Here is a 141,385-nt window from a genome sequence, read left to right on the forward strand (position 1 = left end):
CTGACAGGCGTGAGGTGATATCTCATTGTAGTTTTGATTTGCATTTCCTGATAGTTAGTGATTTTGAACATCTTTTCATGTGTCTGTTGGCCATCTGTATATCTTCTTTGGAGAAATGTCTGTTCAGGTCTTTTGCCCATTTTTAATTGGGTTGGTAGTTTTTGTTGTTGAGATGCATGAGTTCTTTATATATTTTGGAGATTAACCCCTTATCAGATGTATGGTTTGCAAATATCTTCTCCCAATTGTTAGGTTGTCTTTTCGTTTTGTTGATGGTTTCCTTTGCTGTGCAGAAGCTTTTGAGTTTGATGTAGTCCCATTTGTTTATTTTTTCTATTGTTTCTCTTGCCCGGTCAGATGTGGTGTTTGGAAAAGATGTTGCTAAGACTGATGTGGGAGAGCGTACTGCCTATGTTTTCTTCTAGAAGTTTCACAGTTTCAGGTCTTACATTCAAGTCTTTAATCCATTTGGAGGTAATTTTTGTGTATGGTGTAAGGTAAGGGTCTACTTTCATTTTTGCATGTGGCTATCCAGTTTTCCCAACACCATTTGTTGAAGAGACTTTCTTTTCCCCATTGTATGTTCTTGGCTCCTTTGTCGAAGATTAGCTGTCCATAGATGTGTGGGTTTATTTCTGGGCTTTCGATTCTATTCCATTGATCTGTGTGTCTGTTTTTGTGCCAGTACCATGCTGTTTTGGTTACTATAGCTTTGTAGTATATTTTGAAATCAGGGAGTGTGATACCTCCAGCTTTGTTCTTTTTCTCAGGATTCCTTTAGCTATTCGGGGTCTTTTGTTGTTCCATATAAATTTTAGGATTCTTTGTTCTATTTCTGTGAAAAATGTTGTTGGAACTTTGATAGGGATTGCATTGAATCTATAGATGGCTTTAGGAAGTATGGACATCTTAACTATGTTAATTCTTCCAATCCAAGAGCACGGAATATCTTTCCATTTCTTTGTGTCCTCTTCAATTTCTTTCAGCAATGTTTTATAGTTTTCGGTGTCCAGATCTTTCACCTCTTTGGTTAAGTTTATTCCTAGGTATTTTATTCTTTTTGTTGCAATTGTAAATGGGATGGTATTCTTAATTTCTCTTTCTGCTACTTCGTTGTTAGTGTACAGAAATGCAACTGATTTTTGTATGTTGATTTTGTATCCTGCAACTTTACCATAGTCGTTTATTACTTCTAAAAGTTTTCTGGTGGATTCTTTAGGGTTTTCTATATATAAAATCATGTCATCTGCAAATAGTGACAGTTTCACTTCTTCCTTTCCAATTTGGATCCCTTTTATTTCTTTCTCTTGCCTGATTGCTCTGGCTAGGACTTCCAATACTATGTTAAATAGGAGTGGTGACAGTGGGCATCCTTGTCTGGTTCCTGTTCTTAGAGGGATAGCTTTCAGTTTTTCACCATTGAGGATGATATTAGCTGTGGGTTTCTCATATATGGTCTTTATTATGTTGAGGTACTTTCCTTCTATACCCATTTTATTCAGAGTTTTTATCATAAATGGATGCTGTATCTTGTCAAATGCTTTCTCTGCATCTATGGAGATGATCATGTGATTTTTATTCTTCATTTTATTAATGTGGTGTATTACGTTGATTGATTTGCGAATGTTAAACCATCCCTGCATCCCTGGAATAAATCCCACTTGATCATGGTGTATAATCTTTTAACGTATTGTTGTATGCGATTTGCTAGTATTTTGTTGAGGATTTTCGCATCGATGTTCATCAGTGATATTGGCCTGTAATTTTCTTTTTTGTGTTGTCCTTGTCTGGTTTTGGTATCAGGGTAATGTCAGCTTCAGAGAATGAGTTAGGAGCTTCCCCCTCCTCAATTGTTTGGAAGAGTTTGAGAAGGATAGGTATTAACTCTTCTTTGAATGTTTGGTAGAATTCACCAGGAAGCCATCTGGTCCTGGACTTTTATTTTTGGGGAGGTTTTTGATTACTGTTTCGATCTCCTTACTGGTGATTGGTCTATTCAAATTCTCTACTTCTTCTTGATCCAGTTTTGGAAGGTTGTATGATTCTAAGAATTTATCCATTTCTTCCAGATTGTCGAATTGGTTGGCATATAGTTTTTCATAGTATTCTCTTATAATCTTTTGTATTTCTGAGGTGTCTGTTGTAACCTCTCCTCTTTCATTTCTGATTTTACTTATTTGTGCCTTCTCTCTTTTTTTCTTGGTGAGTCTAGCTAAAGGTTTGTCAATTTTGTTTATCTTTTCAAAGAACCAGCTCTTGGTTTTATTAATTTTTCTATTGTTTTTTTGGTCTCTATTTCATTTATTTCTGCTCTGATTTTTATTATTTCCTTCTTCTACTGATTTTGGGCTTTGTTTGTTCTTCTTTTTCCAGTTCCTTTAGGTGCATTGTTAGATTGTTTATTTGAGATTTTTCTTGTTTGTTGAGATAGGCCTGTATTGCTATAAACTTCCCTCTTAGAACCGCTTTTGCTGTATCCCATAAATTCTGGCATGTCGTATTTTCATTTTCATTTGTCTCCAGGTATTTTTGATTTCTTCTTTGATTTCTTGGTTAACCCAATCGTTGTTCAGTAGCATTTTGTTTAATCTCCATGTATTTGTGGCTTTTCTGATTTTCTTCCTATAGTTGATTTCTAGTTTCATACCGTTGTGGTCAGAAAAGATGGTTGGTATTATTTCAATCTTCTTAAATTTATGGAGACTTGTTTTGTGGCCTAATATGTGATCAATCCTGGAGAATGTTCCATGTGCATTTGAAAAGAACGTGTATTCTTCGGTTTTTGGATGGAATGCTCTGTATATATCTACTAGGTCCATCTGTTCTAGTGTGTCGTTTAAGGCCAATGTTTCCTTATTGATCTTCTGTTTGGATGATCTATCCGTTGGTGTAAGTGGAGTGTTAAAGTCCCCTACTATTATTGTGTTACTGTCTATTTCTGTTTTTATGTCTGTTAATAATTGCTTTATATATTTAGGTGCACCTACATTGGGTGCGTAGATATTTACAAGTGTTATATCCTCTTGTTGGATTGTTCCCTTGATCATTATGTAATGCCCTTCTTTGTCTCGTTTTACAGTTTTTGTTTTAAAGTCTATTTTGTCTGATATGAGTACTGCTACCCCTGCTTTCTTTTCATTGCCATTTGCGTGGAGTATCTTTTTCCATCCCTTCACTTTCAGTTTGTGAGTGTCTTTAGGTCTGAAGTGTGTCTCTTGTATGCAGCATATATATGGGTCTTGTTTTTTTATCCAGTCAGCCACCCTATGCCTTTTAATTGGAGCATTTAGTCCATTGACGTTTAAAGTAGCTATTGATAAGTATGTACTTACTGCCATTTTTTAACTTTTTTTTTTTTTTCCCTCAGTGTTTTAGTAGTCCTTCTCTGTTCCTTACTTCTTCTATACAGAATTGATGGTCACTTTAGTTTGACCTCTGTCTGAAAGCTGTACTCTTTAACTACCCTCCTCCCTCCTTTTGTTTTTGATATCATATCCAACTTCTTTTTTGTGCATTTGTATCCATTACGTTCTAATCGTGGAAATAGATAATTTTTCCTATTTGTGGTCTTCTCTTTTCCCCTTAAATCAGTCCCCTTAACATTTCTTGTAACACTGGTTTCTTGGTGACAAACTCCTTTAATTTTTGCTTGTCTGGGAAATTTTTGATCTCTCCTTCCATTTTGAACGATAACCTTGCTGGGTAGAGTATTCTTGGCTGTAAGTTTTTTCCTTTTAGCACTTTAAATATATCGTGCCATTCTCTTCTAGCCTGTAAGGTTTCTGCTGAGAAGTCAGCTGATAGCCTTATGGGGTTTCCTTTGTATGTAACTTGACATTCTCTTGCGGCTTTTAGGATTCTCTCTTTATCTTTAATTCTGGACATTTTGATTATGATGTGTCTTGGTGTGGGCCTCTTTGGGTTTATCTTGTTTGGGGCTCTCTGTGCCTCCTGTACCTGGATGTCTGTTTCCTTCCTTAGGTTAGGGAAGTTTTCATCTATTATTTCTTGAAATAGATTCTCTGCCCCTTGTCTCGCTCTTCTCCTTCCGGGACACCTATAACACGGATGTTAGTGCGCTTGATGTTGTCCCAGAGGTCCCTTAGACTGTCCTCACTCTTTTTAATTCTTTTCTCTTTTACCTGTTGACCTTGGGTAATTTCTTCTAGTCTTTCTTCCAGCTCACAGATCCGTTCTTCTGTATCCTCTACTCTGCTTTTTGAGTCCCTCTAATGAATTTTTCATTTCCAGTATTGTATTCTTCATTTCTGATTGGTTCTTTTTATATCTTCCATTTCTTTGTTGACATTCTCACTGAGTTCATCTATTCTTCTCCCCAGATCAGTTAGCATCCTTAACACTCTTAGTTTGAACTCTCTGTCGGGTAGGTTGCTCATTTCTGTTTCACTTAGTTCCTTTTCTGGGGTTTTGTCCTGTTCCCTTACTTGGATTGTATTTCTTTGCCTTCTCATTTTGCCTCTTTCCCTGTGCTTGTGTCTATGTATTAGGTAGGTCAGCTACGTCTCCTGCTCTTGGATAGGTGACCTTATGTAAGTGATGGCTTAGGAGGCTTCCAGTGTGCTTCCCTCAGTTCTCAATGTTCCAGGGGTGGCCCCTATGTGGGCTACGTGTGTGCTTCTATTGTGGCCTGTTAGCTCTCCCTATAGGCGCCCAGGAGGCTGAGTTATGCTCCTGGCCAGCTGTTGTAATGCTCAGCTGCTTGTAGTTGTTGTGGGCCCTTCAGTCTCTTTATCAGGTGTGAGGAGCCCCAGCACAGTTGGCTGCAAGTTCTAATACCACATCTGTGTTGCAGTATTTCTTTTAAGTGAGTAGGCCCCCAGCGTGGCAGGTTGTTAGGCTCAGGGCCTTAGAATTGCTGTAAACCTCTAGCCTATTAGGTCTCTTGTCAGCTCTCTGAGGATTGCAGCTGGGTGGGGCTGGCCTTAGGCACAGGAGCACCCAATTGTTTCAGGCTTTGGAAGGTGGGGCAAACCTCCTATGTGGGTCTTTGAGAAGCACAAGTCTTCTGCAGCTGACAAGCCCTGCCGCCCACAGGTCCACACACACAGTCAACACAGTCCTGCCCCGTGTGAGCGCCCGACCTCCCCAAGCGGACCCAGTCTCTCCACGGCGGGAGCCCCACACACTCCGCCACCACCCCACACTCTCCACCCGCTCCTTGTGCACACCCTGCCCCGCTCAAGTCAGCTCAGTTGCCAGGCTGCAGAAAATCCAGTCACCAATCTATGCAGGCCCACACGTTGCCTGAGGGTTTGTTGTTAGGTGGGGCCAGTCTCTAGGGTGGGCTGCCTGCCCTGGCTGAGCTGGATTAAATCGGTGCTCTAGCGGGTGGAGCAGACCCTGGGCTAGCAGGTCTCAGGGAAAACTCCAATGGCGTCTGTGTCAGCACGCTCACACCAGGCCACAACAATGGCTGCCGCCAATGTCCCAGTCCCTGGAGAGGTCTCACCCCTCACCGAGATGCACTCAGGGCCTATTAGGTGAGTCTCTTGTCACCAAAGCAGTGTGCACCTTTCTTTCTGGTGATTTTAGGATGCTTTCTGGAACGGGTGAGTTTGTGCACGGGCCCTTTAAGAGCCAGTTTTAGTTTCTTTGTGAGCCGGGTTTTCTGGGGATGCTACCCAATGCTTTAGTAGCAGCAAAGTCAGATATTATGCCGCTGGTCTCGATTGTGCTGGGTCCACACAATGCCCACAGCGGGGCGCTCGGCTCAGGGCCCCGCGCCTCCAGGAGGCTGCGTACCTGTGAGCTGCTCCCGGCGGCCGTGAAGCTGGCGGCTTGTGAAGGCGGCGTTTTTCCTCTCCGGAAGGGAGTCTCTGCCTCTTCCACCCCAGTTAGGATTGTCCGTTGTTGCAGGAGTTCCTCTTATCCAGTTTTCAGCTCTGTCTCAGGGGTAATTTTTCCACGAGTAGTTGTAAATTGGCTGTGTCCACGGGAGGAGGTGAGTTCAGAGTCTGCCTACGCCGCCATCTTGACTCCCTCCCTCCTGTATTCTTTTGACACATCCCAGCACTCTTTGTGTTTATTGGTATAATGGGCTGAATTGTGTTCCTTCCAAATTCGTATGTTGAAGTCCTAACCCCCAAGTACCTCTGAATATGACTGTATTTGGACATAGGGTCCTTAAAGTGGTGATTAAGATTAGATGAGCTCACCAGGGTGGGCCCTAATCCATTATGACTGGTGTTCTTATAAGAAGAGATTACGACACACCATGCACAGAGGAAAGACCACGTGAAGAAACAGGGAGAAGACGACCATCTGCACGCCAAGGAGAGAAGTCTCAGTAGAAGCAACCCTGTCGACATCTTTATCTCAGACTTCTAGCCTCTAGCACTGTGAAGAAATAAATTTCTGCTGTTGAAGCCACCCAGTCTGTGGTATGTGTTAGGGCAGCCTGAGCTGCCTAAGACGGTCGGCAATGTCCACACTTCTTGCTTTTGCAGAGCTGTACTCAGCATGGACTGATGACACAGTGTTTTCTTTACATTAATTTGACACAACATCCCCCAATTTTTTATTGAGCATCTATGATGTTCCAGGCCCTATTGTAGGACTGGGGATCCATCAAGGAACAAGAACAGACCCAAATCACTGCCCTCCAGAGTTTCCACCCCAGGGAAGGAGGCAGGTAATCACAGGATAAATAAATACATTATACAGTGTGTGAATGTGATGCTGGAGGGGAGTGAAAGGAAGGGGACAGGGAGTGTCGGCGAGGGTTGACATTTAGATAGAGGAGCCACAGAAGTCTCCACTGAGGAGGAGTTGTTTGAGTGTAGACCTGAGGGAGGAGACGGAGGGAGTGTGTGTGCTTGGGACCCACGACTTGGGCTTCATTTTTCTTAATACAGGCAGAGTCCACACTCGTCACTTAAAGAGCCAGGAGCAGACTCCTTCCTGGTGATAATTTCCTTGCTGTTAAAAACTAGAGTGGTTTCCAACTTTCACTAGTATGAATAGATTTCCCGGGAAAGTATTTATAGCTAACAAATAATTTATAGCGAAATATATATATATATGGAGTTTATTTGTCAAAGTGGGGTTAGCCAGTCTAAAGGCGGGAGAGTTGATGTGACAGTGGTTTCATGCCACTAAATAGCCATTTAAACAGGTGGAACCAATGAGGCAGTCCACCAGGAGTAAGACCTTGTAGTGCATTGTAATACTCTCTTTGGCCACTAGGTGGCAGCCCTTCTCCATCAGTCCAAGGGTGACCTATTCTCGGGGAGTCGATTTCCTCCATCAGGCAACCCCAGCAAAGATAAGGTCCTCTCTCTCCTGGAAGCCTCTGTCTTTATAGAACAATGCTTAGCTTTGCCCCCATCGTAAAAGCTACCACGGAAAAAACTAAGAAAAGCATAAGACGAGAGGAAAAATTGCCTATCGTGCTGCCTCCTGGATATAACCACTGTTAACACACTTTCGGTCTTTTTCTGTTGTATGTGAGAAATAGTGGTAGCACATTCTACTATGTGACAGGCACTGTCCCAAAGGTTTCCTGTAGATTAATTCACTTAATCCTCACTATAAACCTAGATGGTAGGGACTACTCTTTCCTGTTATTATTGTAGTTATTTGTTGTACAGCCTGATTGAGATATATTTCACGTATCACAAATTCTACAATTTAAGGTGTAGAATTTGGTATTCTTTCATATATTTATGGATTCATACATCCCTCATCATGATTTAATTTTAGAATATTTTCAATACCCCTCAAAGAAACCCCGTACACATTAGCAGTGAACCCCCATTCCCATTCTTGCCCTTCCCCCCAACTAGAAGGGATTTTTCTTTTTTTATATTATTAATTAATTAATTTTTTTTTGTAGTAAGAACATTTAACATGAGATCTACCCTCTTAACAAAGTTTTAAATGCGCAATACGGTATTGCTAATGATAGGCACTGTGCTGTACGTCAGATCTCTAGAATTTATTCATCTTTCGTAACTGAAATTTCATGCCTGTTAAGTAGCAACTCCCCGTTTCCCCTCCTCCCAACCCCAGCCACCACCATTCCACTCTCTGCTTGTATAAATCTGACAATTTAGATATCTTGTATAGGTGAAATCATACAGTATTCATTCATCTGTGACTGACAATTCACTTAATGTAATGTCCTTGGATTCATCCATGTTGTCACAAATGGCAGGATTTCCTTCTTTTTTAAGGCTGAATAACATTTCATTGTACGGATATGCCACATTTTCCTTATCCATTCATCCGCTGATGGACAAAATTTGCTTCTACCGTTTGGCTGTTGTGAGTAATGCTGTAATGAACATGACTGTACAGATGTCTCTTCGAACTCCTGATTTTAATACTTTTGGATAAATACCCAGAAGTGGGATTGCTGGATCCTATGGTAATTCTATTTTTAATTTTTATTTTATAATTTTTTTTTTGCTGAGGAAGATTCACCCTGCACTAACATCTGTTGCCAATCTTTCTCTTTTTTTGCATGAGATAGATTAGCCCTGAGCTAACATCCACGCCAGTCTTCCTCTATTTTGCATGTGGGACACCATCACAGAGTGGCTGGTGAGTGGTGTAGGTCTGAGACCGGGGTCCGAACCTGGGCCACTGAAGTAGAGGGTGCAGAACTTTAACCACTCAGCCACAGGGCCAGCCCTTCTATTTTTAATCTTTTCAGGAACAGCCACACTGTTTTCCACAGCGGCTGCACCAGTTTGCATTCCCACCAACGGTGTACAGGGCTCCACGTCCTCACCCACGCCTGTAATCTTTTGTGTTTTTGATAATGGCCATCCTAACAGGTGTGAGGTGATAGCTCATTGTGGTTTTGATGTGCATTTCCCTGATGCTTAGTGAGAGAGGAACTATTCTTATCCCAAATTACAGAAGAGGAAACTGACGTCCAGAGATGAACTTGCCTAAGGTCACATGACTGGTACGTGTCAGAGCTGGGATTTGAACCCAGCAGAGAAGCCCCAGGACGTGCACGCCTGGTCTGTGTGCTGCACTGTCTTCCGTGGGCTTAGCCACCCTGGGATCAAGCTATTTTGTGTTCTCTTCTTTTCTCTTAACATTACATTGGAATTATTTCTCATAACATTAAACATTCCTTTAAAACACAATTTTAAGGTGGCTGCATGATGGTCTATCTATGCTGTGGATGCTCTAATGCCCATCGGGATGTTCCAGACTTTCCCCTTTGTAAGAGCCACTGAGGATTACGTCCTTGCTCATTCACGTTTGTGGGCACTTCTGATCATCGCCTTAGCATAAATCTTAGAAACAAAATTGCTGAGAGAAAGGCCATACATATTTTAAGGACAAATCATCTCCAAAAAGATTGTACCCATCTACACTTTTACAAGAAGTGTTTGAGAGCTAGCTTTTTCCTCTTTTCCTTTTTCCTTTCCTTTTTCCTTTTCTGCTTTCACGTTCTCTCTCACCAAAGGCTATAAATCTGTTGGTCTGGATAAAAGCGGAGAAGAGTGGGAAATTTTTGCTTTGAAGATCAGAGTTTATTCTCATGTTGATGGCACAACCACCAATACAGAGCCTCAATAACGTTGGCTCATTGATGGCCACCAGCTCCATCCCTGGCCTTGGGCTCATTTAGGGCAGCAAAGCCTGACCTTTCACAGTTGATATAATGGTGGTGAGCCACGTGGACACCATGTGTGTCTCCCGCCATGGAAGCAGCAGTGTGCTGTAGTGGAAGCAGTGACTAATTCATCCATTCATTTATTCAACATGTGTTTATTGAAGGCCCACTATGTGCCTGGCACCGGGGGCTGGAGCCAGAAGATGGGAGGAGAGGTCCGTCATCTGTCAATGGGGACAACATTATCTGCCTTGAAAGGGGTCATGGGGAGACAGCGAGAGAGCATCTGTCATCCATTGGAGCTGTCATTCTTACTCTTATTGGTGGTTTCTGACCAAGAGAGAGAGACCTTGCTCATGGTTCCATGAAGACCTACTTTGAAAATGAGTTTTACAAACAGTTCACCTGAGTCTCCATTAAGCCCAGTTCATATTTACAGTTTAAAAACAACACCGATTCTGATTCTCGCTTTTCCCTGCCCTCTATCAACTCTGCATCTCTTTTGCTTCCCCTTATGCTGACCATAATCCTGTGTCATCCCAAAGGGACTGGGTAAATGTAACCGTGACCACACAGCAGATTTGCACACAGATGGTAACTGCAGGGTTTGGGGGTGTGTTTCAGGGTGGGGTGGCAGGATTGAAGTTGATGTCACCCCCCGGAAGCCTCTCTCTGCTCCCTGAAGAGAAAGCCCATCACTCCTCCGGCCTCCCACCAACACCTCCGCTGTTTTCTGCGTCGGGCACTCACCACTGGGGGCTATAGTTTGTCTCTTTTTATTTCTCCCTGACTCAGCCGTGGGTTCCTAATCCAACCCTCTATCCCACAGGTCCACCACAGTGCCTGGCACACAGGAGGTGGTCAGTAAATATGGACGGAACGAGAGGATGATGAAGGGAGGAAGACATCCCTGTGGCTACTATTTGTCTCACCTGAGTGAAGCACAGTACTATGCATTGAGATGAGCGCTGTTTCCCACCGTATTTACTCTTTCCTTCTCCTTCTTCCATCCGGGCCTTCTTCCCTCTGCCTTCTGACCCCTGCTGCCCCCATACTGGGCCTCTACCCAGGTCAGAAGACGTGATGTCCCCATCCCAAACTTGCCAAACCATGGCAGCTTGAACCAAAGGGTTTCACAGCTATACCCCTGGAGGAGGTGCAGGATGGCATGCTCTGGAAGGCTGAAGGCTTTGTGCACCCTGAGTCCCCCTTTATATGAGAGTTCACCTCCCCAAGACAGTCTTGGAGGCCAAGGGAAGGGCCATGCTGGGGGTCTGAGGGGTGGGGATGGCTCAGGCGTCCGCATGGACCTGTCACTTGGGAAGCAGGACTGGAAAGGACATTGCAGGTGTGGGTGGCTGAAAGCTGGTGACTGGGGTCTTTGCCGGCCTGTTTGGGGGCCAGAGTGGAACCATCCCAGTTTTGAGAGCCTCACTGAGAGACTCCCTGGAGCAGAAGGCCACTGCTGGGAAGAATAGAGTCTATTTTTATTATCCTTTACTATCCCTCTGAATGAGGAGGTTGCGGATATTAGTGGGGTAGTCACAAACTTTCCCATCTGTCTAGCACATCTTCTGCCATTCCTTTTGGGGACTGGTCCTCTCCAGCTCCAGCCACATGGTTCTGGAGAAAACTGTCAATCATGTCCACATCACAGGTGAGGCCACCTGACCAAGGAGAGCCAATCAGAGTACCCCATGCCAGAGACCCATGATGATTGGTCCAAGGCTGGACACATGACCTGAGGTGGACCAATCAGAGTCCTCCCTGGTACCCTGATATTTTCTGAGCCTCTTTCCTTTCCCATTAGATGCCTTAAAGATGTAAAGCCCTGGAGCAGGCAGCAGCAAAGTCCTTCACCATGTGCAGAAGGCTGAGAGAAGAAAGCTGTCAGGCAAAGAGAATCAAGATGAGAGATGGGAAAGAGGGAGGGAGAGAAAGAGTGAGCTGATAGCTTTGGATTTCTTGGGTCCAGTCACCGAGATCTTTGGACCTGCTCTGGTTCCTGTATCCTGGATCCTCAGCACCCTTCCAGTAAAGTCTCCCTTTGCGTTTAAGCCGGTTGGAGTTTGGCTCCTCTCACCTGTGGTCCAGACTTGATTCTAGAGTCCTGCCTGATTCTGATGCACCGACCCAACCCATAGAGAGGCATCCATTCGTATTAGCACCATTGGAAATAAGATCTTTATTCTCTACTGAGAATAGGGCTTTGCAGACCACCAAACACAGTTGGAGCCAGCGCCTCCAACTGGGAATGCCCCGAATGTGTGTGGGGGGGTGTGTTTGCGGTGGCCTGGATGCTTCCTGGAGCAGCATCAGCATTTACACTGCCTTAGCCAGTCCAATCCTGTTGTTTGCTCGATCGAAAATGGTGAAATACAGCCTCAGGAAGACGTCACCCAGGATCCAGATCTCCGAGGTGAACAAGTGGTCCATGCCCTTGTCAAAACTGCTGAAGCAGGTGCCCAAACGACCCTGGAGAAGACAGACACACACACAGTCAGCCTGAGCCCTCAGCCGCCAGCCCTTCCACATCCGGGGCTGGCAGCTTCTCAGTTTTATTTACCTTGATTTCATCCGAGCCAACTGGCTCTTTCAGCAGCTGCAGAAGTGGGGTGCCCGCCTAGGAACCAGAACCGCCTGTAGTTCTCCTCACACTGTGCTGTGTTTGGGCTGTTCCCTATGCAGAGAATGCCTTTCCTTCTCCCTCCCCCTCACTCTGTCTGAGTGGGCTCAGCCCCCTCTGGGCAGCGTCCGGGACCACCGCGCCCACCCTCCTCGGCCACTCCAGGCTAGGATGTGTGGTTTCCCTGATGCTCCCCGTGTCTGCAGCCCTCGTCATGCCAGATCAGCCCCAGGCGCCCCTTTGCACAGCTCCCTGGGGTTCCATGTGCCTGGACCCCGGTGTAGACCTGCCTCCACCCAAGCAGGCCTCCTCGTGCCTCCGTGAGGCTGAGGGCTTAGAATTATTTAAATTCCCTCTCTTCCTCAAAGCCTTCCTCGAACCCGTTCACACTCCTCTGAACTCCCACCGGGAGCTGACATTCATACCAGGTGCTGTGTGGCCCCTGAGGATCCCTTATTCATGTCAGCATCTAATAACCCCACTACGGGGGGTGGGGGGCTGGTACCCCATTTCACAGACAGGGAACTGGGGCTTAGCAAGGGCAAGTTGCAGCCCAGGATGAGGGTAACCATATTATTTATCATCCACACCAGGACACTTTTGAGACGGGAAGGGAGCACTGTTAATAACTATGATGGGACAGCACACTGGGACTGTCCCCAGCCAACCCACCTGTCACTATTCCTTTGCCTATTTCAGGGACTGCTGTAGCAGGCTTTCCATGTTCCTCCGAGCGCCCGGGTCTAACTGAAGCTTCTCGAGGGCAGAGGCCCGGGGTGTCCCCTCTCCTCATACCCAGCACCGGGCCGGCACCCGGTGGTTGCTCCATATTTATTTGAGGATGTTTCTCCCAGACTGCCCCTTGCTATCCAGAGGTTTGTTTTGTGGGCGGCACCAGCCCAGTGAGGGGGCTAGGCAGCGTCTGCAATGGCATGGCTTGGCCTCCAGGGGGCCTCTTCTTCCCAGCTGCAGCCCAGCAGTTCCCAAAAGGCCCAGACTTGAGGACCAGACCCCAGGGGTGGCCCCTCACCTTCTGGATGTAGGCACTGGCTGGCACTGGGTAGCCGACACCGTTGATGGTGAAGACGACGTCAGGCAGGGTGTTGACGGCGTCACAGTCGATGGTGTACTGTCAGAGAATGAGGCAGAGAGAAGGTTGGCCCAACTGACCCATCGGAGTGTAGAGAGCCCCATAGTGACCCCGTGGCATGACCCTTCACCTCGCCGGTGTTGGAGGGCCTGGCCTGGATGATCCTCTGGATGTTGAGGACGGCGTCATGTGGGCCAATCAGCAACGAGGTCCCAGTATCCATAATGGCCTGGCAGCCACCATGACAAGCAACAACCTTCCCATTCATGGAGATGCTGAGAGACAGGGAGACAAAGCAGGCACCAAAATCACTTCCCCACCACTGCCCCCTCCCTGGCTGTCTCCAGAACAGTCCCTGTCATTCCCTTTGCTCTGGTCACACTGACCTTCTCTGACTTCCTTCCTGCTCTTGAATGCACCAAGCCCCTTCGTGCCTCAGGGCCTTTGCACGTGCGGGGGGTGGGGGGGGAGTGGGGCCCTTCCTCGAACTGCCCGCACCCACTTTGTCTGGCTAATTTCTCCTCTTCCTCCAGGTTCCAGCTTCATTGTCACCTTTTCAGGGAAGTTTTCCCCCAGACTAGAGCCAGCTCCTGGCTTGGTCATTCTTGGCATATCCTTACTCATTTCTAGCATGTATCTAAGTGGTAATTGATCATTTGCATGACTTGTTGTTTCACGTATGTCTGCCCTATTAGATGGTGAGGTCTGTAAGAGCAACTTGTATCCTCAGTGCCTCCCTCAAGTGCCCAGCACACAGCCAATGCTCAACATATGTTTGTTGAATGAATGAATAAACGAGGGACAACTAGAGACATGTATCTGGTGTCTGAACAAGGATGGAGGCCATGCAATGAAGATGGAGGTTCTCCTGGGCAGCAGATGCTCAGAGTGGTGGGAAGGGACCTGCAGGCTGCTCCAGAAGAGGCTGTCTCCCCTGCAGCCTCCCGGCTCAGACACTGAGGCCCCTGGCCAGGCAATACCCGAGTTAGCCGAACAGGCAGGACGTGGGCCTCCAAAGGCCATTTTAAGCTTTTGTCTGATGGTATCACACAGAATCCCATCAATTATTGCCCCTTGTTCTCAGGCCACTCCGGGATTCGCAGCTTCCTGATTCTCTCTGTCACAGCCCCTGCCCCACTGTGTGCCCGGGATGGGGGTCAGGGGGGTGTCTCTTTATATGATTTGCTTCCGGGTCTCCAGAATGAAGCTGACCTCTCTCCACTGCTGGATGGCTTCTCCTTGGGGTGACCATCCCTCCTGGCTTGCCCAGGACATTGCCTGTTTTCAAATTGGTGATGCTGCTTGCTGCGAACCTCCGCTGTCCCGGGTGACCCGGGATGGTGGTCCCCTTATCATGACCCCCGTCAGATTGGTGGAATTCTCCCTGATCCCCTTCTCACTGCAGCCCTCCCCACGTGCACTAACCTCTTCCCAGAGAGAGCTCAGTTCCCCAGGCCCCCTTCTCCGGCCTAATCCACCTTCTCTGGTCTGGCCCCGGTCAGGAGGCCTGGGGCGATTATGAACCCGTAGGCGGTGTGTATGTCTGTGTGTGTGTTTCTGCCTGTCTGTGTGTGTTGCATGCATCTGTATGTGTCCACATGTGTCTGTGTGTCTGTGCATGCATGCATGTGTGTGCTTGGGGGTTTGCGGGGACGGCCCCCAGAGGGAGGGGCTTACCTGTCCATGGATATTTGCCAGTAGGTGCATTTGGACACGGGCACCCAGCGGAGCTCTCCGGTGTAGTAGGAAGGGTCCACCCCGCCAAACATCACCACGCTGCCCTTCTGGCCCTTGCTGAGGGGGAAGAAGAGGAACGCCTCATTGTGAGGGTAGAATAGTGGGGTCTTTTCTCAAGCTCATTGACACACCAGGCCCTGTCTTAGGGGCTGTGCATATCATCACTCACTTATCCACACATCACACAGCCCCATGGAGTAGACACTACTATCATCTCCACTTTACAGTCTGGGAAACTGAGGCACGGAGAGGTTGAGTACCTGCCCAGGGTCGGTCACATGGCTAATCAGTGCCAAAGCTGAGGTTCCAACTCGGACATTCTGGCTGGGCTACGACCACCCACCCCTCTGAAGAGGGCCAGGTCCTGCCAGCGATCAGAGCACTCGGAGATGCAGTTGGAGGATGCTGTGCTGGAGGGGGCTGGCCTCCACCTCCCCTAGCCTGTCATTTTTCAGAAAAGCTGAGGCCTAAGGGATGCTAAGGGCCGTGTGTTCAGGCTCACACAGGGCCCATCACAACCTGCACCTGTGGCGTCCACAGGGCCCCACACCTTTGCTGTTCCTGTCTTGAAATTCCTGATACTTTTTGAACACAGGGCCTCCCCTTTTCGTTTTGCACTGGCTCCTGCAAAGTGTGTGGCTGGCCCGGGGCTCATGGTGAAATCTCAGAGAGGGAGGAAACGTCCCCACGGATCCCTCCCCTTCCTGCCACATCGAATCTATCGGCAAATCCTGTTGCCTCTTCCTCCAACATGCACCTTGACTCCCTCCACTGCTCCCCCTCTTCCCTTCACCTCCCTGGACCAAGCTGCCACCCTCTCTCTCCTAAAGAGGCTGTGGCAGCCTCTTCCCTGGCCTCCCTGCCTCCACTCTGATCTGTCATTCTCCAGTGTGCACCCAGGGGGAGCTTTCAAAAGTGTAAGTCAGATCCTGTCTTGTCCCTGACACCCCCAGACTTCATCCCTCCCCCTCTCCCTCCCTCCCAGTGCTCCAGCCACCCTGGCCCTGTTGCTGGTCCTTGGATGCTCCTTGAGGCCTTTGCACTCACTACCCGCCCCCATCTCCTGGAACTTTGCCTCTCAGGCCTAGCTCCCTCTCTTCATGGACTCTCAGCTCAGAGAGGCCTCCCCACCACCTCCCTAAAACCACATTCCCATCGCCACCCATTGCTTTCACAGAACCAATTCTATCTGGAGTTATCTTTTTCCTTTATTTATTTACTTATTCCTTGTTTGCCTTCTCCCTCTCGTCCATCTCCTTCACATGCACAGAGCAGCATCCAGCACATAGTAGGTGCTGAATAAATATTTGTTGAATGAATCATCTCCTTGGGTTGGGTACAAGTATTATGGAAGCTTAGAGGGGTTAAACAGCTTGCTTCAGTTCATGCTACAGAGCTGGGATTTGAAGTCAGGTCCCCCCAGAGCCCACAGCCTCAACCACACTCCTTGCCTCCTCCGCGGATCTATGGGGTCAACCTCCACCTTTGGCGGGAAGACATAATCTGTCAACAGGTGTCCTCCTCTAGAGGATGTCCCCCTCCCCGTGTCCTCCACTAGACCCTCCACTGCTCAGGGGACTTCAGCTTTTCCTGCCAGCAACTCCAGTCATGGGAGACCTGCTGATGGCTTCACCACCCACCATGGGGGCAGCCCTTCGGGCTGAGTTCAAGTCTTGCCACTACGAGGTCCTGACTGGGCAGTCTTGTGCCATGCTCCTCTCTGAGCCTCAGTCCTCCCACCTGACACATGAGGGATTTGAACCACAGGGGCCAGCAAACTTTTCCTGTAAGAGCCAGATCACCTTATTTTAGGCTTTGCAGGCTGCGTGATCTCTAGTACAGCTGCTCGATACTGCCGTTGTAGAGGAAAAACAGCCACAGACAAGATGGACACGAATGAGCGTGGCTGTGTTTCAATAAAACTTTATTTACAAAAACAAGTGGCGGGCCAGAGTTTGCTGACCCCTGGACTAGACTCTCTCTCAGGAAACTTCTGGATCAGGCAGTCTATAATTTTTCCTGCCACTGGAAGCATCTTACAGATAATCTGGAGAAAGGGCTTGTCCAGCCCAGACTTACCTGCTCAAGTAGAAGGCGAAGAGATTCTCAGAAATGAGGCCTTGGTTCCACAGGTTGTCGAAGACAGGGATGGCCCCTTTGACGCTCAGGGTGGGGTAGCTGAGGCCTACGATGCCGTCAAAAGCTGTGTATTCCATAAACTTGCCGGGTTCCTTCAGGCTCAGGCCAAACGCCTGGTTTACGTCGACAAGGCTCCCAATCTGTGGGAGAGGAGGGTGTTCCCGCGTACAGGTGTGGGACGTGGGGCTGGGCTGGGCTGGGGTGGAGGTGGGCACCTCTGAGAAAACCTGAGGCCTGACTGGGCCCTGGGCTGATCTCAGATGCTTATAAGATGCTGGAGCAAGAATGTGGGTTCCACTTGTCTGGCACAGAAGCAACTCCTGCTATTATCGTCTGAAGTTAGTCAAATGGGCCTGATCCCTTGATTACAGGTGGGCAAACTGAGACTCAGAGAGGGACCAGGTGGTTCCCACTTGAGGACAAAATGAGTAAAGAGCAAAATCATCTTCTTTTTGGCATCACTAAGATCTGAGGGCAGAAATGGAGTGAATTCCTTGCAATTCATTGTGGATCCTGAATCCGCCCAGGGAGATGAAATCATTACACCACATAGCTGCCAGGCTTCTTATGAAAATTCTGCCTGGGAAACACATTTTTGGATGTGTGTGTGTGTGTGTGTGTGTGTGTGTGTGTGTATGTGTGGACTCACACACTTTGGGGGAGGCGGTCCATAGTTTTTATTAGAGTCTCAAAGGCCCCCCAGAGGTAGGAACCTCTTTATCAGGGCCCGCCACATCTATGGCTCCCTGCTTTCCCTGCCTAGGTGCCTGGAGCCCTCGGCTGCCCCTAGACCCCCAGGTTATTTCTGCCATCACGGGAAAAATACCCCACACCTGCTTGAGTCCTGACTCGCATCCCAGCTCTGCCGCTTACGAGGTGCGTGACCTTGGCAAGGCCCTCACTTGCTCTGTTCCTCAGTCCCCTCGTCTGTATCATGGAGATAATGATAGTGCCTGCGGCTGGGGTCGTGGCAGGATCGCACGTGTTATTACAGTGAAAGTCCCCGCAGGGTCCGAGAACACAAAAATGGGTGGTTTTCCCCACCTCTCCTTGCTCAAAGCAAAATCAGCCTTGAGCTAACATGGGGGAAGGAGCTTCAAATCCACGTCCCCAGGCCCCTCCACACGATGACCCACTCTCTGGGTGAGTCATTCCGGGAGTGTATGTGTCCACAGGGGCACTATCTCCCCAGGGACACAGCCCCACCGGGCGGACGGCCAGCGGCTGGAGGACTTCAGAAAGATGGGTGCTCCCAGCTGCCCCTGCATCGGGTCCTGTAAGCAGCGGTTGCTCTCAGGGCCAGCCCTGCCTCAGACTCTGGTTTCCACGTTACCTTAACAGTGTCATAGCCAAGAAATCCTGACATCTTCCCGGTGCCGTAGGCGAGGTTGATGGGCTGGCCTGAGGCCACGAAGGTGGAGGACCGCAGAGGGTTGAAGGTATTGTGCTTGGCTGCAGACACAGGGGGTGAGCATCTGTCAGTCTCCTAAGGACCAAGGAGGAGGTGATGGGGGCACGAGACGGGGGTGGGGTGCACTCACCACAGGCCTGGCTGGTGCAGTAGATGGAGGGCACCCACATGTCAGCCGAGCCGGTGTCAAAGATGACCTTGAATTCCTGAGGGGGTGTTCCAATGCTGATGATGCCGACGTAGGCTAGCTGCCGGGGCCAAGGAGGGGTGGTCAGGGCAGGCCTGGCTGCCCCAGCCGACCCCGATTCCCAGGGTGCCTGCCTCCATCGGGATGTCACATATCACCTAAAATCACTTTCCAGTGGCCCCAACTCACAGCCTCTGCTCAGGCTGGTGCCTTCATTTGGAAAGCTCTCCAGTCTCCCCCACAGCTCTTTAAATTCTTCCACCCTTCAAGGCCCACCTTGAGTGCTTCCTCCTCCAGGCGACCCTCCTAGGTCATCCCGGGTCACTTCCTCTAAACTCAAAACATGTAATATCCATGCTACACAGTTGGCCCTTTTATTTGACATTTATTTACTCTTTGCCCATCTCTCAGGCTGGGCTGCATTCTTGAAGAAGAACGAGGCCTTTTGTCGTCAATAACAATAACCATAGGGTTAATCTTTGAGTGTCGCACGCCATAAAGGCTCAACAACTTTCTACTGGTGTCGTTCTTGGGCCTGGGGAGGCTGAACTTCCTCTGCCTGGGACATCAAACTTGATCTGCAGTTGTCTTTGTGGTTTGATCGGACACGCTCATTCTTCAACTATAACTCAGGGATTCGCTTAGTTCAGGAAGGACAAACTCCCTCCAACCAGGTGTATGGTTCACAGGAGCCCAGTGACATATTGTTGGCACAGAAACAGATGTTTACCTGTCACCTGCTCATTGCTGGGCTGTCACCACAGACCAAGAGCCGAGGGTGGGTGTGCCCTCTCCTCTGGGGATGGGGTCCCTGTTCCCCAGAATTTCTGCCAGCCAGCAGCCCAGCCCCTACATCCCGGCTCGCACCTCCAGATGAGCCCCAGTGCTTGCCCGGAGCCCTAGGGGGCCCTGTGGTGTGCCAGCCTCCCCACACACTCACATCCAGGTAGTTCCTCATGGGTTCAAAAGTTACTCCAGAGTCCTGTTGTGTGTAAAGAAGCTCGTGGGTCAGACGGTAGGGGTACTTCTCCAGGTAGTCCTTCAGCATGTCTTTCTCCCTGAGGTTTTCTCGAATGGACTTGACCTTCATCAGAGGGATTCTTTCACCGTGCATCGGGAAAGGGAAGCAAATGAGTGACAGCTAGCAGCTGCCCCGCGTTACAGTATAACTGCCACACCTTGCATTGTAATTGCACTCTGTATGTTCCAGACATGTTTATGAGGGTCATCTTATTATCTGGACACAATGCAAAGACCATGACAATAGACCTAGGTTTGAGGACAGGTTCTGCTATGTCATCTTGAGTAAGCCGTATGGCCTTTCTGAGCTGCAGTTTCCCCATCTGTAAAAAATGGAATGATAATACCCCCCTCACATAGAATGTTCTGAGTATTAAGTGAGATGGTGGATATAATGTACCCGACATATAGGAGGTCTTGACAATGACAGCCATTACTACTGCTATTGTCATCTCATGGTATCTTTCTCAAAGAAGCCCTGGGAGGAGTATTAATTAATAATAAATTAATAAAGTAAGGGGATAGAGAAACAAGAAAGAATCAAGATAAGAAAAAACACAGAGAATTCATGCACAAGAACATCCAAAGAGATGGAGAGATAAAAGAGAGAGTTACAGAGAGGGAGAAACAGAAACACATGCACACAGACGTGGAGAGAGAGCAGGGAGAAGACCTAGAAGCAAATGCAGGAGAAATACTGTACCCAGATGGGAGCGTGTCTACAGCTGCACAGGTTGTGCACTGAACAATTCTGGGGAGTGCCATTCACATATCCCATGATGTGACTGGCACCCCTGGAGTTGTGCAACCCTGCAGGCCTGTCCCTAGACCCCTGAGCCCCACAGTGCACACGGCAAACTACTCATCAGTAAACTGAGACTTGAACTTTAAGACAGTTAAGGAATGATTACGTTCCCTTCTCTACCCCAGGATGGGTGGAACAACAAGAGGACGAAGAGAAAGAGCCCAGAGAGAGCTGATGCCACCTGCAGTCCCCCTACTTACATGACTAAACACTCTGAGAGGGCCACCAGCCCTAGGACCCCAAACCACTTCATGCTTCTTTTCTTCTCTCCATGCTTTGCTACTCACGAAAGAATGAGTTCTGAGCATGCAGTGGCCTGCAAGAGCTGCTCATTATATATGTTCTGACCTGCCTTAATCATCCATCCCCTTGAGGGCCACTAAGGGACCTGATAAGAAATACAAAGCTCCCTGATAAGATCTTTATCCCCATCAGCATTTGTGAGCAGGAGACTTAGAAATTCTCAGAATACAGAGATTTCTATTGTAATCTCTTCCTTGGGGCTTGGCTGAAAAAAAAAAAAAAAAAAAAAAAGCAACCAAAACCACACAGTCTAAGAAAGAGTGGGGCACTCTTGCTATCTTGGAGATAAAGCACTGCTAATAATGTGATAAAAATAAGTGCCATGTGCCACGCTTGACATTTGTGATCTCATGCAGCCTTCCTAGCGACCCCAGGAGGTGTGAATTCCTGTCTTCATTTGGAGAGGAGAGTGCCAGGAGTAAGAGAGAGCAAATGGCAAAGTGAAGACGTTGGGGGCAGCCCACTGACATACACGTGGCTTAAGGCAGTGGGACAGATGGCACAGATCACGGGCACTTATGGTGTCAATCTGCTTCAAAGATCTAGGCTAGAGCAGTATTACAATTGCACAATTTTAATATTGGAAGAAATGTGATGTAGGCATCCAAAACATATTTTATTCATCCAAGAAACATTTATTGAGGAGCCACTGTGCGCTGGGGTGTGGGCTAGATGCTGGAAAGTCAAAGTCAAATAAGACACAGGTGGTCCTTGTCTTCAGGGAGCTTGCAGTTTAGGGCAGGGCTCATGAACTCAAGGCCCAGGAGGCAAGGGGAATGAATGAAAGGGCTGGACATGAGGAACATCATGGGCAGGGGGCAGCATACATCCCACCACCAGGGGGCAGCCTTTTCTCAGCTCCAACCAGCGGTTGCCATGCTGGAAAGCCAGCTAGTGATGCCAGATTGGCCAACTTGTCAAGAGAAGTCAGAAGTCTAGATATTTATGTGAAATTCTCTGATTTTTAAGGTTAACAACATAGTATGAGCCAAACCTCACGCAATGATGGGCTGGATTCAGCCTGCAGGCTGTGCAGGATTTTATTTCTGGCCTAGAGGTAGGAGTAAAGAGAGGACTGAGGGGGCGGGGTTCAATGCATATTGGTTGAATGAATAAGAGACTGAATGTGTCTTAACCATGTTAATTTTCCTCCATTTGTAAGAAAGACCACCAGGGTCAGAGAAACCAATGGACTTAACAAGAAGTTTCACTTGCTGAGCACCTGATATAATTCCCCAGTAGGATCCATGCCTTGAAACATTTTGTCTGCCAAACCAAACATATAAAGGAATAATTACTTTTAAGTGTCTTATCAAGCAAAGAAGACAAAAAATCCCCCCATCAGAGCATCTGCTCAGCCTGAGATGAACAGGGCTGCCTCATTAAACTGGTATTATTCCAGCCAACGTAAAGAGAATGGAATTTTTTGGCTCCTTCCAAAACTTCCAGCGCCTTGGTGTTCCTGATTGAGATCTGTCCACGCCTGTCCCTTGGGTAGAACAACAGGAGGCTGGCCTGTCCCCAGGCGTGGGTGGTAGATGGAATGGGGGCTCTCCGTATTACTCCTCATTTTTGCACATTGTTAAAATTCAGTTTTGGTGGTTCAACCCCATGGAGGGGATTTGACAAAGCAAATCACACACACGTATGCCCTTTAACTCGGCAACTCTTCTTCTAGGAATCTATCCCAAAGAGGCACTGACAAAAATACAGAAAGACGTATGCATAAGCTACCCACTGCAACGTTACATTATTTGCAAAAGCAAAAGATTAGAAACCTACCTGAAGTGACCATCATCAAGGGAGAGTCGAATAAGCTGGGTGAATCCCCACAACTGCGTATAATGCAGATGCAAAGAAGAACGGAATGGGCAAGATCTCCAGGGTATATTGCTTAGTTTTAAAAAAAGAGGGAGCAGGTCCGGCCCCATGGCTTAGCGGTTGGGTGCACGCGCTCCGCTACTGGGGCCCGGGTTTGGATCCCGGGCGCGCACCGATGCACCACTTCTCCGGCCATGCTGAGGCTGCGTTCCACATACAGCAACTAGAAGGATGTGCAGCTATGACAGACAACTATCTACTGGGGCTTTGGGGGAAAAAAAGGAGGAGGATTGGCAATAGATGTTAGCTCAGAGCCGGTCTTCCTCAGCAAAAAGAGGAGGATTAGCACGGATGTTAGCTCAGGGCTGATCTTCCTCACAAAGAAAAAAAAAAAAAAAAAGAAGGAGCAGACAGTGTTGATAGTTTGCTGCTTTTCCATACACATATATGTATATTTTCAATAAGACAGAGTGGAAGAGTAAACCAAAAACTAATAAAAATAGTTATTTATGGGGGAGGGGCGAGGATGGAAGTGAGATTTTTCTGGCTTTATCACTTGACTTTGCAACCGGGTAAATGTTTTACAGAATCAAAAACAAAAATTAAAAAACACATCCTTCAAAATTGAGAACAAACTAAAACAAATGAGCCTAATTGTATCAAGTTGATGACATAGCCACATGGAAGAAAACATCCCTTCAAGTGACTGTAAAATGCAGAATTTTGACTCTACATCACAGTGGGATATTTTCTAAGGGAAAAAAAAAGAAAAAAACAAAGAAATTTGAAACTGCATCCAATAACTTTATTGTCGGTGATATTGTGACTGTTATTTTGAAACTACTATATGTATGTTATAGGTTAAAGCAAGTAAGTCATTATGCTGATGTTGTTATGAAGCAAGGCTTTCGGTGAAGGAGAAAAGAGATGTAAGTAAGTTAAGTTTAAGTAAGATAAAACAAAAAAGCTTGAGTAAAACCCTGCCATGTTTTTCCCCCAGTTTTATTGAGAAATAATTGACATACATCACTGTATATAAGTTTAAGGTGTACAGTATGATGGTTTGATTTACATACAATGTGAAATGATTGTCATAATACGTTCAGCTAACATCCGTCTTCTCATAAAGACACAATAAAAAAAAAAGAAAGACGAAAAAAGAAAAAAAATTTTCTCCTTGTGATAAGAACTCTTAAGATCTACTCCTTAGGGGCCGGCCCGGTGGCACAAGTGGTTAGGTGCACATGCTCTGCTTCAGCGGCCTGGGGTTCGCGGGTTCGGACCCTGGGTGCGCACTGCACCACTTGTCAAGCCACACTGTGGTGATGTCCCATATAAAGTAGAGGAAGATGAGCACGGATGTTAGCCCAGGGCCAATCTTCCTCAGCAAAAAGAGGAGGATTGGCATCGGATGTTAGCTCAGGGTTAATCTTTCTCACACACACACAAAAAAGATTTACTCCTTAACAACTCTCATATATATTGCAGAGCAGTGTTAACCACAGTCCTCATGTTCATTACATCCCTAGCACCTATTTATCTCATAACTGGAAGTTTGTATCTTTTGACCACCCTCCTCCAATTGCCCTGCCTCCTCCCATCCCCACCTCTGGTAACCACAAGTCTGATCTCTTTTTCTATGAGTTTAAACCCTGCAATCTTAAAACTGGAATAGGAAATAAAAGTTTGGACTAATTAATTAGTTTTCTTTTTCTGAGAAAATACATGTTTTCCAGCTCTGGCCACTGAAAAGCCTAAAAGCACTGATAACCCAATAACACTGAATACCCTGAGGTCCAGCTCGTGGCCTCTAAATACCATTTTCCACTAGAGAATCCAGAGATTCTCGAAGAGATAGCTCATTCCAGGGCTGGGCCAAGAAATGCACAAGATGAGCCTGGGGTATCTTGAAGGACTGGAAAGTTGAGGGTCTTCAAAGAGCACTGGGGGGCTGACAAAAGGAATCAGGAACCAGGAATCAATATGAAGAAGCTTCCACTGGCTAAAAGTGGAAGAGTTTGAGCATCACATCAGATCAATTGAAACAAATCAAATGTATAACAATCCATGAGTTCCATATGCTATTACCCAACATCTGATTTGTCACCATGGGAGATGGTTAGAGCACCAACTCATCATTCTCATCATTGAGAGAGAAAGGGAAATAATCATCAATCTTTATGCTATTTCTGTCTGTATGAAGTATATTTCAAGTAACTATGCATAGTTCATGAAGGAAAGTTCTTTTTGGAAGAATTCCAGCAATTAAATTCAGAAGGAATGTCAGAATTAGGAAATCACTGTTTTGCGACTCCTAAACAAACAGTGGATCTAGGCGAAGATCATGAATGGACGCTAAAACCATAAGGCGAAGGGTTGAAGGGGAAGTTCATAATGGATGGATGAGGCTGACAACCTCAGGACCCACTGATCAATCTTAGCACCCATAAAAGTGGGACGAGTGGAAATGATGTGCCTTTTGAAGTGATGTGATAAGAAATATGCGGAACTATCTAGAAAGTATTCCAATAAAAAATTGGAACTGAAGTTTAGATCTAACTACCAGTTTTCAGGAAATATGTAGATAAAGGAAGCAACCATCCAAAGCCAACACTTGGGACATTCTAGAGGACAAATGACCCCCTCCCACTTTTTAAACAAATAAATGGCACAAAAAGGAGGGAGGACTGTTAATAAAAGTCTTAAGAGACAATGACCAAATACAACATATGTGTACCTTCTCTAAATCATGATTCCTGATTCAAATAAACTGTTAAAATGGCATTTTTGAGAGAATTAGGGAAATTTGAACAGGGTCTGGATATTAGAAGATATTAACGTTATTGTTAATTTTGTTTGGAATAAAATAGCATTGTGGTTATATATATTTTAAAAATCCTTATCTCCTAGAGATGTACAATAAGTACTAAAGAGAAATGGTAATCTCCGCCTTAAAATACTCCAGCAAAAATGAATAAATAATAAAAATTTTAAAAATGAGGATCTAGATAAAACAAAGATTTGTGTAATTGCTATGGACTGAATTATGTCCCCCTCAAAATTCATATATTGAAGTCCTAATCCCCAATATGATGGTATTTGGAGATGGGGCCATTGGGAGGTAATTAGGTTTAGATAAGATCACGAGGATGGGGCTGACATGATGGATTAGTGCCTTTATAAGAAGACCCACCAGAGCTCTCTCTCTCTCTGTCTCTTTCTCTTTCCCTGCCATGGGAGGACACAGCGAGAAGACATCTGTCTGCAAACCAGAAACTGAATTTTGGTCGGCACCTTGATCTTGACTTCCAGCCTCCGGTCCATGGTGGCCTGGGCCGACTAAGACAGTAATGCTGTAAATCTGTGTGGAGAGCAGTAACAAAATGGAGTAACATATGTAGAGGCTTCCACAATGAAGATGGGAGGCCATTAAGGGAGTGGGGCTTCTGCAAGCATACCACGTCCACCACCAGATGTTATTTGAACTTTTGAATACTACCTGACACTAGAGGTGACATCTTGAAACACTTCCTCATTCCAAGGACAATCTACCTAGATACCACTCAAAGACCAACTGACAGCTCACCCGTCCAGAACCAATTATTATCTATTCAGTGTCAACCTTTGTGAGCCTGTATCTTTTGCCTTTATAAACCTCTGCCTCCTTTGTCTTCCTCAGAACACATTTTGGGTTTCAACCTGAATCTGTGTCTCCCGAATTACAATTCTAATTTCTCAAATAAATTTTTGCTGTTTGAATTGTAGTGGATTATTCCTCAGTTGACCTCTTGATGCTGAGTGATGGAAGACACGGTTGATGATACTATTCTTTTTTACTTTTGTCATGTTTGAAATTTTTTTGTAATAAGAAGTTTAAAAAACTTTCATTTTGAAGTTTCTGCCCTTAGTGATACCCCGAGGGTCCCAAGAAAAGCAGACCTGGGCAGGCCCCCACTGGCTGAGTCGCTGGAACCTCCCCTGCCCATTATTCCAGCTCTTCATTGGCGGACTGTCCCCATCACTCCCCGGAGCTGCTTGACCATCCAGCTTGAGACTTTGAAGAGCCATGTCAGGGCCTGGAGGTGGAAGGGATAAGGACATTTTTAGGAAAAACAAACTGGGCACCCCCTCCCTGCTTCCTTTTCTTTAGTGCCATCTGCAGAGCAAGGCGCAGGGCCTGGATAGGGAGGGACCAAGGAGTGAGGCCATGGGGATATTCTGAAGGGAAGGGAGGAGGAATTCACAACAGAGTCACAGAGAGGAGAGCAGCCTGTGTAGGATCCAGGAGGGACTGGGATGGGGAAGAAGCCCTGGGAAAGGAATGGTACCTACCAGAGGTCCAGTCCCATTTAGGTCTTCTGGTAAACTGCACTGGAGGTCCCATCCTTCCTGCTGGAATTTCTGCTCCAGACATGGAGGGGATACATGCTGCTAGTGAGACGGGAGAAAGAGGCACGGCCACACCAGTGGTCCTTCTGGCTGTTGACACGATCTCAAGTTGGACAGCAAAAGGCAGGTCTTCCGAAGCATTTAAAATATTGCCTCATTGATCTAACCTTCCTGGTACGTCTTGTACCCAGAGTCCTTACATTGGTAATCATTCCTTCAGGAGAGGCGATTCATCAGCCTAACGCAGGTTTCTATTGAAGAATACACAAGCTTCACAATGAGTAACTTCTGCCTTATAGTTACCTGATGTTGGCCCACTGAATCCACGTGGCAGAATGTTCCTCCGGGAAAGGCCCAAAGGTCTTCCAGCTCGTGGGTGGCAGTTACATGGCACCTGGTCTGCTGCTCCCCATCGTGAGTCCAGGGTGGACATCGCCAGGCAATCACAGCACCCTGACCACTGGACGTGGCCTCGCCATCCTGAGCGACACGCACCCCTCGGCTGCTTGTTCCGCTAATCAACGTCGGCTCTCAGTCTGCAATGAGTGCTCTTCTTGAAGAAGTCCAATCTCCTCATCCTAGAGATGAGGAAACGGAGGACTGCGGCGTGTAACTTACCAAAAGGCTGCAGGCTAAGTTACTGATGTGCTGGGAGCGCTCTGAAATGGGGAAGGTCAGGGAAGGCTCCATTGTGCCCACTACTGCCACCTCCCGTGGGTGACTCTCAGAGGCCGGCAGGTGCCAGAGCTGAAGTCCTTTCCCTTTCTTTCTCGGGTCTGGCCCGTGTCTCTAGCCAGACCCGCCGTCTTGTGGCAGCAGGAAAGCAATACTGGGGGCTGGCTCTCCCACGTGCCAGGCACAGCAGGGGCGGCCCCAGCCGGAGTGGCACCAGGAGGCAGGAGGCAGTCGTACAGATAGCGCCTGACTTGTGCCCAGCTTGGCAGCCCCACAGCACCCCCCGTCTCGTTCCCATGACACCGACCCTCACGGGATTGCATGGCACTGGCCTGCTTTAGAGCCATGAGCATCTCTGCTCAGCCTTTGGCCACTTAGATCCAATGTCTTATCTGTTCTTCAGGGAATACCTGGCTGAGAGGAAGGCTCAGACAAGCCTGGATTCAAGGGACTTGTTGCCTCTCTGATGCTCAAGAAAGACCATGGAGCTTGGAAGGCCCTGATGGGGGGTGAAACCACTCATGCTCTATGGGGACTTTGCTGTGTGGATCTGGGTGGAGAAAAAGGGCCTACTAAGGCAGACCCCTGGGGAAAGACTGGGCATTCCCTGGGTCCCAACTAATTGTGAGTTGAGTTCCAGTCATGAGGCCTCAGGGTCAGGTGCTAATGCTGATGCCCTGTGGTCACCTTTCGAGAAGGAATGGGGCAACCAGAATCTGCTGAGGGAGCAGCCACCTCCGGGGGCCCCATGATCCCACAGGGGAAGATTAGACAAGAGTGTTTACTTTCCTGTTGGCCCTATCGGTGCGCTGGAGGTTCCTCCCAGGAGGACAAGCAAACCATGAGGGTCAGAGACATTGGTGGTGGCAGTGACGTCCATGGTGCTCCCGGGACCTGGTGCTGCTGGCGATAACCAGCTTATTCACACAGCCTGGGGCCCAGAACAAACTCAGCTCTATTGACAGCCCTGTTCTTCCCGCCTCAGGTTGCACACAGCCCCAGGGTTGCCATTCTGGGAAGGGGGGTGATGGCTCCTTACTAGTAACTCACAAGCAAAGTGTGTGAGAGGTCATGGTGGGTGCCTTTTGGCCTAGATGTCCCCTGGTGGACGGTGGTGTGTCCAAGCATGAAGGAAGACTGGAGGTGGAAAAGTAACCATTTTTTGAGCTTGGTTACCTTGGGCCTTTGCAATTGCTATTCCCCTTGTCTAGAATGTTCTTCTCCCAGCTCTTTGCATGGCTGTCTCCTTCTCCACATTCAGCTGTCATCTTAAATGTCCCCTCCTCAGTGAGGCTTTCCCCGGCCACTCTGGTCTCCCAGGCACAGAGCCCAACTCATCATAGATATCAAATGCATTTTCCCACGTGCTTTTCGCGGGAGCCCTAGGAGGTTGAGAGTGTCTCCAATTTCCAGATGAGGAAACTGAGGCTTATAGGAGTTAAGCAACTCCCTTGAGGTTGTGTGGCTAGTGGGTGATGGAGCCAAGATTCGAACCCAGGTCTGGCTGACTGCAAATTCCATGCTCTTGACACTCTGCTGCTCATTAATGCTGGGCTTGTGGGACCAGGAAAGGATGCAGAGGAGAGGACAGGTTGGAGAGGATAACAGAGAAGGGAGTCTCATCTATTAGGAAATATTTATTCTTTCAGGGAACACTTCTTGAAGGTGCTCTGAGCCAAGTCTGCAAAATGCTTGCTGTGTAGAGGAGAGCCTGGGGGGCAGGGACAGCATGCAGACTGCGCCCAGAACACAGGTGCCAGGCCGGGGGGAAGGTGGCCTGAAGTCTAGTCCATGATCCAGTGCCAAGCCATGCCCCTGGGAGCTCATCCTCATGGATAAGGAGGGGCTAGCCTTGTCTGAATGGGCTAGCAGTGGCCTTGTACTCCAGGAAGCAAAAAGTCAGAAAACAAGTATGCCCAGGCTATAACGAAGGCACACTCCAGGCATCCTGGGAGGGGGATGCCTGATGCTGCCTTGGATGGAAAGTTAGGAAGGCTTCCTAGTAGAGGTGGCAGCCAGTCTCAGCGGATGAAAGGACCTTGCTGACTGGGCACGGGGAGGAGGGAATGTCAATCAGAGAGAGCAGCACTGGCATCTTAATGGACTCGAGGGATTGTGAGTCAGCTGGCAAGGTTGGATTGTGAGGGTCCTGGGCCTAAGTCACACATTGTATTAGTCAGAATGGGCAGTAACAAGCAACACTCAATTTAAACATAATAAACAAATCTCTTGCTTTCCCTGTCTGTCACTTGCAGGTCATCTGGGCTCTGATTGGGGACATCTTCACTCGGGGACGCAGACTGATGGAGATGTCACCATCTGCGATGTCATTGTTGTCATGGCAGGGGAAGGACACGTGCCAGCTCATGCACTGGCTATCGAAGTGTTTGCCAAGAGTGACACATGTCACTACTGCTCACACTTCATTGGTCCAAACAAGTGACATGGCCACATGAATTTCAAGTTGTACTCCAGCATGAGTTTAGGATGAAGACTAGAAAAATCGGGGGAACAGCATTAATGATACTCAGGATAATGTGGAAAAGGAGGGCAAAGGCCAGGTCACGGGTGGGCCTTGAATGCCATGGCCCAGAGCGTGGAATTGATCCTGTGGGCAATGGGGAGCTTCGAGTAGGTGAGTGAGATGTTAGACTGTGGAGAATGGAGGAGAAAAAAGGAAACTGAAGCTAAAACATGGGAAGGATGCAAGAGATGAAAGGAGTTAAGAGGAAGGAGGGGGCCGGCCCCATGGCTTAGCGGTTAAGTGAGCGTGCTCCGCTGCTGGCGGCCCGGGGTTCGGATCCCGGGCGCGCACTGACGTACCGCTTCTCTGGCCATGCTGAGGCTGCGTCCCACATACAGCAACTAGAAGGATGTACAACTATGACATACAACTATCTACTGGGGCTTTAGGGGAAAAATAAATAAATAAAATTATAAGAGGAAGGAGGGACATAAAACAGAGACAGGGAAGCTGCAGAAAGGGGGTGGGGGGGCATTTGGACACCGAGTGAAGGTCGGGGTCTTTGGCTTCCAATTTCCCATTTCACTGGACAGAGGGAGAGTTAGGAGGGAGTGATGGAGAAGAGAGAGAGTGGACAGACATTTTGGGGGGTTGTTTGCACGGGAGAATCAAGACTGCTGGGGCATAAGGACCACTCTAAAATCTCTAAAAGATTTTCACAATAACAAGGTACTAGATTTATTCTATGATGAGATTTCAGAGTGGAACAGGGACAAAGGTTAGGAATGGTAGAAGGCAGACTGAGCCTGAATTTGATAACAATTTCTGTTATCCACTTACTATCGTTATTCGAACTGTTTGCCAAGCATTTTGCACAGATAGCGCTACGTGTGTGTAATGTTTGGAAAGGTTCATTTCCTTCCTGTTCTCACAGCTGTAGGAGAGAAAGAATGAAAAGGTAATAGTCTAGGCTGGGATGAGAGGTGGTAGTTAACAGTTCTGTGGTGTTCTAGAACTACACTGAAGGAAACTCTCACCCCAGCCAGTGTTTGGAAGGTCAAGTTAAATGAGAGCATCCACAGGTGGGGAGGTGGGTAGACGAGTAAGTGCCAGGATTGAAAGAAAGAGGAAACCCCTCTGGAGGAAAGAGGGGTGGTGGCTTCCATGCATGGCTGAGGCTGGTTCTCCTCTCGTCAGGTCTTCGGGAAGGGGCAGAACTTCTGACTGTAGGTAGGTGGGTGCTGGGGCCTGACTCTGAGCATGTGGCCTTGAGAGGAGCTGGTGGGATCCCTGAGGACTGGCCCTGGCCCCTATCCAGGCCCTGAGAAGGCCACCACTCTCTGTGACCTGCCCAGACAGCGGGCACTGGCATGTCACCCTGTGGCTGAGGGAGCTCTGGCTACAAGGGTGACCACCGCAGCTGGACCCGCCCCCCCACTATTTTTTTTTCTGATACCACAATAGTCTGTAAATCTCACAAGATTCTATGGAGGGGGAGGAAGAGTGGGATATAAGTTCTCTCTGGCCTGGAGGGGAGAGATTAACCTTGAGTTAAAGAAATAAAGGTATTGTGACATTGTTTACAAAATAAGAGGGAGCACAGCATAGCACTTAAGAACACAGAGCTGGGTTCAAATCCCAGATTGGCCATTTACTAGCTGTGTGACCTTGGACAAGTTACTTACCCTCTCTGTGCCTCATGTTCCCCATCTTCAGATGGAGAATAATAACAGAACCTAATGAGCTGATGTGTGTAGGGTGCTTAGACTCGTGGTCAGTGCTATAAGCATTGTATAAAATCAATCGTGTATTATGGACTCAAATTCACAGCTGTTACACCTGCCGTATGTGGGGGCGTGTCCAGGATTTGGGGTCAAGAGGGAGCTGCCTGTCAGTGTAACGTAATGACGAGGGACCATCTGGTTCTGTCTCTGGCTTTACAGATGGGGAATCACGGCCCAGAGGGCAAAAGGGACCAAAAAGGTCGCCCTGGACCCAAGTAATTCAGTGACAAACAGGGGCTGGGACTCAGGAGGGGGAGCCCGAGCCCCGAATCCTCAGTCTGTCTCTCACCAGCTGTGTGACCTTGGCAGTGGGGGGCTGTCCAGCTCGGGGAGGAAGGGCTGCTCTGTGGGCCTCCAGGCCTGAGCAGGAGCAGCCAGAGGCCATCAGACCTCCAGCTGGCCCAGGGGTTGGGGAGGTTTGTCTGACCTCCTGGGGCCTTATTCACACAGACGCCAAGGCCACTGAGGATGAGAGTGTGGGAGCTGCCGTGTGACACCACAGGCTCAAAGTTGAAAAAACTTGCGTGTGTGTGTGTGTGTGTGCGCGCGCGCGCGCGCGCGCGCGTCAGGGCGGGGTTTAAATGCCATGGGGAAACGCACTCCTGCTCCAGCTGGCGGCTCCTCCCCGGTTCCTCACAAGTGGCTGACTTAGAGGCTAGAAGGGGCTCCTCCCCTTGGTGGGCTTCCTGAGACGATGCTGGAGAGAGCAGAAGGGGCGGAACACCTCGACACTATCTGGGGTTGCATTTTCCCGTCTTCGGTGTGCTTTTCCTTCCAGTGTCACCTGTGACTTGTCCTTGGAGGATCTAATACAACGGCCCATGGGCACAGGTAGCCCTTAGCAGAGGGCTGTGAAAGCCCCGCCCCCTTGTCTTGGGTTGGGGCACTTTTGAGGCATGATTTATATTCCCGAGTTCCCTGTGGGAGAGGCCAGGGCTTCCCTCTGGAGGACTTGCAGGAAGTCACACCCAAGCCTGGCTTCGTCCCCATTCTTTGTCCTTCCTCTGCTCTCTCACTGGTTTCTCTGGGAGCAACTTGGAAGTAAATCACTTGTACATGAAATCTCATCTCAGGGCTGCTTCTGACCTAAGATGGTCCCCTCTTCAGGCAACTGGTGGTTTAGGTTCCAAGACCCCAACTGGCTTAACTTCCCCTCCCAAGGTTTCCTGGAGCACCTTGAAGCTATCCCTGCCATGTGGCTTTAACCCTTGCTTGATTTTCAGAACCCCCTGCTGCATATGCTGAAGGGCAGGGGTCTTACCTGACTCATTCATAAGTCCCTGGAAGTAGATGCGCTATCTATCCACCATACTCCAATTGTCAAAACAAGGCTAACACACAGGAGAGCCCTCTGTATTAGGTTACAAGGTTTAACTGCGGTAACCGAAGCCCAAATGACAGGGGCTTAAATGAAATACAATTTCATTTCTCTCTCATGTAACAGTCCAGGTGGCTCCACGATGATGGGGACCCAAATTCTTTCTTGTTGCTTTGCCATCTTCAACATGTGGTCTTCATCTCCTAGTCAAATGTGCCTGCCCCAGCTCCTGTCATTATATCTGCATTCCAGCTAGCAGGAAATAGAGAGGGGGAAGCAGGGTGTGCCCCTTTCCTTAAAGGGCATAGTCAGAGATTATAAATATTTCTTCCACTCATATTTCATTGGCTATAATGAAGTCACAGGGGCATTTTCAGGTGGAAGAGAGGCTAGGAAATGTACTCTTTAGCTGGGTGGTCCTAGACTAGGGGTTTGATTACTAAAGGAAGAAGGAGACCGTTAGCTGTCCCTGTTACAACCTCCTGTTTCCATGAAGATAAGCTGTTACACTGTGAAGACACACAACCCCCAAATCTCAGTGGTCCCACACAACTAAGGTTTATTGCTCACTCGCATTCGACACGGGTGGGCAGGGGCAGCCCTGCCCATCACAGTCACTCGGGGGGAAAAGCTGGTGGATGCTCCCTCTTGATGCAGGGGAAGGGGATGTGTGGCAAGTTGGACTCCGGTTCTTAAAGGCTTCCACCTGGAAGCGACATCACTTCTGCTCACATTCCAGTGGCCGAGGTAAGTTCCAAGGTCATGGCAAACCTGGGGGGCAGGTGCATAGTGGGGGAGGGGATGTGTGATCCTGCTACAGGGTATTTATGCCACGCAACAATGGCCACCCCCCTTCATCCGCATGCCTACATTTTACTCTTCTCTGGTCCTCCCCACTCTGCCCCTCTTTTGGCCAGTAGATACAGATTTGGATGAGATTATATGAGAGGACATACACTAGCCTATTAATTAGTGGGGACACTAAGCAAAAATAATGAAAAGAAAAAAAACCCCAAAACTATACTTTAAGAAAGCATGTTTATAATCACAAATTTGCATTTATACAAGAGTATGTATATGTGTAGTTTATGCATAAATTTAATAAAATAATAAAGGAAAGAAATTTGTTACATATAAACTCATTGACCAAAATCACCAAAATAATAATAATAAAGCTGTACCATATTAACTACATAGTAGTTTCAAGTTCAAATTTGGGTGCACATGATAAAAAACCTAAAAGAACCATAACTTGAACAAGACAAAACTTGATTTTTTCTCCCACTTAAGACAATTCTGGAGGTAGGCCATCCAGAGTTTGAATAGTTTCCATTTGCAAGGTTACCTCATGGTCCAAAATGACTGCAGGAGTTCCAGCCATCACATGTGAAATCTAGACAGCAGTTAAGAAGAAGGTGGGGAAGGCAAAAAGACTCACCTTCCAGCTGAGTTAGCTCCTTTAAAGTAGCCTTCCAAGCTCTCTCAATACTTCTGCTTATATCACAAAGTCACCCAGTCATAACTAACAGCAAGGGAGGTTGGGAAATGCAGTCTTTTAGCTACTAGGCACATTGCTATATCATAAAATATACTCTGTTTTTAAGGAAAAGCAGAGAATGGATAATTTTGTAGGTAGTTACTAGTGCCTGCCTCAGAGGCACAATACCTTTCTGGATAGTGTGAGCTAAACTGTTGTGCGTGGTTTGGGAGCCAGGAGGAAGGAGCAGGAGTGAGAAACCAGCCAGACGGATCTGACTTCCAACTCCAGAGAAACAAAAAAGAAAGACAAAATCTTGACAGAAGATCTCTTGAAGACCAAATTGGCAATTATACAGACCACGTGGCAAAACTTCCTTTAAAAACGGCTTCTCCGACCCAGTTCCCAAATTTCTATCAATATCTCAGCTTCTCAAACATCTGTCTTTGTTACCTCAAACTCTGACCTCCCTGTCTGGCCTTCCTCACTTCTGTTTCCATCACTTCTCCATCCAGTCAACCATATAACAAGATCCAGTGTTGAGGAGCTAAACAAACAAACACACACTTTTTACAAGGCGGTAGAGAGGAAACACAATGAACATTTCTACTTTGGTATCTTTTGTTCCTGATCAAGTTCATCTGAAGGACTGAGAAGTCTTGGAATAGGAAGATCGCCTCTTTCCTCTCAAATCCCAACCAAGAATGGGACCTCCCTGAGGCTGGAATGGTGTCTGCTCATCTTTGCGTCCACAGGTCCCAGGAGAACAGGATTCAGCAAATGTGGGTGGAATGAGTGAACAAGAGAAGAGAGTCAGGAACTGCCGTCTCTTTCTCTCTCTCTCTCTTTGCACGTATCAGGTCCACTCTGAATATGAATGAAATTGGGTACAACTGATGCGTGGTACGTGGTGACATAATTGCAAATGACAGGACCAGGACCAAAGCAGGTGCGGCTAGAGTGGGTTGGAGGGACCGGGGGAGGCTGAAAAGAGCCAGAGGTGGAAAATAGAAACAAGGCAGGAAGAGTACCTTTTTCCAATGCCACCTGCCTCAGATGAGTCAAATTTCCTGCCACTTTCTCTCCTGCCCTCCTTTGCCCCAGTTCAGAAGGGCCAGCCTGCCTCACCCCGCAAGACAACTTGGCAATGACCCAGTTGGTGCGGAGTAGGCAGCAGTTTGTCATTTCCCCTCAACACCCCCAGTGGAATCATTGTGTCTGTCACATTCACGAGTTATTATTGTCATTGTTTTAGGAGTTTCTAGCATCTGCGTAAAATGATGTATAAAATAGTCTCTACCTGTCCTTACAGAAGTTATCATCTAGGGGAGTATATGGTCAATTACAGAAAAATGTAGCAAATGCTAAGAAAGGAAAAAGTGTGCAGTGTTTGCAGAACATACAAGGGAGACACTTACCCAGTCTTGGGGGTAGAAGAGGGGCTTTCTAGAAGTGGAGTCTGAGACTTAAATGGCGTGAATGACAGAGAACCTAAAAGAACAGGGACTTAACACAAGGTGGTTTATTTCCCTCTCCTGTGGAAGTCCAGAAGTGGGCACCCACAGTGTCTTGGTGCTCCATGGTGTCAGGGCTCAGGCTTCTTCTATTTTGTTGTGCCACCAGGTATGGCTCCATTCCCATGGTCACCTCCCAGTTCAAGATGCCTACTCTAGCTCCAGCCATTATGCCCACATTGCACGTTCCAACGTGGTACTAGTGAGTGAAAGAATTGGTAAACGTAAGCTCAAGCAAATCCATCAGTGGTGTTTTCTAATTTTTTTACCCCTGAAGTATAACACTGGATTAAAAATTATATAGCACAAAAGGACTTATGACAAAAGTCAGGTCATTTGCCCTGGCCTTCCCCACCCGTCAGAAACAATTTTAACCCAGCTTTCTGGAAGCTGCTGTTAATGGGAGCCATGCTGACATTATGTTCAAAGTGAAACGTTTGCAAAACCAACCATTGCATCCCTCAAATCAGTCACTGGTGTCTCAGAAAGGTCAATGGCTGAGACTCCTTCCTCACTGATCCCTCTGCGCTCTAAGGGTTGGTGCTGATTGGAGAAGGGTGATCACCTGACCCAAGGGTTGTTAATCCATAGGCTACCTGGCAGCCTATGAGGTGGCAGGAAAGAGTAAGCTCTGTCCAATAGGGGCAATGGTGATTATCTTAGCCAATCAGATCCATTCTCTCTAAAATTTGAAATAGAAAATTTGAGACTATCTACGGAAAGGAAAGAGTGTTAACACAAAAGTGAAAGGACAGAGTCAAATAAGGAGGATGAGGCCTTCAATACCGCTGTGCCTGGCGCTACCACCGCCTCTAGACTTTATGGTTAGGTGTCCCAATAAATCCCATTTTGCAGAAGCTGGTTTGATTGGGTTTCTGTCACTAGCAACAATGGTCTTAATTCAACATCTAATAAGGTTTTGCATTTTGGGCGGCACGGTTTCCTTGGTCTAAGACGCTCTCCTTTTGGGGTCCCACTTTTACAAAGCTACAATTACAGAGGCTGCTGAGAGGCAAAGGAGGGAACGGGATTCACCTCCAGGCCCGGTTGTCCACTAAAAGCTGCCCAGAGAAGAAAGTGCTAGAACTAGGGCCCTGCTTCACCTGTCAGCAGCCTCAGGATTCTGGGCGAGGATGCATAAGGCCGTCTGTAATTTACAAAGCACCACCCACACCGAATGAACCAAAAGTGTCATCTAGGGCCTTGGGAAACAGGGTACTTTCGGGGAAACTAGTTAGAGTGGTTTTGAGAGCCCGCCAGTCAGTTCTAGACTGACAGGCACTGCTGTTTGCCAGGGGACACTTAGGTCTGCGGTCACTCCAGTCCTGGGGCAAACGGAAGTGGGTGTTTGGCTGGCGTGGGGGTGCCGCAGTCTGAGCTCAAACCAGCTAGGGCGGCCCCTAGAAGCTGGGATTCCATTCGCGTCCTCTCGGGCCCTCTTGGGCAGCCTCCAAGGAAGTGGCGGGATGCCGCGCAGGCGCACTCGCCCGACCGCCTGGTCTCCGCCCAATGGGCGGTGTCCCTCCTGGGGGCGGGGCCAGAGGCCTAGGGGGCGGGGCCGGGCGTCCACCGCGCGGGCGGGGTCTCGTGGGTTCTCCTGCGAGTGTGGTGCCCGGTGGCCGCGAGTGTGTGTGCGGGGAGTGGGGAGACGGTGTCGTGGTGACTCAGGCCCGCGGGGCGCCAAGCTTGGTGCGGGCGTCGCTCCCCGCCCGGAGGTTGGAAGGGGGTCATATCCGGCGGGAGGGGGCGGGCCTCCGGACCCGGAAGTGTGGGCGCCGGCAGTGCTTGAACCCGCGGCGGCGGTGGCGGCGGTGGAGGTGGCCGGGGCAGGTGAGCAGGGCCCGGGGAGGGGCGAGACGGGCATGGGGGTGGCGCTGGCGCTGGCTCCCGGCGCGCCCCCGCCTGCCCGCCTCCCCCTGGCGGAGGCCGGTGATTGGGCGCGAGGGGCTCGTGACTCCCGCCGAGGGCCGGCGCCCCTGCCCCTGGCGGTGGGAGGGCGGGAGAGGAGGGCGAGAGGCGCTGCCGGGGCTTCCCAGCAGTCTCGCCTCCAGCCGCGCCTCACCCCACACCGCCACCCTCCATCCTCCACCCCCGATCTCGGTGTCCTGCTGGTCACAGTTCTAGTGATGTTGGAGCCCGTTTGCCCATTGTACAGATGGGGAAACAGGGCTAAGAGTGGGGGCTGACTTGCCAGAGGGCACAGGGGAGCCGGTGGCAGAGAAAGGTCTCAGGGACTCGGGTCTTTGACTCCCCGGCCTGTGCCCTTTCCCTAGAGCGGTGAGAAGACAGGGCTTTCAGCCTTGGCTCTGTTCTTATCCTTTTGTCTCAACCCAGACTTGGACCGCCCAGTATCACTGACCATTCCTTACCACTGGACCCAGTGGGTACAAAGGGCATTGGGGTGTGTGTGTGTGTGTATATATATATATATATATATATATATATACACACTGGATATATATATATATATATATATATATATGTCTCCAGTATGTGTCTGGTTCCTCCTTGTTTCCCCCCCACGGCTGGTGAGGTGCCTATTTTTCCACTTTATGGATGGGGAAGGAGTTACCTGGGGCTATGTTGTGAGTTACTGGCAGAGTTGACCCTATGCCTCAGTGCTTTTTCAGCTACGCAGTGCTAGGGCTCACTCACCCTAGAAACGTCCACCTTTAGCTCTGGAAACTTCACAGGCTCACTTCCTTTGGCTTCAGCAGTATCCCAGTACTGCTGTTGCTGACTCAGGCCTCTTCCACCCGCTTCATTACCTCCTTGCCTCTTAGCCAGGAGTTCCATTTCCTACTGCTGCACCCAAGATGCTGCCACCTGACTCTCAGGTCTGTGACCTTCGGCCCTAGAGCTGGAGGTGGTGGTGACAAAGGGGTTCAGGAAGGAAAGACTTTTCTCTGGCTGTTGTCCAAAGCTGAACGGGGCACAAGCCCGAACTTGTTGGTTCTGGGTGGGAGTGAGGACTTGGGGTGAACTACTGGATGCTGAAGTGAGAGTCTTTGTTCTTGGCAGTCATAGTGACCAGAAAAGCGTTTTTCTAGATTATCTCGGGAATCTGGCGTGATGCCTTTGTAATTTCCGTTAGGTAGAAAATTTTCATTGTAGACTTCTTCATCTGGGCAGCTCCTGGTGGCTGTTTTTAGGGAGCAATAGCTCTGACTTCTTGCTTGGCTGCTGTGTGCTCTTGGCACTGTTCTAGGGGCTTTGTGAACATACCGAATTCAGAGAACACTTAGGGTAAGTGGTGATCCCATTTCACAGGTGAAAAGTGAGTCGTAGAGATTTTAGATAATTTGGCTAGGGTCACGTAGCCAGTGAGTGGCCAAGTTGGGATTTTTAACCAGTAGTCTCATTTCGAAGCTCATGTACTTGCTGGACCTTCAGAATCATCTGTGATGCTTTTAAAAATACAGAGCCACACCTCTGGAGATTCTTGCTTAGACTGTCTGGAGGGGTCCCAGAAATCTGTATTTTTAACACAGGCACTGAGTGATTCTTATTGTAAGGCAGGTTTGGGAAGCGCTGCCTTAAGGAGTTTGGAGATTTACTGAGCTTGGAAGTGAGATTATTTCTAAGGATTCTTGTTTTCTTTTTGCTTATTGCTGTGAAATTTGCTAATCTGACATAAATCTGCCGTTAAAAGGGCATCAGAGTAGCTAGCCATGTGAATCATCTCTGGACACTGTTGGCCAGTACTAGTTGGGTTTTTCCAGACTGACATAATCAAGTTATTGGAGACCTTGTTTTAATCCAATTAGGTCTCTGTTGTTTGGAAACTTAGTTTCTGCTCAGGGTCTGGAGTTTTCAGAAGGTTCCAGTCTGTGCCTGGTTAGTTGCCCCATAACAGAGAGATCTCTGTAATGGCAACAATTTCTGAGGTTTTGGAAGCTTTAAAGGCATGTTTACGTAGCAGGTGCACCCTCCACTGCATTTCTCTCCCCTTCACTAGTTTGTGTGAAAGACTTGAGCAAATACCAAACAGGTTTGTCATGATTTAGCTGGGGCTGGTAAGTGGAGCCCCTGGGGCTTAGGATGGGCCAGAGAGGAGAGAGAAGGAGAGACTCAAGCATGAACATCAAACAGATAACCCACATCAGGTTATGCCTGGCACTGGAGACATATAAGTACTTTTAGTCCCACAGCTAATTTATCTGCTCCCTCCTCAGCAGGATTACAAGTTGTAAAAGAGGCAAAGTCAGCATTGTAGTATTACTTTATTCTCTTTTTGTCTAGTAAAGATTGATTTCTAATTTAATTTCTTTGTAAACAGAGGATGTCCTTTGTATGGTTTGAATTGTTTTAATTTACTGAGAATTGTTTTATGGCCCAGGATATGGTCTCCCTTGGTAAATGTTCTGTGAGCACTTGAGAAGAATGTTTTCTGCTGTTGTTGAGTGGAGTGTTCTATAAATGTCTGTCAAATCAAGTTGGTTGGTAGTGCTGTTCGAGTATTCTATGTTCTTACTGCTTTTCTATCTACTTGTTTTATCAGTTATTGAAAGAGGGGCATTGAAACTTCTGACTGTAATTGTGGTTTTGTCCATTTCTCCTTCTAGTTTTGTCAGTTTTTGCTTTATGTGTTTTGAAGCTCTGTTATTGAGTACATAAATATTTTGGAGTGTTATGTTCCTTTGATGAAGTGACCTCCTTTACCATGAAATAACCCTTTTAATCCTTGGTAATATTCTTTGCTCTGAAATCTGTTTCGTCTCATATTAATATAGCCAATCCAGGTTTTAAAAAATTAGTGTTAGTGGATTGATATCCAGAATATATAAAGAACTCCTACAACTCAATAACAAACGAACAGCCTGATTAAAATGGGCAAAGGACTTGAATAGACATTTCTCCAAAGAAGATATATAAATGACCAATAAGCACATGAAGATGTTCAATATCACTAGTCATTAGGGAAATGTGAATCAAAGTGACAAGGAGATACCACTTTACACCCATTAGGATGGCTATTATTGAAAAAACCAGAAGTGTTGGCAAGGATGTGGAGAAATTGGAACTCTTATTTTTTCCTGGTGGAAATGTAGAATGCATGGCTGCTGTGGAAAACAGTATGGCAGTTCCTCAAAAAATTAAACATAGAATCACCATATGATCCAGCAATTCCAATTCTGAGTATATGCTCTAAAGAAGTATAAGCAAAGTCTCAAACAGATCTTTGTACACCAATGTTCATGGCAGCGTTATTCACAATAGCCAAAAAGTGGAAGCAACCCAAGTGTCCATTGACAGATGAATGGATAAACAAATGTGGTACATACATACAATAGTATATTATTCAGCTTTAAAAGGAAGGAAATTTTGACACATGCTACAACATGGGGTGAACCTTGAAGAAATAACACTAAGTGAAACAAGCCAGCCACGAAAGGACAAATATTGCCTGATTCCTCTTATATAAGCTTACTAGAGTAGTTAAGTTCATAGAGACAGAAAGAAGAATAATGATTGCCAGGAGCTGGTGGGAGGGGGGAATGGGAAATTAATGTTTAAGGGGCACAGAGTTTTAGTTTGGGATGATGAGAAAGTTCTGAAGGTGGATGGTGGTGATGGTTGTACAACAATGTTGATATAATTAGTGTCACAAAACTTTACACTTAAAGTTGGTTAAAATGGTAAATTTTATGTATGTTTTACCACAATTAAAAAAAATGGATAGGGATTAAAAAAGTTCATGTTAGCATGGTGTGTCTTTTTACATCCTTTTAAACTATTTGTGTCTTTATATTTAAAGTGGGTTTCTTGTAGGTGGCATATAGATGGGTTTTGCATTTTGTAAAATCCAGTCTTACAATCTCTGCCTTTTAATTGGGATGTTTAGACCATTTACATGTAATATAATTGTTACTATACAGTTGTGCATCACTTAACAATGGGGATACATTCTGAAAAATGCATTGTTAGGTGATTTCGTTGTTGTGTGAACGTCATAGAGTGTACTTACACAAACCTGGGTGGTATAGCCTACTCCACACCTAGGCTATATGGTCCTAATTGCATGGGACCACTGCCATATATGAGGTTTGTTGACTGAAACAGCATTATGTGTTTGGTAGTTGGGTTTAACTCTATCATCTTGCTATTTGTTTTCAATATGTACCGTGTTCTTTCTTCCCATTTCACTTTTTTCCTAATCTCTTAGGAATTAAGTAATGTTTTCCCATTTTTTTTCCTTTGGTAATTTATTAGCTATAACTATTTTTTTTATTTTTGTGGGTGCTTTAAGATTCATAGTATGTATCTTTAGCTTGTCACAGTCTATCACCAAGTGATATTAAACCACTTTACATACGGTATAAGAATCTTATAATTGTATTCTTTCATTTCCTCCCTCCAGGCCTTTGTGTTATTGTTGTCACATGTTACGCTTCTACATATGTTATACATCCCACAATACGCTGTTATTATTTTTGCTTTAGTCAATTATTTTGTAAAGAGATTTAAAAAAAAAGAAAAAAGATCTTTTTTTTTTTTGTGAGGAAGATCAGCCCTGAGCCAACATCTGCCAATCCTCCTCTTTTTGCTGAGGAAGACCGGCCCTGGGCTGACATCCATGCCCATCTTCCTCCACTCTATATGGGACGCTGCCACAGCATGGCTTGACAATTGGTGCACTGGTGTGTGGCCCGGGATCCGAACCAGCGAACCCCAGGCTGCTGCAGTGGAGCGCGCACACTTAACCGCTTACGCCACTGGGCCGGCCCCGAAAAAAGATCTTTTATATTTACTTACATGTTTATCATTTTTGGTGTTCTTCATTCCTCCGTGTAGGTCCAGGTTTCCATTTTGTTTCATGCTCCTTCTGACTTGAGGACTTTTTTTTTTTTTTTTTTTTTTTAACATTTCTTGTAGTGCTGGTCTGTTGGTGATGAATTCTTTCAGCTTTTGGATGTCTCAGAAAGTCTTTATTTTGCCTTTGTTTTTGAAAGGTATTTTCCTTGGCTGTAGAATTCTAGGTTGACTGTTTTTCTTTCAATATTTTAAGATGTGGTTCCAGTGTCTTCTGGCTTGCATTGTTTCATGTGAGTAATCTGCTATAATTCTTATTTTTGTTCTTCTGTTTGTAATACGTCTTTTTTCCTTCTGGCTGCTTTTCTTTTATCACTGGTTTCAAACAATTTAGTTATGATGTGCTTTGATGTATTTTTATTTATATTTCTTGTGCTTGGGTTAATTGAGTTTTTTGGATCTCTGGGTTTATAGTTTTCATCAAATTTGGAAATTTTTCAGCCAGTAATCCTTCAGATATTTTCTCTATTTTCCTTTCTCTCTCTTCTTTGGGGACTCCAGTTACATGTATATTAGGATGCTTGAAGTTGTTTCACAGCTCTCTGATGCTTGATTTATTTTTTCCCCCAGTTTTTTTTCCTCTTGGGTTTGCTTTGGATAATTTCTTTTGCTATTTTTTCAAGTTCACTGATCTTTTCTTCTGCAGGCCTAATCTGCGGTTATTTCCATCCACTATCCTTTTTATCTCAGATATTGTAGTTTCCGTCTCTAGAAGTTTGATTTAGGTCTTTTTTATATTTTCCATGCCTCTACTTAACATGCTCAGTCTTTCCTTTAGCTTCTTGAATATATGAAATATGGTTGTAGTAACCATCTTAATGTCTTTGCCTGCTAATTCTGTTATTTATATTTCTGAGTCTGTTTTTATTGATTGATTTTTTTCCCCATTATGGTGCATATTTTCTTGCTTCTTTGCATGTCTGGTAATTTTTGGTTGGCTGTCAGATGTTGTGCGTTTTACCCTGTTGGGTGCTGGATATTTTTGTATTTCTATAAATATTCTTGACATTATTTTGGGACACTGTTAAGTTACTTGGAAACAGTTTGATCCCTTAAAGACTTGCCCTTAAGCTTTTTTAGCTGGGATCAGAACAGCCTTTAGAGCAGGGTTAATTTTCCCCACTACCAAGGCAATACCCTCTTCCATGTTCTACCGATGTCCTATGAATTATGAGGTTTTTCCACCCTGGCTGCTGGGGACACGAATTATTCTTGGCTCAATTTGAGGTCCAAGGATTGTTTCTCTACACCTGATCAGTACTGTCAGCATCAGCTGAAAACTGGAGGGGGCCCCTCTGCAGATTTCCAGAGTTCTCTCTTTGTGTAGCTCTCTCTTCTCTGGTATTTGGCCCTGTGAACTCTGGGTACCTTGGCCTCCCTGGACTCCCAACTCCCTCTCCTCAATGTGGGGAGACTGTTGGGCTCTGCCTGGGCCCCTCTCCCTGTGCCATGGCCTGGAAACTCTCTCTCGGCAGTACGTTGGGGCAATTGTAGGGCTCACCATGTTTGTTCCTCCTCTTGGGAATCACTCTCCTGCACTACCTGATGTCTCATGTCTGAAAACTGTTGTTTCGTTTATTTGGATTTTTGGTTGTTTGAGGCAGGAGAATAAACCTGGGCCCTGGTCCTCTATGTTGGCTGAGAGCGGAAGTCCCTGTCCGGTCAGCACTCACTGAGTGCCTTGTGCCTGCCAGGCATTGACCTAGGTGCTGGGAGGCCGACATGAGTGAGACGTGGGCTGTGCCCTTGGGGAGCTCACATCCTTGCCCAAGAAATATGCTGATTTCTACATAGTAAATGCTAGGTGGTGCTTACAGAGCACCAGGGGAGGGTAGGATGAATTCTTTGGGAGAAGGAGCAAGGAACGCTTCCCAGAGGAGCTGACATTTGAAGGACAGGCAGGCATTCTCAAGCTGGAGAAGGTGTTCCTACACCTTCCAGTATTCCAGGCAGAGGGAACAGCAGGAGCCAAGGCAGAGCAGCAGAGCTGAGGACTCCTTGAGGGCAGGATCCCTGTCGTGTTGATCTTTATATAGATGCAGAGTATTTGTCAAGTGATCAGAAGCATGTTTTCTGCTCTGGGAATAGAAGGTGTAATGGAAAGAATCGGGGTAAGGTGAGCAGCCCAAGGGGGAGCAGAGGGGGATCTAGCTGGAAGGGAGATTTGGGGTCCGCTGATACAGGGCCTTGAAAGCCAAGCCGAGGAGCGCAAGATTTTGAATGTAATACCAAAACACTAGGGAGCTGTGGAAAGTTTTAAGCACAGACGTGAGAACCTCTGAGTTCTGTGTTCTCTAGAGATACTGGAGTATGTGGGTTAGAATGAGGCGGGCAGCTGCTGGAGAGGCTGACTCAGAGTGGACATTCTGCACGAGCCTGAAAATGAGTCCTGAGCTCAGTGCAGCTGCTGATAACGGTGTTGCCACCTTTTACCTGATTGGTAATGGCCTTCGTGGATTCCTGCCTGAGTCAAGAGCAGACATGAGGAGGCTCTGGCCTGGTTTCTCTTTTTTTGTGGCTACACTGTTGCCCTCAACACACCTATTTTCCTCTGCTGGACCCAGAAGTTCATAGGGTCAGACATGACTGGTCAGGGTAGGGTCTACAGCTACCCCACTGTATACCAGCCTAGGATGGCCCAAAATCAGCGAGAACACTGAACCCCATCGTTTTGGACTTTGAATAAACACGCCTTGAGTGACCCCATACAGGCTCCTGGATATTTGTCCTGAGTGTGTCTTTGCCTTGACCTTAATCTTGATCCTTCCTAAAGGGATGGCTGAACCTGCTGGCTCAGCTTGCTCCGTGCAGATTAGAAAGTGTGGGGTGAGGGTGGGGGCTGTCTGCAGCAGATTCAAGATCTTTGCCATCATCTGAACAGTTGGGACAAAGGAGAAACAAATGGAAGTTTGGTGTGAAGTAACTTAGCATGGTTTTCTTTTCAAGGCAGAGCCATGGGCCAGAGAAGGACGAGGCTTTGCTAAGTGGCTGGGTTGTGTTTTATTGTCAGGAAGTTTCAAGAATGGGCTATGTATTAAATAACCTGTTTCTTGGCCGTCATATTGATTGAAGCTGAATGCTATTGATCTGAGTTACATCCAGCCATCAGAGTTATGTTACTCTGTTGACTGCTGTGGTCTCAGGAGGAATCTCCCTTCCCTCTCCTTGGTGTCCACGTGGGAAGTACTTGAGTCGCAGAGGTAGGAATGGGCTGAGTGTGTGATGAAAATCATGACCATTTATTGAGCCCGGCCTGAGAGCCGGGCATTAGACCTTCCAGGCACTAACTCATGTCATCCTTGTGAAAGCCCTGCTGTGTAGAAGAAACCGAGGTATGGAAAGATTAAGTAGCCTGCCCAAGAGTGACCGAGAGCTCAGGGCTATCTTCCAGACTCTGAGCCTGTTATCCTTGGGCTTCCCCTGCAGTGCCGAGGTCAGAAGGAGGCGCTGTTGCTGGTGCCGCTAGGATACCTGGGGCTCCAGGGCCCTGTGCGCACAGCCAAGGACTTTTTCTTTATCCTGAGGGCTGGTAAAGGAGAGTAGTTGCCAGACTAGTATTTGTTGAGGACAGTGTTATGCTGGGTTCTGAACATAAACAAGCCCTATTCTTTAGGTGTCTGGTTGAAAGATATCAGTAGTAATGTCCATTTATTAAGTTTGTACCCAGAGCTGGGCACTGTGTTTCACGGACATGGACTTGACTGAGAGATGGCATGGTGCCCTGCTGAAGAGCGCGACCCCGAAGCCAGACACCCCGGGTGAAATTCAGGCTCTACCATTTCCCGCAGTGAGACTGTGGGCAGGCACTAGACTTCTCTTCCACTCAGTTTTCTCGTCTGTAAAATGAGGAGAACCAAGGCTATATAGCGGTGAAGGCCTCTGTGGGCATCGTGTGAGTTACTGCAGACAGAGTGCCTAGAACAGTGCTCTGTACTTAGGAAGCGCTCTTCAAGTTAGCTGTAGTGACTGTCATCGTCCCTCCTTTACCAGTGGGACAGCGAGCCTTGGAGCGGGGAACTGGGCTGTAGGTGGTAAAGCCTGGTTCCACCCCTGCCCTCAAGGACTCCTTAGCTCTACCCGTGCTGCCTCTGCCTGGAATACTCTTTCCTGTACTGTCTCCATCCTTCAGATGTCAGCTCCTCTGTGACGCTTTCCTGGCTCCCTCTCCCGAAGACTTCATCCTGCCCTCCGTGTGCCCTGTGGGTACCACGTAGCATTTGCCCTGCAGAGCCCTCCCTCCCTCTGGGCCCTGCTGGTGAGGTGTCGCAGCTGAAAGAGGGTGGAGGAGGGGGCTGGGGCAGCGGAAGGGTTGGGATCAACGGAGGTGAGGGGTCAGGGCAATGGTGTCTGGGAAGGTGCCTCCCAGCCTGCTTGAGTTCTCGGGGGAGGGCAGAGCTGGGACAGCAGGTCTCTCTTCCTCTGCCCCTTCCCCCAGAGCATGGCCTCTGTGATCTATTCTGTGCACTGGGGGTTTGGGGCAGTTTCATTTGGAAAAAACCAAAAATGTTCTTTAAAAAAAAGCTGAAGAAGTTTAGGAAAACAACAAGAGTGGGCACCGCAGGCAAGTGGGAAGAGAGGGTGGAGGCTACATGTCCTGACAGCATGAAGTTGGCTGCGGGAGATAAGGGGACAGAGAGGGAGGGAGGAGTGGGGCTTCGAAGAGATGACTAGCTTTAGGGAAGGTGGAGGGAGCAGGGAAACAGTGTTTAAAAAAAAATTAATCCAGATGGTTGTAAGGAAGAGGCACTGGAGGTGGAAAGACCCATTTGGAGTTTGCATAAGGACAAGGATGGACGCACTGAAAAGATTTCGGGGTGACGGATGGAAACTAGACTTTTGGTGGTGAACACAACGTAGTCTGTACAGAAGTTGAAATATAATGGTGTACACCTGAAATTTACACAGTGTTATCAATGTGACCTCAATAAAATAATAAAAAACTATATTCTTACTGTAAACAAGTTTAAAAATATATGCAAAATATAGAAAATAAAAATACCATGTAAATGTGAAAAAAAAGACTTCAGAACAATGACTAGATAAAACCTGATGATTGGACTTCACAGGTGAGGGAGACCTATGCACCGAGATGGCCTGGAGGGAGGTGAGGGCGAGAAGCTGGGGTGCTGATAGAAATGGAGGTTGGGAGGGAAATCTAGTTTGGAAGGGAAAAAAGGGATGAGAGCCCCCCCCCGCCACATTTGGCAGAGTAAATGGGCCCATCATTCCTGAGTCTTCTTACTTGGGGGCCTGCTTTTGGGAAAAGAGGGGTCAGATGGAGTTATTCAGTGGAGGCGAGGAACATTTGGTTGTTATGTAGATATTTATGTAAAGATGACAGTTTCCTTCAGAAAGCCTGTCCTGAGAGGTTGGACATTCCCCTCATAGATATATGGGCATGCCTATATTTGAAGACCTTTGTTCACACTTGTTTGCAGCCTGTTCAGAAATCCAGACCCTTTGCTTCCCTCTGGGACCTGCTCTTTCAGAGCCCACCCACACGGTGCCTTGCTGGGGGCCTGGCCAAGTTATCAGGCAGCATTTTACTGCAATAAGGTGTGAATGTGTGTGGATGAACACTACCTAGCACCTGCTGGGTGTTTTTCTAGCACCTCCAGAGGTTATCTTGTTTAATTCTCATTAAATCCTTACAACAGCCCCATGATGTTGGTGGTATTAGCCCCATTTTACCAATGAGAAACAGAATCAGATAGGCTGAATAATTTACCCAAGGTCATATAGCTAGGAAAAGGTCAGACTGGAATTTAAATCCAGGAATATTTGGCTCTAAAGCCCTGAACTCTTTCCCCTGCCTTTGGGAGTGGAGAGGGATCTCCAACCCCAACTTCAACCCCAGAAATTCCTTGGAAAGAAGGAAAACTAAAAAAGTCTCCCTTCTGGGGCTTACACGCCAACTTGTCAAATGGTGGGGTAGGTCAGTATGTTGCTGTTTTGGGCCAGGTGAGAAGCACATGATGGTTTGATTTGTTTTTATTAACTCCTGTGGGAAGTTAGGTGACTGGAACTGTCTGATTACTTGCTTGCACGGCCGGAATCATTCTGGGAAAAGAAAATTAGATCAAGTCAACAAATACTTCCTCATTAAGCAGCAGGGTGAGGAAGGTTTCTAAGGCAACCGCAGATCTTTTTAACAGGAGGGGTGGGATGGGGCCAGTTCCACATAACACATAACACGCGCAGGTTGAACTGTGCTGGTTGCTATGGTAATGAGTTATGCTTTGGCAGGTGGATGTGGGAAACTCACAAGAAACTGAAGGCCTTTACGACTCCTTGCGGTGTGATTTCAGGCTCCAAGTAGCTGGCAAGGAAGTGTTGGCTGCTAATGGTAAGGAGGGGAGTGACTTGAGCAGGGAAGACAGAATCGCCCTGCCCAGTCACTCACAGTTCCCTGTTATGATTCAATAATAGCACCACTCATTTTGTTTAACTCAATATTGAGCCCCAGGAGTGTCAGGAGTCCCCCCTAATCATCAGATTACCGCCTAAGAGGCAGAATAATTATTTGCTCCATGCTCAAGAGCTTGCAAAGAAAGCCCTCTCAGGGCTGTTGGCTCTGCGAGGCACACAACCCCCAGGGTGGGGTTATCATCATGGTGCCCATTTTCCAGATAAGGAAACTGAGGTTAAGGGACTTGATCAAGCTCACAGGCTAAAGAGCTGTGGAGCCAAAGTGCAAACCCAGGGCATCTGTCCCCAGACTGTGCTTTTCTCCTCTGCACCCTCTGAGAGAGAGCTGGCATTAACTATTTAGACGGAAGCGAGGGCCGAGGGGCACTGCAGGCTGTCACTAAGAGTGGCACGCCTTACTCTGATCTGAGCCCCTTGCGCTGAGAAAATGCTGCATTTTGCTCTCTGTCTTTACTTTTTTTTTTTTTTTTTAAGTTTATCTTTGCAAAGGATCTGGTGTCAGTTGAAACTATTTGTTTTTGAGCTGAACCAGCCTGGCAAAGATTCTCATTGAACAAGAGCCATCAGTGTGTTGCTTTTTTTTCTTTTTTGAATTTTTTTTTTTTTGCTTATTAAGAACAGATCTGGAAGGCTGCTGTGAGTTGGAGCCCTTCCTGATATCCCCTCTCCCCGGTGACATTCTGCAGCCTCCCCCCTGGGGAGTGGCGGGAAAAGGCACTGCCTCTGACCTAAACCCACCGGGGTGTAGTGTGGTTGCCTTTCGGCCCTACTATCTTCCACCAGATCTTGTTCCCCATGTTTAAGGCATGTGAGATCGATTTCATCGAGATATAAAGTAGTGGAAACAAGTTGAGACCTAGAGATGCGAGCAGCAGGGACCAGTGGCTGGAGGCCTCCTTTTCCCGTCACCATAGTGTGTGGATTGCAAATGCCCAGGGGCGGCACCTGGAAACCTGCCTTCTTGGTTCTGGTTGATGCTGCTGCAGCTTTGGCAACCCCCACACTCAGTGCTCTGTGGCAGAGGTGGGCACCAGGACTCCTGTGAAATGTCTTTGTCACCTCACCCCTCTGCCCCCCAGCCTTTTCTGTGGAATCTGTTCTTCCCGCATGTGTCTTTCATGGAGGGTATGTTGTTGATTTCAGATTACAAACCACAGCCCACCCGGTGTCTTTTACAACTTTGAATTGGCTGCTGAAATTTAAAGATGGGGCGATGTCACATCAATCTGGATTTCTAGCCTCCCTTGGAGACCTGGCAGGCCTGGCCAAGCTGGGCTAGCCTTCCTACCTGCAGGAGATGCGGGAGCTGGGCTGGAGGACAAGCTCCCTTTGATGATCAGTGGCTCAGTCTCTGATGTGCCTGCCCGGACCCTTGAAGGCTTCCGGGTTTGTAACCTCTGGTGGAGGTGAAAGCTGCAGAGGAGACAAAACAAAAAAACAAAGAAAGAAAGAAAAGAAAAAAAGCTTCTTTCCCCTCTCAGGGATTGTTAGCGAGACAGTGATACATTTTCTCGTCTTGGCGGGGAGAACACACATTAGCGCATGTGCTGCCTTCCCACCTTGTCTGATCTGTGAGTTGATGATATCGACCCCCAAATGAGGTGTTGTCTCGCTGTACCTGTGAATGCTGTGTAGCTGCCTGCCTGCCTCGCCAGCCTTCCCCTCCCTGTGTCCCGCCACCCATACACAGTGGCTCCCGTGCGGGCCCTGCTGTCACCTGCCCCCCACCCTCCAACTCCTGTCCTAGCATGAGCAGGCCTCCCCCTCGGAACTGTCCACCTCCCCATCCTTACTCCCCTGGTCACCACCTCTGTTACGGCCCCGTCTTACCTGTATTCACCATGATTTGTGAAGTTTTTTGCTTTTTAAAACTGAGTTCCTGGAGACTTAGCATCCATTTTTATAAGTTGAGGCTGTGTCTGGCACACAGAACTCAGTAAATATTTGTTGACACCCTCTGCCCGCATTTATCCGCCCTACCTTTATTTGGGGCCGGGTACAGTTCTTGGCACATAGTTATCGTGCATTAAACATGCATTCAGTGAAGGCATGAAGAAGTGAATGGGGGTGTGGAAACATGGAAGAAGCCCTGTTATCACATCCCCGTGTATTCATGGCCCGTCCGCCAGCTCACTGACTGGTTCTCTGCCTCCCTCCCTCGTCCATTTTCCACCAGACATTCCTGTGAGCCATCCCTGTGCCAGAGTCTGTGTGGGTGAACAAGACATGCTCCTTGCCTTCAAGGGGCTTGCTGTTCTCACCTCAGCTCTTCTGTCCGCCCCCCCTAAACAGCAGACTCCAGACACCCCCAAGAAGTACCCAGCATCCTCCTGGGCACCTTGGTAAGTGGAAGGGGGTCCACATAACTTCTCAGGAACCCCCCAGTTGTCTGCATTGTGACAGCCTTGGTGATTGTGGCCAGTTTGAGAAGCACTGGTTTGGACTTTTCTGCCACACTGGGTGGCCCAGAGGCAGAACAGTGCTGGCGGCAGATGCCCAGACGTCAGGGGCACTTGCTTTGTGGGCCTTAGGCAAAATATTGTCCTGTTCTTCTCTCCTTTTCCAAATTACCGACCCAAAGAAGGGCTTGTTTTCAGCCTCACTGGGTGGCTCTGGATCAGGTGATGTGTCCGTGACTTCTGGAAGGAAGGCACCAGAACTGCCAGGGGTGGGTGATGCTGCGATAAATCTCACATGACGGCACTTGCCTGCCTGGCCTGAGATGTCCGAGGGCGAGGATGTGAGCGCCATCCATCTGGGAGCCAGGGACCAAGGAGGGGCTGGGATAATCCACGTGCTTGTGTGGGCGCGTAATCTCTGCATCTTGGACAACCTTGTGACTAAACTACCCTCATCTTTCCCCCAGTGATGGGCAGAGCAGTGGGGCAAAGGTGCTCGTGAAATTAAATCAGCAGAGATGGGAAGGGACTCAGGCCTCTGGGGTTTGACCCCAACAGCTTACAGGACCTTGGGCAATACCCTTACTCTTTCTTTCTGGACTTAATTTCATCTCAGAAATAGGGGTAATTAAGCCATGTGCTCGCTTTGCTTCCTAGGGTGATTATATAAATTAATGGGAGAATTTGCAAAGGGCTTTGATCTCAGAAGAAGGGAGCCATGTGACCGTCAGAGATTGTTTATCCGTTTTACAGGTTAGGAAAATTGAGTCTCTATAAAGAGAATGTTTGGCACGTTTGGGGGTGGATCCTGAGCACACGTCATTCCAGAAGAAATGGGACCATGCGGCCCTTACATGTGCTGGCAGCGCCTTGTGAGGCAATGGGAGAGGAGGTGGCCGAGGGGGTGGAGCCTGATGGAAGGAGCAGCAGGCCGGGACCAGGGCTCCTAGTTCTGGTGGCCCATCTTTTGTCACCACAGGCGAGTTGCATGTCACTCTGCTTTAACTTCACCGCCTGTGAAATAGGCATGGTAGAATTGAGGGGGATGTTGAATTAGAAACCAGAGAAGGTGCAATTAGAAGAAAAATGCTACAGCCCACAGCCCACTGTGGCCGATTACATTTCAACTGAAAACTTGCCGGATGAAAAGAGGTCCATTTCCAGTGTTATCGAGGGCATCAGCATACACAGACCGACCTGGGGAGTTCGCTCTGGTGGGGCTGACCTGTCTATGACATGGAAGTGTTTCATACTGGAAGTTCTCGAGGCACTTAAAATATGCGTGGCCTATTTTGAAGTCTGCAATGAAAGGGAATTGACACAAGAGAGGCATTTTACTACCATGGGGCTGAGATGTTTTCTGAATTTTAGAGTGGTCATCTTTCCCAATCGGAGTGGCAGAGATAGTCATTACAGACGGGAGCCAGAATGCCCTCTTCCTGTCCCTTTGATCTCCAGTGTTCCAGAAGGCTTTTGTGCGTACCAGGCCTCCGACGGAGGTTGGGGGGTGACCTCAGCACCTAAGGACATGCTACCGGAGGCTGGACTGCACATTCCCACGCAGAATAGAATCCTGTGCCCCAACTGGGGACCACGGCCGGGGGGCCTGAAGCCAGGGAGAGGGTGTTCTAATTAGGAGAGCTGTGTGTTTCGTTCATTGCCCACTTTGGGGAGAATTCTTGCTGTCTAGAAGACAATGTGATGATTTGGGTCACCGGGTAGGTGTTACAGGGATGTTTGCCACAGGGAGTTCGAGGCCATCAAACAGCCAGGTGTGGGGCTTTAGGTCCCAGAGGAAGATCACCGTTTGGGATGGTGGCTGGAGGGGAACGGATCTGAGGGGGCCTGTGTGACGGTACAATGGGCCACACACTTCACTGTACCCCAGAATTATCTGGAGACTTGCTTGCTTATTTATTTCTTGATTGGCCACCATTCTTTATTTAACACAGGAAAATCTCCTTTCTTGCTGAATATCTGCAGTCACTTAATTACCCAACTTTGATGACAAGTTCCCTCCTTGGTGCTGCTGCTGTCCCTGTCTCTGTCCCCTGTGAAAGCAACAGCAGCCTTCTGCAGGTTTTAGCAACATCAGGCCCCCTTTTGTGCGACCTGGGACTTTCAAGCCCACAGGGAGGGGCCTTGGTAACTTTGCTTTCACAGACTCATCCATCGAACACCCACGTTTACTACAAGTTCAAGAAGGATGGACACGCACACGAGATCCACAGAGGTATCAATAGCACCCTTTCGTCAGCCCCAGTGGGAAGAGAATTCAGAGTGTTGTAAAAGACTTGAATGTTTCACAAAGATTTTGTTTTGGTGACTTTCCTTTAATCGAAATGTTTCCCTTTTTAGGGGGAAAAAAGTAGCTGGCGAGGGCAGGCCCATCAGGGAGGCTAGTCCTCTCGGTTAGCTGTAGGGCGGGTCCTGCTCAGGTAAGCTCCCGGTGCCTCCTGGGCCGCAGGGCCCAGCGCAGACCCACCCTCGGCCTTCCCCGCCTCGGCCTCGTGGAGTGTGGGTCTCCTGGCCTGTTAGAAGCCTGAGATTGTAGCAGGCACGCTCTTCATGTGAATCTCCCTGTGGAGTTGGCCAGGGCTTGGGCTATCTTCTCGAGAGCTGTAGCCTCAATGTTCTGCTGGTTGGGCTTGACAACGTGGTAGCCACGTCTGTCGCCGTCCCGGTTGGTGATGCTTATTGTCATGGGGCTGCAAACCTGGAGCTTAAATCCTGGAGAGAAGGACCCCTGTCTTGTGGGCCTGGTCCCACCGTGCCTGCATGGGCCAAGCCATAGGCACTCAGAGGGAAGTGCATTCGGGGTCCTGGCAGAGACTCACTCAGTAGAGACCACACAGGGCATTGAGCCCCTGCATTCTCATCCTGCCTCTGCAGACACTGGTTGACAAATAAATCCCTTCCTCTCCCAGGGTCTTTGCTTTTCCTCCCTCAGATGAGCCTATGCCCACCTGAGTTCCCTCAGAGTGCTAGAGGAAGGGCAGAGCAAGAGAATAGATGCCAAGCTGGTGTGACACGGCTAGCTTAGTTAAAATGAAAACTTCATTAAAAGTTAAATTAAGAGCCCTGGAGATGCTGAAGTTCTGGGTCTAGAGGAGGCCTGGAACTCTGGCTTTAAACAAGGACCCCAGTGATTCTGATGTACATGGTGAGAAACACCCTGGATTGGTGAGGGCACTGCCATCTCCTAGCCTGGTGACCTTGGGTACCTCTGTCAGCCTCCTCTGTGAGGTGGGATAATAGCGGTACTCACTGCGTAAGGTGGTTATGAGGGTCTTCGTAATGGCATATACGTAGCGCTTACTGTGTTCCAGGCACTGCTCTATTTTACAGATGAAGAAACTGAGGCACAAAGAGATGAAATAAGACAGCTAGTAGGTGGCAGAGCCGGGATTCAAACCCAGGCAGTCTGGCCCCAGAGTCCATTCTCCTAACATCTAGGCCAGTGGTTCTCAAAGTGTGTTCCAGGGACCCCTGGGGGTCTCTGAGACCCTTTCAGGCCCTCCATGAGGTTGGAACGATTTTCATAATCTGAGACGTTATTTTCCTTTTTTACTCTCTTTCTCGAATGAGTGTACAGTGGAGTTTTCAGAGGGTACACGACATGACATCATTCTGGCAGCTAGTGTGTGTGCTTGTCTATTCTTGTGTTTTAAAAATTTCTCACTTTTAATTTCTAATACAGTAAATATCAGTAGCTAAAATCCACGTAAGTGAAATGTCTCTGGGGTCATCAGTAATGTCAGGAGCGAGAGGTGTCCTGAGACCAAAAAGTGTGCGATCTGTTCTCAAGGCTGTGCTGCCCGAAGTGTGGTACTTGTCGAGCATGGAGCACGACACGTCCCCTGGTGGGTGGTTGAAAGAAAAGTTGGTGCCCGTCCTGGGGAATTGTGGCTCTGCCCAGGGCTCACCCGGTGGGTGCGTGGAAACCTCGCTGAGTGTGAGAGTGTATCTGGATCCGCCGGGACCTTCGCAGATGGCACTGCTAACCGTGCTGATTGTGTGTGGTCGGCCAGCTGTCCCCACTGGAGCGTCCATCCTTGGCCCAGGGGTATCTCTATGCTCAGCCCTGACTCAGCGGGAGGGAGCAGACACCCTATTCTGTGGCAGGTCCCTCCCTGGGCGAGGCTGGGCTGGGTGCTGCTGCTGCTGCAGCCCAGCAGGTTCTCAGCTGGGCCGTGCTGGAGGCCTTAGTAACAAATAAATAATTTCTGTGATGTTGGAGTCTTTCGCCAGCGTTTGTTCCAGGCCAGGCCTCACGCTAAGCCACTGCTTTGCCTGCGTTATCTCATTGAACCTTGCACCAACCCATTTTACAGATGAAGAGCCTGAGGCCCAGGGAGGTTCCACTTGTGTGAGGTCCCACAGCTGGTAAGTGGCAGGGCCTGGGACTCAGACTAGGTCTGTCTGACCCAGCCCATGCCCCTAACATGTTTCAGATCTTCAGAATGTTGCTCAGTTCCTCCTGCTCGTGGCAGACTCACTCGGTTTGCAGTGTACCTTTGGGGTTCTGTTCCTTTCCAGGGCCTGTGCAGTCTGCTCTTCCCGTGCCCCAACTTTTAGACCAAGGGTTTTGGAGCAGCAGGGTAAGGTGTGGACAGAGTGCAGGTTTGAATTTGACTCTGCCGTTTGTAACCTTTCTGATCCCACCTGATTGCGCCCCCTCAACAGCGCATCTAAAACTCACACTGAGGTGCTCAGTAAGTGGGGGTCTCCACTGTCCCAGGACTAGCAAGGAGCTATGGTCTCTCTCAGAATCTTGCCCCAGATCAGCTGCATCAGCATCTCCAGGAGAAATCTCTGGATTTCTGGGCCACGCCCTGGCTCACTGCCGTGGAGCTCTGCGGGCAGGGCTGGGGCACCCGCGTTTTCAGCGAACAGCCCCCGGTGGACCCCAAAGCCAGGCGTTCCTTGCCTTAGAGGTTGGGGGCTACATTCACCCCTCAGGAGAGAACAGATAGTGGTGGTGACCCTGTTTGGATAGCTCTTTATCAGTAAGGTGACCGTATAATTTGTTGCCTAAACTGGAACACTTTTGAGCATGAAAAGGGACACCATTAATAGCCACACCAGGACCTGAGGAGTAAACCAGGACTTTCCTGGCAAACATGTCACTATTATCAGTTCTCTTGTCATCTTTCTGATGGCCCTGGAGACGCTATTCCCTTCCTATTAGAGATGGGGAAACTGAGACCCAGAGAAGATTGCTTCTGGCCACACAGTTTTAACCCTGGTCCTTGATTCCAGAATGCCTTCTTGGCCGAGTCGTTGGTGCTGGTCACTCAAGCAGAGCACTGGTGTGGGGGTGTGGGCGCCTCCAGATTCTGTAGTGTTGGAATCTTTTAAAAACTAGCATAACCTTGGTAATGAGAAAAACCTACATTAAAGCCGTAACACACACATCTAGAAGAGATAAAAACATTGGATCCTGCCAGCAGAAAGGAAGCGAGTCCTGCGTATGCTTGTGCTGCCTCTTCTCAGTCCCTGGGGCTCCCTCCTGGGGCCTGGCTGTGACCCCTCTGTCACACAGATGGTTGATCGATGTCCCTCTGGGCAGAGTGACAGGGAGAGGAATGCTGACCCCAGCTCTTGTGTCAGAGCAGACATTCTATTCGGGTCAGTCAATTTCTTCTTCTTCTGATTGCCTAGGGGTTTTTTTTTGTTCCCTGGCGAGGAGGCGTGCATGTGACAGCCCGTGTTTGTGGCCTGCGGAGAGGACCACAGTGCAGAGAATACTTGAGGGAAACCCGAGGTTGTCAGTGTACTAAATATAACAATCAGCGACACACTCGAGCCTGTGATGTTGGAGCCCACAGAGTCCCAAGTGTGAAGGTTGAGTGTATTTCTGGTTCAGACAGAAATAGACACCTACCAGAGGGTGTGCTGGCATCAGGGCTCGCAGGCGGCCCCGGGCCAGATTTAGTCTCTGTCCTGGGTTGCCTGGCTCTCTCCTCCTGCCCCTTCCTGTCTGCTCCTTGGGGAGCTTCATCTAACATCATGAGGAATCTTGGTTTTGCCTCTGGCTGCCGAGTGATTTCACGTATCCTGCTGTTCACAGTTTGGGTGGAAGGAGCCTCTCCTTGGTCTCCCTGGGGACAGGGGATGGCCAGGGTGGCCGGAATGTGCTCAGTGGGACTCTTGCCCCTCAAGCCTCCCTGTGGAGTGAAAGCATCCTTGGGAAACTCCAGTTTGTCTATGACAGATAATATATATGGGCTCGGGGGTCCTTCCCCCCGAGCTGCCCCTTCCTCACTTCAGTGTCGTTCTGTGTTCACAGGGAAAGATGGAGACGCTGAAAGACAAGACCCTGGAGGAGCTGGAGGCGATGCAGAATGACCCGGAGGCCATTGACCAGCTGGCCCAGGAGTCCCCTGAGGTAGAGGAAGGGTGTCATGGGGCCAAAGAAAGGCCAGCAGATGGGACTGACGCCCGCTTAAGGACGCTTGCTTTCTGGGAGTTTGGGCCAAGGTTGTCTCCCTTTTCTGTGGCCTTCACCCTGGATCTAGCCTGAGGAGCCTCTGAGGTCTCAGTGTCGTTCCTGGGCCCTCTGAGAGTTCTAGGGGCAGTGCTAGGGAGCCTGGGGCCCCCACGTGAACTCAGGCCTCTGGTGCCTCCCAGGGACCCACATACCCCAGGAGCTCCCACATACCGTCCTGGCCTGAATCTGGAGGCAGTTCCTGAATGTACTGTACTGTCTTGTAGCTGCCTTTCCCCAAGGGCCTCGCCTGGCCCTGCCTCTCCAGGAGGGGCCATTCTTGGGCTGGGATATAGGCTCATTTCCTGTTTGACCCCGTTTCCTACCATAACTGGCACCTAATCGTCTCAGCTCCTCATCACAGTCCTCCTGGGAATGAAATAACCCTCCTGAACGTATGGGGCTGTACACTTTATAAAGGGCTTTCCCTGTCTCCACGTCTCCTCGACCCTGCGACTCCCCTGCGAGGTAGGAGAGGTCAGGCGACTGGATGTGGCCACAGCGCTGGCTATACTCACAGTCACACCTTGAGTGGCTGCAGCCTGGCGACTGCTCTGGAAGCTACCGCCTGCTGCCCCTAAGCTAAGGAGAGACACAGCCACGTTTAATACCGAGCTCATTTGATTCGCATTTGGAATGTGTTTTTATTTCTGCTGATGAACAGCTGTGGTGTGTCTTGTCTGTGCATACACAATATGCTGCCAAAAAAAGGAGGCCACCCCACCCAGCTCCTCCTGCTTCCTCCTCCCCAGAGCACGTCCCTCGCTGTAAGGGGGACACACAGGGTGGATGTGCTCCCTTGCTCGTGTTCTCGCTGCCCCCCACCACCCCTCCACTCAGATGAGCCATCTGTGCTGGGGCTGCAGGGGCCGGAGTATGGGACAGGGTATGAGGAGAGGTCCGGGGATTCCCTGTGGCCCGTCCTGCCGCCCTGAGCTCGTTCAGTGAGGGCGTGATGCAAAGCTTGTCTTGGTTAAGCTCCAAGGCCGACTCAAACGGTTAATTAGGCCATGAGCCCTGCCAGGGCCGGGCTCTGAGCTGGCACGGCGCCGGGCTCAGCGCACGTCCTCACTCCTTGATCTTCCATTCTGCGTCTGTCACATAGGAAGCACCAAGTGTTTCTTGAACCTTCCGAGGCCTGCTCTAGAGTGCACGACACTTCACAGAAGCAAGCTTGACATAATGTAATTAGTTGGCCTCCAAGCTCAGGCGGCTGATAGGATCTGTGGCACAGCGCAGAATCTCGGAAAATGTGAACAGGAACGACCTCTTGGACAAAAGGCAACTTGAATTCTGTGGTGTGCAGCCATGCCTGACTGATTGATTCGAGTTCTCTGAGGGGAAAAACACTCATGGGATCAGAGGACGTGAAGTAGGGCGAGCTGCTTGACTTCAGAATGCCGTGGACGAGGTTCTCTCTCGTGGGCTGTGAAGCATAAGTGAGTCTCTGTGGGACTGTGAGGCGGGATGCGAGCTCATTAGTTTGGGATGTGGACGTTGCTTGGAGAAAAGAGTTAGTGGGAACATCTCTCCATGTAGAAGAGTGAATGGTGGCGTCGAGGCAGGCGGGCGCGGTGCTGGAACTGTCTTAGTGACCTCTCATAAATGACTGGTGGAGGGCTTCATAGTGAAGCCCTAATGGAGAAAGACTGGGGGAGGCTGTGGGCAGAGGGGGCAGAAATAGAGGGGACAAGGTTTAGGGGAAAGCGATACAGCGTAGATTTATTGGTTGAGACCCAGGGAAAAGACAGTGGATGTATGAAGAGGATACGTCTGTTACCACGTACATACCCAGGTTCTTTACCCGCCACACAAGAGGGGCCAAATAAAACTGGAACACCAGGCTTATTGCAAGGAAGGAGTTTTTATTTCAGGTGACGTCAGCTGGGAGACGAGAGCTCTCAAATTTGTCTTGTCTCCCCGAAAGACTGGAGGCAAGGGGTTTTAAAGGTTGTGAGGAATGTGGCTGCTGGTAGGGACCGGGAGCCTGTGGCCCTGCTGGTCAGCGCTTTCCCACCAGCCTGCGTTGGCCTTGTGAGGCTGCTGGCAGGGAGGGGGATGGCGAGATAAGGGAATCGCAAGTGGGTGTCCTTCAACCGTCTCTGTGGTGGAGGGTGGATTCTGGTGCCAGGGAGTCAAGCAGTTGAGGTCTGAGAAGCTTTAGCTTCTTGACATCAGTTTCCCTGTAACAAACCTCAAGAACTGGTAATTAGCCAAAACTTCGGTGTGAGCCCAGCTTGAGGCCACCTGGGCTTTTAACAATTTGTGTCTCTATCTGCCTTGTGAAGTTCAGGGATACAAACGTTTAAAAAAAAAACCCAATATTTACATATGAATGTAACTTAGAGAAACAGGGATAGAGGGTGAGTGTTTTTGGTTTTAACTCCATATATTCTGGGTTTAATATAGGGGAACTGATAGCAGGGCCGCTATCACGCCCACTGAGGATCCCTGGGGCCCCCAAGGGGCAGCTGAGGCCTTCAGCCCTCCCACTCTGTGTCAGCCACAGAAGTAAGGAAAAGCTTTGATGGCTAATAAAAATGAGATCGAAACTCCACGGTGTTGGCATCCCTGAGTCCCTGTGTTTGCCGAGTGGCTCAGGAGGGTGTCTGTGGCCAGCGGCCGTGTCTGTGGGGGGAGGTGGCTGTGGCATCCCTCTTCCCAGTCTGGAGCACGAAGCGCAGGCTCGAGGCCCTGTGGCTGGGGACCGCAGGAGGGCAGGCCTCCCTGAAGCCCTCTCATCCAGGATGCCTGGTCTGCATCTGGTGGGGGACAAGCCAGTTTGTCACAAGCTGACCCTGGCAGAGAAGCTGCACGGTGGCTCCCGTGTGGAAGCTGGTCTTGCTGGGCTGTGCCTGAGCCCTGGGTGCGTGCTGAGTCCTCTCTTCTGCCACATGGTGCTGTTGGTGTATTGTCCCTAGTGTCTCGGGGTGGCAGGTCTGACGCTCCGCCCTCCTCTCAGTAAAGAGGACGCCCTGGCACGTGGTTGGGGCTTCAGGTCAGAGCAGGTGGGGAAGGGTTCCCGTGGCTGCCGCCTCACTGGTGACGACAGCACAGGACCTGGCCAAGGGCAGAGTGCTCCTTGGCTTGGGAGAGTGCTTTCAGCAGGCACGTCCAGGTGCAAAGGTTGGCATCAGGGCTTCCGGTGGCCACAGGTGGCCTGTGTTGGTGGGAGTCCTCTGCTGACCATGGGGACTCCCCTCCAGTTCTTGGGGCCCATCCATTAGTTCATGTGCACAGCTTCTCTGCAGAACACACATGTGGCTTAGGAGGCAGGGACAAGTCTCTCCTGAATCAGCATCACGGTCTGGCCCTGGCTTTCTCCATCTTCAGAGTAACTTTATTTGGGGGCCTCATTGTGTGTCTGGCCTGTGGCCTGGCTGGGCCACCTTAGTCCACCTCATAGTAGGTCTCACGACTCTGAATCTTGGGGATAAGTGGTTGGGACTTGTGGTCCCTTCTCTCGTGGAAAGCCTCTGACTTCTGCACAGCCCCTGGTGGGCCTGGCCCCTGCTCCTCACGTGGCCTTGGGCAAGCTAAGAGCCTTCAGTTCCATTTCCCACATGTATCCACCACACAAGCTGTTGGATTAAGGATTCGGGGGGTGCCTACGTCGGAGGGCTTTGCTCAGAGTTTGAACCCAGGTTCCTCTGACTCTAGTTGAGGCTGGGTATTGCCCGGTCCCCCTGTGGTGAGTGATGAGTTCCAGAAGCCCAGGTGCAGTCTGCCATGAGGTGTTTCTTACGGTCAAGTGTCCTGCTCTTTCAGGTCCAGGACCTGCAGCTGGAACGGGAGATGGCACTGGCTACCAACCGGAGCCTGGCCGAGCGGAACCTGGAGTTCCAGGGTCCCCTGGAGATCAGCCGCTCAAACCTCTCGGACAAGTACCAGGAGCTCCGGAAGCTTGTGGAGCGGTGCCAGGAGCAGAAGGCAAAGCTGGGTAGGGATGGCTGGGAGTGTGCCGTGGGGGCGCTCCTCTGTTAACTCAGGGTCCGCATTCAAGGTTGGACTTGGGGGAGCTGCTGGAATGGCCTGGAAGGATAGATTCCCTCTCCCTTGCCCAGGACAGGACAGGGCCAGCAGTTCCTGAGGGTCTCCATGTCCCCAGCCCTGTGCTGAGTGCTCTACGTACACTTTTTCACAACAGACATATAAGGGTTGGCATTGTTGTTATTCTCATTTCATAGATGAGAGAAATGAGACTGAGAGAGATTCAAGAGTTGGCCAGGGTTACACAGCTAGATAGAGGTGGAGCTGGGATCTGAGTCCAGAGAGCCTGTGTCCTACACTGCTGCTGTTGACTCGGCCAGCTCAGCTTCTGCTCTTTACAGAGCTGGTCCGAGCTCTCTGTGTCCTGGGACACACCTGTGGAAGTGGGTGGGGCTGTCCTGGTCTTGATGGTGAAGGACTTGATGCTCAGACAGGTGAAGTAACCTTCCCCTGTGAGGTAGAACAGGGTCGGGGCGGGTCTGTGGGCTCCGAAGCCTGAGTCCTCTTGCTTCCCAGGCTGGCGTCGAGCAGACAGATCAGCCAAGGTCTGGGCTGGGCTCCTCTCTGCTCTGAAAGGTGACCTAAGGGAACTGGACCAAAAGGGGCTCTGCAGCAGACTCAGCACCTCAGTGCACACAGAGGACACTTGGAGAGCCTTGGCTGAGACCTTGGCCTCCAACCCTGCATCGAGAGGCACTTCTGAAATGGCTACCTTCCCTTCCAGAGAAATTTTCTTCAGCTCTGCAGCCAGCGACCTTGTTGGACCTTCTGCAGGTCGAAGGCATGAAGATTGAGGAAGAGTCGGAGGTGAGATGGCCCTTGACACCCCCTCTTCCTTGAGTAGAGTGTCAGCCCTGGAGCAGGAGCCCTCGTAGTGAGCACCGGCTGTCACAAAGTGTGGGACAGGGCACTTTAGTAGCCTTGAGTCCCAGTGGAGGGCCTTTTGGATGCAGATGACAGGAATGCAGTCTCACCAGCTGAAGCAGAAGTGGGCGACTCACGGCCAGGCCACCGGCAGCTGGCAGACCCGGATGGAAGGCAGTACAGCGGGAGCCCTTGAGGACTGAAGCCAGCCCCCAGCCCCCTCTTCTCCTGGGGCTGCCTGGTCTCTCTTTCCTGCTTCCCTCTGGGCATCTCTTCAGTCTCTGTGGGCAGACTGGCTCTCTCTACTTCTCCGTGCTCTGAGCGAAGGAAGCTTCCAGGTCCTCCCTGCCCTGGGCTAGCCTGCACTAGCAACCGAGTAGCTAGTGTTCCCCGGTCATTCAACATGTACATGCAGTAGCCACAGTGGGCCTGGCACGATGCCAGGGGCGGGGGACAGCAGTGACCATGACAGACTCTGCCCGCCCTCCAGGAGCTGACATTCTGGTGAGGGAGAGAGTAAATAAACGAGCATGTGTAATATGTCAACAGTAATAAGGGCCGGGAAGAGAAATTCCAAAATGGGGACCAGAGAAGGCAGGGAGCGCCTGAGGCGCATGGAGAGGGGAGGCCCGCAGCTGATCTTTGACCTGGGGAACATGGGTGGCCTTGATCCCAGCAGGCCCCTGTTGTCACCAGACCTTGTGTCTTCCAGGCCATGGCTGAGAAGTTCCTGGAAGGTGAGGTGCCCTTGGAAACGTTTCTGGAGAACTTTTCCTCCATGAGGACGCTGTCCCATCTGCGCCGGGTTCGCGTGGAGAAGCTCCAGGACGTGATAAGGAAGCCCAGAGCTTCCCAGGAGCTGGCTGGTGACGCCCCTCCTCCCCGCCCGCCACCCCCACCTCGCCCAGCCCCGCAGGCAACGCCCCCTCTGGCCGAAGAGCCACTGCAGTCATCAGCGGTGCCTCCCTTCCCTTTGCCCTACAGCCCGTCTCCCAGCATGCCCGTGGGCTCCACCGCCCAAGGCGTGCTCCCCCCGGCCCCCTTCCCGGTGGTGTCCCAGCCCTCCTTCTCCTACAGTGGGCCTTTGGGCCCCCCGTACTCATCAGCCCAGCCAGGACCCAGGGCTGCTGCTGCGGGCTACTCCTGGTCCCCACAGAGGAGCACCCCGCCCCGGCCGGGCTATCCCGTGGCCCCCTCTGGTGCCTCTGGCCCCGGCTACCCCATGGCAGGGAGCCGGGCCCCCAGTCCTGGTTATCCTCAGCAGACCCCCTACCTCTCACCAGGAGGAATACCTCCCTACCCAACACAGCCCCAGCTCCCCAGCTTGCCAGGCCAGCCCCAGCCCTCAGGCCCCTCTCAGCCGCCCTATCCCCCTGGGCCCGCCCCTCCCTATGGATTTCCACCACCTCAGGGTCCTGCCTGGCCTGGGTACTAGACACAGTCCTGGCCCTTGGCCCTTCCCTACTTCCGCCTCTACCGCAACTTTAGGCCCACCCTACGCGAGATTCGAGGTTAAATTGCAAGTGGAGTTGGCGCTCCTTGTGGACTTGTGTCGGCACACCAGCGCCTTGGGGGGACCTGGCTGGGAGCACGCGGGCCCAGAAAGGCAGTGTGACCGGCTTGGCCGCACCAGATGTCACTGCCCTTACTGGCCTCCCCGGGGAAGGGAAGGCATCCTTTCAGTGACTGGCTTTCGGCTTTCTGGTGCTGGCCAGGCGGGGCGTCCAGTCGCTCTCCGTGGATGTGAGCCAGCGGATACATGCGTTTGTGGACATCTTGTGCCTGCGCTCACAGGCACCTGAACCAAATCAGCGTTATCTTGGCGGCAAAGTGGCCAGGTCTTTGGCCGCTGCTCATTCCCTCCCTCTCCCTGGGATTTGGCATATTCCTCGTGGCACCCATGCTGAGGAGTGCAGCTGTTCGTGTCCATCTGGTCCATTCAAGGATGGCCTGCCCCACACACCATAACTAGGGTTGGATCAGAAGGAGAAAACAGTTAGGAAAAACGCGTCATAACTTTTAAGTCACATCAAGCCATAATTGAACTCTGCTAGGTGGATGTCAGAGAAGCTTGTCCTGTCTGCTGGTTTGAACCACAGCAGCAGAGCCAGCACAGTGAGAAGGCTGGGGACTGAAGGTGGACCCCAGACCTTGCTGCCGCCAGTTGGAAAATCTGGGGGACCACCGTAGACCCTCTGGCTGGAGAAGAGGGAGCAGCTCTGGCGCAGGAGATTGTCGTCACATCGGGGCTCATTTAGGAGCGGAGGGCTGGTCGCCTCCTTGCCACCGTCTCTTCTCTGGGCCCCTCCACTTCCGGTTGGCTTTTCTGAGGCCCTCCCCATCCATCCATCCACTCCTTTAGTGCCTTGAATCTCATTCACAGCAGTCTCCTCCCTTCATCCCCTTCCTCTGGCTCCCTTGATGTAGCTCTCCCCCCTCCCAGTATCCTTCCTAAGACAGACATCAAAAGATGCCCTAACAGTAACCTCCCAGTGGTGCTTTCTAAAACACCATCACGATTTCGGAGTCCGTTTCTTTGCATCTCTCTTGTCTTCAGAATGTAAAGGGCAAGGATTGTGACTCCGTGCCACATGCAGCCCCCAGCACGTTGGGGATTTTAAGCATGTTCAGTAATAAAAATGACAATACACCAAAGGGGGTGTGATGAGCGAAGCATTAACTTGGTTGTTCTAGATTTGAACCAGGTCTCGAGGGCAGACTCTGGAGCTGCTATTGATTAGAAGTCATATGTGCCTTGAAATGTCCACTACTCGAATACCCAGCATCTGGTGGGCATGGGGTGCTGGGGGCCAACGAGGAAACTCAACCTTCTGGTGCCTGCCCCCTCCCCGGCCCGCATGCCATCAGTGGGTATGTGTGCGCGCAATGAGATGCTCCATTAGTGCTGTCGGTTCCTTGCCAATTGTGCTTGCTTCTCGTAAGTTATTTATATAAAAAGAGAAATCACTAATGGACTCTACTGGTTTGAGTGCTTCTGAACTGGATGAAGGATCTCCCATATGTTTGTATAATTAATTGCCATAATAAACTTTGATGAGTTACAAGTAGTGTTGTGGCTCCGGAGGGTTTGAGATGTGAAGATGTGGCTGCTTGGCGGGTATTGATTTCCTGTGCAGCCTTCAGGATCCCGCTCTGCTGAAAGGCCTCTTTGATTCACATCCACAAAGCCTCGTCTATCTGGATGTCGTGTCTTGAGCTGCTGCCCTCCCCTGCTCCTTCACCCCCCGGGCCTGGCTCTTCCAGAATTTCCCCTTCCTCCACCACTCTGGTTTTCCATCTTGGGCGTTTTCACGCTGGAGCCTGCCTGTTCTCGTCCTAGCAGAGCTTGGGCTGTGTGAGGCCGCAGGGCCCCACTAGGGGGCGCTTAGGCCTCAGCCTAGCTTGGGAGGGGCTCTTTCCTGCCACCTGCTGGGCTGACGAGGACCCTCTGGTCTCAGCCTCTCCAGGATGCCCAGCTGGGGTCAGAGGCTTCCCATCCAGTTTCTAAACTGGGATAGAGGGGCAGCGGGCTACTAAACTGGCTGTGGAGCAGAGAGGTCTTCTGCCTTTGCCCAGCCTGCCTCCCCCCAGCTCTCCCTGAGCTCAGCTGGTTATCGGGAGGCCTGGGAGGGCATCTTCTGCTTTCAGCAGAACCTGGGGAGACCAGGTTTCTAATGGACCCTCAAGTCAGCCCTTCTGCTTTTCCTTTCCTGCAAGGTGACAAGGGCAGGCTGCCTGTGGTGATGCCCAGAGATGCAGAGAGTCGCCAATATTGGATACTCAACAGGGCTGCACGTTTTGTTAAGCTTTAGATGTACATTATCTTGTGGGGTCCTCTCAACAACTGTTTGACGTCCAAGCTTAATCAAGTGGAGGAGACTGCAGGGTGGGTGGTCCAGTGACCAGGTCACACAGCCCAGAGGGGCGGGGGCTTGCTCCTGGCTCTGTCAGACCTGGCTGCAGGGGTCCCATGGTGATGCCTTTGTGGCATCAGAAGTCCTCAGGCTTTGAGGGATCACAGTCCTGAGAAAAGCTTAGGGAATCTAAGCCCACGGCTGACAGTCCCCTGGGCTCTGGTCAAATGTTTACTGCCCTTTGCCCCCTCCTGCACTCTGGCTTTGCCTTGCAATTGTGGGGGGCTGAGGACACAGGACACCAGGGGGGAACTAGAAGACGACTTGGCTTTGTAGGAAGAAGCTGAAAGTCTCACTGGGGGGGCATGATCAAGTCACCTGCTTTGGGTTGGTCCCAGAGTGGTGGCAGGGTGCACCAAGGGGTGAGGAGAGGAGACACCACTTCACCACTTCCCAAGAAAGGGCTTGGAGAGCTGCTTCAGCTGGTCACCCAGTGTGTGGCACCCCTGCTGCTCCTCGCTCTCCCTTCTCCCCAGGCCCTCCACACCTTAGATCTAGCACATTCTGGCTCACAGGCACTCCCCACGCCCCCCTCCCCATCCTGCATCCGCCATATGAAATCATCGGTGCCCTTTGCCAGACCGCAGTGGGGCTCTAGCTGCACGGACGAGGACAGACCCTAAGTGTCACATGTAGAGCCTCAAAGAAATTCCTAGCAGGGTAAGGACAGGTGGCTGTGTTCGTGGGGCGAGGCCACTTGAAATGTCCTTTCAGCTGTTAGGTTAGTTCCACTCAGTACTCCCAGATCCTAGAAGCATGACAACTTCGAAGCTAGACTTGGTGCTCGGTAGTCTAAGTGAGCTTTCCTTTTGGGTCCTCCATTTTCTTGACTTGACGTGAGAAGAACGTGCTAGAATCAGGCTGCACACTCAAATGCCTCCGAGGGTCGGGGTGGGTAGGTAACATGATTTAGGGGAGTGGGCCGGAGTGTGGGGGATACACAAGTGAGTGCAGCCCTCGCTGGTTGAAGTGTGGCCCTGCTCTGCTCTCGCAGGAATGTGGACCTGGAGCCTGGTCACGGCAGGCATCCTCTACAGCTGAGGGGGTGGCTGTGGGAGTTGCTCACGGGAGGAGCAGTGCTGACCCCACAGCCCGTGGGCTGTGTCTACCCACCAAGGCTAGAACTTGACAAAGGTGCCTCCAAGGCTGAGATGGTTCCTATTCAAGTTGCTTAACCAAACAGATCTTTTCAGAAAGGCATCACTCAAGCCTACCACCACTTGGCAAACAGTTTTCTAAACAGACTTTTTGCCTCAACGCAGCTCTTTTTTGAGGGCTGTTTGTTTTTTAAGTAGGCCATGGTGGCGTTGAGGCCACTGTATGGTGGCCCAGCTAGAGATTAAAGAGCTCTGATCCAACAAAGGCGCTGGTGGGAGACACTTGGTACCTGGCATCCGTTGCTCCTCCCTGAGGGCAGCCTCTCAGTCCCTGTGAGGAACCCTCCTCCTTGACATGCATAGGAGGGTGACTGGGTGTCTGTTTTCTGGATTCCCAGCATGGCCAGGGGCAGATCCACACCCTGAGCTCAGCCACTGGGCTCCCTTGGGACTCTGAGTCCTGAGCAAGGGGAGGGCGGAGGCCCTGCTGGAGGGTGTTGGTAGGGACAGAGTGCTGGCCGGACTCTTCCGGCATGCTAGTGCCACCCCCTCCCCTGCCATATCCTTCTAGTAAGTTCCTTTTGCTCTTTAGAGTTGGCTTCTGTGGCTTGGACTATTGATCTCTGTTGCTCCCAGCAGATACAGTGCCAAATCGTTTGGAGAAAGGCCCCACACCCAAGGCGTGTTACCCTGCTGCTTGGTCTCCTCAGGGCGCTGTCTGAGGCTCATGGGCTTAGTGAGGCCCGGCACAGCCTCTCCCTGTGCTGGACTCCCTCTACTGGCCTAGGTAGATAGTCTCCTCCTGCTCCTGCTTAGGAAACCCAGGCACCCAGGACTAGGTGTGTGTCTAGGCTCTCCGAGGAGTAGAGGAGACTAATTCAGTTGAGGGATTTATTTAACCCAAAGGAATGTTCGGCCCATTCTCTGACTCTTGAGTTAGAAGGTTAACCATGATTGGCTGAAACTACTTTAGTCTTGGATTTTTACCTGCTGTGTGCAACAAAAACCCAAATGGGCTGGGATTCAGTAGGGACCCCTTTAAGCAGAGCCCTGGGGTGGCACCGATGCCCTTGAGCTTGACAGCCAGCCGTCCCTGCTCTCTGTTGGGGGGGCGTCTTTCAGTGAGGGGCTGTGGAGAGTCATAAGATGGAGGGGAGGTGATGGGGCTCTGGGTCAGGCGGCCACGTGAAGCCTGGGTGCCCCACACGACCCTTTGCTGGCAGCCGCTGTGACGTGCTAAGCTGTCTCTGCATCAGGTGTGCAGCCCTCTGAGCACAAGGCTGCAGAGAGGCCCCTGCAGGCACCCCTTCCCATGGGCATCCCCAGAGGGATCCAGGGGGTGGAGCCCAGACTGAGGAGGCCAGGCACTCTACCTCTCAGGAAGGAGAAAAAGCATTATTTACAAAGAACTTATGAAAAATACACTAGAGAAATATGCCCCCTTTCCTTCCCCAGGTGTGAGCTTCCTTGTCAGTCCTCACTGGGGTCAGAGTCTGGGTTGAGAGCCGCTTCCGCTCCGGTGCTGCTTCCCACAGACGGGAGGGGGCTGCCCAGGGCTGGACCCCACGTGTCTCTGCTTGGGAGGGCTGCTTGGTGGGCTCTGCCCTTTCACAGCTTCCACACTCGGAGCGGCTGCCGAGCGGTGCTGGGCGTCTCCATGTGGGCCGGGCGCCAGCGGGGAGACGGCAGAGCTGGCTGCAACTGCCGGGCGGGTGGGAGGATGCATTTGAAGGGCATCTTGCCTCCATCCACGTTCTGGCTGGGGCAGGAATTGGCACATCATTTCCAAGCAGTGGATGCAGAGTATTCTCAGGACAAAAGGTCTGGCCTTGAAGTTTCGTTCCTGGTTCCCGGATCTGTGGGATGAGAAGACGTGTCAGAGGAGGAAACCACACACCCTGGAGATGGTTCAGGGAGGTGGGGGACCCCCGGGCTCAATGTCAGCCCTCTGGGTCAGGGGCTTCTTGTCTCTGCGGGCAGCTCTGTAGGGGTGCAGTCCATCAAGAAACTCTCGGGGGCTCTTTTGGGTGGGCTTCCGGGATGGAGTTTAAGAGGTGCTATTAAGGTGGATGATTCCTCTGCTCTAATGGCGAAATCAGCTCCCATCCCCTAAATTGCTGATGCTTATCCTTTCCCTTTACATGAGTCGAGATGCCCAGAGTCCCCCATTCATGGATGGGCAGGGTGGCAGAAAGTAAGGAATTAAGTGGCTGGTGCTCATCCCCAGGGCTGTGTGGGGATCCAAGGGGAATCGAGGCCCAGGCTCACCTCTTACAGCCTCTGAGCCCCGTGCAGGTCATAGTCGCTGTCGGAGGAGTTATCAGGCTGGGTGGAGACGCGATGCAGGGCCCCTTCCAGAGCTGTGGAAAGAAAGGAAAGCATTTGCAGCGGGGTTATCCTGCCAGGCTACACAGACAGAGAGACCCCCTCACAGCTGAGAGCCCCGCAGGGTTGGAAGATCACAGGGGCTTTATGAGCTGGTGGCTACACAGCCCATGTCTGTTTTGATCAAATTCGCCAGTGTCCACTAATGATGCTGAACTCCAGGCTCCCTGTGGCTTAATTGTTAGTGCCAGTCGGGGAGCATTCAATACAGGGCGCCTGCGGGCCACTGGATGGCTCTGTTTTGCCTGGAAGGAATCCAAGGGGCCTCATTTACCATCCCGCCTGCAAGGCCCTGCAGAGAAAGAGGCCCATTAGGTCTCAGCAATGCTGGAGTTAATGGCATCCCAGTGCATCCTTCTCTCTAGTTGAGTGGCCTGTTAAGGCGTATCCTTTCCATATCCTGCTGTGACTGGCTGTCAAAGGGGCAGTTTGATCCCCTCCACCCCTGGGGCTTCCCTTCTCCATTTAGGCAATCACGTGACCTCTGCTCCATTCCTAGGAGCGCCAGCACGCGCTTACCTGGATAAGCTGAGATGTGGGAGTTCCTGGGAGGCTGACTGTATTCGTTCTCCACGTGTGAGGCTGTCGGGTTCTCAACCTGGGACCGGACAGTCGCCGTGTGGTTGCGATGGAAAGACACTGAGCAGATGCAGGAGACGGTGTCATTAGACTCCCTGCTCTGTCCTCCTCCTCCTTCCCAACCAGCCCGGAACTTGGATTTCCTGTTCCATTGTGTAACGGGCAAGAGGCAAAGGCACCCACAGCTCCTTCAATGCATCCTTCTTTTCCTTTCCTCCTAGGGAGGTTCATACTAGCAGGGGTCAGACTTTTAGAGCTGGATAGTCCAGCAAGCTGATTGGCGGGGTGGGCCTTCAGTGGGTCAGTTAGTCAGTCAGCAAGCATTAATTAAGCAGGGAATTGGAACATAAGTGATAGGGCAGATATACTCCCTGCTCTCCTGGAGCTGAGGGCCTTGATATTGTAAAAAAGACTTGACAACATAGAGCCTTCTTGAAGGATTCAGCCCTTGACTTGTCAAAGGGGGAAGAATACGGAGTGGGAGGCAGGAGGGGGGCTACAGTTCCCTCCATGAGGGTGGCTCTGGCTGTGGACAGAAGGAGAGAGGATGAAGACCAGGGGTGTGGGTTGGGCTGCCTGCATCAAAATGTTATAAAACTGGCCTTATTAAGTTGTTCCGTGATAAAACTAGCTTGATCAGCTCTTCTTAATGGATCCCCCACTTTGGAGATCAACAATGCAAAAAAGCCCATTAAAGGTTCTGATAAGTCCTGAAATACAGAACCAAGTCTAGCTTCGGTAACTCATGGATTTCCAAATCTCTTTGATCATGGAGTCCTCTTTTCCGAGTGCCACTTGTTAGCACCTGTTGGCCACAGTCACACCTGAGACAAACATGGTGGAGATCAGAGGCCTCAAGCAGCCACTGGCTCTGTCTGTGGTCAGAATGAGCCTTGACCCTGCCTCCATGGCCTCCTTCCTGAGCCCCGTGGACACTGGCTGGGGCGAGGGAGGACCCTGCCTCTGGGGACACTTACTGTTCTGGTTCATTCCCGTCGGGCCAATCCACTGGCGTTGCTTCTTCTGGCGGACTGGGTGACAGACAGGAAACACACATCAGGGGAGGTCGTAGGGAGGTAGACGGGGGAGGAGGGGGCCAGGGAGGGAGGGAGGAGGTGGCAGGTGGGCCCCCTGAAGTCTTTTGGGACCTCAGTTTTCTGACTTGCTCAGGAGGGGACCTGGACCCACCTAGTGCTAAAGGAACGCGCGGGCTGAGGAGGCTGGTTCTCCAGGAGCAAGGATCACTGGGGTTTGGAACCAGAATTAAGACCTGGGAAGGCACTAGGGACTCAGCCAACACTGCCCACGTCTGAGCCTTCTCTTTTCAGCCTCTCTCATCCCACTTCCTTGTCTCAGAATAATTTTCTGCTGAGTTCTGCAAGGCAAGGTAACACCTCCTCCATTCGCAGTGTGCACCGTCGCCCATTTGGTAGATGGGGGACCGAGGCTCAGAGAGGAAGCGCTCAGTCAGCAACCCCTGCAGCTGATAAGTGGCAGAGCTGGGCCTGGGACACGTGTCTCCCATGGTCAGAAGCCTTGCTGATGACCCTCTGGGCCCGCCACGGTCTCAAGGATGGCCACACCCTCCCTTTGTCCTGGAGCAAGTGGGTCTCAGCTGGGCCCCAGATGTGGGCAAATCAGCGAGCACAATGTTCCTGACCTTCTGATTCTGTTCCTTTGGGGAGAAACAAGGCCAGTGGGCAGGAGAGGGGTGGGGCTGGGTGGTGAGGCAGAGGAGCCCTCAGCCGGCTCTCTGGGGGCGGGACCCTCCTCCGTGGGGCTCCAGTGCAGCCATCTCATCTCCCCAGCGGGGGCTTGAAAGGGAGGTGGTTAGGGGCACCTGCACCTACATCTCTTCAGCAGCTTCCTGTAGACGAGGGGGCCGCACACCACCAGCAGCACCGCCAGGAGCACGAGGGCCAGAATGATGCTCATCACCGTGCCTGCGCTTGGGCCCGCTGGGTTTGGATCCTGGCCTGGGGGTGCACAGAGAAGTCCGGTCAGTCCTGGCCCTGGGGCGGCGTCAAAACCGTCCATTCAGTGGGAAAGTGCTGGCTGGCTGGCTTCCCTCAGTAATTCCCCAGCATGTGTGGAAGGCGGTTGTTTATCCAGCTGTCTCTCCCTCAGTCTCTAGAACTCTCTGCCCCTTCGTCCATCCACCATTTATCATCTAACAATTGATCATCCAGCTGTCATTTGCTACTCTTGTTATCAACTGCGTAACTTTCTACCATTTGCCAGTTACTGATACGCGATCGCCTTGCCATCATAGACCAATACATGATCATATACCCATACCTGTCCACCCATCCATCTGTTTCTCTTTCGTGTATTATTCAGTTGCCATTAGTTAGCAAATATGTGCCATCTACCTTGCTTTTCTATCTTCCATCTTGGAAGAGCAGAGAATAGAATGAAGCCTTCTATCATTCACCAGCTGCCTAACGATTATGGCCAGTCTCTTATTTATGGTTCATGCTCATCGCTGTCTGAGCACTCTGCCCCCTCTCCCACCACTTGCCATCTCTCCATCCTTTTCTAGGGTTCTGGGGCTCTCTGACCGGGTCCTAGAGGGAAAACTCCAGAGCTGCCCTCCACCCACCATGGGCTGTGGCCAACTCACATGAGACAAACACCCTCTTGCAGAAGGATCTTTTCTCCTGAAGCTGGTGGCACTGGGACAGCTTCTCCTGGGGACAGAAGACCCCCCGGGAGGTCTTCTCTCCGGCATCCTGCACGTAGGAGTTGACGTGGCCACACTGCTGCTCCCGGCACACCTCCTCCCACCGTGCTGGGCCCCTGGCCGAGGTGCTGTCGCACAGAGCCTCCCACTGCTTGCCATGGCGCACCTCCACGGAGCCTTCACACACGCCGCTGCCCCCCACCAGGCGGCTCTGCACCTTGGGCTGGAACTCTGGGGAGGGGAAGCAATGGGAGGTGAGGGGGCAGGCTTGCAGGCTGCTCCCTCGGCCCCGAGTCTGTGTGCCCGGCCATTGGGGCCCCGTGTCACTGGCAAAGCAGGGGCTCTGGCAGAGCCCAACTCTCGGGGGTTTAGGCACCATGTGGGACCACCTTCCCTCTAGCATCCTCTTTAGAACTTCCCCCACCAAGCACTGTCCCTGGCACCTCTAGGCAGGTGCTGGCAGCATGGGCACTGTCGGTGAAGAAGCTGGCAGGGTAGCGATGCCTGTTGGCAGCCAACCCAGGTAGAGCTAAGAGAAGAGCCGTGGGAAATAGGCTCCACCTGGGTCCACTTCCCTCTTAGACATCCTCTTATTTTCTCGCTTCTCCTTGGGAGGCAGGAGAGCTTTTCAGAAAGGGCAAGCTGAGGCCCAGGGACGGAAAATACCTCCTCCTCTGGGTCCTGGCAGTTCACAGTGGGGCAGAACCCGGGAACACTGCTGCCCAGGCCCCGCACCCTGAGGGGCAGGCTTTCATCACAGGCGCCTGGTCCAACAGACACTGACTTCATTTCTGCTCATCAGGCTGGGGCCTGGGGGTCCATAGCTGGCTTCCATAGCTGAGGCCTGTACGTGCTCAGGTTAGAGCGAGCTGTGATCTCACCAGCTTTGGCCAGTTTCCATAGCAACATCCACCTTCAAAGCCCTAGTAAATTTTCCATTTAGAAAACATAGGGTATGGTTTCACAGGTTGTAGCCTGCAGGAGGGCTCCTAGCCAAAGGCAGGGTGCCGAGAGCCAGCTACTTTTCCCTTCCTCAGGCCAAGAGACCCTGGGGGGCTGCTTCTGCCTGGAGGGGGCAGCGTTTTCCTCACTCACACCAGGTATCCAATGGGTTGGGAGCAGCCCTGCCTGCAGAATGGCCCAGTGATCCAGGCCATGCTTCCTAGCTTTGTGCACAGGAAGCCCCGGGACCTTGCTGAAATGCAGATCCTGATTCAGTAGGTCTTGGTGGGACCTGAGAATCTGCATTTCTAACCAGCCGCCGATGATACCAATGCTGCTGGTCCAGGACCACACTTTGAGCAGCCAAGCCTTAGACAACAGGCTCTGGAGTGGAAATCCCAGCTAGCGGTCTATGATATTGGGCAAGAAATTGACCGTCTCTGAGCCTCAGTTTCCTCATCTGTAAAGTGGGGGTAATAATAGCACCCACCTCCTTAGGTGGTTTTGAAAATGAAAGAATCCCTGGAATGTTCCCTGGCACAAAGGAAGCACTCAGAAAGTAGAATTCTTTGAGTCTGGACTCCACTAGAACCCTCTTGGTGGTGGGCGCCCACTACCCGCCCCAGGATGCTGTGATTATTCTGCCTTAGTTTGAACTCTGGTCTCTTTCCCCTCAGTTTCCCCACTGGTCCTGGTTTTGGGGTCCCACAGACTGGCCTCATCGGCCTCCCAGCCTCAACCATAGCAGCATCGCCAGTCTCTTCGTGTTGTGGCTCGAGAGCCTCCACAGGAAGCCCTCTGGGGACCTGCTCTGGTCTCTCTCCACCTGCTGTGCCTCGGGACCTCCCACCTCTCCTCATCATTCCAATGTTTTCTGTCCCTGGGATTCACAAGCTCTCCTCCTGCCAGGCTCGCCCCTCCAAGTGCTTCATCCTGTTCTGCCCTTGGCCCAGGCCGCGAGCCCCACCTAAAAATCTTCCTCTCCTTTGCCCCACCAAACCTGCACTTCTCTCCTTTAAAACCCGCCAGGAGACCTTGCCTCCTCCTTGAAGTCTGGCTGGTGCCACCTCCCCATGTGGCAGCAGAGCCTGCGGTGCATTTGGGCTGGGCAGTGTCACTTGGCAGAGATTCCCAAGGCACTGGGAGTCAGTGAAGCCTGCCCACCCCACCACTGCCCCACATCTTAGAGGCCAACGATCAGCCCTCTGTTTCCCTCGTGTTCTCCATCATGCCTGGGGACCTTTGCTACACGCAGGGGTTTTCAGGAATGTGTGTTGACCATCTGGGGACGCCCCATGGGTCTTGGCCCAGTCTCACTCACCAGAGCAGACGAGGGCGAGAACTTGGCTGCCCTCCCAGGGCTGCACTTTTCTGAAGCACTGCTCCAGGGAGGTACAGCTCGTGTTCTGGATCTCCCATTGGATTGGCAAGGGCCTGCTCTCCCCTGCGTCTTGTACCCAGGCTGCTTCCACCTCCGGCAGATGCTTCAGGAAGGAGCCACACCGGAGGGCGTCACAGATGCGGTCCCCCAGGTCCTTGATCTTGTCCTGGGCCTCGTACCTGATGGTGCCACCCTGGCTGCCGCTGTAGAACTCCACCACGCCCGCACACCGCAGGCCCCCGGGCCCTGCCACCAGCTGCACCCTGGGAGGAGCTGGGGGGAGAGAGTGGAGACGGGAGAGGCCTGAGTGCTGACGGCCCCACAGTGGGGCCTTCCTTGCTTCTGGCTCTGGCTCCAACACATGGACAAATGAATACCTGGCTGAGGCCCTGGGAGGTGGTAAGGTCTCAAATATTGCACAGGACAGACTTACATTAAAACTTTTCATGTTTATCTGAAATTCAAATGTAACTGGGAATCCTGTGTTTCCATTTGCTAAACCCGACACCCGATCCCAGGGCCCTCAGAATCTTCTTACCTGTGGGCTCCGGAGTGGTTGTGGGCGGGGGGCTCGTGGGCGGAGGTGTTGTCTTCAGTGGCTCTGCAATGACACTCTGGTGAGGGAGGGGCAGGGGACCCTGGGAGGGAGGAATGACGGGGGAGGAGGGAAGAATGGGGGGTGTGGGGAGGGCTCCGGGCAACTGGCAGTGTTGAGAAAGATCTGGAACTTCTGATGTAAGTACCAAGAGCTCCATTAGGCCCACTTGACTCACACGTTGTCTTGAAGCCTTCTGTGAGGTGGGCAGTACCAGCCCATTTTACAGTTGGGAAAATGGAGGTTCAAAGGGGACAATGAGGTTAGCACTCAGCAGAACCAGGCCCTTGATATGTTCCATCCTACCAGACAGATGCCAGCACCCCTCAGCCCTCCCCCTCCAGTTCCTCACCAGGGTATGTTTCTGGAGGTGGGGATGGTTGTAAATCAGGGAGCCCCTTCCACCTGCCTGCTCAGGGCTCAGATCACAGGCCCTGGGCAGCCTCCCTGGGGCTGGTGCCCAGGCGCAGGTACCCATGTGGCTGGCTAGTTACCCACCTGAGCAGATCAGGCCCAGAGGTTCCTTCCAGTCTGTGCTGCTGCAGTTGGAGAAAGATCCTAGTTGTCCCATGCAGGTGATCTGATTGCTGGGACTGTTGAAGTAAGGCACGTGGGCCAGGACCAAGGCACTCTCGCAGAGCAGCTTCTGGCAGAGCTTCGAGGCCTGCTTGAGGTCCTGCTGGTGGTACGGGCTCCGGCTCCAGCTCCGGCTGTACACCGTGCACCACAAGCCCTTGAAATAGACCTCCAGCTGGCCCTGGCACCGTGAGTTGGAGGCTCCTAGTCTCACCTGGAACCCTAGGGGTCAAAGAGGTGGGGGGGTCAGGCTGGGCAGGGCCCTCTACTGCCCCCTCCTTGCCTGGGCCCCCATGCCCACCAGGCTCCCTTCTGCCCCAGGGGCTGCCTCCCTTGCTACCAGCTTTGTCCCTCTGGGGCACGGCAGGAACTTCCCAGAAACTCAGGCTGGGGCTGCTCCTGACCCAGGTGGGCACCCCAAACCTGGGCCTCGAAGGATGGAGCTCGAGACCTCAGAGCCGAGGGCCACTTGGAGCCGTGGGCAAGGAGTCCTCAGCACCCATCGTCCAGCAGAATCGCCCCACTCCTGGAAATTCTGCTTCAATAGATCCGAGAGACGGCCTGGCACCTAATTTTTTTTTTCTCTCTCTCTCTTTCTCTGACTTTTAAAATCAATTTTATTGAGGTCCAATTTACATACAGTGCAGTGCACTCATTTTAAGGGGACTTGTTTAATGGAATTTGACAAATGTGTACAGGCCTGTCGCCACCCCCGCACTCTAGATATAGAACATTTCCGTCACCCGGAAAGTTCCCTCGATTTCCCTGAATCCAGCCTCAGGCAACCACTGATCTGCTTTCTGTCACACTAGAGATTCATTTTGCTTGTCCTAAAATGTCCTATACGTGGAATCCGGTGGCCTGTTTTATCGTCTGGCTTCTTTCGCTCAGCGTGTATTAGAAGTGTCTCCTGTGGTGGCCTGTATCAGTAGTTCATTCCTTTTGACTGCTGAATAGTGTTTCATTGTACGGATATGCCACAATTTGTTTATCCATACACCATTTGCGTTGTTTCCAGGTTTTGGCCACTATGAATGTTTGGGGACCAATCCTCATCTTTGTGTGGGTACATCTTCTTGTTTCTCTTGGGTAAATACGAAGGAGTGGAATTTCTGGGTCATAAGTAGAGACGTGGCTTGTGTGATTTTTTAAAGCTCCATGAAGGGAAAAATAAGAATATATATTTGTACTCGCATAAAGAGATTCTGGAAGGATATGCAAGAAATGAATAAATGTGGTTATGACCTGGGTGTTGGGTGGGGGAAGGACTAGACAGATGGAGGACAGAAATGGAAATGAGATTCTTCACTGTGGATCTTTTTATATTTTTAAAGTTTTGAGCCAAGCAATTGTGTTACCTAGTCAAGAAATTTAAAAAAAAAAATGTGGAAGGCTCTTCTATGTGATTCTGAGGCGGTGGTTTTCTCTGGTTGGGAACTACTGGTCAGGCTTCATTTTTCTTCCCACAGATGGGGACACTGGGGCCCAGAGGACAGGGCTGGACTTGCCAAGGTCACTTGGCCAGTTAAAGGCAAAGTGGGCTCATTCCAACACCTGGCATTGGTGGAATGTTTATAGGCTTCCTCTTCAGCGAGCTGACACGCTGAATCCTCACCAGAGAAGAGGTTTTCTCCCCATTTTATGGGTGGGGAAATAGGGCTCAGAGACCCCAAGTAGCTTGCTAGAGCTCAGAGCTAAGATGCCATCGTGGGGTTCCAGGTCCTGGCCCAGGGCTGCCAAGGCCCCTGTGGCCCCTTCTGGTTGCATGTTACCTTCATGAGAACCTCCATCCACATTTCTCCCAAAATACGTTTGGCATGATGTTATCTCAGGAAACGTGAAAAAGAGAGGTCTGTGGTGACATGAGCCTGGGAACTGCTGAGTTAAAAAATGTTTACAGGTTTCTTTGCTACAGGACTTCTCAGAGCCTTTATTAGGCCAGTATACACTGTCGGTCTCCAGCGGGTGACGTGGTGTGGCCTACCCTTCATCCAACATGTTCCGTGGAACCCTGTTTAGGAAACACTAACCTCTACGATTAAAGTCCACCCTTGAAGGCAGGACGCTCAACACACTTTACACTCTGGTGCAGCCTCTCTCTGCAGCCTCAGCTACAAATATCTTGGACCAGGGAGCATCTGGCAGGACCAGGTAGGAAACAGGACTGTACAAGGTGCCTTTACGGACCAGTATGTTTTCTGTGCATGGTGAGTGGCTCATAATACTAATTGTCACGAGAACTACCATTTGCCTGGTGCTTTATGGCTGTAGAGAGCATCCACTTGCAAAAGGGCATCTTAAATGTGTGTGCATGCATGTGTGTGTGTGTGTGTGTGCGTGTGTGTGTGTGTGGTAGGGCTCTCTCTCTTTCTCTCTGTGGAGTGGGATTCACTCTGGTGAAGATGACAGCTTTTTAATTGGCGGGTCCCCCTATAGTCTGATGGACTTACAGCCCTGCTCTCCCCGCCCCAGGCCTCCGTGTGGCTCTTCCTTACCTGGGTCCTCCCAGTTGGGCCCTCCGAGGCAGGAAGTGACTGCAGAAAGGAGAGAGGAGGGTCAGGAAGTGAAGTCTCCCTCCTGCTCCCTTCTCCCCAAGCTCACATCCACCCACAGCCTGAGCAATGGCCTTTTCCACCTGCCCCACATTGCAGGGTACGGGGGCAGGGATTTTCATACTACACGTCGAAACCCCTAGGTAGGTCATGAAATCAATTTAGCGGGTTGCAGCCATCAATTTCTTTCTTGTTTTAAAACTTTACTTTTTAAATGAACATGCAGTAAAATTTATTTTCCTTTAGTGCACAATTCTATGAATGTTCACACATGCATAGATCTGTGTAATCACCATCACAATCAAGGTATACAACAATTCCATCGCCCCCCAAAATCTCCTCATGTTATACCTTTGTAGTAATACGCAGTATTGCAAGCATTGATTTTAAAAAAAATATGTAGTAACACAACCACCATTTTTTTTTTTTTTTTTTTTGCTGAGGAAGATTTGCCCTGAGCCAACATCCATTGCCAATCTTCCTCTTTTTGCTGAGGAAGATCTGCCCTGAGCTAACATCTGTTGCCAATCTTCCTCTATTTTGTATGTAAGCTGCCACCATGGCACGGCCACTGACAGAAGAGTGGTGTAGGTCTGAGCCCAGGAACCGAACCTGGGCCACCAAAGTGGAGTGTGCTGAACTTAACCACTAGACGACCAGGGCCGGCCACTTACCGTATTTTATAAACTGAAATGGACTAGAATAGAAAATGTCAGAATGCACCGTGTGTTGTGAGGATAAGGATAATTTTTTGTGCATTGGGCTGCAATATAAAAACGTTCTGTGTGTTGCTTTCAGTCAAAAAAGTTTGAACTCCATAGTTCTAGAGAACCAAGAAATGAGCCGGAAAAAGAAACCAAGACAACATTTGTTACTTTTTAGTATTCCCAAGGCGGGACAAGAATGACAGCATTTATCTTTAACAGCTCCCAGTTTCCAGAGGAGGAAATGGAAGCTTAAAGAGACTTCAATACACAGGGCCTTGCCAAGGTGAAGCAGCTAGTTGGCAAGGGAGCCAAGCCCACAGCCCCAGTGAACGTGGGTCTGTAGGGAACTGGCCTGCCCTCTGGCTCGGCTCCTGCCCGGGCCCATTCAATAGGAATGTGGGTCATTTGGGAAGTTCCAACTCTTCCCAGGCCTGACTGTGGATCAGGCGCTTATGGCAGAGCAGCCTGGCTAACTCATCCGTGGCTGGGGCGGAGGTTTGATTTGGGTGGGGATGGGATGGGATGGGGTGGCAGGCCTGTGTGTCCACAAAGGCCACCCTCCACATTCGCCAACAGCTTTATCAATCACGGAGCAGGTCTTCTGATCACCACTTGTCTGACTCCTGGACTAACTTCTCTACTGAGAGCTGGTGACAGCATTGGGTCAGGGCGACTACGTTACATAGCAAACAGCTGTATTTAAGTTGCCTTTTTTTGGCTTAGGAAGATTAGCCCTGAGCTAACATCTGTGCCAATCTCCCTCTATTTTGTATGTGGGTCGCCGACACAGCATGGCTGATGAGTGGTGTAGGTCCGCACCTGGGATCCAAACCTGCGAACCTGGGCTGCCGAAGTGGAGTGCACCAAACTTTAACTGCTAGGCCACACGGCTGGCCCCTTAAGTTGCTTTTGAGAAATTGTTGCTGGATGTTAAAAAAAGAGGTGTGTTTTTAAAAGCCTATTCTTACCTGAGTGTTTGGAACTGGTGGTACAACTTTAGGGGGAGATGCACCCCTGCCAACCCACCCTCTCCCCACAACCAAGACTCCTTGTAATGAAGTTGTTGAGGCTCTGTGATGTTCCCTCCATCTTGGCAAGAGCCCATCGCTGTTGCCCTGGGAGTCATGGAACTCAGAAGGGGGAGGTGTTTCTCATGCAGAGAGCATGTCGGGCCCAGAGCTCTGACCTAGCTGGGGAGGGGGTTGACCCGCTGTTAATCAACAGATCTATTGCAGTGGGCAGGGCAACCTCAGGAGGACATGGTGGAGAGGTCCAAGCTAGTGTGGTGAGAGCAGAGGCAGAGGATCCTTTACCCTGCCCTCACCTCTCATCCCTTACCTCTCACTCCACCTCCCTTCGGTTCCAGCTCTCCACCATGAATGGGGCTGTCCACCCTTAGGGATTCATTTCTTTGGCTAAGCCATGAGGGCTGAGGCAGCTTAAAGTGACATTTACAGGGAAAGAGAATACAAAGATCCATACTTTGGTGCCCTACGACACAGGACAGGTTTTCAGCTACTGATAATGCTCTCTGGGTCTGAGACCAGCTCTGCCATTTCCTACCTGTGGGCCCTGGGGAGCTTGTCTCTTAGTCCCTCTGAGCCTGTTTCTTCCTCTACAGCATGGAGACAAGAACGGGACCAGCTTTATAGTGATGTTGTGAGAAGGAGACGAAATAATCTATGTAAAGGACTTAGCCTGGTGCCTTCCTGGCCCGTGTTCACTTCTCAGAGCTGGTGGTACTGGTTGTGGAGCTGGCTGGGCCTGGCGCGGGGGTGGGCAAGACTGCAGGCCTGCCTGGGAACTTGCCCAGTGGGAGGAATCTCGCTCCAGGATGCTGGGAGAGCCAGATCATAAGGCTCACCACTTCCCTTTCCAACTGGGACCCTCGTACTCCCAAAGTCATCACAGTCAACGTTTGTTATTAACAGCAGTTACCAATTATGGAGCACCTACTGTATACTCAGCACTCGAGGTGGTTCCTTATAGATGTCATTATTCATCTCGCACATGGCCCCACAATGTGAGTTGAGTATGTTCATGGTATAGATGTCGGGAGAGGGCAAGTGCCCTGTCCACGGTGACACTGCTAGCAACTGGCAGGGCCTGGATTTGAACCATGAGTCGGACTTCTAAATGCATGCTCTCTGCCACCCAACTGTGCCTCCAACGTGCTGAGTTTGGGGCTGCAGAGTTGAACAGAGCCTAGACTCTGACCCTGAGGTGCTCGAGCAGCCAGACCCTAAAGGCGCTGGGGGCAGGGGCTGGGCCTGATCATCCTCACAGATAGCACACGGAACAGCTCAGAGAACATTCTCAAGAAAGACTGAACAAGAAGAGAACCAAGTACAATTCTAAAAAAGAAAATGCTGTGTTGACAAAACGCGTCTATGCATTCCAGGGCTTTGCGTCCCTCTGGGTGCCTGTCTGTCCTCGGTTGAGCAGCATTTCCCTCTACCATCATCACCATCACCACCAACATCACCACCACCATCATCATCCCCATTACTGGCACTGCCACGGCCATGGTCATCGCCATTGCCACCACCATCACCATCACCAACATCATCACCGCCACCATCACCATCACCATCACCACCACCACCATCATCCCCATTACTGGCACTGGCACTGCCATTGTCATCTCCATTGCCACCACCATCACCATCACCAACATCATCACCACCACCATCACCACCACCATCACCACCACCATCACCATCACCACCATCACCACCATCATCATCATCATCACCATTACCGCCATTATTATTATTGTCATTGCCATTACCACCGCCGTCACCCTCACCACCATCAATGTTTTATAGTTTTCACTCTTTCCAAGGTATTTGTGTGTGTGTGTGTGTGAGGAAGATTAGCCCTGAGCTAACATCCATTGCCAATCTTCTTTTTGCTGAGGCAGATTGGCCCTGGGCTAACATCCGTGCCCATCCTCCTCTACTTTTTCATATGGGACGCTGCCACAGCATGGGCTGACAATCGGTGCATCGGTCTGCGCCTGGGATTTGAACCTCCGAACCCCGGGCTGCTGAAGTGGAGCACGCGAACTGAACTGCTAGCCACTGGGCCGGACCCCTTTCAAGGCATTTTTATGTATGAACTCTCTCAAACCTCACCACAGCTCTGTGAAGCGGATACTGTTATTTCGACCCCCATATTATAGATAAGGAAACTGAGAGAGATTAAATAACCTGCCCAAGCAGCTGGCGAGTGCTGGAGCCGGGCCTCCAAGCTAGGCTACCTGGCACAGAACCTGTGCTTTTGACCGCTGGGCCAAGCTGCCTAAGCTTCCCTTCAGAGGGAAGGCTGTGACGACCTGCCCTGTGTTTCACCGATTCCTGCATGTTCCTGGTGTGCAAGTCCGATGACGAGAACAAACTTTGTGATTCCATTCATTCAGTGAAACATGCCATGGGAAGACTTTTCCAGGAACTTGCTGTGTGATCTTGGTGAGTCACTCCACCTCTCTGGGCTCGGTTTCCTCGTCTGTAAAGTGAGGGAGTTAGATTCCCCAGTGGATCCATCACCTTACTCTTTGGTTCAAACTCCTCTGATCTATAATCTGTAGTTTCCTGATGTATGTCAACAGCCGGCAGGGGTGGGCAGAGGTGGACGGTGAGATGCATGCCTGACTTGGAGGTTTCCTGGGAGCTTAGTCTTTCTGTCTCCCAGGGGTCCCTTTAGTTTTTGAATGTCCACAACTTAGTTTCCTTCTTTGAGCTGCTTCTCACAGGGGTCAGACCAACATCCTCCTTCCCCTGCATCCTGCAGATTGTGCTCTTGATCTCTCTGACCCCTTCCTGAGCTACAACTTAGCCCGACCCCTGCATGCAGCCCGAGGCCCAAGGCCCTGCTGCTGCAGTGTCTGGAAGCCTGGAGACCCCCAAGACCACAGGGACGCGAGGCACGGAAATGTCATGCCATTTCCTCACCCTCCATCCACACCACACCCCGAGCAGCTGGGGCTGGGAACGAGAATTCTCCCAAGGCCCCTTCCTTCCCGGCCAACCTTCCCTCGGAGCCCCCAGTTTAGGGCTTGGACTGGCCACGCCGGGGCAAAGCTCAGGGCCAAAAAAGCCAGAGGGGTCAGAGGCTCTATCTCTCTCTCAAGCCCCTCTCTTCTTCATGTTTGCAGAGATTTGATCGTTTTGACCCTGCCCGCCCTGATGAGGTCACGGCGAGGAGCAAACAAATTCCTGGAAGCAGCTCTGAGACATTTATATCCTCACTCTCTACTCCTTCTCCTCTCATCCCTCCAACGTTCCAGATGATTCTCACTTTGGCTCTCTGTCCGGCAACCCCGTAGGCCACATCAGGCCACGGGTAGTTTTATTTGCTCTGCACAATGTTTAAAATTTGGGAGGGAGCCACTTTTTCAAAAGTTTCTTCTTGTTCTGTTTTGCTTTTTAGAAAAACCCCAAGATCCAGATATTTTTGAAAAATAGGATACTCCGGCCACACTAGGCGGCATCGCCACGAGCCCCAGGCAGCGACCTGTCCATTCTGGCTTGCCAGCGTCCCCGAGGCACCCCACTGTTACCCTGTGTCTGGAGAGCCCCAGCTTCACACACAGGATGGTTTCTGCAGCAAAATGTATGAATTTTCACACTATGCAGGAGGCGTTAAGATTATAAAAAGCCTCCCTTTCGTTCAGGTCAGGATTTGCACTGAATGCGTTTGCCAGAAATTTACTAACATTTTCAGGGTTTTGGAATTGCAGATAAATGTTTTTGGACCTGCATACTGGTTCCGCTTTACAGTACTCAGCAGAGCTGGAATGTGGTCCAGGCTGCCCACCTCTGCCTCACTCACAGGCCCTGCCTGGACCCATGAGCATCTGCACTGGCAGCCCCTAAGCACTGGGAAATGGAGGCAAAGTGTGGCCTGTTGAGGGTCCAGTGGGCCCTGGGGACCCCACGGACGGGCTGAGACATTACTGATCATAATAGCAGTGATCGCAAACATGTGTCAAGCTCTCAACCCTGTGCAAACCCCCCGGGTGAGAGTTTTCCACGGGCGACCCCATTTCTTCCCAACAGCCTCAATGAGGGGGCTGTCACCACTGGCTCACAGATCAGGAAACCGACGGACTGATTTAGTGTGGTTTGGAAGTTAGATGTTCCATTTTTTTCTATAAACTATGATTCCCTCTACTAGTCCATAAGCTTCTCATGGATGTACGGCAAGCTCAGTATGTCTGACTGCCTTTGGGGGGCGTTCTGGATTTTCCTTCCTCCCGTCCTCTGATGGGAGGCTGACGGGAAGGTCAGAAATCCCTCTTTTCTGAAACAACACTCATCTGTGGAGCCGTGTCTAACCTGAGTGTGTATCAGAGTTTCAGGGAAACAAAGACTACAAAAGGCCCCAAATTCTGTTTCTCGGGTTGCGAGCACCAGATGAAGTGGTTGGTTTATGACTAGAAGGCTTTTTATGTGCAAAACACACAGAGAATCACACTGGGCTTAAGCCAGGAGAGGCCTTGGGAATGGAGCCCGCGGAAGAACAGCAGATTTGGGTCTCTAATCTCGCTCACCCAGGGTCTGCGCTAACGAGCGGATAGCCAGCGGACCGCGGGCAGAATGGCCTTCACTATCTAAATTATGATTGCTCTCTCCCTGGTGGCCTGGTGTGTCTGAGTGAATTTGTATGAGTTTCAAGCCACATATGTATCTCCACTGTGACAGTGACAAGCCCTGCTTTTTGTTCAGAGCCTCACATATCCCAGAGCTCTTGAGCACACAGGGGCTCATTCTTTCCACCCACAGCTCTGAGAGGAAGGGACCATGCTCACCCCCATTTTCAGATCAGGAAATGGTGGTTCAGAGAGGCTGAGCAACTTGCCCAAGGTCACACAGCTCTCTGGTGGTAGAGTCAGGGCAGAAACCCTATCTCCATCACTTGGCGGGGCCCCATGGGAATCTACCGCTCCCCATGGGACACCCCAGAGCCTGCTCACATCATAGTATAGGTGGGGGAAACTGCGGCTCAGTAGAGCGTGGGGCTCACTCCATATGCTTCCATGGGAGTCTGTGGTGGCATATCAGACTCTTGTCGCCTCTGCCAACTGCCACCAATTTTCTATCCTGTTTCCACCACCTCTCTCCCAGCTGTGCCCCCAGGGGGAAGGCAGAATGAGGGTCCCTGTGGGAATGGCAAGAGCCAAGCCATCTAACTGAGGTACCCAACGATGATGATGGTGGTGGTAGTGATTGTAGTAATTACAAAGGAAGACATACGGGGTCACAATCCCTTATCTGCAATTCACAATCCCAAACCGAAAGTCTTTTCTAATGCTTTTGGTGGGGGGGAGGCAATTTATAGCCTCTCTGGGTCCCTCTTAGTGAGCAAATTCACGTTTCACTGCAGAAATGGGAACGCGTTGCCCTAGACCTCGCTGGGCGTATTATGAGTGCACAGCGCACACACAACATTACCTTCTATGATCTGAAACATTCTGGATTCCCAAATGCATCTGGCCCGAGGTTCAAGAGAAGGGGCTGTGGGCCTGGAGAGGTCTGAGTCCCCGGTTCTCTCGAGGGCACTCGGCCCACTATCTCTGCTCAGCACCTGTATGGCTCGAGTTCAGCAGAGAAGAAGCCTCAGTCCTCACGGAGGCGTCGGGGCCCCTTGCCAGCAGCCCGTGTGCTGACCGGCCCTCTGCCTGGAGTGGCTGGCCCCAGTCCCATCCAGCATGCTCACTCACATCCTACAAGTATTTGCTCAAAGATTATCTTCTCGTGGGACCCACTGCACCCTCCTTCGGTACAGCCAGCCCACAGTGCTCCCAATCCCGCCCCATCCCACCCAAGACCTCCTAGGACCCGCGCAGTCCCTGGCCTAGTCTGTGTCTTGTCTGTGTCCCCATCATACCCCGACTACTATGTCGGATCCACCAGGGCAGGAATTTTGACAGTTCACTGCTGTGTCCCCAGCACCTAGAACAGTGCCTAGCTCATAGCAGGCACTCAAGAAATGCTTGCTGTCTGAATGAATGAATGAACCAGATTTAATGATTGCAATCATCCTTTGAGGTGGGCACCATGGTGATCCCCATTTTGTACACAGAAGGGTGAGTCTCAGAGAGGTGTTCTTGTCATTTGTGAGTGGCCAGGTAGAAACAACCCCAGATCTGCAGGCCTTCACATGTGTGTGCACGCGCGCGTGCACACGAGCGCGCACGCGCACACACACACACACACACACACAGAGGCACACAGAGTAAGTGTTCAATCAGTTTTGTCGGGTGGAGTTCAAGTCCCTCCCTGGTCGCTGTGGGGAAAACCCCTCTGAACTATTGGACCTGGACGGAGTGACCAGAAGGGCCAGCGCCAGCCCTGAGCCCCCTGGTCCCTCAATTCCCCTCTGGGGGTGGGAAGCTCAGGGCTGCTGGGGTCCTGATTCTTTGCACCCAGGGCCAGCAAGGGCCTCAGCCTCTGCAGCCTGGGAGAGCGGGCCGGGCGGCCACTTGCAGCTGGATCCCCCTGCCCTCCTCTATCGTGGACGCCTGGCCCCTCTCAGGCCTGTCCTGCCTGTTGCCTTTGCCCTTGATGTCCCCTCTGCCTGGGACACTCTTCCCTCTTTCCTCTGCCTGGCTGGCTCCTTCCTTCATTCAGACGAGACATCACCTCCTCAAAGAGGCCCTCCCTGCCTGCCCAGCCCTCGGGGACAGCCCTTTGTGGACTTGGTCACTGAGTCTCAGCATTGCTATCTCCTTCACTGCATTTATCATGATATTTAGAAATCTGTAAATATTTCAGGTGCTCATTCACTTGCGTTCTCTAACAGGTCCCCCGTTAGCCTGGTACATAGCGCCAGATCCATGGTGGGAGGGACTTCTGTCTGGTTCACTGCTGATCTCTACTGCTTTACACAGAGCTGGACACACAGCAGATGCTCAATTATTATTATTGTTGTTATTCATGCTTTTACTGAGCACTTACTGTACTATATGACGACTAAAGCTCTAAATTCATTGATTCACTTAATCCTTACAAATCTCTGTGAGGCAGGTACTATGATTATTCCCATTGTGCAGATGAGCAAACTGAAACTTACAGAATGGGTCCAAGGGCACTCAGAGGCAAGTGGCAGACCGGAATTCAAACTGCAGAGTCCACAGCTTCCGGAGTCTCGGCAGCAGGACCTGACCCGGCCGTGGTGGTCAGGGCTGCCTTCCCATTCCACCCCCAGGAGTGAACCCCAGGCAGGTTGGGGTGAAGGGCAGTGGCAGAGGGGAGCAGCTATGGGAAGCCGTGGTCGCTATTGCCCCAGGCATGCCCTGGGCATCTTCATGACCCAAAGTTCCCCAAGGCATGGGCATGGCCCCGATGGCCAGCCAGGAGGCCGCAGGGTCCCCAGGGCTCTGGCAGCGAGGCATCTCTTCTTGGAATGGCTCGAAGGATGCCTGTGTTGTTTGCCTAGCCCCAACTCTGGTCCTTGGCATCCCCAACCCTTGGTGGCTGCCTGTCTGCGGGTGGCTGTAGCGTCCTGCGGCCATGTTCCTATTCATGGGTGTGGCTTTGGTGGGTCTTTGCTCTTAGCTAAGGGCACAGAAGGGTCTCCATGAGAGCAGAGGGCTGGGCTGGGGTTGGCTCTGCTCACTAGCTGCTACGTACGCCCTGGGCTTGCCACTCGGCTTTTCTGGGCCTCAGTTTTCCCCACTGTGAAATGGGGCAACGGGCCCGCCTTCTTCATAAGCTCTTGTGAAGCTTGCAGAGGAAAATGGCCTTAAAGGTATTTTGTAAGCTGTGACCCACTGAACACTGGGAATGTTTGTTATCTACTAGTTCACACAAACACACGCTGGGAACCATGTGTTCCTGGGGTTCCAGAAGGTTCTCATACACTGCCTCCGACTCTTCCTGACACGGGGCTCCATTGGGCCAGGGGACCTGCCCGGTCCTGCCAGGAGCCTCACCCCATGAGGGATTCAGGTGGGAGGCCCATAGAGTGCGACCCCCACTCCTGTACCCAGCTGGGAGCCTGGCCAGCCTCCCTGATGCAGTAGGGACAGAGACCACAGGTAGGGGTGGGTGGGGGGTTTAAGGGCCTGCTCCTAGGAATCTCCAGGACGAAGGAGGCCACAGCAGCGCCTCAGGAGGGCCCCAAAAGGCATCCAGGGCCCGTCTCTGGACGGCTCCTCTGGGGACAGAAGGCACTTTGTACGTCTTGCACTTGCATGTAAGAACAGCCATGTGAGCCTGTGTGCACTTGTGCCATCGTCACATACACAGGGAAGGGAAGACTACGTTTGGAGGCCATGATCGGCTCCTGAAAACACACACACACCTACTTACACACACACTCACACACACTCATACACATACACTTACACACCAGCGTCTCTAGGCGGGACTGAGCTCCCTGCTAAGGCAGGCAGTGTGCCCCGAGTCCTTTCCCTCCAAACTGGGAAGCCGCGAGCTCCTTTCGGTTCCGTCCGTTCTGTCCTCAAGTCAAGCCCTCTCTCACCCTGCCACACCCTCCGAACCCCTGAGAAGTGGTCAGATCTCATCCAGTCCACCCGTCTGCAGTTTATAAATGGGGAGATAAAGGCCCCGAGAGGCTCGGGGGCCAATCCGAGGTCATACATGGCCAGGCTAGGACCCAGGCTCAGGCCACAGCACACACTGCCCTCCTTCCCCAGCCCCCCGCCCCCCGCCGCTTGCCCAAGTCCTCGCTACTGCCCAGTGTTGGTGACCGCCCCAGTAGCGGGGCTCTGGTCCTGAGCCAGTGTCCTAAGGCCCCAAGGACAGAGGGCCCTCAGTTTCCACCATGTCCTCCCCAGCAAATGGGAGGCCCCAGATTCACCCCATCCCTAACCTTATCCCCAGCTTATCCCTTATCCAGAGGCCCCGGGGGCATTTCCACAGTGGCCCCCAGGGACAGGTTCTGGAGCCCCTCCTCCGGGCCTGGAGTGGGAGCAGACCCAGCATGTGCCGACACTGTGGCTGGCAAGCCTGGCTGGGGCCCCTCAGGGATGGAACCAGAGAAACTAGGAACTAAGGCGCAGCTTTGACATCTGCTCAGCTGCATTCTCGGAGGCAGTCTCCATCCTGCTTCAGCCCGCTCTGCCCTGAGCTTCATCCCAACTGCCCAGGGGATGGCAAGGTTCCCGTCCCTGGAGGCATGCAAGGAAAGGCTGGACACTCCCGGGGCAAGGGGAAGGTGCAGAGGGAAGCCTGCATCGTATGGGAGCCAGACAACATGATTTCTAGGCTGAGTGTCTGGTTTTAGCATGAGTCCCGCCTGGAAGGGTAGAGTAAGGCCCCAGCAGTGCAAAAGAGAAGAGAGTTGGGGCACTGGGACAAACAGATCCGAGAGCTGAGCTGGGGCTTGGGGAGCAGACAGGCATCCTGGAGGCCACAAGCCTCCGTGGTGCTCCAGAGACGTGACATGCGGGCCCCAGGGTCAGACCAAGGGAAGAACTGGCATCTCCTCCCTTGCACCCCAAGCCCAGGTCCCCCGGCAGACGCCCCAGAGGGCTACTCACCCAGCACCCCCAGCAGGTACAGGGCGGCCAGCGGTGGTTGCTGAGACCCCATGGGCGCGGCCTTCTCCTGCCTCAGCCTTGGCAAGCGCAGCACCCGTGGGTGCGGGTGTCTGGCCCCGTGTCTCCCTCTCAGGGAGGAGGGGCAGGGTGGGCGGGCGTGGGCAGGGATGGGACGGGAAGCAGGCAGTGTGAGGCCTGCGTCACGTGTGTTTGAAGTTGAACTGTCAACTTCTTCCTGGTAAAACCACCTACCCTAGTTTGAATGGCGGCCCTGGCCTCTGCCAGCTTCCTGCCTAAGGTCCCCGGGCTGGGGCAGTGCTCCAACCACGCCACACGGGGACAGGGCTGAGGCGTGTCCACACACAGGACACGTCCCCACACAGGGAAGGTGTGGGGAGCCCTGAGCCGGGCCGATGGGAGGGGGGAGACCTGGCCACACTGACAGCAGGCCTGAAGGGACTGAGGGGGACGGGGCACAGGTCCCTGAGGCAGGGGTCCCACCGAGAAGACTCTGAGCTGTGCGGGGCGGTGAGAGGTTGAAGTGGGGGCACCACACCAGTTCTTGCTGCAGGCTCTGTGATGAAAAACAGATGACACCCTCCGTCTCCCCTTATGGGGATGAGGTTGGAGTTTGAGGGGAATCCTCATAGGTGGTATTTTACTAGCAAGCACGGGAGAGGGCTCCTCCATGCATGTTGGGCTTGTGTCAGAGTGTGTGTGTGTGTGTACGAGATCTCGTGACAATGTGTGAGATCTCAGTGTCGATGGTGCCATCTCTGTGTCAATGTGTCATCTCCGTGTCGATGTGTGATCTCCATGTCGATGTGTGATCTCCATGTCGATGTGTGATCTCTGTGTGGATGTTCCCCCACGGAGGGGGTGGAATCAACCCCTGGCCTGTTGAGGAAGAGGCAGGGTAGCTGAGTTTCTGCAAAGTAGATGGGGGAGACTAGGACAGGGGGAAGACTCTCGGGGGCCTGGGCTGGGTTCAGTCCCTCCTTCACGGCCTCTGTGCTCCAGCACAGGTTAGACTGAGGCCCAGACCCAGCTCCTTGGGGCATCTCATAATCCGAGCTGTCCCAGGCAGGCATGAAGCAGTTCAGGGACATGCCGAGAGCTGAGTGTGAAGTGTTGGAAGGTAAGGGTCTGAACTGGGCCCCCCAGCTGCACCCTCCCCCGACCCAGGTCCCCCAGGGCTGGAGGGTCCCTCCTTGGGCTGGTCAGATTGTCTCAGCAGGTACCCAACAGCATCTGCTTAGCTCCCCAGTGTTCAACACTCCCCAGTCTCCGGTGACATGCGGCCTGGAGGGTTTGGGGTGATTGAATCCATCCACCAGAGGGAAGGAGCGAGGCCTGGGGTCAAGGAAGGAGGACTCCCATAATAGGTGTGATTGGGGCACATACCCACCACCCCATGCAGGATTCGGAGGTGTCTCCTCCCCTCCTCAAAGGTGACACTGCCTCAGCCTGTGATGTGGAGGGCCTCAACCAGCCCATCCTAGTCTTGCCCCCGCCCTTACATCCACCCTTCCTGTCCTGTGACTCTGGAAATCCCAGACTTTTCATTCCTTCATTCGTTCATTTATTCATTCGACAAATCTTTGCCCCAGGCTAAGCACCAAGGATGCAGAGATGAAGGAGGCAGACATGTTTCCACTCCAAGGTCCTCTCTGGATTATTCTCTCTTGAAGACTCGGTGTTTAGAAAGCGTTTACAGGTCACACTAGCTGTGTGTAGTAAGTGGCCCCTGTCACCACACTCAGTTTACATAATCGCAGCCCAAAATGGAGAAGGGATTTGTATCGAGCACCTCCGTGCGCCAGGGGCGGGGCCTCTTTTAATCTTCCCAGCCATCATGGGAAGTGGGTGGAGTTTTCCATTTCACGGATGAGTAAACCGAGGCTCAGAGAGGAACACGCTTGGCCTCAGGAGATCAAAACTAAGACTTGAACCCACATTGCTCTCACTCCACGACCCTGGCCGCTACTCCCCACCCCCTGCTTACCAAAAGCAAAGAAAACAAACCAAAAAATTGACTTTTTATTTGATCTCGGAGAGTTCATCATAGGCAAGGGGATGGTTCCGACTCTTTTCTGTCTGTTAGTTTTTGGAAAATTGATAGCAGCTCAGGGCCACGGGTGGACAGGGTCCCCATACGCCATCCCAGTGGACAGGGTCCCCACACTCCTAAAGCTGTCTCCTCCTTCACGCACCCCAGCCGCTGCCCTACAGGCTCCCTCCTCTGCCCCCCGAGCCCCTCCCTCTCTGCCACCCACCCCCTTTAGTTACCCCTCCCCTCCACCCCTGCCGGGCCTCCAGGCCCCTGTCCTCGCTTGGACCCCAGATCCCTGACGGGAGTTTCCTGTGCCCATCACCCGCACTTTCCATGACACAAGAGGAAGTCAGCTGAGCCCGGGCTGGGTTTTCCAGCAGCCCGGCCGGGTGGAGGCCGAAGGTGTGGGTGGGGAGGGGTAGCAGCCCCCAGGCCGGGGCGTCAGTACCTCCTCGGCCTCCGCCGAAGAGGCGCCTGCCTGCGCTGCCCCGACCTCAACAGGTAACCACGGGGGGTGCGTGTGTCCGTCAGTCCGTCAGCCCCGCGCTCCCGCAGCCCCTCTGGGCTCCGTGACCCCCAAGCGCCCCCAGGATTTGCCCTCTTGCCGGGGCAAAGGGGCCATCGGGGATGCGTGGGGGGAAGGGAGGAGCTGAGGGCTGGGAGGGAGGGGCGACGGGAGGAGAGGAGGGAGACCGAGAAATGGGACTAGAGCATAGTAGGACCTCAGTGTTTGTTGAATGAATGAATCTATGGGATGGTTCCTAAAGACGGCGGGGTGGCCTGGCCGCCAGAGGAGGTGCCTCTGCTCTGAGATGGGCGGAAAGAGCCCTGCGAGTGTTTTGTTTGTTGAATGACTCAGTGACCTGAATCCTTGAAAACCTGTAGTCGGCAGCCTGGAGAGGGGGGCCCGGAGAGGGGAGCAGGCTTTGCAGCAGCCCCCTTAACCCCACATCTCAGGAAGTGCATCCCCTCCCCCAGCTTTGCTCCTGCTCAATTAGTTCAATGGTGGGAGGTGGGGAAGGGGGAAAGGAGGGACATAAGATCCGGGTTCTGGTTCCTCATGGATAGTGAGAGGCATGCAGGTGTGGTGAAGGGGCTGGGTTACCTTCAGTACCTCTGCCCCAAATTGCCATGTAGCCAGTCAGGGCTCAGCTGATTTGTCTGTAAGATCTGGGACTGGATGATCCCGAGGCTAGTTCTCTTGTTCTAGGAAACTGCACCCCCACCCACCGCTGTGCCATAGGAGTTGGAGGTGGGGGACTTCTCTGTTCTGGGACCTGGAGGGTTTGACTCTTTCTCTTGAGTAAGCGGGTGTCAAGTGTCAGAGCTTCTGGGGAAGGGCAGAGGGCAGAGGATTGGAGGTTGCGCTGGATGGGGGCGTGCTGGCTCTGTCAGGTTGGTCAGTGTGTACACTTTTCCACAGTCCTGTGTGGGAGTAGGGCCGCCCTCCAGGGCCTGAGCGGCCTGCAGGGCAGGTCAGGACACTCTACCCCCATCTTCCCCAGCCCCTCCCCGGAGCCCGGGTTTTGCTCACAGACAACGCTGGCCTCACATCCCTGCGGTGAAACCTTGAGAAAATGACTCAAGCAGGTTACCTCGGCTCCTCATCTGTGAAATGTGATGGTTTGAAGATGAAGCGGAACAACCCTTGTAGAGAGCATAGCACAATCCTAGGAAGGGCTCCTGGAACCAGAGTTGTGTTATGATGATCATTTCAGGGTGGGGAGTGTAGGGTTTGGGGGTCTGGATGCCGGCTGCACATGCTGACCTGCTGGGTGACCCTGGGCAAGTCATTTCCCGTTTCTGGGACCTATAAGATGGGGGTAGGGAACGATCCCTGCATCGCAGGGCTTCTAGAAAGTTCCATTATAATGACACAAAGAGCTTGTAAACCCTAGTGCACTCCTTTGGGTGTGAGGGCTGGTCAGCTCAGGCCTGGTCCGCCCAAGACTCCTCGGGGCCTCTTCACACTTCCTCACTGGGCTGTGTGCACGGAGGCCCAGCAGATGCCCTTGAATGAACTGACCTGCCGTTTTCACCCCCACTGGGCCCACTGCAGGCCTCGCCATGGCGAGTGTGTGAGAAACACACATCCCAGACCCCACAATGTGTGCAAATCCCGTATCTCAAGGACTCAGCATTCACGTTTTCTCTTTATTGCTCCTGTAAGTAAGATTGGACTCATTCAACCATGGGGCATACGCTTTGATTGAGAAAATAAGGCCACCCAGTAGATAGAGTAGGACAAGTGTTAACCAAGCCCATTTTCAGATGAAGTAACTGAGGATCAGGGAGGTTAGGTGAATTCCCCAAGGCGCACAGCTAACCGACAGTAGACGGACTGGACCCCCAGGTCTCCTGGCCTACGGGTGACTCTCTCCCAGCACAACCTCTCTCTTATCTCAGGCTGGTGCTTCCCCTGCCCTTGGAGGGGTTTTGCTGTGTTGTAGTAGAGACTGTGGGGGTCTAGGAGGCCGACAGGCCCAACTGTGTGTCCTCGAGTCTCTGCAGCCTCTGCTCTCAGAGTCTCAGACTCTTTCTGTGAAATGGGCAGTGCAGAACCTGTCTGGAGGGTTGGCTAAGTGCACCCATGGAAAAGGCACAGAGTGGGTCATCAGCAGAGCGGGCTTTAGAGCAGCAGACTCTCCAGTAGTCCTGTTAGAGTAGCGGGCTGCTGCATTTCTAAGGTCCCTGGGTACTTGTTGGAAGGTCTCCTGTCCCTCTCTTTCTTCTGCTATTCAACCCAAGCCTTCTCTCCCCAGCACCTGCCACAAAGCTATTTCTTGAACAAATGAATGAATGAATGAACGACAAGCAGGCTTTCAGTATGAGCACATGAAACAGACTGATGGGCATCCCACAAACCTGAGCTTCCAGTCTAGTGGGGAGACAGGCAGCTGGGACAGAGCATGAGAAGGGCTGGGGCTGAGGGAGCACGCAGGAGGAAGTGTGTCAGATCTAACCTCTGGGGAAGTCAAGGAAGGCTTCCTGGAGGAGGTGACATCCAAACTGAGCCTGCAAGGGTGAGTAGGAGTTTGCCAGTTTGGAGGTGGGATTGGTTTTTCTGAGGGCAAAGGCTTCTGGGTCCTATTAGCACAATAGCTGTGTTACTGCAAGTGAGAAGGGTCTAGAAGTTGGGGGACCTGGGGGTCAGTCCTGACTCAGCCCCTCACTGGCTCTGTGCCTGGGGTCAAGTGTCTCCCTCAGGCCTCAATTTATCTGTGAAATAAAGGGGCTACACCAGATGGTCCCCGAGATTCCTCAATCTGTGAGTTGAGATTTGGCATCTTATTTAAAGAATATCATTTACTCTGGTAAATGAAAGATCGATACAACCTTTTTTTGAAGGACAAAATGGCAAAAGCCACAACTTTTTTTTAAAAGCTCATACACAGTGTTTCTTTTAGAGAGCTTTCTTATACTCTCCAGTGTGCAAGGGAATATACAGAAGGGTGTTTAGGTCACATAGGGATAATGAAAACCTGGGAAGACAGGGCAAAGGGCAAGTAAGTTCCACCTGACTCCGCTCTGGAATACTATACAGCCAACAAGAAGGAAGACATAGTTCACACACAGAGATGGCCATTCTGCTCCATTAAAAAGCTAAATTTCAGGACAATTTGTATACTGCAATCTTATTTTCATCAAACAAAAATATGAGTGAATTGAATAGTTAGGTAAAATGTTTCTACATTCACAGGAGAAAGGTTTTGCAGAATATTCATCAAAAGAATGATAACAGAGATGAATTGTGGGGCACAGGGTTCGGTAGAGTTGGTAGAGGGAGGATGGCCTGGGCTTTTGTTGTTAGTTTATGCACTTATTGTTTAGTTTTTTTCAAAGGATGTATATTATGATTTTATGATAAATTAAAAAATAACGTAAAAGGGATCTGCAGAAAATCTTTTAGAGAAAAAAGTCCCCTGTCTTTCTTTGTATAATTATATATGACAAATAACATTTTTATTATATGATTTTCCTTAATACTAAAAATAATACATATTTATTAAGAAAAATCAGCAAGTACAGTAGAATATAAAAAATAAATCCACCATCCAATATGACTACCGTTAACATATTAGGGCATATATTTTTATTCTTTTTTCTATCTATAATTCCAATAATTATACTGTATTTCAAAATTAGTGTTATATATGATATATATCTATATATAAAAGATATGTATATGTATTTGTATAAATTTATATAAATAAATATATATACATAATGCAGATATATATAAATATCTATATACACACAAATATATACATATATTTATCCTTGTAACCTGCTTTTTCTCTTAAAATATATTCTGGGTGTCTTCCCATGTCATAGACATATATAACATGGTTTTTTAAGTGGCCCTGATTTTTTTTAACTAATCCCTATTACCGGACATTTGTGTGGTTTATTCTCTCTCTCTCTCTTTTTTTCTTTTGGCTATTAAAAATAACTTTGTGATAAGTATTTTTTCACAAGTATCTTTTTTTAACATCCTTATTTCATTTAAGTAGAATTATTTGAATCAAAAGTTATGACCATTTTAAATACCAAAAGCCCTTTCTAAAAATGGAATGAGTGACTTCCACCCCAGCTTAGTTCTGGTAAATCAGAATGCTGACTGGCCAGATTTGCTTAAAAAGGGGCACACCCGAATAGGTTTACAATCACTTTCCGGGTCAGGGTTCTTTTACCCTGTGGGTGGGCACCCCAGGCACCCCCTGACAGTCAGTGAGGGGGGGGGCCCAGGCACACCCCGGAGCGCAAATTTGAGATAACATTAAGACACTTTTTTGTGTGTGTATATGAGGAAGACTGGCCGTGAGCTCACATTTGTGCCCATCTTCCCCTATTTTGTGTGTGGGACGCTGCCCACAGCATGGCTTGATGAGTGGTGTAAGTCCACCCCCAGGATCTGAACCCACAAACCCCAGGCAGCCGAAGCAGCGCGCTCGAACTTAACCACTACGCCACAGGGCCAGCTCCTAAGACACATTTTTGGTGAGTGTCCAGGGCTCTTCTGTGATAATTTCTGTTTGATTAGTGATCTGGACCGGATTGGTGGGACGTTCTGAGAAGCCAAGGCCACTGGCCCTGTTTTAGAGATAGGGAGACTGGAGAGATGAGGGGACGGGCCCAGGTGTGTCAGCCTTGGCCTGGGGGCAGAGGCAGGTCAACGGAGGTGTCTGGAGAGAGATGGGCTCTGGTCTGGTGCAGAGGGTGGAGGGAGTAGCCCAGTGCCTCCCACCCAATTGCTACCCACATGGCGCCTCATCTGAGTGTGCGTCCCAGCAGGCCCCAAAACTTCAGAATGAGTTCCATGTCCTTAATTCTTTAAGCTCTGCTGAGGGCAGGGCCGTGTTGAGTTGACCCTACGAGATGGTCTGGAAGCAAGTATTTATTGGCTCTGTGTGTGGTGATAATGGTAGTGGTGACGATGTTGGTGGTGAAGGTGATGATGATGTTGGCGGTGATGACGTGGATAATGAGGATGACGATGATAATGGTCATAAAAATGATGAAGATGGTGGTGATGTCAATAATGAAGGCGACGATGATGATGATGTCAATAATAATGATGACGACGAGGTTTGTGATGACAATGGCGATATTGATTACCATCTAATAAGGGCCTGCACAGCGCTAAGGGCTCTGAGTAATTCATTATCTTGGTTTTCTCCAGTGTGAGTGTGCCGCCATCACTGATATGGAGGATGATTTGTGGTGGCTCACAGATGAACATCTTTATCTTAATTGTTATGTGTCTGTTTCCACTTATATTAATATACTAGGAAGTAGATAATTAGCTCACCAAACTCATAATTTATGAGAGTGATATAAAGTTTCATTTTTAGATTATTTAGGTAAAACTGCTGAGTTGATTTAAAGGAAAAATATTAATACTTGGAACTTGGATAAGGTAAATATCATGAAGACGGAACTTAAATAGTGGACATTTGGGACCATTAGAGGCAGATACCGTTATTATCCCTCTTTTGCAGAAGAGAGAGTAAAAGCTGAGAGTTTAATTAGGCTGACATCCAGCAATATGCAAATGGTAGAGCTGGGACTTAAACCCAGATGCTTAATTACAAAAACATTTTATTTAAATATAGGATACACACAGAAAAGTGCATATATCATTCATGTATAGCTTCAATGACTTCACAAACTGAACACACCGTGTAACCAGCACCCAGATAAAGAAACAGAACTTGGGGCCGGCCGGGTGGCGCAAGTGGTTAAGTGTGCGCGCTCTGCTGCGGTGGCCCGGGGTTCGCCGGTTTGGATCCCGGGTGTGCACCGACCCACCGCTTGGCAAGCCATGCTCTGGCGGTGTCCCATGTAAAGTGGAGGAAGATGGGCACGGATGTTAGCCCAGGGCCAGTCTTCCTCAGCAAAAAAAAAAGAGGAGGATTGGCAGATGTTAGCACAGGGCTGATCTTCCTCACAAAAAAAAAAAAAGGAACAGAACTTGACCAGCACCCAGAAGCCCCCCTCATGCACTTCCTTTTAGTCACCACCCCATCCCCAGGTCGCCGCCATACTGACTTTTATCATCATAGATTACTTTTGTCTGTTCTTAAACTTTATCTAAATGGTATCACACAGTTTGTACTTTTTTGCATCTGGCTTTTTTTCCTTCAACATTATGCCTGGGAGCTTCATCCATGTTATTGTGTGTAGCAGGAGTTTGTTCTTCTTCACTACTGTATAGTATTCCACAGTGTGATGACACTACAGTTTATTTACGCCTTCTGCCATGATGGGCATTTGTTTTGTACAAAGTCCACGTTTTTTAAGCCTGAAGCTCTGCTGCCACCCACAGATACCCGCACGTCACAGAGTGAACAGGACTTTCTCTAAAGAGCTAGAGACCAGGAAGGGGTGTGAAACACACAAACCCACAATTACAGAGGCAGGTGACTTACTAATTATAGAGCGGCCTTGAGGTGGCCTGGGCGGTGAGTGGTTTGGACAACCTTCATGCTTCTCTGGAGGCTTTGTATTTCATAAAGCACTTTTCCGAGCAGCATCTTACAGCCCCATCAGGAAGGGCGATCCCTTGTCCCCATGCTACAAACAAGGAAACTGAGGCTAAGGGAGGTGACCCCAACACCACACGGCAAAAAAGAAACAGAACCAGGGTCTAGACTCAGACCTCCTGATACTAAGTTCTTGGCTATTTGTGCCTCCTTCCAGATGCCTGGTAAATCCAGGGGTCCTGCCAGGCCGCAGAGACCCTCATAGTCTGGGGATCTGAGCCACCTTCTGAGAAGGATTTAAAGCTCAAAGCAAGGATTTAAAGCCAAAACAAATCATCTTTGGCTTTTTGGAGTGAGAAGCTTCCTTTGAGCTTCACTTTATTTCATTTTGCAAAGCAAGGGGAGGGTCCCTCCCCCACATTGCCTGCCCCCCCCCAGGGGAAGGGCTGTGGTCACTGGGATCAGTAACAGCCCTGGGCTGTCGTCCTCCTGAGCAATGAACTTTCACATTCATTGTTGTAGTCGATTTCATAACCGCCCCGGGAGGAAGGCAGTGCAGATAACATTTGCCCCATATTTCAGAGAGGTGAAGTAACCTGCCCATAGTGCCTTGGCGGGTTAAGGAACCAACAGGGACCCGGGGCTCTCCCCTCTCAGCCCAAGAGGATACCCTCGCCCTGCTACACTGGGCCTTGCTTTTAGGATGTAGCCCACACTTGGGCCTTGGGGCCTGAAGTACAGGAACATGGGGGATCAGAGATGTTAGGGGCTTCCCCAGAACACACAGCAAGAAGGATCAGGTGGAGTGAGAGCCCACGGGTCCTGCATCCCATGTCTGCAGGATGGGACCAGGGTGGGGAGGCTGGGGGACGAGGGTCAGCAGAGAACCCTGGGGCAGACTGGCTCTAGGGCAGCCTCCCTCATGGGGATAGGGGTTAAATGGGCTTCTAGAGCCCCTTTTTATTATCTGGAGAGCTCTGCTGCTCACCAGCTGAGGAACCCCCTCTGTAAGACGGGAATAATAGTAGTACTTGCCTCATTGGCTCAGGATTAAATGAGGCCAAACTGTGAGAATGGTGCCTCCAGTACAAACACAGCTAATGAGGGCAGCGAGGGAGGGGCATGCGCGTGGATTTGGGGACAGATGAACCAACACACGCCCCCTCCCCATTATTCCAGAAGGAAGGTGTTTGTGACTGTCAGAAATACAACCCAGTCGTCCGAAGCAGATGGAACCAGCCCATAAACTGTGACCATTAAGTATTGTTTCCTTGATTCTGTGACAAGGCCACTCTGCTTGGGTCTTATCAGGCTGGAAAGTAGAATGTGCCCCGTGGCATATAAGTCACACTCCAGGTGGGCTTGCGCCCGGGGAGGGGCTTGCAGGAAAGCCCCTTGTCTGGGCTAGGCCTGTCCGTGGGGGTGGGTCCTGTCCTCGAGGGGACCACTCCCAGGGCCTGACCTCTGTGCCCTGTGAGGTTGGTCTGATCACGGTGCAGGGCTGGCACTGGGCCTTGATGAGACAGGCACTGGGGAGGAAGGCCGAGGCTTGATGCTGGGGCAACGAACCCAGGGGTGAGGTCTGGGTGGGGCTAGAGGAGTGTGGGAGGCGGAAGGAAGCTAGAGCTGGTCCTGCCCCCACTCTCCCCCTGGCCCAAGGCTTCCTCCATCCAGGAAGCCCTCCATGGTTCCCACTCTGCAGTGAGATGTGGCCTGCTCTATCTCCTTCCATCTTCTTTTCTCCTCTAAGCTCCCTCCGACTTCCCCTCTCTGACAAAGGAGTTGGACAGAAAAGCTAAAAGTCTAAAATTCTGTAATCCTGAGAGCTCGTTCCTCTCCAGGCTCTGCTAAAGGTATAGCCATTGTGGCCACAGATTGTCCTGAGAAGTTTCAGGTCAAATCCTGATGATGGGATTTGTGGAGGGAATGGGATATTTAAAACACGAATGAGGATTTCTCATGAGGGGTCCATTGCTCCACTTGGTGGCCTTGTGGTGCCTGGATCCCTGAAAAGGGAGGCTGCATGCTGGAGCTGGGGGCTGATGCTGGGGGCCATCGGGGAGCAGAGGGGCTTCCCCTGCCATGCTGAGCACCAGATGGTGTGGGACACAGAGCTGCCACCTCTGGAGGTGGGGTCTTTCAGCCCAAGGGGCACTCCAAGGCGCTGTGACAGACAGCTGCTTCTTTTGAGTCCTGTTACCCAGTGACCCCCAGTTGTGAGTGAATCTAATGGGGGGGGTCTTTGGGGCACAACTGAGGAACTCTCTTTGTTCTGCCCAAGGTTTGGGGGCCCTGGGAGAAGGGATGAACCAGAATGGGTGGTCGGGCCCCAGGAGCTCCCTGCCCCGGCAAATCACTGAGGGCTGCTGGGCCTGCAACCTAGTTTCTGCTTCCTCCGGGGGCCACCTCTGGCCGGGGAAATTGTCCAGGCTCACCCTGAGACCAGGGTGGGGCAGGGGTCCCGAACCTGGCGTCCAGATTTGTGCATCAGGGTTCCACAAACTGCCCGATGTTATGCGTGTGCGTCTGTGTGTTTTTTTGGAGAGAAGGCCCATACCTTTAGTCCGAGGCTCCATGCCTCCCCCTCACCTCAGAAGGCTCTAGAACCCGAGGTGCAGGATGAGGCCGTGCAACGTGGAAACGTGGTTTCGTGTTTTGTTGGTTTGCTGCAGAGAATGCATCTTCTCCCCACTTAGGAAACCGCCATTTGGGGACCTGGGCTTTGTGCTTTTGTCTCTATTGTTGGGCTCTGTGTGCAACTGATCGTTCTGCCACAGATCACAGCCTGCGTGCATTTCCGTCACCTCCCCAAGTCCTGAGATGAGGAGCCTGGTGCTGGTTGCTGGGGCTTAGAGGTAAAATGAACCTCACTGTGCAGAGAACGGAACTGAGGTCCCCCCCAAAATCAAGTGACCGGCACAGGCCCCTACGGCCGGTCCAGAATGGTGTCTGGGATTTCCCATTCTGGGTGTTGGGTCCTTTCATCCCATTATTCCTTAACCTCCCGGCTTTTCCTGTTGCCATGGCGACAAGAGAACAGGGGCTGGAGGGAGTTAATATTTGCTGGTACTTTCTATGCATCGGCTGTTTGATCGACCTCTCACCACAACCCTGCAAGTCTAGGATCTCATCCCCCTGTTATGGCCACTGCCCAGCGTGGACGGATAATCAGGCCGTGGTCCCATTGTCTGACCCCAGAGCCCCTGCATGTCCCACAGAACCATGCTGTCTCCTCCCATTTTCACGGCCTCTGTCTCATCACCACCGGCTTCTCACACTCCAATCCACAGCCCACTCATTTCAAGCAAAATTCTAAATTCAGCATCTCTGAAGTATGCCAGGCTGAGCAGATCTGACACTGCGCCCTGGCAGTCCCCTACTTTTGGTTGACAGAGAGGCTTCCCATGCTTTGTCTGAGGCCCTGGGGAATTTGGGGAGCTCAGGGATCAGGAGAGGGACCAGACGCAACCATACTTGGTCTGATAGAAGGAGAGCGGCCGAACCTCATGCTGGGAGAAAGTGTACGTTCCCCATTATGGTGGTAGCCCTTTTTGAGGTTGAAAGTTTCTTTTTTGCTCCCCAGCTGTATGGGGAACCTGTGGGTTTGGGAGTGCTTGGGATGACTAGGCCCAGCTTTGGTGGGACTCATCGGGGCAGGGTGGGGACGGCCACTCCCAGGTTCTCAGGGGAAAAAAATCTATAAGTAACAGAAATGTGATAGATCTGTTATCAGTTACGTGAACTGTGAAACGCAAGTTCCTCTGCTACGTGCTCTGACCATGAAAAAATTCACAGACGTTTTATGGGAAGCTTAGAAAATTAAAAGGTACCGCTCGCCAGGCCAGGCAACCTGCCTCTGTCACCTGGGCGTGCTTGCAGCCGTGCTGAGCCTGAGTTCGAGCGTGGACAAGAGGAGGCCTTTTTGGTCCAGCCCGCAACTGCAGGCCCAGTAGAGTGGGCTCCTTTCGGAGTGGCCGTGGTCCCTATGCCACCCTCCTCCTCACTCAACCCCCACCCCCAGTACTGTCTCTGTCTGACTCGGTTTCCCTCCCCAACCCAAGGTAAGAGAACCTGGCTTTCTTAGCTACCTTTTTTCTTAATTAGGAAAAAATAGTACCCATTCACTACGCTTTGTACAAAGATTGGAAGATTCATAAAATGTATAGGAATAAAATTTCAACCACCCCCCCCAGAATCCCATCACCCAAAGATCCCCCCGGTCCCCCCAAGCTGCGGCCACCCCCCTGAGGCTCTCACTTATGTCCCCTGACTGCCCAGGTTTCATCTAACCTCTTTAGCACGGCCAATTAAACTCATTTCTTTATTTCCAGCGTTCTTTGTTTTTAAAGCATTTTTATTGTTGTAAAGGTTGCATGCTCTCTGAAGAAAATTTGGGAAGCACAGAAAGATATTTTCTTGCCTCTTCGAGTAAAGAAAGGAAGATCATAATCCTACCTCCCCGAGGTGACCACTGTGAGTTTGGAATAGCTCCTTCGCGTCCTTGTGGACGCGTTTAAAGCGTATGTTTCCACGGTTGAGAGCTTATTGTACAGAGGATTCTGGGTCTTGGTCTGTCCTGCAACGGTGTGAATAAACATTTCTCGTGTTAATAAAAATAGTGGCTCTCTTGTGTGGTCTGGTATGTGCTCAGATTATGGCCAGCACCTTGGCGGCAGCATCTCACTTAATTTTCTCACGACCTTACGAGGCAGGGGCTGTTGTTAATTTCACAGACGAGAAACTGAAGTGACCTTGTCTGATGTCGGAGAGCCAGCCCGCCTGGCTCTGAGGTCCCTGCTCTTAATCACTAGGTTATGTCTCCTCCTCTGAATTTTTAATGACTTTTCTAGTTCTCTACAAAAGCAGCAAATGACCATTGTTAACAATTCAGAAATGACCGAACAGCGTAAAGAATATTCAGAATCCCATCACCCGTGATGTTTATTTCTGAAGTTTGACATTTTGTGCCTATATAGTCCCCATATTTTTATAGTTGATGTTATCCCGTTTGGAATGATTTTTTTAAAAAATCTAATATCATAACGTATTTCCCAAGTCATTAGACCCTCTTGGAGAAACATAATTTTTATGGATGGTTTATCAGTCCATGGAGCAGGGGATCTTTAGTGAGTGTAATCATTTCTTGGAGGCTGGACTTTTAGGCTGGACTCTCTTTCTGAATTTATAAATAACTCAGAGATGAATAACTTTCTGCATTAAAACTGTTTCTGTATTTCTGACTGTTTTTTTTTTTGTGAGGAAGATCAGCCCTGAGCTAACATCCATGCCAATCCTCCTCTTTTGTTGCTGAGGAAGACCAGCCCTGAGCTAACATCTATTGCCAATCCTCCTCGTTTTTTTTTTTTTTTCCTTTTTCTCCCCAAGGCCCTAGTAGATAGTTGTATGTCATAGTTGCACATCCTGCTAGTTGCTGTAAGTGGGACGCCGCCTTAGCATGGCCGGACAAGCGGTGTGTCGGTGCGCGCCCAGGGTTCCAAACCCGGGCCGCCAGTAGTGGAGCGCACGCACTTAACCACTAAGCCTCGGGGCCGGCCCCCTGACTGTTTCTTTAGGATATATTCCCAGAAACTGAATTTGCGGGCTGAGGGTGTTTATAGCCCTCAATTTCTTTTGCCAAATTATTTTGCACATGGTTGGAACTCTTCACCCTTCAGTTAGCAGCATCCGCTTTACTCCTAATTAGATGAATATGAAATATTACCTTGGTTTAATTTGCATTCCTTTTATTCTTAATGAAGTTGAATTTTTTAATGTTGTTTGTTAGTCACTTGTATATCTTCTTTTGTGAATCATCTAAGTGCTTTCCAGTTGAAAGGTTCTATGATGACAGATGTCCCATAGGATAGCTACTAGTCAAATGTAGCTATTGACCACTTGAAATGTGGCTAGTTTGACCGAGAAACTGAATTTTTAATTTAATTTAAATTTGGATTTAATTTAATTTAAAGTTTTATTTTAAATCTAAATTTAACAGCCACAATGGCTAGTGGCTACCACATTGGATAGCACAGGTCTAAAGCCTTTCCCCAGTTATGTATTGGAATCTCAGTGAGTGTTTTGTATTGATTCATATAAGTTCTTTATATATTATGGCTATTCATCTTTTGCCATATTTCTTGCAGATATTTTCCCCAGGTTGCTATTTGACCTTTACTTTTTTGTTCACGTTGTTTACAGAGTATCAAAATGTTAGGTAGCCAAATCTCGTGATCTTTTCTTTTTGTGGTTTCTCCCATAGCTTTAGGCTTAGAAAGTCCTCCCCCTCACAGAGGTTTGATAAATACTCTCATCAACTTTATTCGAGTCTTTCTGTGATTTTTTTTTCCTTTAGCCCTTTAATCCACCCAGAATTAATTTTGCTGTGTGGTATGAGGTATGGTATGTCTTAGTCATCTCTGTGTCTGGCATAGAATATATGCTTAATACATTTTATCTCAGATGGGACATTTTGGTGCCTGTAGGTTAGATTGGGTTGGGGAGGGGTGTGTAAGCAGGGTGAAAGTAAATAGTGGATAAAATACCACTACTTAAAACGTTGATATGTTTTAAAATTGTGATGTTTATGAAGATTTTAATGACATAAGAAAACAACTCTGATACAATGTTATTTTCAAAGAAAGATACAAAATCATACCTACAATGTAATATCAATTGTTTTAAAAAAGCAATGAAAATATTGGAAGAAATATTCGAAAATATTAATAGTAATTGTCTCTGGGTAGTTGGTTTTTTTTCTCCTGCTTCTTAACATTTCTCTACTTCCCCAGTCGACCACAGTACTTTATGATCAGAAATATTAAATATAGTGCTTGGAGAAACAATGCATCACAGCCATCATCCATCATGTCAGCAATTCACAGGACCAAGCTCTGGGTTTAGGGCGGGTGGGCTGTGGTGGGGAAGGGTCCTCACTGGCTTTTGGTTCAGGCAAGCTGAGGCTGAATTTGCATGTGACACAGCAGAGAATGTCTCAGGCAAGTGATATAACCCGGGGCTGTTTTCTCATCTCCAAAATAAAATAATAACAACTTTGTGTGGGGCCTGTGAGGATATACTGTTTTGTTGTTAATTACACACACATGCACACACACAGAGTATACATATGTGCAAAATTACACATATCACGGAAACATATTCAAAGAACACCAGCATAAATTTTTAAAAAGCAATATTCTCTCATCTCTGTCATTTCTCACCAAGCCCACTCTCCAGAGGTAACCACGGCTAAAACTTTGGTCTGAATCGTTATTTGCTTATTTTACAAATTGGGATCATATTATACTTATTATTTATGCATAAGAAGATTGCTTTCTTTTTTTTTCACTTTCCAATAAATTGTGAGTGACTTTCCTTGTTAATACAGGTGAATTTGTATCGTTCTCTTTAATGTCTGCACAGTCGTCCAAAATATGAATGTGCTGTCATTTATTTTATTCTTCTCTTCATCTTCATTTAGTCTGCTCCCCCTGTTACAGGGAGAGCACAGCGAATGTGTCTTTAGGCACATGTGTTTAGTATCTTTTAGGATGGGTTTTCCAGATGTGGTGGTGTTTTGTGTATATGAGCATTTAAAGTTTTGAAAGATAATGCCGAATTGGTTCTTTTAAGAAAGGTGAACAAGTGGACAAGATTACTGTAAGGTAGGAAGCCTCTGATTGCCCCACTTCCTCAATTCTGGATGTTACTGATAGTTTTAACTTTTACCGATATGATAGGTATAAAATATCTAATTGTGTTTTAAATTTTTATTTATTTAATCATCAGGGAAGTTGAACATTTTTTTCATATGTTTTGTGGCATTTATGTTTCTTCATTGCTTACTTATCTATTCATATTCTTTGCCTGTTTTTCTTTTGAGTTGTCTGTCCCTTCCTGGTTGATTTACAGAAGCTCTTGATATTTACTGGATATTAATTGTTTGTTGATTACATGTGTTGCAAATATTTTATCCCAGTCTGCCATTTTGTTTGCAACGATTTATTTTTATGGTGTCTTTCACTATTCATAAGTTTTAGATTTTTTTATGTGGTCAAAATTCTTTTTCTTTCTCTTTATGACTTCTAGTTTTTATATTATGCTTAGAAAGATCTTTTCCACATTGAAGTTATAAAAATTTTCCCCTATATTTTTTCTAGTATTTTTGTTGTTTTATTTTATTACACAGACGTCTTTAATCCACCTGTATTTTTTTGCATATAGGGTGAGATGTGACTTGTTTCAGTTACTTAAAATCATCTTTAAAGTTTTTATTTTTTAATCTTTTTCTCCAAAAGGAGAGCAGATGCCTCAACACCACTATTTGAAGACTCCGTGTTTCCCCCACTGATTAGAAACACCACCACATTATTGAATTTCCTCATAAATCTGGATCTTTTTCTGGATTCTCTCTTCTTTTCTATTAATTAATCTATTCCCAAAAGGGTACAGTCGGCTTAATTTCTGTAATCTGTCAATTTAACTGTACTTTCGATATGTGGAAGGGCATTCTCCTTTCTCAAACATTTATTAGTTATTCTCACTCATTTTCAAATAAATTTGTCAAATCTCTCACCCCTGAAAAATCCCATTATATTTATATTTGGATGCATATATGGATTGATTTGGAGTAGAATTAACATGATTATAATATTGAACCTTCCCATGGAGGATCTGGTATTAGACTAAATAAAAGTTATACTCTGGGCTTCTGTTTCCCCATTTGTAAAGAGAGAAGATTGGATTAGATGTGAAGTGCCCTTTAGGTTCTATAATTGAAAATAACAACAATAATAGTTGTTATATTTATTATGTAGTTATAATAATAATAATAATAGTCATTATAGGACCTAAAGTGCCACTCTGGGCACCAGGGTGCAAAGATATGGAGGACAAAATCCTGGTCCTCCAAGAGCTTTTCATCAAAGGGGAGATTCAACATGTACATGAAATTATGGCCAAAATGCCATGGATTCATGGGTAAATGTAAATAAAAGAGAGAAAGAAAGAAACAGATGGCGGGAGCTGCAGCTGTCAACCCAGCGAACAACATCTTTGGGAATGCTATGCAGATGGCACAAATGTTCACTAGCTTTAGTGAAATTTCAGGTGAAAAAAATCAACAGTGGTGTCTATCTAAATTCCTATATAACATCCCTCCTTTTGGGATACCTTTCTGTTTTTAGTAACCAGCTAGTTTGTGACTGGTTATTTTTCTCTGATGCAGCAAGAATGTGTCCAGGCTTGGACGCTCACAGCTTCTTAGGGTCAGATGGAACCTCAGAGACTGAACCTTTTATCGTGTAGACCAGGAAAATGGGTCCCAGAGCGGGAAAATGAGTTGCCCAAAGTCACACGGCGATTTGGAGCCAGGAGAACTCCATAAAGCTCTGTGGCTGCCTTGTGGTTTATCCTATCTCCCTCTGGGTTTCTGGAAGGGCACCTCTTCTCAGTAGGGGGCAGTTGTAACACTGCCTACTCCACCTCCGGGATATCAGAGGGTCTGTGGAGTGAACGGATAAGTGAGCAGTGGGGGGTGGAGAGTGGGGACTGCCCCCCATGGGGCCAGCTGACACCACATCCTGCTGATTCAGGCCTCTTGGAAGGCCTGACTTGTCTCTTGAAAATTCCCCATGGTGTGCTACACATGGGGCCCGGGGCCCTGGCTTCTGATCCCGGATTGGATTCTGACTTGAGCAAGTCTCGTTCTCCTCTCTCTGGGCCTGCGGAAGAGTGGCCAAGCAGGTTGTTTCTAAGTCCCTCCACTGGGATCCTGAGCTGCTGTGTTCTTTAGCATCTCAGCCATAGGTTGGGTCCAAGGCTCTGTTTGTCCATCCTGCTGGCCTGAGTGTGACCACAGTCAGGGTGTGTTGGGGGGTAACAGTGGGCAGTGACCAAAGTGGACTCCAGTGTGTTGACAGAATTTTGGGTGGGGAAGATTGTGACAGCCTCCCGCTCACACTCGCTGTGAAGCCATCTTGATTCACTGAGTGGCCCATCTCCCTGCCAGCACCAACCTCTCCGGAGTTTGCCTCTCTGATTCCCCGTGCAGGGCGAAACCACCTGTGGTCAATCTGTGTCCCCTTCTGCCCCAGGCAAAGGCCCACAGAGAGCCTGACAACCCCCCAAATCACTCAATCTAAGCAGAGGAGCCCCTTGACTAGCATCTTCGTGTAGGTGGACGCCTACAGAGAATGAGACTTGGGCTTATTATCCCAAACCCATGTGGACTCACTCTCTAAAGATGGGAAACTGAGGCCCTGCACCACCACAGTCACCTCCCTCCCCTGGGACTGCCCCAGGTGAGGCCCCGTTTCTTCCCAGAAGCCAACTCCCCCTCACCTTGCACTGTGGAGTGGGTGGGGTCCTCGGCCCCGTTCCTGTAACTGGGCCCCGTGTCTCCAGGCCCCGGGCCTGCCTTCTTCTACCTTTAAACACAGCTTCTTTCTTCAGGGCCTAGATGTGCTTCCAGCCTCCGAGAAGCCCTAGCTCGTGAACTGAGATGTTTATTTTCAAAGTAGTGGTGTGGGTCGTCTTTGTGGATGGCTCTTTCATTTGTTCATTCATTCATTCATTCATACCTTCGTTGAGCACCTGGCTTGTGCTAGGCACCCTGCATATAAAGATGAACAGATCCTGGTCAAATTCACGGATTCTGACTCTACCTGGATGAGAGCCTTTCCCTTGGTGGTGGCAGTGGGGGGTTTGGTAAGCTTCTCCCAGGCTGCTGGGGGGGATCCCACGTGTCCCTTGGAGAAGCACGGGATCCCACTGGAGGCTCTGACATGGAGTGGCTCTGGACCCCAGCAGCGGATTCCACTGTCTGTGGCTTTGTGCTCGCTCTTGCTTCTGACCATCTTCCCTGAAGCAGAGCGAGGCTTGGTATCCCCACAACCCCCACTTGCTGCCAGGTGACATCTCACCAATGACCTGGTCGGCCTGTGGTCAACCCTGGCCACACTGAGGGCCACACTGCCCCACGAATCAGGGCGGCCTGCAAAGTTGCATTAGGCGTTAGCTGAAGGAGCCTCTGGTTCTCACCTCGGGTGGGCGACTTTCCTACCCCAGAGCCGCCACCACCACCAGCTCTGCAGGAAGTGGTTATTTCTGTTCCCCTCCTTCAGTCACACACGTAGACCTGGAGCCACAGAGAAGAGAGGCCGGGCTGCAGGGCCAGGGTCTCAGCTTAGACTGCTCTCGACAGTGGGTGCCAGGTCTGGCTGCAGAGACTTTAGAGTTTTTAATGTTTTTTTTCTAAAATGGATGCACCTTTTCTGTTTTATTTACTAAGAATATTAATATGTGCTATTCTAAAATCATTCACAGGATCCAGGAAAGAATAAAAAAGAGAATAGCTTACCTCTAGACTCACTAACTGGAGACTACCACTGTTGAGGTTTTTGGTATACATCTTTCTAGACACTTCTGTGCAAACACACCTTTTTAAAAAAACATGAATGGGCTCCTACAACACTTGGTTTTATACTTAACATCATAGTTGTCTTTCTGAGTTAGGAAATGCAGATCATGCTTATTTTTTCAAGGAAGTCACAATTTATTCCCTTCTTTCCCCTGTTTGTGGACACTCGGATGGTTTCTACTGTTTTGTCAGCACTGCTCTGATAGATGCCCCTGAACTGTCCCCTTGTGAACTCCTTCAGCCATCGCCCTGCAATGAATCTCTAGGGCTGGGATCACGGGGTCATGGGGATGTCCATTTAAAAGGCCAAGCATATTGCTTCCTGTGATATGATTAGGATCTGCTTTCAGTTGGGGGGAAAAAACACCCGGTTCCCTGGTATCTTCCCAGGTCCATTTGAGCCTCCTAATCCTTTCTGCATCCCCTTCCCCAGCCCGTCTCCCGGTTTCTGGCTGATTCACTTTCCCCCGTGCAAGAGCCTGGCGGGTTTGTCTGTCCTCTGTCCAGCACGGTCACTGTCATCACGGGGTGGGGGAAGCAGGTGGTAGAGACAGGGCAAAATCAAGCTTGTGGTCAGGGTGGGGTTCTTCCTCCTTTCTCTGACTTGTGTGGTTGGACCTTAGCCTGGGTCTCCTGGCCCGTCCAACAAGGATGCTGAAACGTTGCTCTGGGCTGACATGAAGGTTAATCTGAGACCACGGTGGCCAAACTTTGTAAATTGTAAAAGGCAGGACATTGTGAGGGGAACAAGGAGGGAAGGGGCATCTTAGAGGTTGGGCGAGGGGAATGGGGAGAGCCATGGGAACTGCGGGGTCCCTTGTCCCCACCTCTGAGGGGACACAGGGACCTGCTGGGGACACAGGGCACCTTCAATCCTGCCCTGAGTGTCAGCACTGAGGAGCCAGGAGAGAGAGGAATAGCTTTGCTGCCGAGGCCACAGCCCCAGAGGGAGGTCGCTGAGCCTGGACTCGTTCGTTTATTCAACAACTTATTGAGGGCCTACTATGCGCTAGACACTGTTCTTGGTGGGGGGGATACAGCAATGAACAAAACAGACCCAAAACACTCCTGGCCCCATGCTTCTAACGTTCTAATTTGGGGAGACAGCCAATAAACAAAATAAGTAAGTAAAAACGTATTGTGTGTCAGATGGTGATAAACGCTTTGGAGGAGAATAAAGCAGCCCAGGGGAGTTGGAAGAGGAGTGGCAGTTTTAAATAGGATTATTGGGGAAGGCCCCACCTAAGGGGAGGGAGGGAGCCAGGTGGATATCAGGAGGAAGAGCTTTCCAGGCAGAGGGACCAGGCAGTGCAAAGGCCCTGAGGCAGGAGCTGTCTAGTGTTTGATGGTGGAAGCAGTGCAAGCAGGATAGAGCAGTAGGATGAGAGATTGGAGAGCTCACAGAGCCCTTTTACAGGATCACTCTGCAGGCAATGTGGAGACTGCACTGAAGGGAGCAGGGCAGAAAGCAGGGAGACCAGCTAAGAGTGAGAAACGATGGTGGCCCGGAGTACCAACCAGAGTGGTCACCGTGGAGGTCGTCAGAGCCTGGCCACATGTTGAAGGTGGAACCAGCAGGATTTCTGGATGGATTGCATGTGGGGTGTGAGAGACAAAGGAGTCTGGGGCGACACCATGGTTTTCGGCTGGAACACCTGGACGGATAGAGGACCTTGTCCTGAGATAGGGACTCTCAGGAATTTCCTTTTGGCCCCCTTACACTTGAGATGCCATCACACATCCAAGTGGGGATGCTGAGTGGGCAGTGGGCAGTGGGACATGTGAGTCTGGGACCCAGGAGAGAGGTCCAGGCTGGGGACATGTTGGCGTCATCACTATGGATGTGGGAGGGACAGTGGGTGGTGGCAGCAGAGTCATGTGAAGTCATTGCCCTCCCTTTCTCTGCCCCTCAGTTGTGCCTCTGAGAAGAGAGCCAGTCACTTCCACCCGGAGCCCACCCCACTTCGCCTGTCAGCCATTCCCCTCCCCACCCCCTCTCCTGTCTTCCTTTCTCAGTCACCTGTCGTCTACATGTGGGTTGTCGGAGGGGGTTGCTATTTTGGGCTTCCTCTGCCCCTCAGTGAACAGAAGAGAAAGCTTTGGAGGCCATCAACACCAGCCCCAGCAAGCTCCCAAACTAGGTCACCGTGGAGCCTGGGGTCTCCATGCTCCAGGCTCCAGCCACATCTGTCATGATCCCAGACTCCATGTCCCTGCTCCCAGCGGGCGCCACCTGGGCGGCATGCGGCTCTGGTCTCCCCATTGGTCCTCTGTTCGAGCTCAGAATGTGAAACGGCTGACTCCTTTGCGGGTTCCAAGCATGGGCCACAGAGAGGGGCCTTGTGTTCGTCGCGTTTCCACCGACAGACTTGCTCCCCAGGCCAGCCAGGAGATCTGCCCACCGTGATCACTGGGAAATACAAATGGGTTTGCAGAGTCTGCAATCTCATATTTCACAGGAAGGATTCAGACTCAGGCAAAACTGTCTTTGGCTGAGCCTTTTCATCTTTTGATCAAGTATATATAGGGTTAGCTCTGAAACAGATGTGTAAACAGACACTGTTAATGATTTAAAGAAAAAACTTTTATTAAAGTCTAAAACACACACACGTGTGCACACACACACATGCACACACACACCTGTTACCACTGCCCAGCTGGAGATATAGAACATTTCCATCCCCCCAGAAGGCTCCCTAGTGCCTCTTCCCATCAGTAGCTCCCCTCCCACCACGAGCTAAGTCCTATTCTGACTTCCATCACTTTTGATTCATTTTGCCTCTTCTGCAGCTGCACATAAATGGAGTCAGAGTATGTACTTTCCTGTGTCTGGCTTCTTTCACTCATCATTTGTCGTTAGCGCCATCGAGTCACTTCTGACTCAACACCCCTGTGTACAGCAGAGTGGAACCCCACCTGGTCTTTTTGTGCCATCATGTCTGCTTCCGGCGCTCTATCAGGCAATGCTCCGCTGCTATTCACAGGGTTTTCATGGCCAATCTTTTCAGAACCAGGTCTGTCTTAGTCTGGAAGCTCTGCTGAAACCTGTCCACCACGGGTGACCCTGCTGGTATTTGAAATCCCAGTGGCATAGCTGTCAGCATCACGGCAACACACAGCTGCCACAATATGACAACCAACAGTCGGGTGGTGTGGTTCCCTGCCTGGGAAACGAACCTGGGGCCGTGGCAATGAGAGCACCGAATCTTAACCCCTAGACCGCCTTCTCTCATCATATGCCTGTGAAATTCATCCATGTTTTTTTTTTTTTTTTTTTTTTTTGTGAGGAGATAAGCCCTGTGCTAACATCCGCCAATCCTCCTCCTTTTTTGCTGAGGAAGACAGCCCTGGGCTAACATCTGTGTCCATCTTCCTCCACTTTATATGGGACGCCGCCACAGCATGGCTTGCCAAGCAGTGCGTCGGTGCGTGCCCGGGATCCGAACCAGCGAACCCCGGGCCGCCGCAGCGGAGCGCGCGCACTTAACCGCTTGCGCCACCGGGCCGGCCCCCATCCATGTTTTTGAGTGTAGCAGCGGTTTGCGCTTTTCTATTGCTGTGTTGTATTCCATTGTATGAATCCCGCATTTTGTTTAGTGTTAGTGATTTTGCTTCAAGCAACATGAAGATCTAGACACTGAGTCTCTTTCGGCATTGTATCCACAGACCCTGGCATGAGCTTGGCACATAGTTTGTCCAATAAATGAATGAATCTTTGTTCTTCCCTTCGGCGGACATTAGCCAGGGCCGGAGTCGAGCCACACAGTGCGTGGTCATCACATTTGTGGACTGCCTCTCAGTCATGCTGGAATTGTCTCTCAAGGACCACGTAGTTGCTCATGAAAACCTCTGGGGAGGACTCGAGTCCACAGTCCTTGTCCTGCTCGGCTGCTCTGTGGAGGGCGTGTGCTCTCCTCCATCAGGCCCGTAGCAGACCACCACCTTGTTACAATCCTGGCTCTGAGGTTGCTTGAGCCCCAGATGTGACCCTTTGGTCCCACCTTGGGGAAAGGGGTGGGGACATGCCTCCATCAAGTAGCCTGAAGCCGTGTATGCCGCAGGGGTGACATGAGGAGACTGGATGCTAGAGCCTTGCTGTGTGACTGTGGCCACACCACTACCCTCTCTGGGCCTTGCTCCCCTTCTCTGTACAGATAGCCTGGCTTTGTCTCATTTCGGGTTCTCTCAGGGCTTCTGTCCACTGTGGCCACAGTTGACTGTGGGAGCCTGCAGGATGGGACAAGTAGGGGACGTTTCAGAATGTACCTCCTCTGTTGACTGCTAGGATAGGCTGATGCGGTCCACAGCTACCATCCCAGAATCGCTTCTCCAGGTAGAAAGCTTTGCTCAGCCAGGCACGTTGTCGATAAGACCACTCCCCCCAGCCCTGCCCTGGCCCTCGCCTTTGATGGTGAAATGTGAAATCAGGAAGCGGCTAGCTCTTGAGTGAAGTTGTATCGAAATGAATCCATCAAGGCAAATGGGATCTTGATTTTTTTGTGTTCCGTGGTTGCTGTTTCCTGAGTGGAAACATAAAAGATGATAGGGTGCTTTCAATAGAAAACAAAGTGAGATGGATGATGGAGTAAACATTAGGTGGGAATGTTAAAACCAGACATTTTGTGAAGAGAAAGCCTCCTCCAACAGACCCTGGATCTTCTGCCTTCATACATTGAGGCTGGGTCTACACAGTCTAAACATCTGGGATAATCCAAGTGAAAGGAGGCTAGATATTTTGTCTACACTGGTAGCAAATGTATGACACACATGTGCCCACTCTATTCCTGTGCCCCTGACAGACATCACTAATCAATTACAGAATTTGTTTCTGCTAAGTTCAGGTGCAGCCCAGATTTACGCTCAGCAAGAACAGTATTTCATACCATCAGACCTGGCATGTGTGTTTAAATCTGTTTGTTAGCTCTGGTCTGTACAGAGCCAAGCAGTATGAAAACTTGGAAACTTCTGCATACTAGTTGAAGGTTTTTTCGCTTTTATCCAGGTCTTTGGCTTGACTTAATCTAGATGCTCACTAGGTGAAATGTGAGAGCTCTGGAAAGGACCACACAATGCCTCCGGAAACACCGCTGGTAGAGAGTCGTTCCTTGGGGTACCCTTTTAAAAGTAGGAAATGGGGGGCCGGCCTGGTGGCATAGTGATTAAGTTCACACGCTCCACTTTGGCAGTCCGGGGTGTGTGGGTTCAGATCCCAGGCGTGGACCTCTGCACCACTCATCAAGCCATGCTGTGGCTGCGTCCCACGTACAAAATAGAGGAAGACTGGCACAGATGTCAGCTCAGGGGCAATCTTCCTCACCAAAAAAAAAAAAAAAAAAAGTAGGAAATGGGAAGATCTTTCTGAATCTTGAGTGTGGGTTTTATAGCCTGAGAAAGGATCTTGGGACATCAGAGCTGGGGAAGGGAGCAAAGGAGAGATGGAGGCCTTGACCCTCTTGACTGACTTCTCTAACTTCTCCTTTTGGGTTGGCGCCAGCCCAGGATTCAAAAACAGACAGGTAGCAATGATGACAATAACACAATAGCAACATGCCCCTCACGTCTAGAGGTCACTTTATAGTTTACAAACTGCTGTCACAGACATTAACTTCTTTAATCCTCCCACCCTGAGATGTATCATGATCCTCATTTTAAAGATGAGGAAGCAAGCACAGAGACGTTCATCAATGTCTGCAGTGGCACACAGCTAAGGATGGCCCAGACCGTCCTGTGTGACCCCGACCCACGTGATCTTTCCGCTGCCAAGTGAAGCGTCCTCAGTGATCCCTCAGTTCTTGAATTCCTTTTCTACTTCTTACCTGACCCTGCTGTCAGCATGTCTTTACCTGCTGCCCTGTCTGCTGACTGTGTCCCGGAACTGAGCACGTTAACAGCTTCTGTAAAGTGGGGGCACAATCTCCCTTTCTCACTGGTAGTTTCATAGGGCCCCATCTCCTCTCCTTATGGGAAATGACTGAGTTCCCCCCTCCATGCACCCCCAGCCTTCCTCACAGTGCTCCTTGGTTATGTGCTGCTTCAAGTTGAAAACAGAGCAGGCAGGAGACGTTTTGGGCTTGGAAGTGAGGTGAGGCTTCTGAGCATGCTATGGACCCGGCTTGCTTTAGCCCTGAAGTGGAATCAAGTTATTAAATGCTGTGTGCCTTAAAGTTCACTCCCAAGAGCATCTTCCTTATTTTTCCTTTTTGTTCTCTCTAAGTTATTTTGGTAGGTTCTCTGTGGACCTCAGGCTCCTATATGAAAATATACTGCTTTCTAACTGGGAGGGAGAAAATAAAGAAAAAAATCCCTGCAAAACAGACCCTCAATTTGGATCCTGCAAGGACATGGCTGGTCTCCTTATTGGCTTCCTGCTTCCAAGATTATGCTCCATCCGATCCTTCTTCCAGACAGCTGCCAGTGTGGTCTCTGTAAAACAGAAATCTGGGCACCGCATCATTGCCCGCCCCCCTCTTAAAACCCTTTATTCCAGGCTTCAGCCCCTCCCTCCATTATACACACACTGGGCAGGTAATGCCAGTGAACTAATTGGACCAGACAGGGGAGACATGAGGGGGTGGCGGGGGCCTCAGTGAACTGGGTGGAGTGCACCCCATCTAAAGAGAACCATCCCAACTCTAGATGAATATAGGCTCCGTGTCCCCAGATCCTGATTTTTCAATACAACCTGGGAAACCTGGAATTTTATATGAAATCTTCCAATTTTCAAATGTTGGTTTATATTTTTTTAAAAGGCACCATGTGGGCCACCAACGAAGCGTTTCTGTGGGTCAGATACCCACATGCTGTGACCTTTGCCCTCTGTTTTATGCTCACGACCTGCTAGCGGTTGTCTGTTAATGCCACATTCTTGCATCTCTGTGGCTTCCCACGTCCTGATCCCTATGCTGCCTTGGCGGGTCAACTTGTCCTCATGTTGTGCTCAGACTAGCGATGTGACTTTGGGCCGGATGAAGGAAGCTTAGTGACTCAGTTCCCTCCTCCACAAGGTGAAGATGATAATGGCACCTACCTCAAAGAACGACGGGGAAGATTATATGAGTTAGTGAGTGTCAAGTGTTAGAAAATGTTTGGCGTATTGCAGACGCTAAGCCAGTGTTAGTTAACATTGTCATTGTCATTATGATCATTATCATCCTGCTACTCTTGGTAGTCATCTCCTCTGAGAAGCCTTCCTAGACTCCTGGAGAACAGACTGCCCCCCCATCCTGTAGCACATGTGCACCCCCCATCGCAGCACCCATCTCACTGTGTTGATTGCCTGTTGGCTTCTCGGTCTCCCCTGGACTGTGTGTACCTCAAGAAGAACTGTGTCTTTCATACACAACTCCTAACAACACTTGGCCAGGAAGAGGCTTCCGTAGAGGCTTACTGAATGTATAGACCTTGAATGAATGGTGGGCTGGGGGCCTGATCAACTGGATATTTCAAGCCAGGCCAGGGATGTGCTTCTTCTAGAGGCTCAACAGGGTGGGCTTGTCTGGCCCCACTGTGGTGTGACATCCATGCCTCCTAGCAGCTCCGGTGTGGATGGAAGCAAGGAAACAGGAAGTGAAATTGACAGACACTGACCAACCTGGTTTCACTTCAGGTGCAAATGAAAGGGACTGAGCCCCCCAAGAGGGGCAGGCGGGGCGTGAGTCATTGTGTGTCATCAAGATTTTTTGGATACATCTTTCGGTTTCAAATGCATGAGGCCCTATTACTATAGGTTGAGAACCTGGAGCGCCAAATGACTGGATCCCAAACAGGACGCGGCGATCTGAGTCTGGTAAAGTACCTGGGAGTTTTCTTTGCTCCACCCAAGGTTGGTGGTTGAGCTGTGGGGCCTTACAGTGATGTTATGGTCCCATACAGTAGCGTTCCTGAACCTCTGAGCCCTGACTAATTCTTCTGCCCTTGAGCTGGTGTTAAAAAAAAAACAAAAACCCTCTGTGGTCGCAACCAAGATGTGACGATAGACTCTGAGCCCCGAGAGTCTCACCCAGCCCACTCCGGCACGTTTTGGGGATGCTGTGAAACTCGACCGAGCTGCCTGTTATCATAAGAGAACCAAGTGAGTGGGGGTAAGACATTCAGATCAGCGTGAGTTCTGTTTCTCACTGGTTATACAAACAGGCGCTTGCCGGAAGCTGCCTCAGTGGGAACGGAGTGCAGCTTCATGAGGGCACTGTCAAGTCTTTGCTGGGAATGATGGAGGTTCTTTCCATTTTCTCATTTTCCATTACTCTAATATGGTTATGACCCGGGACTTTTTGTATGTGGGATCCTGGTGGAATGTTTGTGATATTCAGGAGTTCTGGTGGGAGTTGTGGGGGGTGCGGATGGGGTGAACCTGAAACTTGCCCCAAATTTGTGTTCCGTTCATTATTATGAGTTACCCACATCATGTGTAATATGTGTTCAAGAGATGTGAGGTGTGGCCGGAAGAAGATGGGATTTGGAGTCAATTGGTCCTGGTCCTTCCTGGACAACTTGGTGGGACAAGTCCCTCTACCTCTCTGAGCCCCAAGTCCCCATCTTTAATAATATATTTGTGACATAATATTGGTGGGAAAGAGTTAGACAATGTGCAGATGGGTCCTTGGACAAAGTGGCCTAAAAATGATTGCTATCATTGATGCCCCCTTGTGCCCATCCCCACGCTCCAGGCAGATCGACCTTGAAGTTGGAGAAGGTCAACTTCAAGGCCACTCAGTTGCATGAATCCTTCCATGACTCTCTATCTAATTTTATTTGTGTACTGTTGGATTCTTTTTAAAGAGGGCCCCCTAAATTATATAACCTTCAGGACCCAAAAAACCTGGATCCATCCCTGATCGTGTATCATGATTAATGAAGACCTGGTTCAGTTGACTAAGTGCTAGAATCTTGGCTTCATCTGTAGAGAGGGTCCAGCTATTGACATATTTGTTCATCTTGTTTGTAGTTGTTATGAAAAGTATTTACTTAATACCCCAAATAAGAATCATACCCTAGGGAACCAGTCATCCTGTGTAGATAATAACTATGGATAGTCCTTGCTAGAAAATAAAAGGTCCAACGTGATACTCATTTGAATTAGCTTCAGTAGTAAGTGTGAAGGGCTTGGTCCTCGTGGAGATGTTTCTCAGTGGGCTGACAACTACTTGTGAGGTGGGCAAGATGGGGTCATTATTATTCCCTCTTAGCAGGTGCACAGACAGACCCAAAGAGATCAAGGAGCTCATTCAAGGTCACACTACCACTAAGAGGCACAGCAAGATTCAAGTCCAAGTCATTGAAACTCCAAATCAGTGCTCTTTCAACTGCCAACATGTTGCTTCTCCAAGACGCTGCACTCAAGGAAGACCAGGGTGGATTTGCTGACATGTATTTCTCTTAATGGAGAGCAACCCCACTTTAACTCTATCTGCTGTGGGTCAGTGACAGCAAAAGGGCCTGGAAGGGGTCTGTGTGTTAGGCTCTGTGCCTAGTGGAGTCACCAAGGCCACTCCGTCCAGCCAGGTGCACATTACTTTCCGGGGTTATCGGAAGAGGAGACTGAGGCTCACACAGATGGTAGAGGCTCTTCCCCACCCCCACCCTCTCTCCTTGATTGTCAGCTTCAAGGTTACCCTGAAGGGGTTGGCAATGGTTCAACTTGTGGAAAACCAAAGTGCCCACTTGAGATGTGATGACCCTTTGATTTTGTGGCTCAATTTTTCCTAGTTGACTAATGACTTAAACATTTGGTATGGTGTGAGGGGAGAGTTTCTCGTGTTTTGATTATTGCTGAACGTTACCCATCTAACAGGTTAATTTGGACATTAGCTGCAACTAACCTACCTATGTAGCTTCAGCTGGGGTATCTGTCAGTGCTAGAAACCCAGGAGGAAGACCTCTAGAACATCAGGACCAGAAGGGGCTTCTGGACGTGTCTAGTCCAAGGGTTGCAAACTCAGATGCCTGAAGGGGCTGGGCAGGTGACCATGCCATGTGAATCAGGCCAGGGACAAGCCAACAGGGAGTGGCAGGGCTGTGGCATTCAAATTCAACCCGTTCAAAACTCTATGCTCATCAAACAAAGCTTATCACACTGGGCACAATTGGCCTACATGCTGTCAGTCTGCAAATCGAATGTGGCCAAACCTCTTTGTTACGCCACTGGAGAACTGAGGTCCTGGGTGGCAGTGACTTCCCAATAAATTCATGAGTCTCAGTGTTGTTTGTCATTGTAAATTAAAACAAACAAAACGCCTTCATTTGCATGTAAGGTTTTAGAGTTTATTAAGTGGTCACACGAATTATTTTAGTGAGTCCTCATCATATCCTCACGTTAAATATGAGAGGATTCGGGTTCACAGAGTTTAGCCAACTTTACCTGCATGTTGGGTGACCGTAAGTCCTGCTTGCCGGGGACAGTCCTGATTTACACCATTGTCCCAGCATCGTTATTAATAGCCCCCCTTCAGGCCACAAAGTGCCCTGGCTCGGCGGATAAGTCACAGGCCACACTAGCTGTAAGGTCCCTATGGGCTCTGGACATGGCCGCTTTCCCTAACCTTCTGAGGCAACACGGCTAGTTCATGGCCGAGCAGTGCTGATTCCCGTCTGGTGTTCTTTCCTCTGCCGTCTCCTCGTGAGAAGTTCAGCAATGTGGGAGCTTCAGTGAACCCTTGGGAGAGGGGGAGCAGCGTGGCTGTTAACGGCACAGGCTCCAATGTCTGCCTGGCCCGGGTTTGAACAGGCTCTGCCTCTTACCCTCGTAAGTTACTTAGCCTCTCTGAGCCTCAGTTTCCGTATCTGTAAAATGGGGGTAATAATGACAGCTTCTTCATAGCCTAGGCCTGAGGATTAACTGAGAGAATGCATAGAAACTGCTTAGCACACAGTTTGCGTTGACATCAGGAATTACCACGGGGCCGACGAGTGTTCGGAATTGGTTAACCTTGGGCCCCTACGGGGAAAATGTCACATTCTAAGACATTTGAGGTAAAGCGAAGCCCCCATCATGGACCAGTGTTGCTGAGTAATGTCCTGACCTGCTTTCAGGGTGTGAAGCCCAGCACTGGCCCACATGCTCGGGCGTGCTGGTGCCACGTGCCTGGGCCATGTGGGAGCTCCATGGGGTCTGGTGGGGTGGGGTGGGGGTTGGGAGGGGCCCACTGAGGGGCCCTCTGCAATTGTTGTGGCTCTGCACTTGTCTCATTGAAGAGGTGGGTTTGGAGTTGGGTTTCTAGAGTGGGAGGGTGGCAGGTTGGCTGGGGCGCACTTTGGGATCCGGCTAAGATGTGTTTTCCCCAGAACTGCCGTGGCTGTCAGTGTACGGATGGGACTGGGGGCAAGGAAACCTTGAAGAAGGTGAGCTTTCCGGGGTCATGGGGCCCGTGGGACACGCGGGTTTGAGGGCCTTCTGCAGGCATTCCGGGGAAAAGCACCCAGAACGTGACCACACTGCGGAGGAGCCTGAAATCCAGTCTGGCTCCCTAGGGTACCCAGCGGCTCTCAACCCTGGCTGTGCTTTAGAATCCCCTGGGGAGCTTAAAAAAAATCCCTCTCTTCAGGCTGCACCCCAGACCAATTAAGTCAGGATTCCTGGGGTGGCCGCAGACATCAGGTTCAGCGCGCTCAGAGCCCAGCCCTCATTCTGCAAATTATGCTCAGACCCATTTGTTACTGTGACTACTAATTCTCATTGTGAGCAAATGGGGATAATGCTGGAAGTGCACTTTGTAAGCCATCAGGGGCCATGCAGGCGTGGGGTCATAACCATCAATCCATCCTCTGGTACCTTAGGACAGCAATCTGCTGACAAATGAGCCTCGCCAGGCGCCCCGCCTTGGTATTTACTCTCGGAGTAGCTGGGGGCCGCGTGTCTGGTCATGCACGCCAGTAATGGAGCGTTGAGTAGATGAGGAAAAGCACCTGTGGGGTCTTCATGATGCCGAACTGGGGTCTGCGCTGACCAAAATTTGCAGGCAGTGGGGCGGTGGCTGGCTTCGTGTGGTCCACAGCTCTGGGTTGGCGGGCCAGCTCTGTCAGCCGCCAGCCACATGACTTCCCCTCTCCAGGCCTCAGTTTCCTCCTTTGTACATGGGGACGTGCGTGCTTGCCAGTGTGGGGTTGCTGTGAGAACTCAGAGCAAGGCTTCTGCCCGACGATGCACTTTGCAGCGTCTGAGCTGTGCGCCTTTGAACCCCTCGTCTCTTCTCGTTTTTATTACCTCTGACACAGCAGGCTAATGATCTGCTCTGACAGCTGGATCTTTCTCTATTTGCATGTCTATTTCCCTGCAGTATTGGAGGCCGCCCGTTCTCAAACTTCTTCAGAATTACCTGGGTACACTTGTTAAAATGCAGCTTCCCTGTTTCAGTTGGTCTGGGGGTGGGGCCCAGGAATCTGCATTTTCACAAGTGTCTTCACTTGTTATCTGAATGATATCCACAGTCCAGTGTGTGTGGGGGCAGGGGAGGGCAGGGAGATGACAGAGCCCCTTCCCTCCCTCCCTCATTGATCTCGACCCCTTCACTTAACACATCCCCTTTGGGCACCTGTACTTGGGCTTCGGCAAGACTAGACCGGGTTTGACTCCAGCTCTGATGCTCCCAGCTATGAGACACAAGACAGGTGTTCCATCCCTCTGAGCCTCAGTGTCCTTGACTGTGAAACATGAAGACAATCCAGGGCTTAGTATGCGTCAGCCAGCGTCGTTCCATTTCTTTGTGCCTGCCTGGGCTCTGGGATGTTCACCCTGTGGCTTCTCCCTCATCCCAGAGCCGGCCCTGGCCATCCCAGAGCCCCCACCCTGGGCCCCCTCCGAGAGACCCCACCCTTCCCTGCCTGAGCTTTGAGGCTGCCCCTATATCACGGCTGGTACTTCTGGAACAGGAAGCAGCCCTGTGATGGGCAGAGCCTGGTGTGGCGGATGTGAGGAAGTTCAGGACAAATGACCGAGTCTGATCTGAAGCCCAAGGGACTGTGACAAATGGCCGTGAGCTGCAGAAGGGACATTATGATGAAGGGGATGCGTCTCTAGCCCAGTTCTTGGTCTCAGGGGCCTCCTCTGAGCTGCTGGGATTGTAATATAGGATGAGGATGATAATAAGAGATGCTGGTTACTGAGCACATGGCCACTTGCAAGGTGGGTACCAAGCAACTTACCTCTTTAACTCATTTAATCTTCATATCAGCCTGACTGTCTCCATTCTGGAGATGAGGGAGTGGATCCCCACCTAGTAAGTACCAGAGTTGAATCCAGGTCTGTTGGCGTGGTTACACCCACTCTCTGCTATAGTCTTGTTAATAGTTAGGACTGGTATCTCAGAGCATGTTACCGTTTTCAAAACATCTTTGTACGCAGTATCTGAATTGATCCTTACAACTAGCACTATTCGCCAGGTACTTTTAAAAACAGCTTTATCCAACTATTATTTACACACCATAAGATTTACCTGCTTTCATTGTACAATTCAATAATCTTTAGTAAATTTACAAAACTGTGCAACCATCACCACAATCCGATTTTGTGACGTTTCCATCACCCCAGAATGATCCCTTGTGCCTACTCTCCATTCTACCCCATCTCCAGGCAATCACCCATCTACTTTCTGTCTCTACAGTGTTGCTTTTTCTGGATATTTCATATAAATGGAATCACACAATGTGTGGTCTTTTGTGCCTGGCTTCTTTCACTTGGCAGAATGTTTTTGAGGTTCATCCCTATTGTCGCACGTGTCAGTACCTGGTCCTTTGTCACCGCTGGGTCGTATTCCATGTGTGGATACATCACTTTTTATTTAGACATTCACCGGTTGATGGACGCTTGGGTTGTTTCCACCTTGCCACCAGGTTCTCGTACTGTTCCTGTGACATTTTACAGCTGAAGAAACTGAGTCCTGGATGTTATTACTGTCTCCGTTTTACAGCTGAAATGTCTTGCTAGTTCACCTGCTAGGAAGCGTCAGAGCCAGACTCCAACCCCAAACTCCGTCAGCCCAATTCCAAACCCATTCTGTGGTCCTGGCTTCAGCTACAAGCCTGGGCAGCCGTTTTGCCCATTTGCTTTTGGAAGTCCCTACTCTTTCTGTTCCTCCAGCTTTCCCGCAGAGGGACAGCCACCGCCTGCCAGCAAAAATAACCTCCTGAGGCTGCTGGGGCCTGGAAATCAATTTCAATCGAGTAGTGGCTCCCTCCCTCCCAAGAACAGGAAGGGGGACAGTAACGTGTGCTTCGGGCTTGATGGGCTCCCCCAGGTAGGAGAGCTGGGAGTGCACTGAAAGCCGTGGCTCTTTGCTGTTAATGTAAAAAGCTCCCAGGTGCTGAGAAACTAGACCCAGAGATAAGCTGCTCCGGCGCACACAGACGGCATTTTCTGGTCTCTGTTTCCCCTTCTACAGTGTTGGGGAGACAGTGCTGGCTCTCTGGGGACTGACTGTTCACAGCACTGCCCCCAGGACATCCACCTATCCAGGCCTCTGGCCCCCAAGGCAGGACCCCTCCAGGGTCCAGGAGTGAGGCCGTGTCTGGGGAGATGGGGGCAAGGCAACGGCCCCCATCTGTGGGTCCACCGGCCCGCCCAGCTCCCCGTGGTCATGCGGGGCAAAGGCTAGACTCACCTTAGTCCCCCAGGTTTGGAAGATCTGCTCCAGGGAGGCAGGGCCGGGTAGGAACAAGGGCCCACCTGGAGCGACCCCGGGATACTGTCTGGTCCAGCGTGGCGTTCAGGTTGGCAGTGTGAGCACTGGGCTCTCCAGCCTTGGGGTGAGGGGACCTGGTCAGAAATGGAAGTGTGGGTGTGGTGAGGGTCCCCATACCTGTGACTTCCATGCATCGGCTGCTCTTAGCTCCTGTCTCAAAGCTGCTCTCCTGCGAGGACACTCATCTCTTCTGGGGGACAACATGGGGTGGGGGGAGGGCATGGACAGGCACTCGGCCAGACCTGGTGGGATCCTGGCTCTGTCCCTGTCTATGTGACCTGTTCCAGATACTTCACCTCTCTGAACCTCACATAGAACCGGGGCTGGACACCTGCCCTGCTTCCTGCTGAGCCTGTTTCCTGTATCCAAAGGGCAGGAGAGAGCATCCTGTGACTCAAGCCTGAGAGGTCTCGTGGCTGCAGTGTGGCCTTCTTGGGCCTCTCATTTTTCTGGACTCCCTCCCAGGCCCCAGGAAATAGTAACTGTGGGTATCTGCAGGGCCCGGAGGAGGAGAATATTTCTATCTGAGCCCTTGGAGTTGAAATGCTCGCTATTTAATTTCCTCCAGGAATGACTTTTTCATCTTAGCTGGTGATTATAAATCTAAGGCCCAAATGCACAGAAAGCCACTTCCACAGAGATTTTAATGAAGCCAAAGGGAGCCGGGGTGGGAAGTGGCCTTTTTAGGGGCTGGAACAAGGAATCTCAGTGATTTTCCTATCCTGGCTATGCCCACGGTGTTGAGATGAGCAGTTAATTCTCTTCCAAATAAAACATACCGTGGAGTGTGTATTATGCAGCCATTAAAACCCATATAACAGATTGTAATGACGGGACATACTATTCATATTGTGCGAAGAGACGCTCTCAAGCTAGACGTGGGGATTTACCGTGTAATCACAGCTACGTCGTATATTTTAAGCTGTAATTTATAACTTTGTTCTTTAAATTTATAAAATACTAAATATATAATGTATAAATGTAGTTTTAATTTAAAAAAAATCAGTTACTGGGGCTGGCCCAGTGGTGTAGTGGTTAGTTTCAAGTGATCCGCTCCGGCCGCCCAAGGTTCGTGGGTTTGGATCCTGGGCACGAAGCTATGCACTGCTCGTCAAGCCATGCTGTGGTGCCGTCCCACATACAAAATAAAGGAATATGGGCACAGATGTTAGGTCAGAGCCAATCTTCCTCACCAAAAAAAAAAAATCAGTTACTAGTTATTTACTAAAATGAATGTTTGTATTTAAACAGTTCCCACTTAGTGGGCATTCGCTGTGACCCAGGTGCGGTAAACAGCCCTTGCTGTGTCTTATCTTAAAGAATCCTCACCACAACCTGGTGAGGCAAATCCTCTTCTTGTCCCCATTTCACAGATGAGGAATGAGGCTGAGGAGGGTTTAATGATATGCCCAAAGTCGCATGGCTAGGAGGTGAAGTAGCCAGAACAGTACCTAGCTCTGCAACTCTGGCTCCCCGGCTCTTTATGTTGTTCTGTAGACACTACTTCGTATGTGTCAATGCAGAAGGGAGGTTGGGAAGGCAAGAAAAAAGGATGCTTAAATGGGAGCATTGATTGACTCAGGGGTGGAGAGGTTGCTTATGGGCAGTTAAAAAAACTTTTTTTAGATGTTTGTGCATTTTCTAAAATGTCAGCATATGACTGCATAAGGGAGGTAAAAAAAACTTTTCCTTTACCCTCTTAGATTCAGTGCCTGGGGCCTGGAAATCAACCTGATAAAAGACAGATTAAGAGGAGGAAAGGTTTATTTTGCGTGCACATGGGAGCTTCACGGGAAGGAAGTGAAAACCCAAAGAAGGGGTTAGACCTGGGGGCTTATATACCATTTTAACAGAGGTGATAAATTGTGGAGAAGTAAATACACAAAGGGGTGGGATTGGGCTTCTAGGGAAGGTAAATTGTAGGAAAGTAAATGTATGGGGGAAACTAATGGAAGATAAGGGTTATTTAGTAAAGTTTGTTGCGCAGATTCAAGTTGGTGCCTTCTTCATCGGTGAGAGTCATTTCCAGTGATGGAGTCATCCGCCTCTTGCTGGTACGGGAGAGGGAGGCACCTTTACAAATGGGAATTTGTGTTACCTTTACGAAGGGAAACATATGCCCTGCTTTTAGGTAGAAAAGAGGAGAGGGCAGAGAGCTAATTGCTTTCAGCTCAAAACAATCCTTACACCAAAGTGGTCTATTTTGGGGTGCCATACTCCTTTAACTGTATATTACATTTAAATCAGGAAAATGTGATTATAGTTCTTGTTTTAAATGTGCTAACTTGAAGGACATAATTTAAAGGAGAAAGATCTGTGCATTTAAGTGTCTACTGTAGATTTATCTATTGGATAGAAAACCAACATGCCACCGAAAACGTGACCAAGGAAAGGACCCAAAAGCCAATTAAATAAAGCAGCCATTAAAAACGACAGGCCAGGAGGTGGTACAGCAGCCCAGGAAAGTCCTGGGATGTGACATGAGGTGACACAAGGCAGAACCCGGTGAGGCCACATGGGGAAACAGAGTCACACAGGGCAGGACCAGAGGGGGCCAGGCTCAGGGCACAGTGGTCTGTGGGGGACACAGGTGAGGGTGCGGGCGGCTTCTCTCTGCTTCGGACTCCCGCAGCCGATGTCTCCATGCCGTTATAAAACTTGTAGGAGCCAAGGAAAAAAAGCAGTCAATTCATTTTAAAAAGGAAAACAAAGAAAATCAAACTAAACTAATGATTTTCCATCACAAAGCCCTGTTTCACTACAAAATAAAAAAGACTAGAAAAGAAAAGTTCCCTCTTCCCACAGTGATGAAACTGCGGCGGTTGGTTTTACAAAGAAAACAGAATTGAGCTGAACGTGCCGAGACCGTGTGTGAAAAACAGAGGTCAAGGGCTTTGAGAACTTAGTAGTAAGAACCACAGAGCATCGGCAGTGAGGATTTGGGGAGCACTTACTCTATGCAGCCACTGAGCCGGGAGTGCCTACAGCGATCACCACAGTTGTCACCATAATTGATGGTGACGATGATGAGAATGGTGTCACTATTGGTAGCTGGCATCTGTAGTGTGCAAGCTCTGTGCTATGCACCTTTCATGCCTTAGCTCACTTAGAATCGCAACCACCCAGGGAGATGAGGAAATCGAGCCACAAAGAAGGGAAGTAAACAGCTACTTAGCAGGAGGAGGTGGGTGCCGTGATCAGCTCCATTTCACCGGATAAGAAATTAGAAGCAGAGGGAGGCAAAGTAACTAACTCAGGGTCACAGGTCCAGGCACGGTAAACGTGGGTGGAATGAGTAAATAAATATGTTGCTCGGTACACATGGTATTCAGGAACATTTCTTTAGAGGCATTGTTTGGCGATGCTTGGCTGGGCATTGGGGTTGATCTTAATTTGAACCACTTCTAGACACTACAGCATGGAGAATTTACCACCACTCTTTGCCAAGGCCCGGTCTTAATGACAGCTTTGGCTGAAACTTAGTTAAAAAGGAAAGGTGGTGTGTAACCAAGCAGGTAGCTTTCTGTGATGTCCCTTCAAACCAGGCTAGTGTTTCAAGAACAGACGTCGCTGGGCTCTAATGGAGGGCCCAGCCTGGAGGTGGGGGTGGGGGACTGGAAGCAATTGCTTGCGGAACTGCACTGATCTTGCAATGGGTGGAAACAGAGTGGAGGAGAGAGTGCCCAACAGGGCCTGAGTGGGTCTGAAAAGCTTCGTGGGGAAGGAGGGGCTCCCTGGGGCCTTACCTGGTGGGTGGACCCCAGGGAGGGCGCATCAGGTGGGAGAGACAGACGCACAGGAGCTTAACGACAAGAAGGAAGGTGGTGTTTCTGCAGTCTGGTACAGGTGTGCCCTGAGGTGAATTTCTTGCTTGTGCCTGTGTGAGCATGGGAACTACAGATGGGGGAGGGTTTTTGTTTCTTTTGTTTTGCTTCTTAATTCAGACATTCTCTCAGTCACCTTAGAACCTGGTAGGCCCCTCATTTAGAGTTCTAGATCCACAGGAGACGGCCCTTTAAGGGCAAATTTAATTGACTGACTGTCGCCTTTACCTGGTGGGCAAGAAGAGAACTGATCAATTTTGATGGTTAAGAACAAAATACGGAGTGGTCGAAGATGATGCTTTCTCATTCCACCGAGGATGTGAGGCAGCAGTGCATGAAAGGGAATAGGATATAAATTAATAAGAAAAATCTAGGCAATGGGAAAATAAGCATTGAAAATAAGATGAATTTGGTGGGAAAGTTGTCCACACAATTCATCGTACCCAAAGGGCTGTCCTTTTGTTAGGTGGTGGGGCACTGGTTTGCTTCTGAGCTTCTCGGTGGCCAAAGCAAAGAGGTAAACGCAGCAGCCTGAGGACCCCTTCTACTGTCTTGAAAGACATTCTCATCATCAATATGAGCAATCCCCAGCAAGTTTCATGGGGCTGGTTCTTATGAAATCCCTCAATGCCCGAAGGTCTGCACAGTTCAGTGAAAGCAATTCTTCAGGGCCAAAGGGAATGAATGCCTGGGAAAGAGGCATTAATTATGGCGGCAGTAGGAATTTATGAATTAGTCAGAGCATTGGACCTTTCTAAGCCTGGTTTCTAGAGCCAGAGACGCTGTTGAAAGGTGGGCTTCCTGATGAGAGTTTTCCCTAAGTGCCTTCAGGAACTGCCCAGTCCTCAGAAATGAAGTGATGCATGAAATGTGCTCTGATCAGTGCCTGGTACATAGTAGGTACTCAATTCGGTTTGTTGTTGCTGCTGTAGGGTAGAGCTAATGTGCCCGGTTGAAACCCACGCTCGTGCTTGCTACACAGCATCAAAAAAAGCTCTTTGGTAAGAAGAGGCCCATTTTAGGAGCACTGGTGGGGAGTCTGGGGCTGCTAGCTGGTGGATAATTGAGAGATTTGCTACAGAGCGAACATGGATCTCAGGGCATCCTCATGTGTGCGTGTTCGAGGTTTCAAGGAGAGAGCAGGACTCTGAGAGCAGTCTGTAGAAAAGAGAACTCAGTACTGAGAGGCGGGTGACTGCACGGCCGGACTTCTTCCAGTCACGCTGGCCTGGCTGAAGGCAGAGCTGCATCCCAACATGTTTACAGCCCAAGGTGGCATTGGAAGTCACCGGCAAGTCACCCTCCAGATGGGGAAATAGGTACCATTTAAGCCTGGAGGGTATTTGAGGGCTGTCACAGTATCATTTCAGAGGGGAACACTATTCTTAGCTGTGTTATTTATTCTAAATTACACCAAACACTTCATCTTCTTGGAAAATTGGCTGCCACCTCCAGAAATCAGGGAATGCTACAGCTGGAGGCATCTCAGTGTTCATCTGATGCCTCTCATGTCCTTGTCTTACAAAGGGGGAAACTGAGGCCCTGACAGGGAGAGTGAATTACAGCTGATATAACAATTAGTCTGGAAGCTGACTCCCAGTCCAGCTCACTTACTGATGTGTTAATTACTAAGTGAAATGTTACAAACAACCTCCATGTGCATCTATAGGGGCTTGGTTAAATAAGTAATGGTACACCCATACGACAAGATGTATGGGTGGAAGTATTTTAAAGCAGACCGTTAAAAAAGAATGAGGTAGATGGACTTTTATTGACGAGGAAGGATGTCCATGACGTATTGATGAATGAAAGAAGCAGTTTGCAAAACAACATTTTTATGTGGCTGTGTGTATATGTGTGTGTGTGTATATTTATAACACATATGTATATCTGTTATCGTACAACAAAATGTTAGAGGTGATTCTCTCCAAGTGGTAAGATTTTAGATTATTTTTACTTTCTTCTATAAGTTTTGTGCAGCATTTGGCCTGTTTCTTTCAATGAGTATGGATTTGTTGTAATAAAAAGCTATACTAACTTTGAAAACCGTTAGTTGCTCATTTAAAATAGGTTTTAAAAATTATCAAAGCAATCCATGTTCTAGCAGAAAACTTGAAAAACTATTTTTTAAAACTGAAAGAAAAAAGAAAATCCCATCCAATTCTAGCTTCCAGAATATCACGGGCAACCATTAGGTTCGTTTGCTGTATATATCGCTAGGACTTATAGAATAAGAATCGCTTCTGAAAACCACATACAAGTCTATCTGATCTACATGCCAGAATTTACTAAATGGTTTTCTTGGATGTTGGATATCTAGTTTTAGTTTTTCTTATGACATGTGTGGTAAAGGACATCCTTGTGCATATATGTTCGTCCACACTATGTTCTTAACAGTTCCTAATGTGGGTCTCCTGATCACAATCACGGGCATTGTTACAGCCTTGGTACATATTTCCCAATTGCTTGAAAAAACAGCCTATCAATTTATATTCCAGCCCCAAGTATGGAAGAGTGCCTACTTGACCCCATTTCGTCAACGTGGCAATTGTCTTTTAAAAATATTTACTAAATCAATTAATCTCTGAGCTATTGGAGGTATGTCAGGCTGAAAGTCAGGAGGCTGGTGCAGGGAGCTAGGGTGCTGTGGGTGTCATTTAAAGATGGCTTCACGATGCCTTGCGTCCCTTCCCACTCAATCCAACAAACACCCAAGGGACATGAAGGGAGGTTTGGCAAAAAGGCATCCCGAAGTATTGGACAGAAAGACGAAGTGTTGTAACTTAGAGGTTAAGGCAATTCTTCCCAAACCCAAATGGTATTGGGGGGTGTGTGTGGTGATGGGGAGGAGGGATTTAAGAAATTTTAAAGTTCATCTAAAGGATAAACTGGTGAGAATTACCAACAAACTTTTGAGAGAAAGCTTGCCCTTCCAGATATTAAGACTGAAGTATTTTTTACAGAACTAAAAGATGATATAGGCCAATGTTTATCTGATTTAAGGATGAAGGAAAGACTTACTAAACACAAAATAATGAAGAAGCTACAAAAGTAAAATGGAAGTAGATTTTAAAATTCTGTAAATCAAAAAGCATCATGAGCAAAATTTTAAGCTATTTGATAACTAAGAGCACGTATTTGTAACATATAGGAAAAAGGATTACTATCTCTAGTATTTATTCATTCGTTTAACATTTATTGAGTGCTTATGATGGTTGAGGCACTGTTATAAATGCTAGGGATTCATAAATATATTAAATACTTTTGTCTTTCCATAAGAAACAGATAGGACCCTAGTGGAAAAATAGGTGGAAATATAAACAATTTACAAAAGAAAAGATAGAAATGGCCAATAAGCATATGAAAAAACCCAACCTCTCTAATAATCATGAGCACGCAAATTAATTCAACGATGAGAAATAATTTTTCACTTTAAAATAGTGGATTAAAGGGTAAATTGGTTAAAACATTTTGGAAATAATTGGATGATGCTTTTTTTAGTTATTAAAAAATATGTGTAATTCAATCTAAAAATTCTAGCTCCAGGACTTCATTGTAAGCAATGACTCAGAGAAGCAGCTAAGGTTCCCTGACAAGGATGCTTATTACAGCATGATTACACACACACACGTGCGCGGGCAAAAATGGACTCAAAGTATCAACATTTGAGTAATAGCTTAATAAATTAAGGTGCATTTATATATGGAATATTATGTAGACATTAAAAACTTTGATGTTTAAGAATATTTAATCACATATTACTAGGTGAGAAAAAGTAGGATGTAAAACTCTATGAATTTTGAAATTATATGTGTTTAAAAGCATGCAGTGTTTCTATATGTGTCTATATTTAAAGGACTGAACAGAGCCAGCCCTGATGGCCTAGTGGTTCAAGTTTGGTGGTCTCACTGCTTCTGTGGCCCCGGTTTGTTTCCCGGTCACAGAACCACACCGCCTGTCTGTCAGTTGCCATGCTGTGGTGGCGGCTTGCATAGAGAACTAGAAGGACTTACAACTGGGACTTCCAACCATGCACTGGGGCTTTGGGGAGGAAAAAAAAGAAAAAGAGGAAGATTGGCAACAGGTGTTAGCCCAGGGTGAATCTTCCCTGCAAAATAAATAAATAAAGGACAGAACAGATGTGACAAAAGTTCAGAAAGATGCACAGCGAGTTGTTGACTTTGGGGAGGAGCCTCTTATTTCTGTTTTACAAGCAATATTTTATTTTTTAATTTTTGCTGGGAGGAAGCAATGCTTTTGTAAATAAGGAGGTAGTATAGGAAGTTACCATAAGATAAAAAGTACAATTAACATCGTTAAACACACACAACCACCCAACAAAACACACAGGTGGGAATACTAGCATTATGATGATTAGGATTTTGAACTATATTTTTACTCTTGTCTATATTTTCTAGATTTTCTGCAACAAATAAGTGTAGCTTTTATACCAAGAAGTAAAGCATAACCATTAGTATAAAATTCCTACAATGTCTAGGTGACCCTTCTAGTCATTTTTGTATGCTCAGGGTGTCCAAATACTCAGGAAACAGGATAAACTAATTTTTTTTGTGAGGAGGACTAGCCCTGAGCTAACATCCGATGCCAATCCTCCCCTTTTTTCTTGAGGAAGACTGGCCCTGGGCTAACATCCATGCCCATCCTCCTCTACTTTATATGGGACGCCACCACAGCATGGCTTAGCAAGCAGTGCGTCGGTGCGCTCCCGGGATCCGAACCTGCGAACCCCAGTCCGCCGCATCGGAGCCCGTGCGCTTAATCGCTGCACCACCGGGCCGGCCCCCAGGATAAATTCATTTTAAACCATTGTTAGTTACATTCCCAATCTGTTTTCTTCAACTTCTAGACACCTTTTCACATGAAATACCTCTAAATTTGAAGCAGTGGGTCCAATCATTAATTTGATCAAAAGTGTAATAAATAATCACTATTTCACACATTTTTTCAGCCTTTTTGGACACTCTGTAATGTATTTGTTGAGCTGGAAGATGAAGAAAAACATACCGAGCACGGTATTTGAGAATTTAACTTGCTGCTTAAAACTAAGTTTAGCTAGTGGGAATGCAAACATGATACAACCACTTTGGAGAACGGTTTGACTGTTTCTTATATAGTTAAACGTGCATCTAGCATCAACATGAGAATCCCACTCCTAGATATTTACCCAAGAGAAATGAAAGCGAATGTCCAGACAGGGCTTGCCCACAGTGTTCATAGCAGCGCTGTTCATTGTAGCCCCAAACTGGACATTACCCAAATAGGCATCCCCGGGTAAACAGATAGACTGTGGACTATCTATATTTTGCAACAGTGAAAAAGAACAAACAACTGATAACATGACAACACGATGAAGTTCAGAACACGGCACTGAGGGAAGAAGGCAGAATGAAAGTGCATACTGTACAATTCCATTTTTATAGAATTCTAGAAATGACAAAACTAAACCATAGCAAAGAAAGCCCACCAGTGCTTGCCTGGGGGCTGGGGTGGGGGGCATGACTGCACAGGGCACGAGGGAACATCCTGGGGTGGTGGAGGTGTTCTTTGTCTTGTCTGTAGTGGTCATTACATGGATATAGGCATTGGTCAAAACTCATTCAACGGTCCACTTAAAATGGGTACATTTTATTGTATGTAAATTGTACCTCTGCAATTTTTTTTAAAAAGTGAATTTATTCTATGCAGAGCCAGCTATGTAATTAAGAATTAAGATGCTGGCAGCAGAACATTAAACCAAGCCTAGGGCCTTTCTGAGTGTGGTGCCCCGCACAGGCCCTGTGACCATGAAGCTGGTCCAGATTCTGTTTCCTGACTTTTCAGATACCTTCAGATGCTCTGCGTGTGTGTGTTACACAACTTTACATAAATGGGATCTCATGACAAATGTTGTTTTTAAATTCACTTTTTAACTCAATATCATGCTGAGGTCATCTCTCCAAGCCAACAAATCTAGTTCGACATCACCCTCCAGAAAGCATTCTACTGTGGGGTGTAACCTAAATGATTAAGCAGTCTCCTTTTGATAGCGTTTTAGGATGTTTTCCATTTCTCGCAAGTATCAACATGCAGCCCCCGCATGGTCTGGGGATCTGTACGACAGAAGTTTCTAGGCCTTTTCCCAGCAGCCTGCCCTCCCCCTCAGGCACCAGCTCTGACTGTGCGTAAAGGTTGTTTGCCCTTCTCCTTTCCCTTCTTGCCTTCTTTTCTTCTTGAGCCCTAAATAGAGTGGGTAGGTCTCTACAATCTACTTTCTTTAGCTCAGAGGCTTCTCCCTTTGCTCCCCCTCTGGGGACCCGAGGGACCTGACCCCTTGCATCTTTATTATGCCTGGTCGCTCCAGAGGCCTCGAAGGAAGTCCTCCAGAAAGTGAGGCTGCACCCAGAGTTCCTCAGGGTCAACCAGTCAGTGTCCCTGCTCTAGGTGGGGTTGTCACTAACAATTCCTTGCATTCCCCTCAGCCCTGTGCCCTATCGAAGGTTCTGAGCCTCAGGATTTCCAGAATCTACCACGAGACAGCCTTATATCCGCAGAGGAAAGGGACACCGCCACATTTCAAAAGAAGGGAAGTCTCCACTTATATTTTTACCATATACAGCTTTATGTCGGCTTCCCACGCCCGGAACAGTCTCTTGGGGCACCTGCCGCTGGCTTTAGAGTCAACCGAGGTGAACGGATCAGCCTGAGGGACCTGGGGTCACCCCCTGTCAGTGAGGCAGACATTTGTTGGGCACATGTCACGTGTGAGGCCACGCAGCAGTGTCTACAGCCATTCAGGTTGTGTGAAGTGGAAGTGAATGATGGCCTCGGACTAGCTCCCAGGCCTCAGGAAATTCACCTGATGCCCTCAACGGCTACTTTTGCTGTATAATGCCATCTTTATGCTAGATGATCTTGATGGGTCTTTAAGATTTCTTCCAGGCCCCAAGTGTCAGGGTCCTGTCTCTCTCCCTCTAGAACAGGAAGCACTTTCCTCAGCTTGGAAGGACTTCAGTCTGTCCTGCCAGGGAGTCTGTCCAGAGCTTCCCAGAGCACAGCTTAATAACTCTTCTTCAAAGAGAAGACAGGCCGGTGGCGGCGGGGGGAAAGGGGCTCCCCTGGGAGGGATCTTCCATGGAAGCAATGGTGGCCGACCCGTGTAACCTGCTGCTTTATCTTGGCTGGATATCCAGCGTTTGTGAGAGCCTTGAGCACTCTGAGAAGGGATCTCAGGCCCCATCTAGACTCGGGTCCCCTGGGAAAGAGCCCTGTAGTTGATCAGGAGTTCTGCCAGTGGAGGGGATATGTACACTGTCAACAGTCAACACAGCCGGGCGCTGAAGGCCATATGGACAGATTATGCTCAGTAATAACTACTGCACTAGGGAGGAGTGTCCAGGGTCAACGGAGCTCAACTTTGATTCGTGTGGGATGACTGGGTGACTTAAAGAGAGAATGAGGGGGGAGTGGGGGGAGTAGAGGGGCTGGAGCAGAGTCAGAGAAGTGAAAAATTACAGAAGGCAGGTAAGAGTGTGGGTCAGTGTCAATGTGGTTAGGCCATCTGTATCTGCTAACTGGTATTTATCAAAGGCAGGCTTCTGCCCTCCCACGGAGACTGGGAGACAGAGGCCCCCTCCTACTGATGATTACATTCAAAGGAATGGCCCTCGGGTCCCTGAGAGAGACACCGCTGGGTGGTAGGAGATACGTGTACATCTCAAAGGGACAGATAAAGGATTTACAATGGCAAGTTTTTAAAGGAAATTTTTGGGGGCCCAGTGGCATAGTGGTTAAGTTCATGCGCTCCGCTTCGGCGGCCTGGGGTTCGTGAGTTCAGATCCTGGGCGCAGACCTACGCACCGCTTGTCAAGCCATGCTGTGGCAGGCGTCCCACGTATAAAGTAGAGGAAGATGGGCATGGATGTTAGCCCAGGTCTGGTCTTCCTCAGTGAAAAAAAAAGAAAAAAAGAGGAGGATTGGCAACGGATGTTAGCTCAGGGCTGGTCTTCCTCAAACACACACAATAATAAAATAAAATAAAGAAATTCATAATAAAGTAAATGTTCTACAGAGGTCAGGGGGCTATCCTCAGGTGTTGGCTGGAACAAATGGTAAGTTCATTTGGCCGCCTTGTGCCTTTCCAGACAGGAACTCAAAGGAGCTGGGTCATCCCAGGATGTGGCCTTAGGCTGCTAGAAGCCGCATTAGAGCTTGGCTCAGGGGTTTGGACTGAATAGTTCATGCCAAGAGTTTTTGCAGTTCTCAACCCAGAGGATTCACCTCTCTTCATCTTTGCGCTAGGCTGGTGGTCTTCAGATGGGAAGGGACCCAGATAGTCTTAAGGGACTTGATTTCCAGGTCCCCGCCGTCCGTCTGTACTCCTCCCTGTCCATGTCTTTCATAATCGTTCCTCTTCCGCTGGACTAAAATGATGCAGACCTAACCCATCCTCAATCTTACTGGGTGGAAAAATTCCTGGGCACTGACAAAGGGACAACTTGAAGTGACGGTGGTGGTGACGAGGAAGTCAACGACTCTAAGATAACAAATCATTTTGCAAGATGGTTTCTAGTTTTTATTTTGAACAGAATCTTAAAAACTAAAAAGTACTTTGATGCTAGATTACTTTGTGATGTTTGGCATCTAACCTGGTCACAGTTGATTGATTTCGCTGTAAAAAAACAATCACTGTAAAAAAAAGTCCTTCTAGTCCCATCCAGTCAGCGCTTCCGTCTATAAAAATGAAAAGTAGGATTCTAATGCCTGTTTTGTTTTCATAGTAAATAATATCCTTTCCTTCTGGGACAGGGACGACATCTTTCATATGGGAATTTCATCTCCCGTTTTTAAGAAAAGAAGGAAGGTCAAAGTGTTTTTCTTGTATTTGCTGTTTTGCAAGTGCCTTTAACTCAAAACAATCCTCACGTCTTTTTTTGTGTGTGTGTGTGAGGAAGATCAGCCCTGAGCTAACATCCGTGCTAATCCTCCTCTTTTTGCTGAGGAAGACTGGCCCTGGGCTAACATCTGTGCCCATCTTCCTTCACTTTATATGGGACACCGCCACAGCATGGCTTGACAAGCGGTGCATCAGTGTGCGCCCAGGATCCTAACCGGCGAACCCTGGGCCGCCGCAGCGGAGCGCGCGCCCTTAACCGCTTGCACCACCAGGCCGGCCCAATCCTCATGTCTTAAGTGGCATATTTTAGGATGGACAATTCTGCCAACCTTCAACTCCCATCTTCGTAGCAGCATTAGTCACAGTAGCTAAAATGTGGAAGCAGTCCATTGACGGATATGAGTGGATAAGCAAAATGTGGTCTATCCATACAATGGAACGTTATCCAGCCTTAAAAAGGAGGGCGATTCTGACACATGCTACAACGTGGATGAACTCTGAGGACATGATGCTAAGTGAAATAAGCCGGACATAAAAAGACAAATACTGTACGATTCCACTTATATGAGATATTTAGAGTAGTCAAAATCATAGAGACAGAAAGTAGAATGGTGGTTTCCAGGGCCGGGGGGGAGGAAGGAATGCGGAGTTAGTGTTTAATGGGGACAGTTTCAGTTTTACAAGATGAAAAGAGCTATGGAGATGGATGGTGGTGATGGTTACACAACAGTATGAATGTATTTAGTACCACTGAACTGTACGCTTAAAAATGGTTAAGACGTATATTTTGTGTTGTGTGTATTTTACCACAATAAAAAAATTTGAAGAAAGAAAAGACGATGGTGGATATCAAAGTTCTCTTCCACTAGGTTCATTTAAAAGGATGATGTAACAGTTTTCTTTTTAAATGTCAGTATTGAAAATACGACATTGAATCCAAAATATGAATCACATCCTGCTTCATCAAACTTTTGATAAAACATTTTAGAAAACAACTTAAAAATGTGTGAGGGCCTTGGTGCGGCTTTCTTGAAACCATTGCTCTAGACCTGGGGTAAGTGAGTTCCCGCCCTTGGGCTCAGTCTGGCCCCGGGGTTGGTTTTGTATGGCCTGCAGACTAAGAATGGTTTTCACATTTTTAAATGGTTGAAAAAAAAGTCAAAGGAAGATTACTTCATGACACACAAAAATTATATGAAATTCAAATTTTAGCACCCATAAATAGAGTTTGGTTGGAACGCAGCCACACTCTTTCATTTCCGTATTGTCTATGGCTGCTTTCACAGTACTATGGCAGAGTAGAGTAGTTGCAACAGAGGCCATATGGCCGGCAAATTCTGAAATATTTACTATCTGACCATTTGCAGAAAATGTTTGCTGACCGCTGCCCTAGACCACAGACTCAGGAAAGCCGCATTGTGGCTCCAGCTCTGCTTGTAACCGTGGACAAATCATTTCCCCTCTCTCGTCTCAGGATTCTCATCTGAAAAAATGTGTTGCTTGGACAAAGTAGTCTCCGTTCTCAACCATCTCTAAAAATTTGGGAAGTCTGGGAAAGCAATTCATACTTGAGTGTTAATGGCTGATAGCTCCCAGGAGTCCTCGCTTTTAGAAATGACCCCTGAAGAGGCAACTCCTTAACCAAAGAGGTGAAGAGCTGAGGGCCGGATTTCAGGCATCAGCCATGGGTGGATGGCGGGGATTTTGCTGAAGGGGCTTGTCCCAGCATCACTCAATTTCAGTGTTTGTGGTGGATAGACGAAGGTTCATACAAATCAATCTGTCCAGTTACAAACACCCACCAACTTTCCTAGAAGCCAATCCTGGTCCATTCCAAGCCCATAAACCTCCCGGGCCTTGTAGAAGCCTCAGGGAAGGCCAGGCCCAGAGCAGACCCAAAATGGCACTGAGCACAAGCTAGCCCACCCCTGCTGCCAGGCTAGGCAGCCGGTTGGGGGCTGCACATCTGCTTTATGTCCCCTCTGTCTCTGTCTGTGGGAAGCTCCGTCTCCAGGGGGCTTGCAGGGCATGGTGGGAGATGCCACGTGAGTTACAGGCAGACCAGGACAGGCCACACCTGGCAGGCCCTGCTGCTCCAGGGCCCCAGGAGTCAAATGTAGCCAAGCCAGCTTTTGTGGCGGGAGAGGCCGGAAGGAGAGGGGTGGGGGCGGCAAACCCAGTGCCAACAGGGTCCCAACCTGAGTGACAACCAGCCCTGCCCCAACTCAGAGGGCCGTCTCTTCTTGTTCCAGCCCCAGCCGATTGTAGCCGATTGTC

General features: G+C 49.6%; 3 protein-coding genes across 8 annotated transcripts; 1 reads left to right on the plus strand and 2 right to left on the minus strand.

Moving 5' to 3' along the window:
* Positions 1–11,769: 11,769 nt before the first annotated feature.
* On the minus strand, positions 11,770–20,894 carry LOC101389143 (pregnancy-associated glycoprotein-like). The gene is made up of 9 exons (XM_004437442.3): positions 20,814–20,894; positions 19,729–19,888; positions 18,732–18,849; positions 18,524–18,642; positions 17,131–17,330; positions 14,992–15,108; positions 13,445–13,589; positions 13,255–13,353; positions 11,770–12,073 (listed from the first exon to the last, which is right to left on the minus strand). Exons 1-9 carry the CDS (start codon positions 20,864–20,866, stop codon positions 11,921–11,923), a joined length of 1,164 nt encoding a protein of 387 aa, XP_004437499.2. The 5' UTR covers positions 20,867–20,894; the 3' UTR covers positions 11,770–11,920.
* A 17,065-nt stretch (positions 20,895–37,959) lies between these two features.
* Positions 37,960–66,411, plus strand: VPS37C (VPS37C subunit of ESCRT-I). Of its 6 annotated transcripts, XM_087422842.1 has the most exons (6): positions 38,171–38,188; positions 56,334–56,385; positions 58,292–58,390; positions 62,258–62,429; positions 63,204–63,286; positions 64,056–66,411. In XM_087422842.1, exons 3-6 carry the CDS (start codon positions 58,298–58,300, stop codon positions 64,776–64,778), a joined length of 1,071 nt encoding a protein of 356 aa, XP_087278968.1. In that variant the 5' UTR covers positions 38,171–38,188; positions 56,334–56,385; positions 58,292–58,297; the 3' UTR covers positions 64,779–66,411. The 6 variants fall into 6 exon arrangements, with proteins under 6 accessions (XP_014648357.1, XP_087278969.1, XP_087278968.1 ...); XM_014792871.2 differs by lacking the exon at positions 56,334–56,385 and having other exon boundaries at positions 37,960–38,188; XM_087422843.1 differs by lacking the exons at positions 38,171–38,188; positions 56,334–56,385 and adding an exon at positions 38,031–38,073.
* A 3,575-nt stretch (positions 66,412–69,986) lies between these two features.
* Positions 69,987–91,401, minus strand: CD5 (CD5 molecule). Its single transcript, XM_014792869.2, has 11 exons — positions 91,265–91,401; positions 79,991–80,029; positions 77,418–77,717; positions 76,863–76,925; positions 76,265–76,597; positions 73,942–74,232; positions 73,169–73,294; positions 72,296–72,349; positions 71,259–71,378; positions 70,623–70,714; positions 69,987–70,210 (listed from the first exon to the last, which is right to left on the minus strand). Exons 1-10 carry the CDS (start codon positions 91,314–91,316, stop codon positions 70,626–70,628), a joined length of 1,467 nt encoding a protein of 488 aa, XP_014648355.1. The 5' UTR covers positions 91,317–91,401; the 3' UTR covers positions 69,987–70,210; positions 70,623–70,625.
* Positions 91,402–141,385: the final 49,984 nt, after the last annotated feature.

This window comes from Ceratotherium simum, chromosome 34 (assembly GCF_057802395.1).
Source record: "Ceratotherium simum simum isolate JZ-2026a chromosome 34, ASM5780239v1, whole genome shotgun sequence".
Classification (NCBI taxonomy): domain Eukaryota; kingdom Metazoa; phylum Chordata; class Mammalia; order Perissodactyla; family Rhinocerotidae; genus Ceratotherium; species Ceratotherium simum.

What these genes read in the sequence shown, in the direction of transcription:
- CD5 (XM_014792869.2), bottom strand. Translation starts at nt 91,316, where the DNA reads ATGGGGTCTCAGCAACCACCGCTGGCCGCCCTGTACCTGCTGGGGGTG. An exon ending in CAAGAGGGTGTTTGTCTCAT is followed by an intron (nt 73,295 to 73,941) that starts GTGAGTTGGCCA and finishes GTGCACCCCCAG; the next exon opens with GCCAGGATCCAAACCCAGCG. An exon ending in CCACATCTCAGCTTATCCAG is followed by an intron (nt 70,715 to 71,258) that starts GTAAGCGCGTGC and finishes TTCTTTCCACAG; the next exon opens with CTCTGGAAGGGGCCCTGCAT.
- LOC101389143 (XM_004437442.3), bottom strand. Translation starts at nt 20,866, where the DNA reads ATGAAGTGGTTTGGGGTCCTAGGGCTGGTGGCCCTCTCAGAGTGTTTA. An exon ending in CCATGAGGAACTACCTGGAT is followed by an intron (nt 18,850 to 19,728) that starts GTGAGTGTGTGG and finishes TGGCCCCGGCAG; the next exon opens with CTAGCCTACGTCGGCATCAT. An exon ending in TTGGCTATGACACTGTTAAG is followed by an intron (nt 17,331 to 18,523) that starts GTAACGTGGAAA and finishes CCTCTCCCACAG; the next exon opens with ATTGGGAGCCTTGTCGACGT.
- VPS37C (XM_004437440.3), top strand. Translation starts at nt 58,226, where the DNA reads ATGGGCTCGGGGGTCCTTCCCCCCGAGCTGCCCCTTCCTCACTTCAGT. An exon ending in GGAGCAGAAGGCAAAGCTGG is followed by an intron (nt 62,430 to 63,203) that starts GTAGGGATGGCT and finishes CTTCCCTTCCAG; the next exon opens with AGAAATTTTCTTCAGCTCTG. An exon ending in AGATTGAGGAAGAGTCGGAG is followed by an intron (nt 63,287 to 64,055) that starts GTGAGATGGCCC and finishes TGTGTCTTCCAG; the next exon opens with GCCATGGCTGAGAAGTTCCT.